Genomic DNA, 129,367 nt, shown 5'->3' with positions numbered 1-129,367 from the left:
ATCAGAGGTAGGGCGAAGAGGGCGACCGCCCTAGGCCCCAAAAAATAAGTACGAAAATTGGGACCTCAATTTTTTTTAGGGGTCTATTAGGCCCTAAAAAAAGTTGCTTAGTTTTTTGTATCCAGTTTGATGTTTGATAATTGCTCTTCTCCGATTTGTTTTTATTCATTCCCGTGCTACGTGAGTTAACTCACGCTGAAAAAAATGTCTGATTGACGTTGAAAATACACCTACGTGAGTTAACTCACGTTCGGCTTTATTATGGGAATGAGCAATTCTAAATGGGAGAAGAGCAATTCTCTTGATGTTTATATATGTTAGGTTAGGATCCATGGGAGAAGAGCAATTCTCTTGATGTTTATATATGTTAGGTTAGGATCCAAATTGTAGATTCGCCCTAGGCCCCCAAATCTCAGAAACGGCCCTGTTTATAGGAAAAAATATCTTAATAATTTGAGGTTCAATTGAAAGATAACCAAATCTATCTGAAAATTGTTTGTGAGAAATCAAACTCATGATGCTCATTAACCACCTAACACAAACATCTGATTGAACACGTATATAGGTTCAATTGAAAGTACAATAATATTTTTTTTTTAAATTACAATAAACGGTTAGCGGCTAAATTGAGTACGATGAGTAGCATATTTATTTTGATGAAAACAATTGAGTACCATGTATTTTGTTAGCATAAACAAATTTCATGTCTTACATATGTTATTTCTTGTGGTTTTTTCTATAGCTACCATAGTGAATGGAACTAGCAAATGGGTGCAATTTCCCTGCCATATTTAACTAGTGTGACTCAAACTCTGATAATGATGGTTTGGATGCTGCTTTTGTACAACCACCACCACCTTATGGAGAGACTTATTTTAACCGACTTGCTATAAGGTTCTCTTGTGGCAGACTAATCATTGATTTCATTAGTAATGATTTGTTAACATTGTTAGTTTTCTACTTTATTTATGAATTTGAAAAACAAGTGTCAAAATAATTTTGTTTTACATTGATGTCCAATAGACCAATATTAGAGTATTTTGCCACGTCACTCCACTCCTTTAAGTATATTTTGAGTGATGTGGCAAAAGGATATCAATGAAGCAAAATGAATTTTCTTTAAAACATTGAAGAGGTGTTATGAAATAAATAATGTCACCAACACTATCTTTTAAACACTCTCTAATATCCATTATTTTATTGGATGAAATTTGTTGGAACATTAGTGTGATGTTGGAGATGTTGGAAAATAAATTGGAAGATTAAACACCAAGTAATTATACTTTGATCTAATGTTGTGTGAATTGAAAAAATAGAGTGTTGGGGTCCCACATAAAATAGAACTCACACATTAGTAGTGTTTAAACTTTAAATTGCGGTATTTAATTTTAAATAATTGATAATGATAAAAATAATAGTAATTATTATTTTTATTCGAGAATATCACTTCTCATAAATTTAGCTTATGGTGGTTGTGATAAGAATAAGAATTCAATTGAAATTCTTATATTTTCTTCATTCAAATCAAATAGTTTGTTTCCTCTTCAAATCCAATAGTTTGTTTCCTCCACTTTTGTGGATTTGTTTCTTTTGATCCTATCCACAAGTGTTGTTGAATTGATTAATGGATAAACTCCATTTTAATCTTGTCTATTAGAGTAACTGTTGTCGCAATTTTTGCTAAAACAGTTACAAAATCTCTATATAAATAAAGGACTTCACTCAATTCAAAAAACACACCAAAGAGTTTCATTGAGTTGTCGGGAACTCTTTCCCTCTTCTCCCTTTTTTGACTTGTGTTGACCAGTCTTTCTTCTCTTCATCTTTTTTTTTCTGTCCCTTCAGAATTTAGAGTGTTCTTAAGACCATAGTCCCTTTTCAGTTTAATGTCCTTTCGGAATTAAGAATGGTATTAAAAACATAGTACTTTCGATAATATAAGTCCCATCGGAATAAAGAGTACTATTAAGATCATAGTCCCTTTTTTGGAATAATAATGTCACGTCGGAATTAAGAATGGTCTTAACAGTATATAAATATTCTTTCAATATTTTAGTTGAGGAGAAATTAAAAAGTGGAAATGGTGGTATTACCATATTTAAGCGGTCGTAGTGTCATATTGATACTTTCGAGAAATTAAAGTTAGAATGGTGGTAACACCATATTTGAGTGGTCGCCATATCAGAGTGGTAACAATACCATATTAAAGTGGTTTCAGTATTAAAGAGTGGTCTTAGTATCATATTTGAAGGTGTAAATCTTGAACGGTTTTCTACAGTGCAGTAGTTAACCGCACAGTTGTAGCTAGGCTTGTTTTATCCTGGAGGCGGCGTGGTTGATAGTTTGAAAGTCTGCCTTGCACAATTTTGGGCAGTGCCACGAAACGTCTTAAAGAGAGCGACCTGATCGTGACTCAACCTAGTAACAACTTCGGTAGATAATATAAATTGGAAATCCAAATACAACAGTTTGAAAATTCAAAAACAACAAAATCAATGTAGGTCGCACCACTTTATGTGGATCCCATTTTCAAAATATATGTCTCAAATTGATTTCATCCAATAAAAAAGTGAGTGTTAAAGAGAGTGTTGTTAGCACTCTTCATTATGAAATCGCCATGTCATGAGCGACATGTCATGAGCGACGTTGGGATTTAAAATATCATCGGTGACAACAACATTCAATTTTGTCAATGCATCATTCCATGAACCAACCAAACGCATATCAGGATCATCCTCCTTATGTTGTTCACAATTAGCAAAAATTAAAGACAACTAGATCGCTGCGGATTATATTTCTTTGGTAACTTTATATTTTAAAATTTTTGCATGACTTTTTTCATTTTTATCGCACATACCACTGAATATTTAATTCTTCACAAAATTAAATTATTTGATAGTTTTTTGTGGAGGCAACACTGAGAAAATTAAGTTTACCCAATAATTTGTAAAAGAAATAATAAACTAATGCCCCAAAGTCATGCGTCTAGGTTGTCCCTCATTGTTGATCAATAATTGAAAACCGTCTAAATCTCTAACAATGGGTGACTTTAGTCCTTAAAAGTAAAAGTTCATAGTTCTCTTTGTACGAATGTTTGAGACAATGACTTGATTAATGTCAGTTTGATAAAAACAAGAGAATAAAAATATGTGCGGATGTGCCTCAAAATTCAAATTATATCGATGAGATCATTGTCTCAGTCAAGAAGAGATGAAAAAGACATTAATCGCTTTTACTTTTATAGTGCAGCATCTTTCATTGTTTGTATTTTAATGATTTTCTGGTAATGTCCACAATGGACTACCTATCATAGTGATTCACAGTTAAACTTTCCTATTAAGGCGACCCATTGTAGAACTTGCCAATATTTTATTACATTGTTTGGATAATATTTTTGCTTAGTATAGGAGGCATGTTTGCAAGCTTGATCCCCCAAAGAAGAGTATTTTCATGAAGCTCTAATACACAATTGATATTGGTCAGAATGATCTCTGTGGTGGATTCTATCAAGGCATGATGACTGTACAACAAGTGAATGTTGTTGTTCCTCAAATAGAGTTAGAATCCTCTCCATTTATAAAAATAAGGGTAAAGCAAACTTGTGTATAAGCTAAAGATAGAAGTTTTTTTTTTTTAAACTTGTGTATTTATTTATGTAAAAGTTTAACAATTTATATTTTCAATATAAAATTTATTTATTATTTCTTTTTTTAGTTTCTTAACTTGTGCCCTAAAAATATAGATTGTGGGTTCTACTAACAAGTGAATCTTACTATCATTAATTATTTTTAAATTTTATGGTGTTTGTTTCTCTCCAAATGAAAGAAAAGTCCCACTTGTATTTTCCATGATGTACTTTTGGACTAATTTCTTTAATCCAATCGTTTTTTTTTTCAAAAAATAAAATAAGATGGAAGAAATGGATGTGATTCAAAATCGAGAGGATCTTGACTCATTATTCAAGACTTATATCTGCAGGTGATTTATAATAACAATCACTAGAACTTTGACCCGTGCGTCGAACGGGTCAATTTGAATATAATATATACGAATAATGTATATAAGATTTGAGGTTAAATAAGTCATAATATAATTGATAATACATTAACGTACTTAGCAATAAATTATGAAGAACCTTTTTATAGAACACATTTGAAGTTATATTAGTATGTTCATCATCTTCTTCACCGGTTATCAAAATTAAAAAGAGCATGGGATTAGAGTTTGTGATATAATTACAAAGAAATGTTTTGTTGGAAGAACGATATTGGCGTTAGATACCAAGTCATCCCTTAACCGCAAATTTTTGATGGAAATTGAATACATAATGTTAATTTAAAGTTTATGCCACCAGTAAAATAGTAACACTTGCTAGAAACACTTAATAAGTTCTTGAGGTTACATAAAATCCAACGTTTTATCATCTTTACATATATTATGTTGTCTAATACTCTCTCCGTTTCAAAATGAGTGTCGCTTTAGCAAAAATAATTTGTTTCAAAATGAATGTCATTCTCACTTTTCAATGTACTATTAATTACTTTTTTCCAATAGTACCCTTAATTATTATTGTCCACACAACTTCCAAAGTACTCCCTCCGTTTCAAAATGAGTGTCGCTTTAGCCAAAAAAATTTGTTTCAAAATGAATGTCACTTTCAGTTTTCAATGCAATAATAACTTTTTCTTTTCAATTGTACCCTCCAATTAATACTCTGCAGACTACTTACAAAGTATTACTTTTAAAACTAACCAATAGTTAATAAGGATAATTTGGTAAAATAGTCATTCTCTTTCTTTTAATCATTGCATTTCTTAATATGTGTGTAAACACCTAAAACGACACTCATTTTGAAACGGAGGGAGTATCATTTTATACTTTAATTTATAATGATGACAAATGCACCAATAACTAGCGAGACTAATTTAGTAAAAGTATCATATCTTTGGACAACATTATTTCATTCCTTAATCTGTGTGCAATTGGCTAAAGCGACATTCATTTTGAAACGGATGGAGTATAAGAATAGTCACTAATTATTATAAAAAAATACATCAGAATCCAATGAAGCCTCGAAGAATTCAATGACACGTTAACACTTCACAATTCTTTATGTCCAATTTTCATTCCCTATTCATTGCAACAAAACCATGTGGCTAATACATACAGTAATAACAAACTAATTTGTCCTGATACCCTTTATATCAACAACAAAATAGAGAGCTATAAAGAGATCCATAGAAGTGAAATCTGTACAAAAATAAAATAAAAAAATAAATAAGTTTAGAAAGACAAACATAAGGAAACAATAGTAGTAATATGTCATAAGGATTAAAAATGAATGAGAAAGAGATGAGGAAAAAAATATGGAAGAAAAATGACATAGGTATTGCTCTCTAATGTATCTAACATAGCCAAAAGATCTACAAAAGCATCTTGTTATAGTTTTAATTCTATTCTATAAGTTACAGTATGATGAATGCTAAAAATGAATAAAAACTAAACCTTTTCAATATCAAAAGAGACCAATACATCCAGCTAAAACGGACAACAAAAATCTGTAAAATAAACCAAAACACTTGAAGACCAAAGCAAAGAGCAGAAAACAAAACCAATATGTTGCAGCTGGAACACAATGATACTAATCAGAACCTAGGGTTGGAAGAAATGCCACAACGTGGCTGCTGCACCACAGCAGTCCAGCGGCGGAAAACCAGCTCTGAACTATGCAGAGAATTACCTCAAACTCAGTCCGAGATATGCAGAAAATTACCTTGAACCAGCGTTGAAGTATGCATAAAACACCCAGAAAAAACACCAGATTCAGTAAAAGTTCAAACTCCTATGGCCAGACAGTCAAGTTCTACAGGCTACAACTACCAAACCACTACATGTAAACCCTTTATGACTTGGATATACACCGCCTTAATGTCATAAGCAACTTGGTGTTTTTTTTTTTTTTTTGTTAAAGTAACATACAATGATGTGCCCACCATATAGAGTAACAATGTCCTGACCTCTTAAGTCCATGTCTTCTAAGAGTTTTGGAATAAAAGGAATAGTGGAAATTTCAAAGGCCTTGTAAGAAATACAATTCGTGAACATATTTCACAAAAAGGAATTGACACATAAACACCTATTTGGTTTAAAAGCATTGATATTTTCTAGAAAAATAAACTTCATATACTACTCACAAATAATTGATGCTTAATTTAGATGTTTGTGTCACAAATAATTGATTCACAAACCTAAAGTTACAGAGGATAAGCTGATAAGCTCCAAACCATAGGGAAGAAGTTATGCAAGCCATTGTATGTTTCATTTTAATTCTGCAGGGACAGAGATTAATTCATTAGTTACAGTAACTTCTGTGTTGGAGTTGAAATGCGCAAAATCTTCTCTTTGTACTGACATTGCAATAATGTCAATTTCCAATCTGTCCATAATTTAATGGAAAGTGCAGAAATTGTCATGCGCAAATTGTGACGTAAAAAGAACTGAACATAATCACTCAATAAGGGTATATGACTATCTAAGCATAGATTAAATGGCATATCTTAGGATGTGGTGAAGTGGTTTAATGCTCATATCTTCCTATTAGCTGTCTCTTGCTAGTGGCAAAAATGCCTATCCAATACACATTCACTGGTGTCTTAAACAAAGTTTGCTAATTAACCATGAATAAAAGTAAAACTCATCTTAAACAAGGAGAAGGTTTCTAAGTTACTGTTAATAATCAATTCAATAACCAAAGCAAATTGGTCCTTTTCCAAAGTGAAACCAACCCATCAAATTTTGAAATTAAATCAGAATAAAAATGAATATTTTTTGCTCTATACACCAGAACAAAATCAGTAATGAGGTAGAACCTTGGTACCTTGGCCATTTTGCAAACTAAAAGCAGCATAATAGTTAGTGCTTATGATATCTGCATAGAGTAAGAAAAATTTATCACTCATGTCAGTCAAAAGGATTGTTACAATTTATCCACTAACACAACAAAATGCCTAAAAGATTCTTATTTGAATGAAGAAAAGATAAATTCAAATTTTTTTTCAGCATAAGAGTTATAAAAAATGATGTAATTACCATAAAAACTGTATTTGGTTGTAGTAACTTTTTGTCTTCTCTACTTCTTTCTTAGCAGCCATTCTGCGACAAAATCAACGACCATCCAATCGATATAATGGAGCATAACTTCTTTGGAGATCTTGAGTAACCTATCCACATATCAATTCACATACCGATCAAATGTCCATAAGATAAATAACTAAATTTCAGGTAAAACTACTACCTTCATGGATTTGTCACAAACAAATATCTTTTGAAGCAAACAAACCAAAATCATATATGTTTAATTACTGATGAGGGATGGTATTTCGAACTTTGTAGCTATCAAATCATTGAAAACTAAATGAGGAAGATTTCAAGTTAAATAAAGCCATTGATGCAGGAATAAGCATCAATCTATGTAATTTTGTTTCATCATAAGATAATAGCTTAAAATTATCATAAGCATGATGATTATAAAAATAGCTATATATATCAAACATAATTAGTGTAGAAATCTATAAAGTAAAATCTAATCACATAAGATTCATGAATATTTTAATCAAAACTTGGATGATGAAAAAACATGTACCTTATTGTAATTCATCAACCTGATTTGGTTAGATCCATTTCACCACTCCTTTTTTAGCCTTTGTCTCAATGAAATGGCCGGAGAAGGATTGATTTGAGTTTGCCGTGTTCAGTCATGATTGTTTGTTTGTTGGAAGTTGGGGGTTAGGATGGAAGAACGAAGCCAGTCCTCTCTGTGTATGAATTCATGGATGATGTTAGAGAGAAGAAGGACTGGATTGGAATGAAGTTAGAGAGAAAGTAAGGAATATGTTGCCGTGTGCATGTTTTTTAAGATGGATAGACATTCAATAACTATATAGTACATTGGAAAGAGATAGTTAGTGTTGGCAAAGGGAAAGAGAGAAATTTTGTGGCCATGGGAAAGATAGAAATTTTGAATATGCATAGAGAACACAAAAGCCACATTGGGAATATAGAGCTGATGTGGGAGGGAAAATTGAAAGACATAGGCTCTGTTTGGTAAACCCAAAAAAAGAGCTTTTAGGTCTTAGCTTTTAGCTTATAAGCTCATTTGACAAAAAAAAGCTCTGTTTGGTAACACTTTAGCTCTGTTTGGTACAACGAGCTTATAGCTTATTTCATGAGCTTATAAGCTATTTTTCAGAAGCTACTTCAAGTAGCTTTTAGCTTCTCATTTTTTCTTCCATATTTACCCTTATTATTCAAAGCAAAAGCTATCAGCTAATTTTACCAAACACTTCAACTAGCTTATCAGCTAAAAGCTATCAGCTAGCTTATCAGCTAAAAGCTATCAACTAGCTTATCAGCTATCAGCTAATTTTACCAAACAGAGCCATAGTGGAATGCTGATTAGGATTAGCACTTAGGAGGAGTGAATGCTTGCAAAGTGGAGGGAAAAGTGAGGGGGAAAAATTAGAGTTACCAATAGCTTTAGGGATAAGCTTTAGTAAATAAGATGTAGGTTCTATTTTATTTTATTTTTTTGACAACATGTAGGTTCAATTCAAAGTGTACAATAAACGTGTTTTGTTTTAAAAGAAAAGTACAATAAACGGTTGGCAGTTACAATTGAGTACGATGAGTAGCAATATATATATATATATATATATATATATATATATATATATATATATATATATATATATATATACACCTCCAATGAATTTTGTTGTTTATAAGTGTAACTCACCGACAAAATGACTAGTAATACAATGCATTTTGTCACCATAAACAAGTTTTATGTCTCACTTGTGTTATTTTTTATTGTTTTATCTATAGCTTCCATAGTGAATGGAAGTGGCAATGAGTGCAATTTCCCAGCCATATTTAACTTTGGTGATTCAAACTCTGATACTGGTGGCATGGCTGCTGCCTTTGTACAACCACCAACACCTTATGGAGAGACTTATTTCAATAGACCTGCTGGAAGGTCCTCTGATGGCAGATTAATCATTGATTTCATTGGTAATTATTTGTTAACATTGTTAGCTATCTACTTTATGTATATGGATTTAAAAGATATGCTCTAGAGTAAATTTGTTTTACACTAACATCAGATTCAACTATGTTACAATATTTTGCCCTAGACAAAAATGCATGTTCCTTTAATTCATTATTTATTGCTTTTTAATGTTTCACAAAGCAAAATAAGTTCTCTTTGAAACGTAAAAGAAATGTTATGAATTTATTATTTATTTCTTTGTAATGTTTCACAAAGTAAAAGGAGTTCTCTTTGAAACGTCCAAGAAGTATTACCAAATAGGTCATAATTCGATTCCCAGTGGTAACAAATATCTCCTCCCCTGACAAATTAACTACAACAATTTTTGTCTATATAAAAAACATGGACAGGGAATTGCATGAATCGAGATGGTGTAATGATCAATATTGATTTGACAAAAATAAGATAAATGAGTAAAGTTTTGAAGCACTCATACACATTTTAAAAAAAAAAAAAAAAAAGTATACACTAATGCACCGTTAAACACCTTGAGAGAGAGAGAGAGAGAGAGAGAGAGAGAGAGAGAGAGAGAGAGAGAGAGAGAGAGAGAGAGAGAGAGAGAGAGAGAGAGAGAGAGAGAGAGAGAGAGAGAGAGAGAGAGAGAGAGAGAGAGAGAGAGAGAGAGAGAGGTAGTGATGTGATAGATTTATGATGTTATAAAAAAATTAAGAGTCATAAAAATAAAATCAATTTTGTAATGAGTGTTGGAGAGTTAGGAGGAGTGTCTGTATATCATTGTTGAATGAATGTTTCAACAAGTTAATTAATGAATTAATACAATGTTAATTTTTTCCATAATTTTGCAATTTCAGCTGATAGTTTTGGACTCCCGTTTCTAAGTGCATATCTTGATTCTTTGGGAGCAAACTACTCACATGGAGGAAACTTTGCAACGGCATCATCAACAATCAAACTCACGCCTATTATTTTACCTCAGTTGAATGGACAAAGCCCATTCTTGCTTGGCATTCAGTATGCTCAATTTGCACAATTCAAAGTTAGGACACAGTTTATTAAACAGCAAGGTAATTAAAAATCTTATATATTCAATTAAATTAATAAAGATTAAGATTAAGATATACTGTATTTTAGTTAATTAAGATTAAGAATGACCATCGTGTAATAATAATTGAAAATCGTTTGAAACTCTACCAATGAATGATGCCAACCCTAAGAAGTAAAAGTTTATAGTCCTTCTTTGTACGACCGTTTGAGACAATACTTAGTGTCAAATTTGCAAACAAGAAAATATCAGACATTTAAGTCTCAAAACTTAAGTTATATTTTATTTTTCCTATTTTTTTAATATCAAAATGGTATCGATCATGTTATTGTCTCAATCGTGAGGATAAGATATGAATATTCGTTGAACTTTTACTTTTGTAGAGAAGTGTCTTTCGTCGTTAATGTCTCGACGATTTTTAGGTATTAACCTGGGATGGACTACCTATCATAGTACCTATTAAGGTGATTCATTGTAGAACTTGCCAACATTTTATTACATTGTTTTGATTCAAATTTTTATTGGGTTAATTATGTTTCTAGTCCCTATAAAATAGCGACCTTGTAAGTTTAGACCCTACTTAATTTTAATAGCATTTTTAGTCCCTAATTTTGTTTTTCTGCACTGAGTATTAGTCCCTACTCAATTCAAATTTGTTTAATTTATGCTTAAACTCTTAAATTTTTGAACAATTTTTTGCAGACATGTTTAGAACATTACTAAAAGTTCGTCCGCAAAAAATTATCGCAAAATTTGATTTCTACATCCAGATTTTATTACTTTTTATCTTTAACTTTTGTCGTTTTAAAAAATTCATATTTAATTCATTTCATGTCAGAAAATTCTAAATTTTAGTAAACGAACCTTTCATAGTGTTCTAATCTTGTCTCAAAAAAATCGTTCAAAAATTTAAGAGTTTAAGGATAATTAATCAAACTTTGTTTTAGCAGGGACTAAAATTATAAGTAAATTTTTTTTATAGGGACTAAAAATGCTATTAAAATTAAGTAGGGACTAAACTTACAAGGTCGCTATTTTATAGGGACTAGAAACATAATTAACCCATTTTTATTTTCTCAATATAGGAGGCGTGTTTGCAAGCTTGATGCCCAAAGAAGAGTATTTTCATGAAGCCCTCTACACAATTGATATTGGTCAAAATGATCTTGGTGGTGGCTTCTATCGAGGCATGACTATACAACAAGTCACTGCTGATGTGCCTGAAATAGTTAAAATTTTCTCAATAAATGTTAAGGTAGTTTATTACCCTTTTTTTATTTAATTGAGAAATTTTATTGTTCCTTTTTATAAAGTTCATTCAAATTTTAAACTGGATTAATTATTATTTTTATCAATATATAATTATTTTAAAAATTATTATACCAACAATAAATACTATGCCCAAAGAAAGTGGAATACTTATTAGCCCTAATTTTTTTTTTTACTAAATAGTCCTAAAATTTGTTGTTATTGATGAACTGTGATCAGGCATTATACAATTTGGGGGCTAGATCATTTTGGATACACAACACAGGACCCATTGGTTGTCTTCCTTATATTTCCCTGAAATTTATATATGCTGAAAGGGATCAATATGGTTGTGCAAAGCAATATAATGAAGTTGCTCAATATTTTAACCTAAAGTTGAAGGAAGCTGTGGACCAACTTCGTGAGGAACTTCCTCAAGCTGCAATGACATATGTAGATATATACTCTGTCAAATACTCTCTCTTTAGCAACCCAGCAAAATATGGTAATTAAAAGGATCATATTATCACATTCTTGATTCCATTTTTAATCATTTTTTTTTGAAAAAATAGAAATTATTAATCAAAGTGATTTTAATAATGACCACTTTAAAACTATTTATAAATAAATTTGATGTTTGTCACTAAATACTTGAGTGAACCATTTATATGTGTCTAGGGTTTGAGCAACCATTGGTTACATGTTGTGGCTTTGGAGGGGAGTACAACTACAGCACTACTGTAGCATGTGGACAAACTATAGAGGTCAATGGATCTAAAATATTAGTAGGTCCATGTGAAAATCGACCTATAAGAGTAGTTTGGGATGGAGTTCATTACACAGAAGCAGCAAATAAATTTATCTTTGATCAAATTTCTACTGGGGCTTTCTCAGATCCACCTATTCCATTGAACATGGCATGTCATAGAAAAAGAAAAAGAGTCAAGTGTGATGGTTATGAAAAGAAAAAGAAAAGAAAACTACCTTGACAATTTTGTTGAAAAAGAAGGAAAGGAAAATATTTAAAAGAAACAACCTTGAAGAAAGCAAAAAGCAAAGAAATAAAAAGAAGTTTTCAAGAGTAAATTAAAAGAGTCACCAATGTGTGGTGTGTGTAAAAAATAAAAGAGAGTGTGTAATATATATAGTTATGCATAATAAATAAATACTCTTTTATTCTTAAGCTTTTTAAATTTCCAGAAAAATAAATATTCTTTGTAAGTCTAGCCCCATTACAACCCTAATAAAGACAAGTTTGATACTTTTGATGAAATGTATGTTAATATCGATTTGTTGTGAATACATTGCTTAGATCGAGAGAAACATTTCACCCTTGAGTTGAAATACTTGTGAAATGTCTAGTGAGCTTAACTCAGTTGATAAGGACAATACATAATATAAGCAAGGTTCGGGGTTCAAACCCCGGACACCAAAAAAAAAAATACTTGTGAAATATTATGATTCTGATCAATTAATTGTTATTTTGGAAAGTTTGAAATCTTACTTACTATATTTAATATTCATGCTTTGATTAATGGACAATTATAAACTATGATCTTGAGTTTTCCAAACACTGAATCAGTCATAGATGAAACATTTGAAATTGTTGATTGATTACAAACCTTGAAATATTTATATATTATTGTTTGAACTTGTTTTAAGATATTTTTTGTAGGACTCATATTGATTGTGGACAAACAAAGTTCTAAGTTGAGGAGAGTTGATAAATGCCAAAATTATGTATTTATACACATATTAACTTGTTTTACAAATAATATAAGAGAAAATCCAATCATTATTGCAAATATCAGTAAACTAGATATTTTGAGAGCCATTATAGCTACTAAGATCTATTTTTATGCATTATGTAAGTTTTTGTGCTTAAAGATGTTCTTTGAGATGGAAAAGAACTAAGAAACATAGTCTTGGCTAATTCACCAAGTGAGATCAAAGCGAGCCAAGTCAAAAATTTGGAAGTATTTTGCAAATAACTGATTGGCTAAGAGAGTTTGACTTTGTTTAGTGAGCTATGCAGAATTAGTGACCAAAAAGGGTGAGCTGACATTTTCCTTCTAATTGAAAAAATGACAAATCAACGTTTTAGCCATAAATTTTTATGAATGCATATAATGCTTAAAGAGTATCCGTGAGTATCCGAGAGACTCATTAGCAAGACCTGTTTTTTAATTTTTTTTTTAAGGCAACAAAACCTGTTTTTTAATAGGCAAATGTTAATAGGCAAATTTTTAACATAATTCCTAATTGGCTTAATAGCACTTTTGGCCCCCTATGTTTGCAAAAATTGCGATTAAGGCCCCCTATCTTTGAAAACTACAAAACCGCCCCTTATGTTTCGTTTTCGTTGCAGTTTTGGCCCCCATGGTCATTTTTGACCTGGTCCACGCTGACATGGCACCCACATCACTTATGTGAGGGGCCAAAATCGCAACTTTTGCAAACATAGGGGGCCAAAAGTGCTATTAAGCCTATTTTTTATTTTTTTAATTCATTTTCTTTTTTTTTCCATTTTTTTGTTTTGAAAAAATTTAAAAAAAGAGGGAAAATTAATAAAAATTGAAAATAATGAAAAAAATTTAAAAAATTAATAAGAACGAAAACAAAAATCTGGAAAAAAAAAATTCGCATAATATGTGTGTATATACATACCACATCATTAAATTATTTTAATAATAAAAAAACATTAAAAACTGAAATTCTTTTAAAAATTACAAAAAATCAGATTATTTTTTTAAAAAAATAAAAGATTGATTTTTTAAAATTTTAAAAATAACAAAAAATCAGATTATTTTTTTCGAAAAATAAAAGAAAAAAAGTAGAAAAGACATTTAGATTTTTTTCGAAATTTTAAAAATTAGAAAAAAGTTCGGATTTTTTTGGAAATTTAGAAGATATTTAAAAATACTGGAATTTAATTTTCAAAATAAATAAAATGTTTAGATTTTTTTGCGAAATAAAAAAACTGGAAAATATTTAAAATTTTAAAAATTTGGATATATATTTTTTCAAAATCCAATTACAATCGAAAAATTAAATTTTAAAAATCATATAATCTGAAGAAAAAAATTGATTTTAGTTTAATTAAAAATTTAGGAAAAAAATCTGAGAAGCTTGAATTACATAGGAATATTTTTGTAAAAAGAATTACCAATGCGTGTAAAATTTTAAAAAATGTCTTATTTAAGAGACATTAAAATTTAAAAAGTGAGTACCTCCAAGTTGCTCTTCCAATCTCTTTTGAACTAAAATTGATTTTTTTTCTTAGATTATATGATTTTCAAAATTTAATTTTCATATTGTAATTGGATTTTAAAAAATATATATCCAGATTTTTAAAATTTTAAATATTTTTCAGTTTTTTATTTCGCAAGAAAATCTAAATTTTTTATTTTGAAAATTAAATTCCATTATTTTTAAATATCTTCTAAATTTCGAAAAAAAATCCGAACTTTTTCTAATTTTTTAAATTTCGAAAAAAATTATCTGATTTTTTCTTTTATTTTTCGAAAAAAATAATCTGATTTTTTGTTATTTTTAAAATTTTAAAAAAATCAATCTTTTATTTTTTTAAAAAATAATCTGATTTTTTGTTATTTTTAAAAGATTTTCAGTTTTTAATGTTTTTTTTTATTATTAAAATGATTTAATGATGTGGTATGTATATACACACATGTCATGCGAAAGTTTTTTTTTCCAGATTTTTGTCTTCATTCTTATTAATTTTTCCAATTTTTTTAAATTTTTTCAGTATTTTTTTTCATTATTTTCAATTTTTATTATTTTTCCCTCTTTTTTAAATTTTTTCAAAACAAAAAAAAATGGAAAAAAAAGAAAATGAATTTAAAAAATAAAAAATAGGCTTAATATTACTTTTGGCCCCCTATGTTTGCCAAAGTTGCGATTTTGGCCCCTCACATAAGTGATGTGGGTGCCATGTCAACGTGGACCAGGTCAAAAATGACCATGGGGGCCAAAACTGCAATGAAAACGAAACATAAGGGACGGTTTTGTAGTTTTCAAAGATAGGGGGCCTTAATCGCAATTTTTGCAAACATAGGGGGCCAAAAGTGCTATTAAGCCTTCCTAATTCTACCAGTTAGATCATCTACATTACTCAAAAAATTCAAATCATGTTTGTAGCACTCACTAAAGAGTTTAGTACTTAAATGGGTCCCACTGTCTTTACATCATTAAACAAAAATAATTTACATATTACTCATTTTTACAAGTGGGACCAAGTAGTACACATTTTATTACTCTTTTTTGCAAGTGGGACCAAATAGTACACATTTTGTTGGTATTTTAAACGTGTGACCTGTTAGTTACCTGAGAGAGAGAAGATCCTTATATAGTTACCCGTTTCTTAACGGAGACTCATTTTTCCTTCCTCCAATGAAGGGTCCTTAATAGGGAGTGGTCCTTGTTAAATAAAGACCTCCCATTAAAGATGCTCTAAAAAAACAATGAATAAAATTTGAACTAATATTGCAGAGCCCCCACTAAGGAGGACTCTTCCAAAAACTAGCGTATGCCGCTAATTGTGACGCTCACACGGTATTCTTTAGTAAAAGGCGAAAGAATAGTTCGCTATGTGATCATCACACGGCTCCGTGCTTTAAAATTGTTAGACATCCTTTCATTTTATATGTAAGCAGCTTAGTTAAGTTGATGCATTAGTCGATGTGGGACATAAGTGGAACACTCACTCACTTCCCCTGTTCACTCATCCATACACCTTTGTTTGGAATGTTCAAAATCACTTTAGATTTCTTAAATATCTCAAAGTTAGAAGATTAAACATTCTTTAAAGCTTTGCTCTAAGAAAGAGACCAAGATATACACATATGTGCTTGGTTTCTGTCTTGGGCGATACTGGTTAGCCAAGTGCAGAAGCTGGAGGTCTCTGTCTTGGGCGATACTTTTCACCATGTCTTTACCATTGAAAAACCTCTCATATTTTCCATAGTGTACACGACACAAAATTCGTATTTTCTTTTTATAGATACGTTACATCAAAACTCATAATGAGGCCTTCCTCTCTCCTCAACTAAATGCAAAATAGGAGTGAGGAAGAGAAGACAAGGAATGAATAGCTACCTCATAAAGCACAAGGTGGCAGAAGAACTTCTGGCTTCTGCATTAGATTTTTAGTTGCTAGTCAGGATTAGGATTAAGATTCTCCCACTAGGAACAAATGGGAAGATTAATTAACACAATAATGTGTACCATGGATTCTAATTACAATGTCTTCCAAATGAAATGACTAGGTGACATCAATTTAATTCTACATATCTAGTGTTTACGCATCATATGTACACATTTGATCCCTCTATTTTCACTTAGTCAAGCAATTGGTCCCTTATTTTAAAATCACTCAGATTTAATCTCTCTTTAAGATTTTTTAACTTAAAAATAATATATCATATTTAAATTGAAGTTTTTTCGGATTTAATCTCTCTTTTGTTAGAATATATTTAATATTTCACAATTTTATATAAGGGTATACATTATAATTGTAAAAATACTCGCTAAAAGTAAAAATAAAAAAATTAATGATTGCATTAGTTTTAATGTTTTTTTTATTTTTTCTTTTATAATAAAAGACCGAATGGATTACATCTAAATTCTATTCACAAAACATTCTAGTGAATCACATGCTATACACTATTCGTGTTAAATAGCAAACAAGTTAACTTATGTTGTATAATTCAGCTAATAAATAAAAGGATTGTTTCGGTCAAAAAAGATGGTTGTAACTTATTAACTTCATTCATTGTCTAATTTGGATGATCTAATTTAGCTTCTTCAAAAAAAGAAATCATTGTCTTGTCCATTAAATTCATATATTTTTTTCAATTCATTTTCACTTACATAAATACATAATAACCATTAGCTATCATCACATGTATGATGTAGGTTGCGATCATATCTCCAAATAAAATGGAAAAATAGGAAGATAACAATCATGTTGAAATCATGCCAACATCCTGGGAGGGCATGAGAGATGGAGGGGCTCAAAAAAGAACTGTGTATTAGAAACTGAGGAAAATCTAACAGGATAAATAATCCAATCAAAGTCACTTTTATATTTTTACCTTTAGCTATTACTGTAATTTCAAACAACAGAAACCTCACTAGTAACTAAACCAATTAGACCTTGTCATCTAATTTATCATTTACAAGCGGAAGCAACTCCATCTTACTCCTAGGTGTCCTGGGTGTCCGAGGAGTTCCCGGAACTGATGGTTGTTGGGAGATCATGTTCCTAACATAACCATAGAATGTACATCCAACAAGAGTTATGGCACATCCAACCGCATTCATATATGAAATTGGATTCCTAAATATCAGCCAAGAAATGAGGACGGCGACTGCAACCTGTACAAAAAGCATGATTACTGTTAATTGGTATGTGCAGAATGACTTCAGACATCACAGTTTGGTTGCACGGCATTCACACACCACATCAGTGTGTGATTTACATGCAATTTTGAAGTGTAGAATTCGATGAAACTATATGAAAGTGTCTGGCAGAGGATGAAATAAGGAGAAAGGAGAACAGAATAGGTGCATGGTAAAGGAGTAATGATAATGTGGCAGCAGTTTCAACTTTCTCAAGGTATTTAACGACAAAATATGAAAAATATTACATGAAATGAACCAATTGACAACAGATATGAAGAATTAGAATGTAAGACCGAATAATTTAGGGGAATTGTATCTGCTTGATAAGTCTCACCTTAAGGTTTCCAGCAACATTAAATGTTACAGCCGTGGTGGAGTGAATCACATAAAAAATAGAGAAATTAAGGCAGAATGCCAAAACACCAGAGCTGAAAATAATGATCATGGCCGCCCAAGGATAAGGATGGATACTGAACCACTCAAGAATTCCATTGCCTTCAAGTAACAACGCAGGAAACACCATGATCAAGGTTGCAAAAGGTGCCATGTAATAAACTGTATTTATGCTGCATATACAAAACAAGAACAATTAGTCTATGTATTGCAGAAAAATCATGCCAAATCAAAACCTAGCATAGCAAAGAACAGAACAGAAAAGAAATGATAATGATCATAGCATAGCTAAGACAAAGTGGGTAATAAAGGTAATGGTAAAGATCATCACATACACAGTTGCAAGAGTTTTTTTTTTAATTAATGCATAAAAGTAGACGCAGCAACAAATGTTGAAAACACAGCACTTATGTGGATTTTGATCAGAAATTTATATATACATGTTACAGTACAGACAGCCTACAGTAGTAAAAGATGTTCATACAGTTCTGGCAATCGTTGAAACTTTTCGAAGCTAACTAACACAAAAATGGCCATTTGATTGAGGAATTAAGAGAGTGTTCCAGACATCAGTCCAGGATATACAGTATTCATCCATATTACATGCATAAAAAAGAACATGACTTGAAAACTTAACTCATCATAAATAGAATAAATGAAAATACAAGTTGAACAGTTCAAAAGTTTTTGGAGTTTACATCCTACGGTAACATCAAGATGGCCTGAAATCGTTTACATCAACCATGCTAATTTTCAACCTAATTGATTTATGACTTGCATAAAAAGTATCTGCTAATTTAGAGCTTATTTCTCCAATTCATATGCAAGTGCTAATGGAGCTGTGTCATATCCAGACTACATAAACATCTGTCTACTTTCATCTTAGCATATAGCAAAATCACCAAGCACTAGAGAAGGTGTTTTTGTGAATATTTGCAATCTTAAATTATCATATGCACACAGGTACGGATCAGGAGAGACAATAAGGAACTTGGTTCAAGATTATAGAGCCGTGAAACAAAATCAGCAACACCCATTTTTTTTGTGTAAAATCCAGAAGAAATTTTTTTTGCTGCATATATTATCGTGTTTCATTGTTGCTGCATGCTACTAACAAACATGATGTAAGAAATAGGACAGGTGAAGGAACAAAGTGTTTGTCCCAAAAGTACCTTTGTGGCATGCTCAAAACCAGTAAAAAAAATATGGGGTGGGGTGTTACAAAGTACATACATTTTCAACCACTTTCACATTTTCACAGTTTACCCACATTTTCACCTGAGGACAAGGCAAGTTTTGGGTTGAGTATTGATAGGTGACATCCATTAAGAAGGTGTATGTGAAAAAGAATAGGGGGGAAATGTAACTGACATATCTGTTGGCCAACAGCTCTAACTAACTAACTAACAGGAGGTAATAAATAAGACAGCGGCGGGAATAAAGGAGTTTTTGCAAAGTGAGTAAGCATTGGGGCACTCTCACTTAGTCCAAGAGTGTATCACATTCATTGTCCTCTTATCATCTTGATCCCAAGGGTGTGTTCATAATAAAATGTCTATTTTTTCATTGAGTTTCTATTGAATTGACCTTAAATCTGGTAAAAAAAACCTTCAGAAAGAAAAAACAACAAATACAAACAACAGAGAAAAGGCAAAGCTTAAATTGTGTACCTGTCAAATTTATAACCATGCAACAGAGCCTCTGCAAGGATAGTCTTTGTAGAAGTAGCCAAACAGCCAAATAAGGCAGCACAAAATCCGAACATATTAAAACTAAGCTCTGTAATAGACGTCAGAAGAATCCCTCCAACAATGGGTACGAGAGAAGCCCAAATACGCCAGTCAAAATATTTTCTCCATACTAGCCACTGCAAAACAACTGTGCAAGTTTACCGATATCAGATGAAACTGTCATTAAAATTACAACATAAAGCAGGTGGCAGCTAGGTAACCAACTAAAGAACATTACCTGTTGTTGCAGGAGTGAATGACTTTATTGTTTGCATAAAAGAAACTGGTATGTAGCGTAGGCTCACATTCCCCAAAACTATATTTATACAGAACACAAATGACATCGGAAAGATTCTTCTCCAGCGATCTTGAGGGTCAACAGATATGAGTGGTTTAAGCTTCAGCACTTTAATTACCACATATGCTCCAATGGCTGAGCAGATAAAGTGGATACAGGATACCGATAGGGGAAACTTGAAATCCAATTTCTGCAAAGACATAAGACAAAATAGGATTAAGTAGTTGAGGCAGGTGTGATAAAGACCTGTAGAAGCCCCGTGAAGGAGGGTAAGACAACATTGACTGGGAAAATTACAAGTCAAATCATGAAGAAATATTTACATTCAATGGTTTGTTACTAGACAAGATTGAATATAGAATATTATGGCATCTTTTGATCCACTTAGCCGAATAAACCTTACGGTAAATAGCTTTTGCTGTTTACATCCATTATAATCAATACAAATTCTTCACATGAAAACTGAGGGGCCAAGGTGAGCAAGAACGAAACCAAATACACATGTGAAGAAAGTGATGAAGATTGATAAACCATTTTCCTCACAGGTTAAACAAAAACATAAAGATCTAAGTAATCTCTGTGATCAGAATCATTTGAGGTCCTAACTAAAAGCTCTGTTCTAAGCGTCAAAGTCATAATAAAACAAATACTAGCAGAGCCTTGAATATAACAATATAAGAATATCGATGGATCTTGGATCTTTCCTGACCGCAGAACGGCTAAACTCCACGGAACAAAAAACAAACACTTTCCTAATTGAAAAGCTTTTGCATGACACATTTTAATTTGTCTCGTATCTTCATAGTTACATTTCATTTTATGGAGACACGAAGTACATGTTTAGATCGGCAGTGAGGGTGAGATTGACAGAATCACGTTAAACCACTGCAACTTTAGCAAAAGCTACACTTTTGAAGCTTCAACAAAATCACAGTACCGCCATGATTCATCCAAACTCACGGCTCATCCACACGTGAAATAAATACATCCTGGTCTACAACTTCTAAATTATGCAAATTTGAATACTCATATTAACCCTTAAAATGCTTATTACACAATAAACAAAAGAAACTTCCAACTTTCACCAAGCATTGAATGTAGCTCAAAAGCAACAACAGATTTCATTAACAAACACAATACAAAACCCACCACATGAGTAAATCAAATTCAACAAATCTACTCTGTTATCAACTAAATAAATTATCATAAAACACTATGCACGGACACAGACACCGAACACTGATTGATACCGATAATAATTTGAGAAGATAACATAGTTCAACATAATCACATGTGTCGGTGTCAGACACTAACACTATCAGACATACATACACCGACATCAGACACGTCTGAGAAAATGACATAATTCTACGTAATCACATATATCAATATATGTCAGACACCGGACACGCCTTCCATCAAAAGATAGATTTAAGCGGTGGATCTTATCATAAACATTGAAATATGAATAAATAAACAAATAATGGTAAATAAATGAATAATAGATTAGATTCAAAAAATGAATGAAAAGAATTGAAACCTGAAAGATCCATTTGTTCATGATAATGACAGTGACATTGAAAGCCCACCATTGAAGAATTGCCAAAAGAGATCTAAACACGCTCCACTGGCAAACTAGGCCTTCTTCCATCACTCACCACCCTTTCTTCTTTCTTCTTATTTTACACTTTCTTTATTCTTTCTTTCTTTACAACAACACCAGATTTAATATATAAGAGAGTTTTTTTTGTTTTGTTGTTATTTGTGTGAATTGTAACGGTGAAGGAATGAATCAATGAATTGATGAAGGCTTGATTGAAGAAATTAGATATTGTACCTCTTTTTTGGTTTCTTACACTTCTCAATCTTTATGTCATTTGTTTTTACCTCACTCTATCTTTTGTCTAATTAATGCTACAAATTTACGCTTCCAAACTTTTTTATTGTTTTTTTTAAATAAACTTTTTTCATTATTTCGTTAAATTTAATTTAATTGATAAAAACATTGCATAATATATATGCATACATATTATATGTAAAAGTTAGCACTTGAATCTCGGTCACTTCATTTCTAGCCATGTTAAACCAAAAAAATAAATAAATTCATCTTTTCTATAAAATTTAAAAATTATGTGAATAGTAAATACACACAACTTCAAGAAATATATGAAATTACAAGTACACATTTAATTTAACAATATATATATATATTACTAGTTGAGTGATGTGTTATAGATTTTTTTTCCTTTGGTACGATGTCTTATGGAATTCTATAATATATTTATAATAGGGGAAATGTTAACGAGTGTCCCCGGGGCACTCTTTAAGCACTTTAAATAGCAAGTTTTTAATGAAAAGTTGTGTATTGAATGCCGTCTATAATAGATATGAGGATAATTATTGTTTTTCTATTGAAACGCCGTCTATTTATTTTTTTTCGATTTTTACGGTATATTTTTTATACCATTAATGAAATTTTATTTTATTTTATGGAAAAGAAAGTTAATTTTCGAAAGTAAGTCATACTTTCTATTTTAAGAAATGAAAATAATTTTTAATTATATAAACAAAATATAAGACTTTCTCTTTTTCAACTAGATTTAGTAAAAAAAACAAAAGTGAATAGAATTGCATATTTAATAAGTTACATAAATATTCCTATATAAAATGGGATTTTTATATATTTTTATAATATAGAGGAAAAAATACATATTAAGTAAGGGTGTTTTCAACAATTATTATTACTTATTTGCAGGACTCTTTTCTATTTTACTTTCAAACTTGCCAAAAGTATTTTTTTTTTATTTCCTTTTTGTCATGTGAACAAAATAATGGATGACATAGAATTGAATGAATCTTTGGTCTTGTAACCTTATGTTGTAACACTTTTCCATGAAATAAACATTGCGTAAGCTCTAAAACAATTTGGATAGCGGCAAACTTTAACTTGTCTTAAATTTGGGCCATTTTAAATTAACTTTTTTTTTACAAGCAAAAAGGAGAAATATATTAAACAAACAATACAAGTCATATCCATTGAAACAAGCAAAACAATTGTGGTTAACCCCTCAAGAGACTCTCCCATCAACTTCTTCTCTCACACAAACAACCTCTTACGCCACTTCCATGTCTTTCCATACTCCACCCCAAAGCAAACATATTTGTCATTGTTGCTGACTTGTAATCTGCTAACTCAAACAACCTACCAAACTTAACCTTCAAAGGAACTCCATCCAACCAAGGATCACTCCAAAACAATGTAGAAGTCTCATCACCGACCTTTCGACTAATCCTGTGGAACCACCAACCACCCCCAACTCCCTCTCTAATGTTATTTACCATCTGTCACCAAACATAACCACCGCCACCCCCTACACGAAAACGACCCCCTTTCTCCCCATACTCAGCACACGACACCCTATATCTTAAACTCCGAGTTTCCTCCAACACCATTTGTCTAGTAAAGCTAAATCAAACTCATGTATCCTCCTAACCCCCAAACCTCCCATTTAATCCAGGATATCTTCCTAAAATTCCCCCCCCCCCCCCCCCCCCCCCCCCCCCCCCCCGAGAAAAACATTAAAAATAGATTCAAGAGAAGAAATGATACATGAGGGAGCCTTGAAGAATGAAAGAAAATAGACCGAAATGGAGGACAAAACGTACATAAGAAGAATCGGACGATCCGTAGATAAATTACAACTCTTCCACCCCCACAAACCTTCACCACATTTACATTGTTATGTGCCCCCACCCATAGCCAGTAAACAAACCTTTCTCCACCGCCACATTCATCATTACATTTAACTCTTCCGCCGCTAACAAAAACAAAAAAGGATATAAAGAGTTACCTTAACGAAGACCTCTTTCTAACTTGAATAAGTTAAACAGAAATATCTCAATTGGCAGGATGTTGCAACATATAAGGGTGGAAGTTTAAATTATGAATTCTTCACTTATTAACTTTAAGGATGTATCTCTAGTCATTAGGGTATTTAACAAACAAATAAAATACAATAGTGATTAGACCTTCATTATATCATGTATGTGGTGCACACATGATAAGAAACATAATAGTATTATTTACTATTATTTTAGGTATAAATATGTAGCATTTTTTTATTTAAAAATGGCATGATAAGATATATCATATTTAAATCATAAGATTACCCTGGTAAAACAAGTGCATTTATGTTTCTAAAATTATTTTAAAATTTGATAAAATAACAAAAATTATTAACAAAATAAAATGAGTAATTAAATAGTTTCATATAATTAAAAAAATAGGTAGAATTATATGCGTCGTCCCTTAACTTGACTTCATATAACGATTTCATCATTTATCTTTTCTCGTGTCATTTTTGGCCATTTGTTCCATTTGCATATAGATTTTTAAGCATTGGTAACGCTATATACCACAATTTTTTTTTAACGAAAACCACAAACCGTCTAAGAAAATAATATAAAAGGCGTTTTGGCGGAAAACACGGCGATGGGTTGTGAGTAATTCTTGAGTTTTGTGTTTGCTGTCTTCGTAGTAAAAAGTGTTTCCCTTTAAGCATCGAATCTAAAATTTGTATGAAAACATTAGTGAAATATCATTGATTTGAACATTAAGAACTCATATCGAAATAAAACCATATAATTGAATCTTGAAAATTCATATCCAAATTGATCAAAAGAAGGAAAAATGGCATGAAAAAGGATAAATCATGAAGTCTTTACCTGATATTAAGTTAAGGGACAAGAGAGTAGTTTTGCCAAAAAAAACATTGTTACTATTAAATAAACAATTCAACTTTTTTATAAAAATCATGAGTAAATAAACAATTATATTATCCTCAAACATATATGATTTTCATTTTGTACAAGATATGATATTTATTATATATAAATGACAAAACAAAAAATAATATTTAAATAAATATTCATGTTTATAAAAATCTAAGAAATAATTTAAATTTTTAATATAAAAATTTCAATAAGTTAATAATTACTACTTTTTATTTTTTATTTAATACTAAAGAATAAATTTTTTATTCTTTTTTTATATCTATTTTTTATTATATTTGAATCTTTATATTTTAAATAATATTTTATAAGGATAACTTAGTAATTTACTTTCTTATCTTATCCTGCTGATTTTTAACCCAACTCATATCCAATATAAGAATGTTAACTAGAGAAACAAAATATAATAAATTTTATGATTAACTTATCATACCCATTCCTCAAGTGTGACTTCATCTATTCTTATGGGTATGTTCTCTGTCAAATGAAAGCTTTTCCATCCATATTTATTTGCATAGTCGTGGTTTACTCTCAACAAGATACGTTGCCCGACCATCATTGTCATGAAGACTATGTGATACAATGAGACAGTTAAATATGATACCATTGTTGGGAGTTTCAAGGGAGCCTACTTTGGGGTAGAGCCAACTACATAGTTGATTTTGAACATTAGGTATATAAATCCTCTTAGTTATAGTTGTTCAACATCTATTACTGTATACAATATGATAATTTAACTCCCAATTGACACATCATAACTTTCTCTACCTCAAATATGAGACTCTTAGTATCCTTGAACCAACACGAGAAACAAATCTTCGTCTTCAAGTACCCCGCCAAGTCGAAATAGGATTTGATACCACTGTTGGTTGTATCACGTCGTGATGACTAGGTTGGTTCTTAGAGTTATCCAGTGGAGTTTTGTTTCTGATCCTAGCCAAGATGTGGAATCTTGAGGTTTATGTATAAACTTTACTGAGATCTCAAATGGACGTCCATGTTCTTGTTTGAACAACTAGGGTGTACCTCCTAATTAAGAGTTGTAGTCTTCACGTCGATGATCTGATTCACCGCAATGAGTCGAACACTCCTTCTTCAAGCGAGGGTGTGTTTGCAAAATACACTTTGATGTCAATATAAGACGAGGTGCTAGTGGGTAGCAAAAATGTGTAAAGTTAATGAGGTGATCATACCTAGGTGAAACCCCCATTTATAGTGATACATTATGGTGATACACTATGTATTGTTGCTATCTTCACTTATGTGATTTGGTTCACTTTGTTACGTATACGATCTAATTTGTTTAAAGTAACTAATTCTGATTTAGGGGGCTCCTATCCGATTTGAAGCAACTCAGTGCTACTATGAATAACCTAACAATAAAACACGATTTCACTTTATATGATAGTTTGTTAGCGCATAAGGTGGTAGAACACGCTGGTGTTTGGTTTGTTCTTGGTGTGAAAATCAGGTGGAACGAGGTCGTCCCTAAGTTGATGCATGCCACATAGTCTTGTGTTGCATGTCGGGGATTTATCTATGTTTGATAAATTTAAGAATTTGGGGATTTATCTATGTTTGATAAATTTAAGTTTTTTTTTTTTTTTTTTAGATTTGAGGTTTTTAGAATTATGAGTTTAGAAGATGGAAATGAAAATACTTAAGCTAATTGAATGTGTGTTTGTGTGCGCATATATTTGATTTAAGAAAGAAGATGGGGGACGAAGAACATGAGGATTTATGAATTACTTTATTTTTAATAAAAAAATCTTTTAAAGACATGGTTATTAATAAAATTATTATTTCAACATTTTTTTAATAAAAAAATGAAAGAAAGAATTAACTCGTGTACATTTTAATAGGCAAATGACTTAAACGGGACAAATAAAAAAATAAATGACCAATATGTTACCACTAAATAAGATAAATGACATCTAGTATAATTTTGCTTAAAATATATGAAAATACACTCTCAACCACACATTTTCTAACACAACACACTCCATTTTAATTCATGTAGTTCTCGCCATATAATTTTTTTAGCAATAAAAAAAGTTTGTATAAAGATTGCGTTGCTAGTCACTCTTAATGTTTTTTTGACCTCGAAACAAAGTGACAAACATCATACACAATTGTGAAATCTCGATTTAAATTCAGATAAAGATGTCAAACTAAACAATATCAATATTTAATTACATAATTGTTCTTTAATATGTGCACGAAGGACACGAGTTAGCTTGATCCATTAACAATAATCCTATAATTGCTTTTGCCTAAGTTTTTGACATCATTTTGGGTGAGTTTACATTTGGAATTGCATAGTACAGTACTTTAGTAAAGTCTACTCCTATATCTTGATTCGCTATTTGTCGTGCGAACTTTCTAGAATCATTTCCTCATATAAAAACTCTTCACAAAAGAAAAATGAACACTTTCTTCACAATCTAGCGTTCTTCTTCTTCTTCTTCATTCTCCAAAGCCATGTCTCACAATCGCATCCCCACCGATTCCCCTCTCTCTCATCGCATAGTTCGTTCTTTCCTCCATTTCCTTAACCAAGGTTCGTATCCTTTGATTTTTGATTTTGATTTTGATCCATTTTTTGTATAACACTGTATAGAATTTCGTTGTTTTTTTTTGTTCGTAAAACCTAGCTCAGCTAGTAATGTCGAACCCGAGATATTGAGTTTCAGATGATGTTTGCCACTTAATTTTAAGCTGCTTATATTGTTGATTGATTATTATTTTGATTGAAATGAATGTTAATGATTTTTTTGTTTTTGTTGTTGTGGAATAGTTGAACCTAGTCCTGGTGTTGATGCTGAAGGAATTGAGGTAGCTAGGGAGTGTTTGGTAGAAGCTTTTAAGATTAACAACTCAGCTTCTGTAACTGGTGAACCTGATTCATTGATTGATATATTTAAGTCATTTGATGCAAGCAACCAATGTGAAAGAAGTAGGTTAGATTCTATGAAAGCTTCAAGTTCTGTTTCTGCTCAGAATGCTGCTGCTGATGCTAAAACTCGTCCTGAGGAATCGAAACCTATGGTTATTTCTCACTTTTCTTTTGTTTTTGTTCAACATTATGCTGATTTACTTATGATATTCCGTATATTGGTTAGGTTTTGTCTCGAGGGTGGACGTAGGTGACAGATTGATTATCACTCACAACAGTCGATTATACTAAAATCTAATGTTTATTAGAACAATATTTTAATGATTGTGAGTAATAATCGATCGTGGACCACGGTCTGCCCTAGAAGCTGACGTTGTCTATTTGTTCTTACTGACTCGACTATTTATTTTTATTTTTTTGGTTCGTTGATGGATTTGAGTCAATGTGTTTTCCCATACTTGTTTAGTTGGTTAAAACTTGTGCCTATCCTTTTCTCTTGAATTGTTCTTCGTGATTAAAACTGGTGAGCATGCTGTACATAGGTGTAAATATGTATAACTTCTAGTTCTGTATTATTTGATGATTAATGACAATGTAATGGCTATCTCCATAACTATATGTCCAACTAAATCATGGTTTGAAAAGGTTACGTTAAATGTGGAAAAGGACGATTGCAGTAAAAACAATTGTGTTTAACATGTGCTAATTTTCTAGCGGTTATAGTGGAGCCCTTCAATTGTTAATTAGTGAGAGATTATGTCTATGGATCATGAAAATAAGTGTTGCCTTTGTAGGTATTTAGGATAGCAAAATTCTTGTAAAGTCAAAACATATATGTATAGGGCACCTTGCCATTGTGTAGGCTGTATCCAAGAAAGAAAAAGAGTAGGCACTTGGTGTTTTACCATGTACCGAACCCTTCAATTATGCCATGTCTGGTTTCACATGCGATTTTTATTCCATTAAATAGTTTCACTGTTGGAATTATAGGAATTCAGGTTTAGCAGGGGGGAAAAGAGAGAGCAAACTTTGAATAATAGATTCTAATATTAATATATGAAGTGGAATATATGTTATAAAATCAACGTTGTCAAATAGCGGCAAATCGGCGACAGCTGCGCTATAGCATAAAGGATTTAAATGAATTTTCATGAAAACCACGACACTAACCTAATTTCGCCATTAGGGTAATAGCGGCTGTTATTCCAGTTTCTGCTTGCTGATATAGCGGCAATACCGGAAAAATTGGAATTTTAGGGTTTTTAAAAATAATAAAAGTGGAGAATATGCATTGACCTATTATGAAAAATAGAAAAACTAAAGAGTCAGCGTTACTCCTATATTCATTGTAATACGTAAACCTTCCATATGTAAGCTACACTCTGCCTCCATTCCCTGTATGCAACTAACGTTTTATTATATTGTATATAATTTATAATTGACTTATTTCAACTATTATATGCGGCTTCCGCAATTTGCCCGCAACACTGTAAGCTGTTTCACAAGGTGGGTTTTTGGCGTTTCGCTATTTTCCGCAATCCTCTAACAGAATACATGCTAATTCTATTTGTAGAGTTAAGGCGGGTACAGCTGTATTCTTTTTTCCCCCTTTGTCTCCTGTTTCGGTTATGAATTAATTAGAATCAATGTATTAATAATTAGCTTCATTGTATTATTGTCCTTATTAGAATACCCAAGTCTGTGCTCTATAAATATTGTCCTTATCTGCCAAGTTTTCAATTTGGTCTCGCAGTTTTGGGAAAAAAATCTCCTGCTGCTATCTTTCACGGGTAGAACCCTAGTCACCCTATTAGTACATTCTCTTAGTTTCTATACCATGTCTGAGGAGGATGTTTCAATCTTTTCTAACGGCAAGGGTATAATGTTCTCAGAATTAGGTCACGTAGACATTGCTGGTCACACAGTTTCTGATTTTACTGGGTCTAAACTAGACAGAAAGTCTGCATCAGGTATTTGTTATTTATTGGGGGCAATATTTTGATTGGAGAAGAAACAAAATGTAATGTCACTGTCTAGTGTAGAATCCAAAGTTGTCAATCGTGAATCACTGTATAGTTATTTGTTAAATTTCTGCTATGCTATAGCCGCTATAGCCACTATTTGTCAAATAGTGGCTATAGCCACTATTTGACAACACTCGGTACTAAATCGTGTATCACGGAATTATAGTTATTTGTTAAATTTCTGCTATGCTATAGCCGCTATTTGACAACACTTTTAGCTGCTATGTTGTGCTCTTCATCATGCACTGCAAAGCTTATATGGATGAACATTCTTCTAATTGAACTTAGTTTTGATTCGGAAAACCTATGTCACCTTTTTGTGATAATCCTGAAGCCTTTGAAATTACAAACATGATCGGACTAAGCATGTTGAACTTGACAGTGACTACGTCAAGGATAGCTTAAACTTAAATGCTAACAGGATACCCTATTTTAAAAGTGCTAATCAACTAGCCGATATGATGACCCATGCAGTCCGTACTGGTCCATTTGATTCAGTAATGTCCAAGTTAGTCTGTGCGATATCTATGCACCAACTCGAGGGATAGAGTTGATATGTACAGATGTATATTCACTGTTAGATTGATTGTATAATTTCCTTCTAGAATACCCAACGAGTCTGTATATTCTTGAGATGAGATATGTGGAACAAAGACATCAGGCCAATTTTCAACTGTATTCATACTGGACTATGAATTGTTTTAAATATGGAAACAAATAATGAAACATGGAAACACTTCTAAGATATAATATTTGATACTCTAAAATGTTCTAAGATATAGGAAGGATATCATGAGATTTTTGGTAGGCTTTCTAACTCTCACCTTTTAAGCTAGTTACAAGTGTATGTCACATTGATGCTGAAGTATTTCATGATTTCTCTACTCTCTTTTCACTGCTCTGGAAGTACATTACTCTATCACATAAATTGCAAATTGTATTGAAATTTTGGTTTTTTAGTTCTGATTTATCTCACAATGTGTCTTCATTAGGATGAAGATTGGACACAGGACCCTCACATTTCCGGTAGGCAAATCTGTTCCCTTTATTTTATTTTATTTGAAATTTAAGTGATCATAAATAGTTATGTGTGGAAAGAACATTTTCTACCATTTATCTTCTCAAGATTCTCATTGAGAGGACGTGTCTTGCTGGAAAAGTTTATAGTTTGTAACGTTTAAATTCATTTGTTTGTTGTACTATGAGCATGCTCTAGTGTGTGGACCGGTTTGACAAGCATTACTAAAAAATATTAGTAAATACTGTAAATTGTTTTCTGTTCTTTTGCATGACAAGTTTTCTCAAGCTAATATTTCCGTTGGTTGGTGGGTGGTACTTTTGGGGATCAAATTGTTAAAATTTTGTAATGTATTTTGGAAAACAGTTTATTAATATATTATATAATTTATGCCCTATCTGATTGTGAATGTTTAAAATTTCAGAATATTGCACATAGATTGATATTTTTCACCAGAACTTTTTGCCACAGTAGTTGACTTCCTCCTTTGGTCTAGTCCAGTGATATATTGGATTTAGTTGAATTTTGTGTGGTATTTAGTAGAAGAAGGTGAACTATCTTAATATTTTCTTAAAACTTTTGACAGCAGTATCTAAAGATGAACTATGTGGACAATTCTTTGCTGTTCTGGAGAAAAAACATTATTTCAGGACTAATATTGATGGAGGTGATGACATAGTGCAACTGGAGAAAGCATCTCGCTTATTTGATGATGGTTTTACGGTATGACACTATATCATGAATATGCATATGTTGCATTTCCAGATGATGTTGGAACTTGAAACATACCCGTTCATTTGCTTCAGCATATGTGACTTGGCTTTTATCATAGTAGTGGTTTAAACTTTTAGAACAACAACAAACAAAAACATTTTCCACTGGGTGGGGTAAACAAAAATACTGTTGTGTAATATACCTAATTCTTGTCACTGTTACTACTTGTCATATATACCCAATTCCTAAATTTCAAATTAGTTTTCTAATTTTCCATTAATAATGGGATAACTATTGATGAAGGTACAAGAAAAACACGGCGTTACATTTTGCTTTTGTTATAAATTTAATCTTTGTAGTAAAACGAGAGGAAATGAATGAACTGTGCCTCTTTTTTTTTTTTTTGTTCAAATTTCTTCAACTTATGTCAGATGCTAGTTTGGTAAATGACTTTCATACTATGAGTGTACCTCTGTTCATTTTATTCCATTAGTTAAGTCAGTTGGTATCTCAAGGTAGTACAACTGTTGCTTGTTAGTGTATGTAATTTCTTGCTGATCTTTCTGTTCAATTGTACATTAGCCAATGCCATGCCGCTATCCACTTGGTGAGGTTGACTACTTGAATCAATCAATACTATTGGCTGATGGTTTTATCAAAACCGAATTTTCAGTAATACTGTCTGTTTAAGCAAAATATGCTTCTATGCAGGAGATGGAAAAATCTGGGTGTGGGCAGTTCAATTTGAAGAATTTAGCGGAATCACTAAAAACATTAGGTATGATAAGTTACTTTGACTTTAATAAGCTTTCTTTTTCCTTCATGAACCGAAAATCTCTCTCCCTCTCTCTTACAATGTGGATACAACACATAATAGATCTTTTATTGGTAAGAATTGAAGTATGTCAAAATGTCTATATTTGCATTGCTGATTGGTTTGGTTAACTTGATTTGAATTTAAGTCAATTTAAGTTTTGATCAAGAGTATCTTCATTGATGGATTTTCGCAAGACAGTTTAATACTTGAAATTGGGTTTTTACTCAGGTAACAAGGAAATGCAATCCAAGCAGTACTTTGATGCAATTGAGTTGTATAATTGTGCAATTGCGATATATGAAAAGAGTGCTGTTTACTACTGCAACAGGTATTCCACTTGATTATACTGTTTCTCAACTATATATCACTATACTATTTTTAGTAATCTCTGTGTGTGTCGTTCTCTCTGTGTGTTGCTTCCACTTTTTTTGAGAGATGCTATGTCATTCTTTAGGGTAATTTTAGGATTTTTTGGGACGGAGAATTTTATCAAGTATTCTAGTTATGCTGCACCAAATATGTTCACCAAATAATTGTGAGAAACAAATTCTGGAAGGTTCTAAATAACTACGATTTATGGAGAATAGAGAAGAACTAAGCAATAAAAAGTTCGAGCTCAAAAAACAAATAATATGACTACACTATGGTCTCATTCATCATCCCCAAGATCAAAGTCACTTAGTTCATCTTTTTCTCCATCCTCTGATGGTCTATGCGCTCCCTCTACCTCTGCATCTACAACAATCTCTTCAATTTCACTCTCCTTCCTTATAATGATAGATTTGACCTTCTTGTCAACCTTAGCAATTCATTTTCTTGGACTTATCTCACTAAACAAGAAACACAAAAATGCACATTAGGAGGGAGTGTGTGTGTCAAAAACTTAGTGTTCTAATGCTCTTGATTTGCAATTTAACTTGGGATATTTAGAATATTTGTTTTATGCTGATTCTGTCCATTTTCTCCTAAAAATACAAAAAAAAAAAACTGAGGTAAAGGGAGTGATGGTAGTTCACATGACCCCGTGTATATGTGTTTCTCATGTTTCAAATGTATCCCTTTTTTATCTGGTGACTCTGCTCTGTGCGTATGAATATATTTAAATATTTAGTACATTTTGGAGTGGCCAATTGTCTGGCTCAGAATACCTTAGGACCAGTTTATTTAACTGATGGAGCTGCATTTTTTGATAAATATCAGGGCAGCTGCTTATACTCAAATTAACAGATATACTGAGGCAATCCAAGATTCTCTTAGATCTATCGAGATTGACCCAAATTACAGTAAGGCATACAGTCGTCTGGGTTTAGCTTATTATGCACAAGGAAACTACAGAGATGCTATTGATAAAGGGTTTAAAAAAGGTCGGTGAAGTATCATATTGATTTCTTGTTTTTATAATCTGCTTGACATACTTACTGAGCCTCCTCCTGAGAATGTCGACTTCAATTTCATCTGGTGTTACAAATCAAGGTGAAATGGTGCACACAACCTTATTGTTAATTCAATGTAAATAAAAATTAGTTTTTCTCAAAATTCATCAGCTTCTATTTGTTATTTGAGTTTCCTACAATTATAGGTGCATGTTTTAAACGTCAGAGTCGAAAGAAATATTAAAGAATTGATTTCACCAAAAATTCACTCTGTATTAATCAACATTATAATCAGAGTGTGAAGTATTTCAAACCATTAGGCTTTGTTTGGGAGTTTGGAGGGGAGGGGAAGGGAGGGCTTTGGGGGGTTGGAAATATGTAGAAAAATGGAAACATCTTTCACATTTTTTGAAAGAACAATTTTTTAGAGAATGATAAATTAATGCTTATCATTAATATATTTTTTATTTTAAGAATATCATCACAACATAGATTGAATTTGAAAAATTCATATAAACCCTCCAAAACCATCCCCCAATACAATTTTTGAGTTCCCCTAAATGAGGGGGATTTTGTATTATTTCATCCTAACATGATTCCGTATCTTTGCAGCCTTGCAATTGGATCCCAACAATGAGTCTGTTAAAGAAAATATAAGGGTTTGTTCTGTTCTGTTTTTTATTTTATTTTATTTTATTTTCTCTTCTCTTTTTACTTTTTCTATGTGGTCATAATGCTCTTGTTAATCACAGGTAGCTGAGCATAAACTGATGGAAGAGCGACATCGTGCAGATCACAATCAGGTATTATTATCATTTCTTTTAAATTCAATCAGGTATTATACATGCTGTGTCAGGAATACATATCATACTAGGAACCTGGGCTCGCTGTTGCAGCGTTTTCACGTAGTTTTACACCGTAGCCGATCTTGGCCTTTAATTCGAGATCAGACGGTTCATATTTGAAACTTTTTTTCAAGTAGTAAAATCATCTCAGCCGCTGATTTGAGATCGGACGGCCCAGATCTGTTACAGCCTCCTGCTGTTAGTTGCAGCAGGAAATCCACTTTGATCATACCAGTCCTAATTAATGGGTCTTCTTTTTTTTTTGCAAAATAACTAATTTTGTGAAAAAATTGTTGGAAAGCAATTATGGATAACCTTTATCAGATGTGATGTAATACATGATCTGGTTCTGGTGGTTATTGTTGTGTTCAACAGCTTATCTTTCATTTCAACCCCCACAGTTCACATGAGTCGTACAAATTTTTTCACTTAGTTAGCCGTTCCTCTATGCATCATTGTTCATTTTCAAATTAAATCTACGAATTTACTCTAGCTATTTACTTTTCATATTAGAAACAAACATGTAGTATTGGAATACAGTTTAACTTGTTTTCTGACTTCAATGTGCTCTCTCCATTGTTTCAATTTGCTTTTGTATGCTGAAAACTAACACTGTATTCTTTAAAGAATTCAAGATCATCTCAAGAATTCCAAAACCATTATGCAAGGGGATCAAGAAGCCATGCAGCTCCAGCTTCATTTGGCTCAATGCCATTTAACCCCAGCAATCTTGCAAGCATGTTTATGGCGGCTGCAAATGCGGGTCAGGGGTCACATTCTGAGGAAGGTCAAGAAGATGCCAATAGTAGTGGAGCTAATGAACCGGAAATTCGATTTGGGGGCAATGTTAATGTAAACCATGATCAAATTCCTCAGGAACTAAGAGGTGCCTTTCAATCCGTGATGCAGATGTTTTCAGGGAATGCAGCTCCCGGGCAACCACATGATCAAATGAATGGAAGTCATGAAGATGCCAATAGTAGTGAAGATAACGAACCCGAAATTCAATTTGGGGGCAATGTTAATTTAAACCCTGATCAAATCCCTCAGGAACTAAGTGGTGTCTTTCAAAATGTGATGGAGATGTTATCAGGGAATGCACCTCCTGGGCAACCACATGATCAAACGAATGAAAGAACAGCACCAAACTAAGCTATCTAATCATTCTGAGGCTGTAAAGACTCTCACAGATTAATGAGCTTTGAGTTACTATGGTTTCAACGAGGCAACCATACTTTTACAGGTCACATATTTTGTGGTTTGGACTTGTAATTTACTGAAGCGCATTATTGTGACTCAACTTTAGATGAGTATTACATGCAATTCTTTATTGTATATGCTGTGATGCAAATTTTCTTGTGGATCTCATCCGGATAGATCTACAAGTTTAAGGAATAGGGAGGCTGTTAGCGCATGGAAGGTATAATGCTTCTGGTTTTTTTTGGTAAATATTAACCCATAATTTGTTATTATGGGAATTGGGAAGAGCGCTTGTCTAAACATCAGAACAGGTCGTATTTGAAACTTAATTTAAGTTATTTTCTAAACTTGTGATTAAATTCTGATGTTGGCACACAGGTCACATAGTTTAGCTAACTTATATTAGTTTTATTTAATAATTTTGAAATTAGTTTTTGTGACAATGTAGTGGCACTGCAACCCCTACCAGAAAAGTCTCTGGATAGAGGGAAAGATGATTAGAGGTTCTAATGGAAAGGGAAGCTCGTCTATATGTTTCTTTTCGTTATAAGAGCTTAGGCAACAAGCAGATGCTCCTGTTATGAGGGGGGAAAATGGGTTTACTAATGCAAAATGTTGATTTGAATCGTGTGGCTATGATGATAGATGTCTTTCATAGGTCTATTGTGATAAGGTTTTTAATAAAGAACATTATCTACAATATTGCAATGAGAGGTCAAAGGATGGAATCCAGAGGATTTGATATCATGGTTGTTGACATAGAATTCTGACAGAGGGAGTTGTAAGGAGGTTATTGTGAATGGCCCTTAGATGATTTTGATCATTATTTGGAGCCTAAACTTTGCATCTCTTACTGAAATGGTTGATTGCACCTTGGTCAGTGTAAGGTTCCTCATACTAAACCTTGTGTACTATGATGAAGGCTTTCTCTTAGCATTCGTTTCCGTTGTTGGGAGGCTAATAAGATTGATCAAACCACCCTATAGATTGATCATTAAAGGAGATTTGCAAGAGTTTGTGTATTAATAGATCTAAGGTGTGGTTAAATCGCCATTGGTATATAAAGATAAATATGAAGGGTCACACCTTACGTTTGTTATGTGTGGATGCTAGAGGAACTGCTCTCGCCAGAGTCTCAACTAGAAAAGGCATCACAACAATGGTGCAACTATTGATTGATTGCCAAATATAATGGAAGAACAATGTGGATCTACATCAAATATGAAAGTTACAAAGGGCGATTAATTTTAATATAATCGAATAGGTTTGCAGGTATCTATAATAAGCCATGTAATGACAATCACGTGTGAGGACAATCAAATAAGCCGCAGTTTGCATGTGATTCCATCGGTCACCTAAAACTCCGGCTGATAATTTGTGGGATTCATATAAGAGGAAGAAAACTCCGGCTGATAATTTGTGGGATTCATATAAGAGGGAGTTTTGAAAATTTTTGTGAAACATTATACAGAGGTCAAAAACCGTTGCAACATAGCTTAAACACCGCCGCAAAATTTTTTTGGTTGATTTTGTGTCGACGTTGTGGTGTTCATAGACGGTGGAGTGAAAAGTCTTGGGAGGGTGAAGAAAAACAACGCATCATCTCTATTCAGTCAGCGAGATAATCATTGAGACAACATTGCAAAGGAAAACATCGTACCAGCTAATCCAAACTATAACGAGAACACATTACTTTGGCAGCAACTCCTGGAAGGTGAGGTAAAATGTAACATAGACGTCACATTACTCAGCGAGCAACAAAGATTTGGAATTGTCACGCAATGCTTAGGGGCATTTATTAAAGCTTAACTATAACTATGGAATCCGAAACATGAGGACTAAAAAGGTCATCGTTTGACTTGGTGATTTGGGTTTATTAGCAACGATAGTGAATTTGGCAACACCTTGAATGCTTGCAAAATACTTTTATGTTCTTTTTCAAATTTTAAGATGTTTTATTCTGAGACAAACAAATGCTATCGCTCATACGTTATTACGAGTCATAATTTTATGTTAGTCACCACATTTTCTATTTGACTTCCTCTTGTATTCTGTTCTATTTTTTTTTTACAAAAGAAAAAAAAATAAAGAGAAGACCTCAACTACGTTTGAACAAATACAACGCTCATGACACCCACTAAGAGGGAAAATGTCATATCGGGGGGATTCATGGAAGACAAGGAGACTACAACCACTCAACTCACCTTACTTAACTAAAAAATCAACTTCAACATTACCCTCGAGTAGAGTGTGTTGTAAATTAACTATCCAATCTCAAAGTAGAAGCTGCTTGATAGACCATATCAAATTTTCATATTTGTGAAACACATGCATACCCTTAGTATTTTTCTTTTATATTCGTTGTATATATAATTTATTGAAAATGTTAACTTTAGTTTAATTCATTGTTTTCAAAATAATAAAAAAAATTAGATCATAAAGTGTAAATTTGTAGAAAAATATCCAGCTTACAGATATTTAGTTTTAAAATTTTCTTTAATTTTGACTTAGATTTTTTTTTTTGACAAAAAATTTTTGACTTAAAAAAATTAAGTTGCGATACGTAAATTTATTAAGAAAAGATCCAATCAATAACTCGATCAGTGGTTAATTTTAGAGTTACCTTTATATAAGATGATATAAATTACTTCAATCCGAACAATCGAAGCTTAGATTTTTTAAATTGACAAGTTAATGACCCAATGAAATTTGGATGAAATGGTAATGACTTTCTTTTTTATTAACAAGAGGTTCTGAGTTCTAATCCAATTTTGAGAATGTGTTAAATATATCTCTCTCACACATAAAAAAATAAGGTCTTGTTAAACGGTGCCCTCAGAGCATTGATTAAGGATTCTAGAAATAAAAATTTTGTCTTAAAAATATAAGATGTTACTTTTGATCAAATAATGATTAGACCATTTTTTTATGAAAACTTGTTTGTTTTGGATGCTTAACCAATGCCCTTGGGGCGCTGATTAACATTCTAAAAAAAAAAAGACAAATAATCATTTTTTGTCTCTGAATGTGTAATAAGTAACCATAATAATCTTTTAATGTAGTAAAATTACAAAATAATATCTGATTGTGCAATCTATTAGTCAAAATAATCTCGAACGTTAAAATACTTTCTTTAATGCCAGGACCTTGGATCTCTTGAAAGCTTCAAGCTTGGTGGATTAATATGCAAAAGGTTAAAAGAGGGAATATGCATGGAAGATGTAAACATTTTTTGATCTAAAATATATGAGTATTTATCTTCTCAAAGACTATTTTGCCTAAAAAAGTACATCACTAATAATTTTTTGTTTGAAGGAAAATTATTTTATAATTTTGTTATTGAAACTATGATTATTATAATTACTCTTTATACATTTAGAGACAAATCGTCTCATACAAAAATTAACAAACTACTCCCTCCGTCCCATATTAGATGACTTAATTGACTTCGACAAACGTATCAATGCATATGTTTTATCTTTGATATCTTTAATTATCTACTAAAAAAATTATGAAAATTTAATATTTTAAAAATATTCATCGAGACGAATCCAACAACATCTTACGTGATATTATTTCTCTTTGTGAATTAGTAAAAAAATATGGTCAAAGTATATTAAATTAATAATGTATATTATCAAATATGCCATCTATCGTAGGACGGACGGAGTAATTTATTTTCTTAGAAAAGGGGTTAAACTTTACCCTCCCTTTACATAGAAGCAACGCAATCCAACCAAAACGAAGCGCATCAAATGAAACAAAGTAAAAAGAAGATAACTCTCACGCCACCATCCATTTCAAGAGAGTCACGACAAAATATCTAACTAACAATTGAATTATAAGAAGACACACTTCAACACAAAACGCCAAAACACCAATTTTCTGAGTAACTTCTTCATTTCTTTCTCTCATTCTCAACAAACTCATCAACAATGAATCCCTACATTGTCACCATCATACTCCCCATCCTCGCAACTCTTCTGTTCCGCACTAACCACCCTAAACGCCGTGGAGTTCCAGTAAACTCCGCGGACGATCAAGGTGGCGTGACAGTGCGGAACAGAAGATTTGCTTCGCCGGTGGAGACGGCATGGGAAGGAGTGAGTACATTGGCGGAGTTGTTTGAAGAAGCATGCAGGAAGCATACTGAGAGATTACTGTTTGGGACAAGAGTGGTTGTATCGAAGGAAATGGAGAAGAGTGGTGATGGTGGAAAAGTTTTTGAGAAAGTTGAATTGGGTGAGTATGAATGGTTATCGTATGATGAAGCTTTTGATGGTGTTGTTAGGTTTGCTAGTGGTTTGGCTGTGTTGGGACATGGAAAGGATGAGAGGGTTGGGATTTTTGCTGATACTAGGGTTGAATGGTTCCTTGCTCTTCAGGTTCGTAATCACGACTTTTTAGCGAATTTCTGATAAGCTAGTTGATTGTGAATAAACTTAGCTTCTGTTTGGTAAAAATAACGGAAATGGATGACTTATAACCTAGCTTATAGTTGATAGCGTATAAGTTAGCTTATTAAATCTGTAGTGTTCGGTAAAATTAGCGGTAAGTTATAAATATGAAATAACATAAAAAAATTATATTTAATTAATATTTATTTTTTTCAATTAAGAGTGCAAGGGTAAAACTGAGATAAAAAGTGATGAGTTATAACATGTAAGCTACTTAAATTAGCTTATCAAAAAATGCTATAAGCTCATAAAAATAAGTTATAAGCTATTGAGAAAATGATAGTCACCAAATGAGTCTTTTGAAGTGATACGAGCTTAGAAGTTATAAGCTCAAATATGTGTTACCCAAACAGAGAGCCTTATAGGTAGTCATACAAGCTTATAAGCTATAAGGTCAAATATGTGTCTTATAGTAGTCAACAAATAAGTTAGCTAATAACAGATGAGTAGCGAATTAAATTTGTAGTGTTTGGTTAGATTAGCGGTTGAATTAGTTGATAAATATTAAATATATTTTTAATTAATATATAATTTTTTTTTTCAATTAAGATATCAATAGTAAAATTGGAAGGAAAAAAAAAAAGATAAGTTATAAGCTCAAATGCTACTTAAATAGCTTATAACTTTTAAGTAGCATTTGAAAGGAAAACAATAATACTATAAAACAGGATGGTGATTAGTGAGACATGATTAGACCCTGACATTGCATACCAGCTAAATCCTTACTACTTGAAATGATTTAAACTAAATCTTATAGCATCCTGTAACACTTATCATACAATAATAATCTATCTACGTTGGTTCTGCAAATTTCCCAGCCTCAAAATTGAAGAGACAAATAATTTGATTGTTTTCTTTTCGTTCTTTCTTTTTATACTTAAGTTTTCTGCTTCAGGGTTGTTTCAGGCGAAATGTGACAGTTGTAACTATGTATGCATCATTGGGAGAGGAAGCTTTATGTCACTCATTGAATGAGGTTATCTATTTTTCCTTTGTCTCACCGAGATGTTTTTGCATTAAGCTGTTATGGTATTCATTAAAGTCTATGCACTCTTTAGTGCTTTGTTTCTTTGTGATTAAGTCACTCTCAAATTCTGTTACTGCAGACAGAGGTCACGACAGTAATTTGTGGACAGAAAGAATTGAAAACACTTATAAATATTAGTGGACAACTTGACTCAGTGAAACGTGTGATATGCATGGATGACGATATCCCATCTGATGCCTCATCTGTTGGACATGGCTGGACAATCATATCCTTCGCAGATGTTAAGCGACTTGGTAAAGAAAATCCTGTTGATGCTGATTTACCTCTCCCAGCTGATGTTGCAGTTATCATGTATACAAGTGGAAGTACTGGATTACCTAAGGTTGGATTTCCTTTCACTAGATTGACAGTCCAAAAATAATTTTTGTACTGGAAATATTTTTATGTCATTTCTTTAAAATTAATCCTTGAAATTGAAGATCGTCAATCATTTTAGTCCATCTGTCGATCAATTCAATCAATTTAGATGGATCTAAATTACAAAATAGAGATCAATGAGTCTTGAAACAAATTTCTAGAAACTTACTTCAACTGAGCATTTCTTAAATAATGTATCGACTCACAATGTTTTATTCTATTAAATGACAGACAGACTAAACTGATTGACTGTCTTCAATTTTAATGACTAATTTTTCATGCCGTTTTATAAATTTGAGGACTGCATTGTGTTATCCCTACAATTTCTAATACTGAAATGGTGATTACTTCTATATTTTGGTACCGTTCTTCTATTTATCCTTTTCTTGTATGGTAAAATTTCTTTCTTTTGCACAGGGTGTGATGATGACACATGCTAATGTTTTAGCTACGCTCTCTGCTGTGAAGATGATTGTTCCCAAACTTGAGAAAAAGGATGTATATCTAGCATACTTGCCAATGGCTCATATCCTTGAACTAGCAGCTGAGGTATGTAAGGGAATATGATAGACATACATCTGTGAATAGATTCAATAAATGTTTCAGTTTGACATTGCATCCTGTTTCCATTTTCTTGTGTTTTTGTGTGTTGACCAACTCGAATGCATTTTAGAATTTGATGGCAGCAGTTGGGATACCTATAGGATATGGATCTCCTTTGACCCTCACAGATACATCAAGCAAGATAAAGAAAGGAACAAAGGGGGATGCTACTGTGTTGATGCCAACTTTATTGGCTGCTGTACCAGCAATTCTTGACCGTGTTCGCGATGGAGTGTTCAAGAAGGTATTTTGATTTGTGACTCATATGAATACCTCCACCTATCTCATATGCTTCATGTGTGTGTTGGTAAGCCAGTTGCATCCAAACTTCCCTTCAAACAAGTAAATCACTATTTTGTTCTTTGATATTGTAAGGGTCGAACAATTTAGTTCATCCGTCAATTAATTCAATCAACTCTGATGAATCTGGATTGTAAAATAGAAATCAGCAAAAACCCTAAACAAATTTCCAGAAACTTGCTTCAAATGAGCATTTCATAAACATGTCATGTCGACTCAACTCAACTCAACATTTCATGACATGTAAACTAAATTGATTAATGACTTAAATTTTAAAACTAATTTGTCATTTTGTAGATTTATGGGATCAAATCAAATTATCTATTGCAACATTTAGAAGATTAAATGGTGATTCACTTGCTTCATTGCCAATGTAGGTGAATGCAACGGGAGGATTACCAAAAAAGTTGTTTTATTTAGCCTATGAGAGGAGGTTGAAAGCAGTTAATGGAAGCTGGTTTGGAGCCTGGGGCTTGGAGAAGGCTCTCTGGGATTTTCTTGTGTTTAAAAAAATCCGAGCAATTCTTGGTGGTCGCATCCGTTTCATACTGTCTGGTGGTGCTCCCCTTTCTGGTGATACTCAGCAGTTCATCAATATCTGTCTTGGGTCAGTCCTATCAATATACAAATTTTAGTATTTTTCGATTGGTAGAAGTAATATGATTATTGAAAAAAAAAATGAGGCAAGAAGAGCAAATTATAAAATATCCTCCTAAAAGAAATCAAGATTAAAGTTTAAAAACACAAGCTAGACTAGGCAAGAAAGACATATTTAACTGAAAATGCTAACATGTCAAACAACACAAATCATCGTGATTTCTCTCCAACCATAGGTACTGATAAAAAAAACTGTACGCGCAGATATGTCAGGTCTTAATAGCCTGTCATTTACTTAGGAGTACAATTATTGGTGTTTCAAGACTGTAGCTCTTTAACAATTGTTTCACTAGTTTATGTTCACCTATTTTATTCTGTTATGCCGATTGAGCATTAGAGGACCAGCTTAAGAATGAATCAGACTAAGAAATATAAGTTTTGGCTTTTGAAATCTGTTGAGTGCTAAATGGGTTTGGATCTCATCCCAAAAGCTAGCTCAAAGGATGAGGATGCCCGAACACTTTTATACAGCTAACAGCCCGGGAACCTTAGCAATGTGGGACTCCAAACTAACAAACTTCAATAGCCACCCTCACACCTGGCGTGGGCCTGAGTTCAATTCCCACATTGCAATTCCACATTTGTAAATGTTATTTAGCGTAAATGACAAGGCAACAACTTTATCATTGCACTATGGCTTTTTCTCCTTTTGTAAAGGAAAATATTATTAGATTTTTTAGCTCAATAAATATTATTTATTCTCTTATTAAACTATTTGTTTATTATTTTTTCTTTTTTTTATAATTTGTCATATTTATATTGTATAGTCATTTCCAGTGCTCCAATAGGTCAAGGATATGGTCTTACAGAGACTTGTGCTGGTGGAACATTCTCTGATTTTGATGATACATCTGTTGGCCGTGTTGGACCTCCTCTTCCTTGCTCATTTATTAAGGTAAATAACTGATCACATCAACTTAACTTTTATGTATATTTTTACTTTGAGGACTCTTTATTTATGTGTAAAGATCTAGCTCTTTTAAAGCAGAGGATACATTTTAGAAAATAAACTGAAGTGTTAAAATAGTTGGTGGAATGAATTGAAAGTTATAAGAGTTGGAGAATTGACATATATAATTCTCACTCACTTCACAACTCCTCATTTTAGAGGAACCTTTTTAGTAACATGGTGGGTTGATTGCCTCTAGCAAATGCTTAAATATTTCCACAATTATCTACATCATAAGATGTGATAGGATGCAAGTGCAGATCAATTGAACTCTTTGTTTAAATGAATAAAAAATCTAAATATTATTTGTCAATCGTTATTAAACATGATTTGATTGCAGTATATTGAATTGGCTAAACAAATGCCTTCCTAATTGATTATCTTTCTTTATTAGCCTGCCATTATCTTATATAGGATAATTTGTTTTGTTAGCTAATCGACTGGCCTGAAGGTGGATATTTAACTAATGACTCGCCAATGCCTCGTGGAGAAATTGTAATTGGTGGTCCAAATGTCACTCTTGGTTACTTCAAGAATGAAGAAAAGACAAAAGAATCATACAAGGTAACCGTTTCTTTTCTCTTTAGAAAAAAAGATAGGCGGGATAAATATCAGTAATGCTACTATTTTGGATGGTTAAAATATTGAACTATATCTGTCCACGACAGGTTTAATATATGTTTAGATTTACGGTGAGTTTAGTGGGATCACAGTCTATCATTGTTATTTTGACAAAAACTATCATTCAGAGCTTTAATAAAATCATGACGCCACAATGATTTTGTCAAACTCATGATGATTGCAAACACGTTCCATGTAAATTTGAAAGTTGTGTTTGATGCACTATATTACTAATATATTGTTATTATTTTCTTGGTGCGGCTAGGTTGATGAAAAAGGAATGAGATGGTTCTACACTGGTGACATAGGGAGGTTTCATCAAGATGGTTGCCTAGAAATCATTGATCGTAAAAAGGACATTGTTAAACTGCAGCATGGAGAGTATGTTTCCTTGGGAAAGGTATGATACTAATTTGCAGAATATGCACCATTCACAATTGTTTTTCAAGTTAATCATTATTTTGTTTTTCGAATTAGTAAGAATCTGATCATTTAGTGGTCCAAATTTATGAAATGACAGAATCATCTCTTAAATTTAAAATCATTGGTTAATTTAGTCCATCCATTATAAAAAATAATCACCCTCCAAACTATCATCAGTAGAAGAATTCAAATCAATAAATGGTGACATCTTTATAGTTCTTGTTGCAAGAGAGTAATTTTGATGCATCGACAGTATAAAGACTCTTTACATTGTCAGTCAATCATAATCATAACTGTTTGATCATTAAAATAGTTTGACTTTCATCATATCTAACTTAAAAGTCATACAAATGATGGTTTATGAACTGGTTGACTGTGTAAAAAATACGCTGTCAGTGCAAATACGCTTTCAGTTCATCAAAATCATTCTATTTTAAAAATCAAAATAGTGATTTGCTTGTATTTTTCATCTGCAACTGGTTTATTAAATACAGGTTGAGGCAGCTCTTATTGTCAGCCCCTATGTGGACAATATAATGTTGCATGCTGACCCTTTCCATAGTTACTGTGTGGCACTTGTTGTGGCTTCTCAGTCCACATTGGAAGAATGGGCTTCAAATCAAGGAATTCCTTATTCAGGTTTTTCAGAACTTTGCTCTAAAGAAGAAAGCATCAAGGAGGTGCATGCATCACTAGTAAAGGTATGCCTTCATATCACAATCCTCTAACTACATAGTGGTAATGTTTTATAAATTAAATTTTCAGTTATTAGATTATATGTACATCCGCTAAATCAACAGCAAAATATGGAGCAAATTTTTTACGCTTTGGGTACATATAAAGCTAGTTATCAATATCAGAATAACATATAAAAAAATTATCCTAGGTTGTTTGAATAAGAGCAAAATTTGAAATATGAATTACTTCAAAGTTCAAGCTAAGATGGTATAAACCGTTATAGATGGCTTAAGTTGACTCCAAATAATTCACTTGTTTTTTGGTCTAATAGTCCTACCCTTAAGAATCCATGATGGATCCTACTACTAACATACATTGTACTTGTAAGTTGTCGCCCACGTCAATCTTCAACGGTGGAATTCGTTAAGAATGCATATTTTGAACTTACGGACTCTCTAAATACTGTCTTTGGAGCTGCTCTTAAGAGCTCAATTAACCTGCAATCTGTTTGTTCCCTTAATTATTGCAATGATGAATATTAATTTGTAGTTTATGAAATATTTGCAGGAAGCAAAGAAAGCTCGTTTGGAGAAATTTGAGATTCCAACAAAAATTAAATTGCTTTCTGATCCATGGACACCTGAGTCTGGCTTAGTCACTGCTGCTCTCAAGCTCAAGAGAGAGGCCGTCAGAAAGACTTTCCAGGAAGATCTTCTGAAGTTATACGCTTCATAGGCTAACTAGTTATTTGGATGTATCTATTGAGGGTCTTGTTTTTTTACATTGAAATGAAGAGAAAAACACTCAGGAAATTTTGAAATTCATGCATCAAATAACAGGGGTTTCAAAACAATAAGAATAAATTAATGTTAAACCATCACAGATGATTAATTAAAGAAATAAGTACTTACTCAAAGATAAAGTCCCCACTTGTCAGAATCACTTCAGACGAAGGGTTATCGTTGATCTGACGAATATGTTGTGTGTTATGTGGTTTGGATGTGGGGTCGGCGAGCCATTCTCTTATGAAAAATGATATTTGTACAACCACTTTGCGACAACTTTTTGACAACTTTCTCTCTCATTATGTTCTTAACTTCTTTCTTCCTTTCTCTCTCTATTGTTTTGGACCAATGAAAAGAGAGAAAAAGGAAGTTGTCACAAAAGTTGTCTCAAATGTTCAAATATTTATATCACTACTCTTCTTTTATTTCTCATGAGTTTGTCCTTCAAGTGTGGTATAAGCTTTTTACGTGGTTAGGGTGAGAGATTGTGCTGCCTCGGAATATGTCTTGTCTGTTGGTGGTCTTGCGGTCCCTTGTGGGAAGGGATTAGAGCATCCACAATGGTAATAAACTACAAAGGGTCTTTAAATGGGTCTCACATATACACATCATAATTTATTTGTAATTTTTTAATAAAAATATGTATTAATGACTAAATGAATCCATTGGAAGTAAACTAAAAAGTCCTTAAATAGGTCCACTAACATGTGCTTTAATTTGTGCATTTAGAAAATAAAAAAAAAATTGAAAAGAGTAGAATCACGTGAATTTGAGCGGCTTTTGCCTATTGTTGGTGACCTTCGTTTTCTTTTTATCTTAAATTGTTTTGGACTTTGTAGTTGTGTACCATTGCTTTTCTTTGAGTTTGTACTTCGTTCGAATGTTGTGACTCAAGTTTTTACATCAACTCATTTTGCGAAGGTAGATTCGAATAGTAAATTCGTGCGAGTTGATCTCATTAAATCGAATGTTGTCTGACTCGAGCTTTTTACTTCAACTTGTTTTGCTAAGGTAGAATTGAATCGTAAACTTGTATGAGTTTATCTCATTAAAATTATCATATACATGACATATATACTGATATAAGACTGTACATGCACTTTCAAAATTTAAACTTAATTATAAAACAAAAATATACCAAATATCTTAATGAATTGACATGTTCCACAAACTGTATCAAACTAAATAAATTACCCCACCAAATAAAAAAAAATTCAAAAAACTATCTTAAAAAACAAGAGTGTGATAAATTTCTAAAATTGTTAAAGGTTAAAACTATATAAAAAAATATATCAATTTCTTCATTGATTTTTTTTAGTGCAATTTACTAAATTATTCTTTATTTTAATTTGGTTTGAATGGGGTCAAATGGATAACAATATGCCTCCTTCAAAGTCTCTTTTTGGTTGGAGATTAATGCACTACAAACATCCTACTGATGACAACCTCATGTCCAAAGGTTGCAATATCCCATCTATGTGCATCATTTGCCTAAAGAACACTGAAAGCACTTATCACTTGTTCTTTGAATGCCCCCTTGCTATGAGACTTTGGTCTTGATTCTCTTATTCTATCAATTTAGTGCTCCAATTTTCTTCTTTAGAAGACATTTGGAAACTAGTTGAAAAATCTTGGTCCCCTCAATGTAAGATTCTCATCACAGCGGCCTTAATCAATGTCCTCAACACTATCCGGTATGTTAGGAATCAAGCAAGGTTCAAACACAAAACTATTCCTTGGAAATCGGTTGTATCAATGATAACTGCTTCTTCCTTTCTTTCTGGAAACTCAACTAGTAAGACTTCAAACAATTCCATCAAAGACTTCAAACAATTTTGATCTTGGGAGTTTTGGCCTAGTTCCCTCCCCTTTGTAATTATTCTCGCCTTTATATGGAATTTTGGTTGGTTAGTTCTTTGCTACTAACTTTTTTTTTATGCAACTTTTCATTTGGAAAAAAATACTCACTTGTTACTATTCATACAAATTTTAAACAAAATGCTATTTTTGTAAATTTTGGAAATAATTTTTGGGATTTTTTATTGAAAAATAAAAATTGAGTGTAATTTACTAAATTATCCTTTATTTTAAATTGGTTTGAATGATGTAAGTTAATTTTTTGTTCAAATAAAACGGTGTACACTTGCTAACTTAGACTTTAATGCTTTTAGGTTGGTCTAACTTATCAACCCTTATATATATATTCATTAAAAAAATAACAATAATAAATACCAACATGAGTTGAGTGTAATGAAGGAGTTAGACTTTCACAACGTGACAAATCAAGGTTGGAAGCTCGATTAATTACAGACATGCCTCGAATAGGAAAAATTTTTCCCTCCTACGTGCAACTCGAGTATACTAAGGTGAACTTTATGAAATGATGATTATTATTTTCAAGAATGTTTGTAATTTTTTTTTTTTTTTTTTAGGGAAGAATGTTTGTAATTAAAATAAGGTGTTTAGCACCGGACACAAACAGGTTGCCGCAAATTGCAAAACCATGTATAACACCGCTCTATCTATAATATAAGGAATTTTATTAGATTTTTTACAGCGATTAAACACACATATATATTTTTATTTACATTGATAAAAAGGTTCACTCTTATTTATTTTTTTGACATAAGGTTCACCTTATTTTTAATATATACAACAAAGCTCATCAACTTCAAGTGATCACTTTCTATAACATGCCATATCTAGAGAAATGGGAGGATCATTGAAAATTCCAAAAGAGATTTGATCAAAGACAATCTCGTTAGCTGCCTCAGTGTAATGGGTACCATCCCATGTGATTCTAGTAGATGGATTTTTACACGAACCTGCAACAGTTTTTGTACCATTTATGTTTATGGTTGCTCCACAGCCAGCACCAATGTTATACTCTCCTCCATAGCCACAACATGCCACATATGGAAGCTCAAATCCTACATATTAATGAAGATGTCAAATGAAATTAATGACACATATAAATTAGTATACATAGTTTTGGAATTAAGTGTCATTATCAGAATCACGGTGAACTACTGTAATTTTTTTTAAAAATATATATTTTAGAGCTTCAACAAAATTACAGTGTCACTGTGATGATGTGAAACTCACCGTCAATTAAAACAAACACTAAATTAAAAATGATGACGTATTGATTTGGCTCACCATATTTTTCCGGGTTTGTAAAAAGAGAGTACTTAGGAAAGTAAGTATCTACATATGTGATTGCAGCAAGAGGAAGATCGCTACGAAGTTGAGCTAGGGCTTCCTTCAACTTCAAATTAAAATATCGAGATACTTCATTGTATTCCTTTGCACAACCATAACTGTCCTTTATTGCAGATGGAAAATTAGCCAAAATTACAGGAGTGCAACCCTTTGGTCCTATGCTGTGTATCCAAAATGATCTTGCCCCTAAATTGTATATGTTCTAAATCACCAGCAAGTTTCATTTCATCAGTTTAGAACAAGAAATTGAGAAATCAACATATTATAAACATAGGATAAGATAATGAAATTAGTATCATGAGAAATTAAGGGTGTTCAACTACCTTGATATTCTCTATGTAATTGTTTACTATATCTGGTACAGTAGCTTTGACTTGTTGTATAGTCTTGTTACTAAAAAAACCAATAGTAATATCATTTTGACCAATGTCAAATATGTATAAGGCTTTGGAGAAATAATCTTCTTTGGGTACCAACGTTGCAAAAACACCTCCTAGAAAGAGAAAAATTTGAAATGAAGAAAAAAAGAGGCAAATGTATATCCTTAATTAAACTTAGAACCACCAAAAGATATCATAAAACAATGGAAAACATATTTTAATTTACCTTGATCCCTAATGAGTTTTGTTTTCGATATGAAATCTTTGAATTGAATGTATTGAATTTGAAGAGAAAATGGACTGAGTATTCCATTAGGTAGAATACTTTTAGGGATGTTGATTGTTGATCCTCCTGTTGCGAAGTTTGCACCATGTGTGAAGTTCGACCCAAGAGAATTAAGATATGGACTTGGATAGGGAAGTCGAAAGCTTTGTGCTGAAATAACAAAATTATAATATTAAATTGAATTTTCGTTTTAAAATATAGAATTCTTGAGTGATATAAAACCCTATGAGCTACAATAAGCTATATATGATGTGTTGAAATTTGTTATCTGTATGTATTCTTTGGAAGTTTGGATCTTCTAAGTACTTGAGTTGAGAGGTCTACTTGGAGAAAAATAACGGTGTCAATAATTTAGTGATTAAAATAGATTACGTATAGACCTCTCAAATAGAGTTTGGGTCTTATAAGGACTTAAGAGGTCTATTTGATCATGTAATTGGATCATCTCAATAGACTTTTCGAATAAAGTAAATAATTTATTGATTAAAATATTCAATAGACTAATATTTACTTTTTCTCACTTTCTGTCCAAATGATCCTCTTAAGTACTAGAGGTAATCCATTTTTTTTATATTCAAAATGAAACTGCACCCGGCTTTATAGTGAAATCTATAGTAAATAGTTAGATTAAGAAGTACTCCCTCCGTCCCAAAATATAAGCAAAAATTGGTCAACAAAAGTTAATGTATTTGGTAATTTTTAACCAAATACATTAACTTTTGTTGACCAATTTTTGCTTATATTTTGGGACGGAGGGAGTATACGAGTCTTGATATTTTGTGTATCTTGTCCAATAATTTTGACAAATAGATTAAACTTAGACTCTCTTTATAGTAGCTGATATTGTTCCTATTGGAGTGGGATTGCTTTTATTACAATGAGGTTTAATTTTTTTAATTAAAACAATTGTTTAAAGGACAAAACTTAGGTACAATTTTCTAGGTGCTTTTCATATGGTTCTTAATTAAAAATACATCTTTTTTGGATATAACAAACTTTGAGAAAATTATGGATTTAAGGAAATCATGATGAATTTAGTTAAGAACCATACAAAAAGCACCTAAGGAATTGTACCTAAGTTTTTTCCTTGTTTAAATGAAGAATATATTTGAAAGAAAATGTATCATACCAATACACACACAGACACTTTAAATACTTGGATTTTTTTTATTTTTTTTAGTTTTAACAAAAAACATACATCTGATAAATAACTACCAAATATATATTTAAAGGGTCTTAGAAATGTCAATGACCTAAAGAGAAACATCCAAGTAGTTTTGAACTATTTTTTTTTTAAATGTTCACAGCTATAATATTTTAAAATTTTAATATATCTATGACACAACTTAAATCATGATGACTTGTAAAAAAAAACTTATATCTTGATGTTTTTACAACAAACAATCGGGTCAAAGTAAATTAAAAAAATGTTATAAATATAATAAATTGTTTATATATAGTCCCATATGGACAATTTGTTTTAATACCTCCCATAAACTATATTGTCAATTTATTTTAATACATATGAGTCGGGGTTTGAACCTCAAACACTACACTTATTAACCTTTTAGTGTAACTGAATTCTAGCCACTAGCTATTGATAAAAAAAATGTTTATATACAATATTTATTTGAATCGAAATTGCCAAGTTAACATCCCGTGTCTTTGATCACTTTTCAAAAGTGATTAACAAAAATAAAGCCTTAAATATGCTAATAGAGAATGAAATAAGAGGAAAAAAATGGCCAGGATTACCTATGAAATCAAGAATGATTCGGCCATCAGAAAATCTTCCAGTTGATCTATTAAAATAAGTCTGTCCATATGGATAAGGTGGTGCTCGAAAGGCAGCAGCCAAACCACCAGTATCAACGTTTGAAGCACCAAAGCTAAATATGGCAGGAAAATCACAATGTGTTGAAGCAAATATTGGGGGTGTAGTACATAAAATAAGCACAATCAAAGACACAAGTGGCATATGCCTAAGGAGGTGAATTTTTGCCATGAATTTCATCAAGTACAAAGGAACCTATGGACTTATACGATCATACTATGTTTATCAATAACTTGAATTTATAGCCAAATATGATTATTATTTAATAAACTTGATAGGGAAATCAAAATAGATATATCATGTATGAATTCAAAGATTATGCTTTTTCGGGGTTTGAGTGGGTATCGTGTGTAATTATTATTCTTTTGTTTATTGACAGTTCATCGTGGATGCTACGGACTTTAAGTATTAGTAGAAAAAATAACTGGGTTCCTTTTAATCACCTTTTGTCAAAGAGGTCAAACAAGTCACCAATCAAATGCATCCTAACAAATCACCGTGGTAGATTGTAGGGTTAATTAAGTTTTTAGTCCCTATAAATATTTACAGTTTTGTTTTTAGTCCCTACAAAATAAAATCACACTTTTTAGTCCCTGTGACATTTTTCTTAAGCATTTTAGGGACTAAAAATGTTGATGGAAAAATTTTATAGGGACTAAAAATGTTGTTGGAAAATTTTATAGGGACTAAAAAGTGTTATTTTATTTTGTAGGGACTAAAAACAAAATTCTGACTATTTATAGGGACCATTTACTTAATTAAATTGTATGACATTTTAACATAATTTTTTGGACTCATGTTGTGGCCATGACGTGTTTGGCTAGAGCATGACATCCTTCCACCAAATTTTAGTGATACAAACATAGTGCTGCTACGTACCTAGGGTGAGTATCAACAAACAATGAAGAACACGACACCTATATTTCTGTGTGCAAGAGAAATGCTAGGAGCGTCATTTATTTTTAACACTCTCTAACATTCACTTTTTTATCATGTAAAATCTGTGTATATCACCACTTTATGTGTGAATCATTTCTAAAGTGTGGGAACCATGAGTTTCATCCAATAAAAAGATATGTGTTAAAAAGTGTTAGAAAGAGAGTATATGTAACACTTCTCTTTTGTGTAATGTTGTCTACCAAATTAATGCCGAGTCCTTGTTAATCGATTGAAATGTAGTCTCGTCAAGTGTGCCTCTTTAAATCAATTGGTTTCCATTGAGGGTCGGTTCATCCTTGATACCACATCCAGGATCAATTTTAAGCAAAATTTTACTTTTTAAGTTCCTTGAACGGTTGATGTATTTGGTCTATATTATAGAACAAATATATTAGTTATTCTTTGAATCTAAAAAATAATTGTTTTTCTTATATAATTGAGATCGAAGAGAAGAATACGTTTGTTGACTTTGAAAACGTTCATTATATGAAAAATAGGCCTGAGCATGGTTCCATTTTTGAAGAAAATCATATCGATCCATCCCAACGGTTCAAGAAAACTTCACCCAGCTGTTTGTGGTTTAGGACGAATCGAACCAAACAAGAGTTTATGGTTCAGTTAACCGTTTTGTTGACTACGAACCAAACCAAACAAAAATCGACATTTTAAACCGACCTCTATTTTCTGGTTCTTTTATGAACCGAATTGTAACAAGACATTTTATGAATTAAATGATGTGATTTGGTCAGATGCATATCTAAAAAAAAATACATCATTTAAAACTTTGGATTTAAAGGAGCATTATGACGTGATTTTAGAGAGTTTTTTGGTACTAATATTTGAAATTAAATTCAAACATAAATTTATATGGATTGACGGTGTATTTATCTTTTACACGTGGATTCAATCAAAGCACATGAAAGTGCAATTTTTATAGGCTAGTTCTTAAAATGTCTTTAAAAAGTGGCATTATTTGACTGCGCAAATGTGTAGAAAAGTTTTACAATATCAATGTATACAAATTAAATCCTTTAATTTGATTGTTGTATTTTCAAAAAAATTATGATCAGGTGTAGTAAAATCTATACTATATATAAAGAAAATACGTCAATTTGGACTGATTTTTTTGAAGGAAAATCGAATGGAAGAAAGGAGTAGAAGCAGCGGAATAATTTCGATTTTCTTTCCTTGGATCATTACGAAATTCAAACATGAATCAATGATTCGATTGTTACCTCGAAGTTTGGAATCTGAACGTTAGAAACTGGAAACTGGAATCTTGATCACAGCCAAGCAAGCAGCAAACAGCAAAGCCTTTAGCAAGTCCACACGAACAGTGCTCCTCCAAAACTCGGTGCTAGCCAATGAATTGGAAGTGCAGAGAAGAAGGGTTGGTCCAAAACGTGTAACCAAAAACTTCAGCACTAGAGTTCTATTTATAGAACTTCTAGTGTGCTCTGCAAGTCAGAAGTCACTATTGGGCTTCAGTAAGCCCAACAACGAGTTTAGTAATTTTGCTAACTAATTAGCGTTATTTACTAAACGCAGCCCTTATATAAGTCATACTTATATATTTCTCTTTTGACTGTTCTTTGTGTGTGACCCTATAGGTTCTAGTCACGTTGGCAATAATATTAAATCTAATATTTAATATTATAAACAATGAGCGGTATCTAGCAACACATCATTGCTACCCAAGTGACAAGAATGTCAAGTGATCTGACGAAACCTTTCCATGATAATACTCATGTGTACAATTACTCCTTTGTCTCGATATCTTTATTGATCCCAAGGCATAGATATTGTCACCCTTGTATAGATCAATATTTATATTTCTTGATTCCGAAATATACTGAATAACGAATAAGTCCAATATCTTATTTTGACTTAGTTCGGCATGGCCATGCAGTTTTACAGTCATATTTCATCAAGAGGCCTAAAGATATATCTCCTGTTTATGAGGAGGGACAAATCCCATCTAGGACACTCATGTCCCTCAGCATGCTTCATCAAGTACCCATCAACCAACGTTATGGTTATCCTTTTACAGACAACGTTAGAATGACAACAAAGCACTTGAGTCCACATCTAGGGATCATAGTGGTTTCAGGTCTAAGAGCGATATACACTATTATCACTGTGAGAATATCTTATGACAATTGCATAACTTACTATGTAGTATTCTCACGGTGGGTCAATCCAGTATAAATATTACTCCTAATATTTATACCTATGTATAGACTTAATATCTCATATCTATGACCCATGAGATGCGGTCATCAGTCTACATACATAATAGTCTCGACGCTTTATTATTATCCTTTATTCATATTAAAGCTTTGACTACGGATACATTTAAGAATAGCGTTCTTTATGATAATGTAATCTCATGATTAAGTCCCACTTAATATATATTATTACACGAACTGCCTATTCTAAGAACTTTATTAACATTACACAAATATAATAAAGAGTGTCATATATTATTCAATAATAAAAGTCATGATACATAAGATAATGTTTAACATAAACTATTGGCCTCTAGGGCTTACACCAACATTTTTCTCTTTCCAGTTTTACCCTTCATTTAAAGTATTTTATTTACTATTTTATCCGTTTATAATATTATTTAAATTATTAATTAAAAAACAATTAAATCTCATTAAAATAGGAGTTAAAAAAAAGTCGAATGAAAAATAGATACTATATTATACATTATAAGGAAAAAAAACTTTATTTTAATCTTACTTTAAAAAAAAAAATTGTTATATCTTTCTACATACAATTAAGCGGCGGAGTAGATAATGGGTAGACAAACACGTTAATCCCCATTTTTTCAATAGTATATAATAAAAGGAATAATGAAGTTTGGCCGGTTTATTTATTATTTCTATTCTACCCTTAACTAATTTTCCTATACTAATGTTATATTGTCGGTGTTATTAAAAAAAAATAAAAATTTATACTATATTTGCTATATTATTGGTATCATTGAAAAATGTAAAATGATTTATTGGATTTGTTACAATTTAAAAGTCACAAATATCTATACTTATAATTTTAATCAAAATCAAATTGTCATATAAAATAGTGTTTATAATTTACATGCGTTAGCACAATATGTGCCCGTCTTTTTACATGCATTAGTGAATATGTGCCAGTCTTTCTGCTGGTAAACATAGAATTAATCGCAATAGAAAAACTTGCGGAAATATCCAAGCTTTGAAGACAAACTTGATTCGTTTTGAAATTATATCATATTAAAAGTGAAATATCACAAAAGCCTCTTGGTCGGTGTTAATGTTGAAGAGACTTGGTTTTAAATTGCAAGGTTGGTCGGGTTCCTTTTGTTTATTAAGGTCTCCTGATTGATGGTAATCCTTTGGTTTATGTAGAAACAATTAAATATGTCCTGTGTTAACTTTTAATTTACTTTCGTTCATTCTTCAAGACTCCCACATGTATCATTTCTCTAATTGAATCTCTTTTTGAATGTTTTTTTAGGGAGTGGGGATGCTCACACAATTAATTGGATCCATTGGAGAAAAGGTGTGTTATAAGAAGGAATTAGGAGGGTTAGGGGTACAGAGAGTTAGGAAATTTAATATGAAGTTGTTGGGAAAGTGGAGCTCATGATTACTTGTTGACAATGGTGGGTTATGACATAAAGTTTTGACAGCAAAATATGGGGTAGAATGTGGACGAATTGGGGGGGGGGGGGGGGGGGGGGGGGGGTCGAAGGCGTCTGTATATTGGAAATACCTATGTGGTGCGTGAGTGGGTGTTGGGGAGTTCCAGGGTGGTTGGATTGAATATAGTGTGGGGCGTATAATTGGTAACGGTGAAATTTCCTCCTTTTAGAATGATATTTGTTTAGACGAGGTTCCTTTACGTTTACGGTTCCGTAGATTATTTGATATTCATGTAAATAAAAATATTTTTGTGGCAGAGATGTTGAGATTAGGTTGGGGATGAAAGATGTAGTTGAAGGCCAAGACTTTTTGGCCTTAGGATTGTGGTTAGATCTTAATGATAAATACTAAACAATTTCGTGTCTATATCTATATCTTATGTTAAATCCATTTCTAAAGACAAGATTCTCTTTTATATTTCATGTTTCCTTTCAGAATACATAAGCGTATCTCAATGATAATCAAACTTATTCTCACGGTTGATTATTATTTAGATCCTTTAAGTACAAATCTTATTTTGTCTCAAGATTCACAAAACTATTCCCATGTTTTGTTCATCTTGTCTAATCTCATTTGTTCTAATATCAATCTTCACATTTTGATACTTCGATTGATATTTGATATAAGGATTAAAAATTATGAGATTAGATTAGAAAATGGATTGTAATAAAATAGAGTCTAGACTTGGTTTGAATAAGATTAGATCATTAGACCATTCCAACAATCTCAAGGCTAGACAAATCTACTCACACATGTTCATTGTAGACAAAAGATATAAATTTAAAGGCATAAAAGTAAATTGTTGAATGTAAATTGCAGAATTGTAAAGAGCAAGAATGTAAAGAACAAGAATATAAAGTGCATAAATTTTACAACTAAAAGAGCTTAGAACAAATGTAAGACTTTTGATTTCTTTCAAGTATGATTACAAGCATTCCAAGATGATTACAACTCTGATAAGCCCTATATATATATATATAGCCTACAACCTTAGACAAGGCATTAAACTCGGATTATAAGGCAATAATGGGTAGTTTCCAAGAGTTTTTAACATTAAATTCCGACTACATAACGTGCACGATCATGCTGGTGAGGCACACGACCGCGCTGGCTTCAAATCGGCCAAAAACTAAACATTGAAGGGACGCGCGGTCGTGTGGTAGGGGCGCACGGTCCGTGCGTGTCATTCGCACCCCCTATGCACGACCCAATCCAACAGAGGCGCACGACCAGGCAAAAGGGGCGCATGACCATGCCAAGTGAGAAAGGATTGGAAACTTGATTTTTCTTGACTCTCTATCTTTAACTTTGATCCAAATGCATTGTTCTTCATTATTTTGACTTTGAAAACATAACAAAGATTTTTTGAAGTAAAATAGTTCCAAAATGAAATTAAAACACACAAATTTTTTTATTGAAATTAATGGCTAAAACCATCACAAATTATGACTTATGAACTTGCTAACTTAAACCTTAATAAATACCAACATGAATTGAGTCTAATTAAATGAGCTAGACTTTCATGGTGTGACAAACCATGGTTCGAAGCTCGATTGAAGAGGTACCAATATTTAATTACCGACATACCTTGAATAGGAAATAGTTTTCCCTCCTACGTGCAACTCCAATATTCGATGGTGGACTTTATGAAATGAGGATTATTATTTTCAAGAATGTTTGTAATTAAAATGAGGTGTTTAGCACTGGACACAAAAAGGTTGCCGCAAATCGCAAAACCATATATAGCACCGCTCTATCTACAATATAAGGAATTGTTTTTAGATATACATTTATTTTTATTTATTTAAATTGATAAAAAGGTTCACCTTTTTTTTTTGACAGAAGGTTCACCATATTTTTAATATACAACCGTCAACTTCAAGGGATCACTTTCTATAACATGCCATATCTAGAGAAATAGGAGGATCATTGAAAGCTCCAGTAGAGATTTGATCAAAGACAATCTTGTTAGCTGCCTCTGTGAAGTGGGAACCATCCCAAATGATTCTAGTAGATGGGTTTTTACATGAACCAGCAACAATTTTTGTACCATTTATGTTTATAGTTGCTCCACATCCAACACGAATGTTGTACTTTCCTCCATAGCCACAACATGCCACGTGTGGAAGCTCAAATCCTACATGTTAATCAAGCTTCCAAATCAAATTAATAACATATATAAATTATTGTACATAGTCTTGAAATTGCAGTGAATTATTAGAATCATTGTGAACCACTATAAAAAAAAAATTTATTTTCCACTTAAGAGCTTCAACAAAATTACAGTGACACTATGATAATGTCAAACTCACCGTCAATCAAAACAAACACTAACTAAAAATGGCATCATATTGATTTGGCTTACCATATTTTTTTGGATTTTGAAAAAGGGAGTACTTAGGAGAGTAAGTATCTACATATGTGATTGCAGCAAGAGGAAGATCACTACGAAGTTGAGCTAGGGCTTCCTTCAACTTTAAATTAAAATATTGAGATACTTCATTGTATTGCTTCGCACAACCATAACTATCCTTTATTGAGGATGGGAAATTAGCCAAAATCGTAGGAGTGCAACCACTTGGCCCTGTGTTGTGTATCCAAAATGACCTAGCCCCTAAATTGTATATGTTCTAGATCACCAACAAGTTTCATTTCATCAATTTAGAACAAGAAATTGAGAAAACAACATATTATAAACATAAGATAAGACAATAAAATCTATATCATGAGAATCTATTATAGGAAAAATTCTACAATGGCCCGCTTTAATGAGTGGTTAACGATAGACCAACACTTGAAAATGATCTCAAATTTAGAAATTACTCATAATATCTGCTAGAACTAAAAGTTCATGACTGTTTTAATTTTATAAAGAGAGAAGTATGTTATTTATAAAGAGATTATGATTTATATATATAAAAAAATTATGATTTTTATTATTCAAGAACTAATTTAATTTGATTATGTAATGGTAGACAAGTTTATTAAATAAGGGTGTTCAACTACCTTGATACTCTCTATGAAATTGTTTACTATATCAGGTACAGTAGCATTGACTTGTTTTATAGTCTTGTTACCAAAATAACCACCAATAAGATCATTTTGACCAATATCAAATGTGTATAAGGCTTTGGAAAAATAGTCTTCTTTGGGGATCAACGTTGCAAATACACCTCCTGATAAGAAAATTTTGAAATAAAGAAAGAAAAAAGAGGCAAATTTGTATCCTTAATTAAACTCGGAATCACCAAAAGATATCAATGAAAACAACGGAAAAATATTTTAATTTACCTTGATCTCTAATGAGATTAGTTTTGGATATGAAATCTTTGAATTGAATGTACTGAATTTGAAGAGAAAATGGACTAAATATCCCATTAGGAATAATACTATTAGAAATATTGATTGTTGATCCTCCTGTTGCGAAGTTTGCACCATGTGTGAAGTTAGACCCAAGAGAATTAAGATATGGACTTAGATAGGGAAGTCCAAAGCTATGTGCTGAAATTACAAAATTATAATACTAAAATTAAAATATTTTAAAAATATAGAAATAATCCTTCAGTGATGTAAAACCATATGAGCTACAATAAGCTATATGTGATGTGTTGAGGTTTGTTATCGGTATGTATTCTATGGAAGTTTGAACCTTCCAAGTACTTGAGAGGTCTACTTGGAGAAAAATAATGGAGTAAATATTTTAGTGATTAAAATAGATTATGTAATGGGTTCATCTAAATAGAACTCTCAAATAGAGTTTGGATCATCTATATGTAAACGATATTACCTATGAAATCAATAATGATTCGACCATCAGAGTATCTTCCAGTTGATCTATGAAAATATGTCTCTCCATATGGAGAAGGTGGTGCTTGAAAGGCAGTAGCCAAACCACCAGTGTCAACGTTTGAAGCACCAAAGCTAAATATGGCAGGAAAATCACAATTCTTTGTAGCAAATATTGGTGGTACTGTAGAACATAAAATAAGCACAATCAATGACACAAGTGGCATGTGCCTAAGAAGCTCAAATTTTGCCATGAATTTCATGAAGCACAAAGGAACCTATGGACTATATGATATGATCATAATATATGATCATAATATCAAAAAATTGAAGTTATAGCCGAATATGTTTATTGTTTAATAAACTTGATCGCGAAATCATATATTATTCTTTTGTTTAGTGAGGTTCAGTTTATTAGTATTAAGTAGAAGAAAACTTGGGTTCCTTTCTAGTAATTGTATTTAGTTAATCACCTTTGGTTGAAAAGGTCAAACAAGTCATCAATCAAATGCATCCCGACAAGTAGATTGTATGACATTTTATCAAAAAAAATTGGACACATATGGCCATGATGTGTATCAAGCGTGCCACATTTGGCTAGAGCATGACATCCTTCCACCAAATTTTAGTGATGCAAACATAGTGCAAGAGAATCAACAAATGAGGAAGAACGTGACACCTATATTTCTGTGTGCAAGAGAAATGTTAGGAGCACAAATTTATGTTGGTCTTATAATTTTCTTTGGAATCCATTTTTAAACTGTGAGATACACAGCAGTTTCATCCAATAAAAAAATATGTGTTGAAGAGTGTTAGAAAGAGAACATACACAACACTTCTCTTATGTGTAATGTTGTCTACCAAATTCTTGTGAAAGTCCTTCTTAATCGATTGAAAGGCAGTCTCGTCTAAATGTGTCTCTTTAAATCAATCGACTTTCCATTGACGGTCGGTCCATCTTTAATACTCCCTTTGGTTTCAATCATAAACAAAATTTCACTTTTTAGGTTTCTTGAACAGTTGATGTATTTTGGTCTATATTATAGATCAATTACATTAGTTATTTTTTGAATCTAAAAAATATTTTTTTCTTCTTCTTATAATTGATACCAGAGAGAGTAATACGCCTGTTGACTTTGAAATCGTTCATTAAATGAAAAGTAGGCCTGGGCTGGTCCAATTTTTGGAAGAAAACCAAACCGAACCATCCTAATGGTTCAAGAAAATTGGACAATATTGTTTGTGGTTTAGTGTTTATGATTCAGTTAACATTTTTGTTGACTACGAATTACTCCAAACCTAAATCGACATTTTAAATCGAACTCTATTTTCTGGTCCTTTTGCGAACTCAGTTGTGTTTTTTTGTATGTTTTCTTAAATTGGAATTGTGCTTTTAATATTAAGACTTTCATGAATTATATTTAAATTATGACCAAATGTGTTAAGACATTTTATGAATTAAATCACACTAGTTATCATATATAAATTACTAATTTTGACTTATTAATTTTATGCACACTAGTTATTAAAAAAAATATGTTTAGAAACCTATTTAAAGAATCCATTCATACAAATTACTAATTTGTTTCAAAATGGTTCATTAACGGTTCGACTAAAAATAGTCTGGTTTAATTCAAAACGGTTTGTTCATGGTTCAAGAGCGACCATTAAATTGTTGACATTGCCCTTAAGTTTGATTTAGAAACCACTATTATTGTTCTTTTTTACTAACCCTAATGAAAAGTATAACTAAGGGTAAAATTGTTGACATTGCCCTTAAGTTTGATTTTATCATGGCTTATGATAGAATTGATTGCCCTTAAGTTTGATTTTAATAAGTATGACTTATCATTTAAATTATGAAATTAAAGAAACCCGGTACATCGTAAGGAACTGTGTATTTAAGTGAAACAGAATACACCATAAAATATGATGTGCATGCTCGAGTCTATAAATAAAACAAACCAGGTTGCTCAAAAAAACACATCACAAAATTAAGAAACCCTAGCTACTCTTTGAATCTCATTCTCTTTGAAGCTCCATTCGATTTGGCTAACACCGGTCATGAGAGAAATTTTGTTCATTTGGATGAGTAGATATATATATATACACTTGCTTTACTCGTGATTAGAATCGATTTGACTACAATGGTTATGTGCAACAATATATAAAATCGATATCATTGATTCATGATCATTTGTAATGATCTAATGAAGGGAAAATAAAATTTTAAATTCGATGCATTCTGTTTGTTAGATAATCAATTTTCCCTTCATTTTGGTCTCACCTTCCTTTTGTAAAAACCTTTCAGAGAATTATTCTTGTTTTCTTTCAATTTAGTATAGTATGCTTTATATCAGAGTATAATGAATCGTTATCACAAGAACAACCTTTAGAATGTAAAATTGTTCTCTTACATTTTGTTATCATCAAAACCAAAAACTAGAGGTCATTGTTCTTCAAACCACTTTGGTTCAACAGTAACGCCCAAGGCCAAGTAAAAACTAAAGTTGCCAATGTTCTTGATGTAAACATAGCTCTAGAAATTGGCAAATATGCGGGCCTACCTTCCATGATTGTTCCAATAAACTTGTTGTAAATATATTTCATTGATAATTCCAAAAAGGTTGCTACAAAACCATATATGTCTAATATAAAGAATTTCATTCAATTTTCACCACGATTTAACACAATTATTTTTAATATAAAAAGCTCGTTAACTTCAAGTGATCACTTTTTGTAACATGCCCTATTTAGTGGAATGGGAGGATCTGTAAAAGCTCCAGTAGAGATTTGATCAAAGACAATCTTGTTAGTTGCCTCTGTGTAATGTGTACCATCCCATATTATTCTAGTAGATGGTTTTTTACATGAACCCACAACAATGTTTGTACCATTTATGTTTATGATTTCTCCACATCTAGCACGAATGTTATAGTTATACTCTCCTCCATAGCCACAACATGCCACATGTGGTAGCTCAAATCCTACATATTAATGAAGATTTAAATTAATAACATAATTAAAACAAAATCACAATGTCACTATAATTTTGTGAATGTACCGCAATCCAAATATACCCTAACTAAAAAATATGATCGATTTGATTTGTCTCACCGTATTTTTTTGGATTTTGGAAAAGAGAGTACTTAGGAGAGTAGATATCAACATATGTGATTGCAGCTAGTGGAAGATCCACACGAAGTTGAGCTAGGGCTTCCTTCAACTTTAAATTAAAATATTGAGATACTTCATTGTATTGCTTTGCACAACCTTGGCTATCCTTTATAGCAGATGGAAAATTGGCCAAAATTAAAGGCACACATCCAATTGGTCCAGTGTTGTGTATCCAAAATGACCTGGCCCCTAATTTGTATATGTTCTAGATCACCAGTAAGTTGCATTTTATTAATATATATAACAAGGGTATTAATCTAAAACAATAAAAATCTAATATTATAGAAATAGAGTATGATTTTTATAGTTCATGAATTAATTTATTTGATTATGTAATTGTAGATAAATTTAGCAAAAAAGGGGTTTGAACTACCTTGATATTCTCTATGAAATTCTTTACTATATCGGGCACAGTAGCGTTGACTTGTTGTATAGTCTTATTACCAAAAAATCCAGCAGTAAGATCATTTTGACCAATATCAAATGTGTATAAGGCTTTGGAATAATAATCTTCCCTAGGGATCAATGTTGCAAATACACCTCCTGGCAAGAAAATTTTGAAATTAAGAAAGAAAAAATTGGCAAATTTGTGTCCTTAATTAAACTCATAATCACTGAAAGATTTCAGTGAGAACAAAAATCAATGAAAAGAATCTTAATTTACCTTGATCTCTAATGAATTTTGCTTTTGGTATGAAATCTTTGAATTGATTGTACTGAATTTGAAGGGAAAATGGACTAAACATTCCATTGGGTATAATACTATTAGGAATTTTGATTGTTGACCCTGCTGTTGCAAAGTTTGCACCATGTGTGAAGTTTGATCCTAGAGAATTAAGATATGGACTTAGGTAGGGAAGTCCAAAGCTTTGTGCTGAAGAAAAAAAATGGTACAATTAAAACCCTTCATAAATATAGAAATAATTTTCATTGTTGTAAAACCATGTGAGCTTCTCTATAGTGCTTATGTAAATGGGTTTGTTATTGGCATACTTTGGATGCCAAATGAAATGAACATTTCATATGAATTTACGGTATAGCCGACGGAGAGAGATGAATTCTGATATTTAGGGTGGTTCAACATATACAAAGACTTAAAACGAATTTAAATATGAGGCTTTTTTAAAGTCCATAGTATTTTAGTAAAATTACAAAATTTTACTTAACAAAAAAAAAAGGTAAAATTACAAAATTTTAATTTAATAATAATGATCACAATCTCCTCAAAAAAATAAAATAATGATTTATATGTTTTAGAATACAAAATCTCACTTTGGTTTTTCCAAAAAAAAAAAAAGAATACAAAATCATTTATTAATTTAATATACTTGATTTCTTATTTAACAAAGTCAATTGATTTTATCTTTATTGGAATTATACTAATTTTAGATAAGAATATTTTAATTTAAGTTTTGAAAATAGTTGAATATGACGTCTTTTTATTATTATATTTTTGTTGAGATTTAAGGTGAATTGTTTTTGTGACTATCCTACTGATATGGCACCTATTATGATTATTATTAGGCGGTGTCTAATATGTATACTCTCTAATATTAAATTTACTATTTTTAGTAAATTATTTTTGCTTGTTCCAAAAAAAACTATTTTTAGTAAATTTTGATAACATATTATATTTGTTATTATAAAATTTATTTTTTATAAAAAATAATAAGGATCTATCGTTACACCATTTATGAAAGAGTCGTCGTGAGCTTAGCTAAGTTGGCATGAACAATGCATAATATATAAGGTCCAGGGTTCAAACCCCATCCACCACAAAAAAAAAAAACCATTTATGAAAGATCAATATTAGATTAACCGAATTAATTAATACTCTTATAGTATATGCACGGTGCAACAATTGTGGAGAGAGAAACGTATTTCTCTCATTAGGTAGATGCTCGGTGCAACAATTGTGGAGAGAGAAATGTATTTCTCTCATTAGAGAACTTAAGTTGTATGGGAATCAAGTCCAAAGATTATAGTTGCACGCACGATCATGTTATGTCGTATAAATATGAGGGTGTAAGTTATGTACTCCATCCGTCCCAAAATACAAGGAAAAATTCGTCAACAAAAATAAATGTATTTAGTTTAAAATTTATACTAAATACATCAATTTCTTTAACTTATTTTTGCTTATATTTTGAGACGGCGAGAGTATATGTTTTGCCTTTGAAAAAAATTACTAGACTTAATGTGGTTTAACTAAAAAACAATGGAGCGCAGATAATATCATATGTAATAAAATTTCTTGTCTAGTATTCGTGTATTGATAAGGACTTGAAAGTTTGATGATGTATCTTCTACGGTGTTTTACAAATGAAGTCAACTTCGTATATGTTGACCAAACCTTTTTGTTTTTTGAGGAAATGTTGACCAAACATTTTTTTATTGTCCAACGAAAAAGAAATGATGACTCTCAAATACGATGCTCTCATCTTTTTTCACTCATCTAAATGTGTGATTTTTAAGAAAATAGGGGTGAGGGTTGCATAAAAGTGTAATTCTACAACAAAAAAAAAATTATATGTTTCTATGTACAACTTAAACCATATTGTTTCTACGATAAAACATGATCATGTGCTGGACTTGAATCCCATACAATTTGAATTCTCTAATGAGAGAAATTTGTGATTTTTCTCTAAATCTAACTGTCTCCACAGTTTTTTTTTTCTTTTTTGAGGAAACGGTCTCCATGGTTGTTGCACCACGCATCTACGATAAGAGATCCACACAAATAGTTGTTTGAATGTGTGTCTATATACAATATCAGAAGTGATTTAAAAAAAGCATTCTCTTTGACCACTTTTCAAAAGTGATGAACACAATAAAAACATTAGATATGTTCATACAAAATGAAATAGGAAAAAAAAACAATATTACCTATGAAATCAAGAATGATTCGGCCATCAGAAAATCTTCCAGTTGATCTATTGAAAAAAGTCTCTCCATTTGGCAACGGCAGTGCTTGAAAGGCAGCAGCCAAACCACCAGTATCAGAGTTTGAAGCACCGAAGTTAAAAATGGCAGGAAAATCACAATTCTTTGTAGCAAATATTGGGGGTGTAGAACACAAAATAAGCACAATCAATGACACAAGGGACACGTGCCTAAGAAACTCTATTTGTGCCATGAAATTATTGATGAAACACAAATGAACCTATGGAATTATCATATGATCATAACATGGTTATTGAAAACTTGAGTTTATAGTCGAATATGATTATTTAATAATATACCGGATCGAGATATCAAAGTAGATATATGAAATTAAAGAATAGCCTTTCTTGTTTGACTGGGTATCGTAGTTTAATTATTACTCTCTCCGTTTCAAAATGAGTGTTGCTTTAGCCACACAGATTAAGGAATGAAATAAAGTAGTCAAATATCATAGCAATTTTACCAAATTATCCTAATCAACTATTGGTTTGTTTTTCATTAAAGAAAAAATAATACGTTGGAAACTGAAAAGAAAAAGTTATTATTGCATTGGAAACAGAAAGTGACATTCATTTTGAAACAATTTTTTTTAGCTAAAACGACACTCATTTTGAAACGGATGGAGTATTTTTGTATAGTTTGGTGAGTCTATCTTGAATACACATCTTACTATAATTAATATATGCAACAGAGATTAAGTATTAGTATTTAAGTAGAAAATCCTGTGTTGTCCTTTCTTTCTGGGGATTGTATTTAATTTTTAGTACTTTTTAACCTGCAAATGTCTCTTAAAAACAAATTGGGACATGCATTGTGGATATAAAAAAAATCAAACATTTTACAGTTATTTGATTTCAGTTTATCACCGAAAGTGTATCTCAATGCTAACTCGTATCTTTGAGCATTTTTTAAGTACTTTAGATTGTAAGATTTTATGAAAATTTATGTATTCAATGCATTAGAAATTAAAGTATTTGACTTTTTAAAAAATAATTTTTTAATTTGAAAATTTTAGTGTCCGAGGCACTCGTTAACAAAATCTTAATTTTTTTACACTTACTGTGTATAGTTATTTTACGCATGTATTAAATGATGCAATGATCTATCCACTATCAATTAATGTGGTAAAAATATATGAACCGTCATATTCGTTAACTTTTTATTGTTTGTTTTGAAGAGGTCAAAAAAAGAGCTATGATAACAAACATCCCTTTGAAGAAGAAGACATCTTTTGCAAAGAGATTGACCAGAATTATCAATACACAAAGTCATGATTACAAAGTGGACAATCCTAAACAAAGTAATGGATTTTTTTTTTTTTTGAAAGAAACAAAGTAATGGATTTGTCCACCATAGGCATGGCAACAAAACCCATACCAAAAATGAAAATCTACACCAAAAATCAATCTATATACTTCAACCATCACCACCAATGAAATTTGGTGCGATCCAATAATTGCTTCAAAGATTGTTGTTTATTGCAAAAAAAAAATCTCGAATTCTTATCATACCACCACGAATGAAATTTGATGTGATCCAATGATTGATTCAAAGATTGTTGTTTATTGCAAAAAAAAAAAAAACTTGAATTTTTATCATATTCATTAATTAACGTGACAACATTTTATCAAATATATGTATAAAAAAAATTTACACTGACAATACATACTATTAAATGCTTAAGAAAAATGCAAATGTTAAAGTCTATAACTGCTCGCTTTTTACTAATTATTATTCACCTTTTTTACCTAATTTATTCACCTTTTTTACCTAATTATTCACTATTTTAGATCTGTAAATTTCTAAGTTTTTACCAAATAGATAAATACTTACTTCTTTTTTTTTTAGGGGAGAAAGTACTTACTTTACAAAAAATAGAAAATATTAATGAATATAAGATTCTCTTGGAAAAAAAACTTGTCTATTTTTACTTTTTATAGGACCCACTTCAAAATTTGATAAAAAAAAATAATATAAATTATTAGCAAATTTAATAATACTATCAACTTTAATTTTAATTTAAACTACCAAATTTCTTAAATACTATACTAAGGAGGTGGCTATATAGTATGCAATTAGTATCGAGATCAAAAGGCCGGAGTAACAATTTTTTAGTATGTTGAAGTGATAAATATTGTATAAAACTTACACACATAATTACGAGGTTTCAGGTTCAAACATAAAAAATATGTCCAACAAAGCAATCTTAATATCGTCCGTCGACTTATGTTTAGAAGAAGCAGAAAGGAATATATTAAAATGATTAGGTATCTATAAAAGATGTTACACCAATGAAAGAGTTTAAGAGGCAAAGCCACCACAACTCCTAAATAACAAACACGGTATGAACCAGATGAGTTCAGGGTTCTTACTTAGCTGCAAACTTTTTCGCATGTATGTCTTTTACACAATTTTCTACTAGTCTTTTCGTGTGGGTGGTTTCCCCGACCCCATTCTTTTTTCTTTTTCATTTTTGATAACCAAGTTCTACTAATACCCCAATTCAAAATTAGAATATTGTTAATTTCAAAGAACAACCCTAAATTTAGTTTCAAATCATACCGATTTCTTAAAAATTCTATCTAACTCCAATGAAATCAAATAGATAACATTATAGTTTTAAGACTTGTGATATAATTCGTCGCCATAAACATTAAAAGAATATTTGCATGGAGGCTAAAAGGGGTTTATCAAAGGATACTAATATAATAACGGTGACTAGGAAATGCTTAAGTACCAAACAGATGGCTCGTATCTGTATAATAATACTATCGTCGTCTGTAGAGAACGGGCGCAAGTTGTAGCAAAATCATATTCGAACAAAATACACATATAATGAAAGAATTATAGTAAAAAGTGAAAAATATTTGGATCAAATCACGGGTTATGCTGTATAAAAAAAGTGATGGAGATTATGATGGGTATCTCCTACAAAAAGCTTCAATAGTTATCGTTATTTGGGTGACAACAATGTATTAATTACTAGATGTCTATCGCTGTTTATAAAACCTACACGGTCACACGCATATGACAGATAGATGAGAGAAATAAATAAATAAGACTTATTTTTTGTCAAAAAAAAAATAAAATAAATAAGACTTATTTATAAATTAATAAGTATGACTTAACATTTAAATTATGAAATTAGATAAACGCGGTACACCGTAAGAAACTGTGTATTTAAGTGAAACATATTACACCAGAAAATATGACGTGCATGCTTGAGTCTATAAATATAATGCACTAGGGTGCTAAAAAAACACATCACAAAATTCAGAAACCCTAGCTACTCTTTGAATCCCATTCTTTTTGAAGGTCCATTCGATTTGGCTAACACCGGTAATCAGAGAAATTTTGTTCGTTTAGATGAGTAGATATATCCATTGTTGTCAAAATCCCACTTAAATCCTAAAATTCAGGATTTTGCAACTTTCTTCACCTTCAACGACTCAAATCCATAGTGGAATCCCAAAATAAGCAAAATCCATCGATTTTGACTGCGATTTTACGATTACTTATGAACCAAGTCATTTATGACTATATACCACTTATAACATATATTTAGTATTATTATTATTTTTGGTAAAATCCATCGATTTTGATTGCGATTTTACAAGTTCCTATATCGATTCTACAAAAGTCCTTGAGTAAAATACTTCAATTGTGATTGCGATTTTACGATCCCGATTTTGCTATTTCCTTTCGACCTGAAGTAAAGTCCCTATTTTGACAACCTTAGATATATCTATACACTTGCTTTACTCGTGATTAGAATCAATTTGACTACAAATTTTATGTGCGACAAAATATAAAATCGATATCATTGATTCATGATCATTTGTAATGATCTAATGAATGGAAAATAAAATTTTAAATTCGATGCATTCTGTTTATTAGATAATCAATTTTCCCTTCAATTTGGTCTCACCTTCCTTTTGTACAAACCATTCAGATCATCACTTTGCTTAGAGGATTGGTCTCGTCTTCCTTCTGTAAAACCCTTTCAAAGAATTATTGTTTTCCTTCAATTTAGTATAGTACGCTTTGTATCAGAGTATAATGAATCGTTATCTACACAAGAACAACCTTTAGAATGTAAAATTGTTCTCTTACAACAAAGTGTTCCTATAAACTTGTTGTAAACATATTTCATTGATAACTCCAATAAGGTTGCTACAAAACCATATATGTCTAATATAAACAATTTTATTCAATTTCCACCACGATTTAACATAATTATTTATTTAGTTTTTTTGGTCAAGTAGCCTAGTGGCTAGAGCTCACACATATACATATAATACATTTAGTTTTTTTTGGTCAAGTAGCCTAGTGGCTAGAGCTCACACATATACATATAATACACATGTACATATAATATATGGAGAAGTGGGGTGTCTGGGGTTCGAACCCCGGCCCCTGCATAAAATATGCAATATCCCTGCCAACTGAGCTAAGCTCACGGGATAACATAATTATTTTTAAACTGATAATATCACTTGCCTTTTTTTTTTTTTAAATATAAAAAGTTCGTTAACTTCAAGTGATCACTTTCTGTAACATGCCCTATTTAGTGGAATGGGAGGATCTGTAAAAGCTCCAGTAGAGATTTGATCAAAGACAATCTTGTTAGCTGCCTCTGTGTAATGTGTACCATCCCATATTATTCTAGTAGATGGTTTTTTACATGAACCCACAACAGTGTTTGTACCATTTATGTTTATAGTTGCTCCACAGCCAGCACTAATGTTATAGTTGTACTTTCCTCCATTGCCACAACAAGCCACTAGTGGAAGTTCAAACCCTACATGTTAATGAAGATTTAAATTAATAACATAAATACATTAGGTCGACATTACCATAATTATAGCGAGTCAACGTAATTTTGACAAAAACTAAAATCTAAAACTTCAACAAAATCACACTGTCACTATAATTTTGTAAATGTACCGCAATCCAAATATATATACCCTAACTTGAAAATAGGATCAATTTGATTTGGCTCACCGTATTTTTTTGGATTTTGGAAAAGAGAGTGCTTAGGAGAGTAAATATCAACATATGTGATTGCTGCTAGTGGAAGATCCTTGCGAAGATGAGCTAGGGCTTCCTTCAACTTTAAATTGAAATATTGAGATACTTCATTGTATTGCTTTGCACAACCATAACTATCCTTTATAGCAGATGGAAAATTGGCCAAAATTAAAGGTACACATCCAATTGGTCCAGTGTTATGTATCCAAAATGACCTTGCCCCTAAATTGTATATGTTCTAGATCACCAGTAAGTTGCATTTTATTAATATATATATATATATATATATATATAACAAGGGTATTAATCTAATACAATAAAAATCTAATATTATAGAAATAGAGTATGATTTTTATAGTTCATGAATTAATTTATTTGATTATGTAATTGTAGATAAAGTTAGCAGAAAAGGGTTTTGAACTACCTTGATATTCTCTATAAAATTCTTTACTATATCGGGTACAGTAGCGTTGACTTGTTGTATAGTCTTATTACCAAAAAATCCAGCAGTAAGATCATTTTGACCAATATCAAATGTGTATAAGGCTTTGGAATAATAATCTTCTTTGGGGATCAATGTTGCAAATACACCTCCTGGCAAGTAAATTTTGAAATTAAGAAAGAAAAAAAGGCAAATTTGTGTCCTTAATTAAGCTCGGAATCACAGAAAGATTTCAATGAAAACAAAAAATCAATGAAAAAAGAATCTTAAGTTACCTTGATCCCTAATGAACCTTGTTTTGGGTATGAAATCTTTGAATTGAATGTACTGAACCTGAAGGGAAAATGGACTAAACATTCCACTAGGTATGATATTACTATTAGGAATTTTGATCGTTGACCCTGCTGTTGCAAAGTTTGCACCATGTGTGAAGTTTGACCCAAGAGAATCAAGATATGGACTTAGATAGGGAAGTCGAAAGCTTTGTGCTGAAATAAAAAAAAATGATACAATTAAAACCCTTCATAAATATAGAAATAATTTTCATTGTTGTAAAACCATGTGAGCTGTTTGTTATTGGTTTGCATTCTTTGGATGTCAAATGAAATGAATATTTCATATGAATTTCAGGGTGGCTATTTCATAAAACCGACATAGAGAGATGTGTTTTGATATTCAGGGGGGCTCAACATATACGAAGACTTAAAATGAATTTATATATGAGGCTTTTTTTTAAAAGTTCTTAGTATTTTAGTAAAATTACAAAATTTATTTTTAAAAAAAATGTAAAATTACAAAATTTTAATTTAATAATAATGATATAAGAATCTCCTAAAAAAATAAAATTATGATTTATATGCTTTAGAATACAAAATCATTTATTAATTTAATATACTTGATTTCTTATTTAATAAAGTCAATTGATTTTATCTTTATTGGAATTATACTACGTTTAGATAAGATTTTTTTAATTTAAGTTTTGAAAATAGTTGAATATAACGTCTTTTTATTATTATATTTTTGTTGAGATTTAAGGTGAATTGTTTTTGTGACGAATATCTCTGTGTCTTGGCACCTATTATGATTATTATTAGGCGGTGTCTAATATGTATTACTCTCTAAAATTTACTATTTTTAGTAAATTTTGATAAAATATTATATTTGTTCTCTATTATTTGTTATTATAAAATTTATTTTTTATTAAAAATAATAAGGATCCATTTTTAAACCATTTATTAAAGATCCATATTATCCTTCAAAAATAAAAAATATCCATATAGATTAACCGAATTAATTAATACTCTTATAGTAGATGTATGGTGCAACAATTGTGGAGACCATTAGATACAGAGAGAAACACATTTCTCTCATTAGAGAATCCAAGGTCTATGGGATTCAAGTCCAAAGACTATAGTCCCACTCACGATCATGTTTTATCGTATAAATATGAAAGTTTAAGTTATAGACTATATATTTTGCCTTTGAAAAAAATTGTTAGACTCTTAACGTGGTTTAACTAAAAAATAATGGAGCATATAATATCATATGTATTAGGTGAAATTTCTTGTCTAGTATTCGTGTATTGAATATTGATAAGGACTTGAAAGTTTGATGATGTATCTTCTATATATAGTGTTTAGCAAATGAAGTCAACTTCGTATATGATGACCAAACTTTTATTTATTGTCCAACGTGAAAAAATGATGACACTCAAATATGATGCTCTCATCTTTATTCACTCATCCGAACGTGCGATTTTTAAGAAAATAGGGAGTGAAGGTGGGTCAAAGTGTAACTCTGCAACAAAAAAAAAAAATTATGTTTCTATGCACAACTTGAATCTTAATATTTCTACGACAAAACATGATCGTACTTGAGACTTGAATCTCATACAACTTGGATTCTCAAACAAAAGAAATGGAAAATTGCTCTTCTCCCAACAAAAACTGCTCGCTCCTATACAAACTGATCAAAATACTTCTGCGTGAGCAGGGGGCGGATGCATGTTGGAGCTATGTGGGACTATAGCTCCACATGTTTTTCCCTATTTTTTTATTTTTAGTAGATAAAACACATATAGCACACACGCACGGTAGCAACTGCAAGTGTTGAACATGTTTTTTCAGCTATGAAAGTTGTGAAGAGTAACCTATGTAATAAAATGAGTAATCAGTGGTTAAGAGATGCTCTATTAACAATTGACAATGATGTCATTTTATCTCATTTTCAACAAATGGATATGAGATGATTTTCATTGTAATGTATTGTATCAAACAATGAGGTAATAATATTTGTCGATTAAAAAAAATTTGTTTGTATTATTATTTATTTGAAATTTTAGCTCCACATGTACCTAAAGTCTGGATTCGCCCCTGTGCGTGAGTTAACTCACATTCGGTAAGCTGAAATATAACCGACATGAGTTAACTCACGCTAAGGTTATAACCTACATGAGTTAACTCACGCTGGGATTATAACTTACATGAGTTAACTCACACTGGGTTATAACCTGCGTGGGTTAACTCACGCTGACTTAAGTCATATGTCGAGTGTGACTTAAGTCACGCTGGATTATACACCTGTGTGAGTTAACTCATGCAAGATATTTTCGAAAGTTGAGTTGAGAGCGAGCATTTTTTATTGAGAGAAGAGCAATTTTCAAATAAATGTGTAATTTCTTTCTAAATCTTATTATCTCCACGGGTGTTGCACCATGCATCTACTATAAGAGGATCCACACACATAGTTGTTTGAATGTATTAAATATCAAAAGTGATTTAAAAGCTTTGTTTTCCAAAAGTGTTCAACACAATAAAGCATTAGATATGTTCATAGAAAATGAAATAGAAAGGGAAAAAGAAAACAATATTACCTATGAAATCAAGAATGATTCGACCATCAGAAAATCTTCCAGCTGATCTATTGAAAAATGTCTCACCATATGGTAACGGCAGTGCTCGAAAGGCAGCAGCCAAACCACCAGTATCAGAGTTTGAAGCACCGAAGTTAAAAATGGCAGGAAAATCACAATTCTTTGTAGCAAATATTGGGGGTGTAGAACACAAAATAAGCACAATCAATGACACAAGTGACATGTGCTTAAGAAACTCAATTTGTGCCATGAATTTTATGATGAAGCACAAATGAACCTATGAAATTATGATATGATCGTAATATGCTTATTGAAAACTTGAATTTATAGCCAAATATGATTATTTAATAATATACCTCACAGTAGATATATGAAATTAAAGAATGAGCAATGTTATTATTTATCAAGAAAGGTTTTATCAAGAAATTGTCCCGATATTAATGTTAGCCAATAAAATCTTAGCCTGACCGGAAATCATGGGGTGGTGGGTGTTATGTATTTTGTTTTTGTTTTTAAACTTTAATAAATAAGATTAAAATCTAAGGGTGATTATTTTGTCATGTCATTTTTGAATTCATCAAGAAAATTCATTCTTGATATGTAGCATTTTCCTTAAAGAATAGCTTTTCTGGTTTGAATGGGTATCGTAGTTTTTAATTATTATTTTTGTATTGTTTGGTCGTAGTTTTTAATTATTATTTTTGTATAGTTTGGTCGAGTCTATCTTAAATGCATCTACTATAATTAATTTATGCAACAGAAGTTAAGTATTAGTATTTAAGTAGAAAATCCTGTGTTGTCCTTTCTTTCTGAGGATTGTATTTAATTTTTAGTACTTTTTAACCTGCAAATGTTTCTTCTTTAAAAAAAAAAAAAAACCTGCAAATGTTTCTTAAAAACAAACTAAGAATTCTAGTGTATGTGATGTGACATCCATTAACAAGACTCTAATTTCTATACATCATTGAGTAAAATTATTTTACACATACGTTAAATGATGTGCTGTTATAGTATCAATTAATATAGTAAAAATACATGAGTTGTAATATTCGTTAATTTTTTGTTTGATTTGAAGAGGCCAAAAAAAGAACGATTATAACAAACATCCTTTTGATGCAGAAGACATCCTTTATAAAAAATAGAAAATACTAAAGAATATAAGATTCACTTGAAAAAATTCTTGTCTATTTATACTTTTTATAGGACCCACTTCAAAATTAGATAAAAAAGCAATATAAATTATTAACAAATTTAATAATACCATCAACTTTAATTTTAATTTAAACTACCAAATTTCTTATATACTATACTAAGGAGGTGGCTATATAGTATGCAATTAGTAACAAGATCAAAATTGTGTAACAATTTTTTTTGTTGTTAAAATGACTTTGAGGTTTCAGATTCAAACTCAGAAAATATGTTCAACAAAGCAATTATGTTTAGAATAAGCAGAAAGGATTATACTAATATGATTAGGTACCAGTGGTACCTACAAAAGATGTTACACCAATGAAAAAGTTTACTCCTAAATAACACACACACCTACTAAGATTATAAAAGGATGGAAATAATTAAACGACACAAGCCATCAACACACCAAAAGCAACTACGCCTGTTACCGAGACAGGTAAAAAGAATCAAAGCTACTCCTGCAATTTTATTTAATAAGCAAAAATAATTTTATTAAAAAACCACATCAAAAAGAACAAGAAATACTTTTGAGGGCCGGGTGATAAAAGATACAAACAATTTGAAATTGGATGAATGTTATTTGAATAACTATTTTTGTTGATAACTTATACCATCTCGCCTGTATTTTCTTAAGATCAAATATCCACTCTCCCTCATTTGTCACACGACCATTCTGTCTCTTAACTTCATACACTCTCTCTAAGTGCCTCTCTCATCATCACTTTGGTACCCTCGTCGTAAATATGACATTATAAAACTTCAGCATGGAGAATATATATACCTCCTTGTGAAAAATATAAATATTAATGTACGCACCATTCTAAGTTAATTTTCAAGATAATTAATCATCATTTTTATTTGAATTAGTAAGAATCTGATCATTTAGTGGTCCAAATTTTTAAAATGAAAGAATGGTCTCTAAAGTTAAAATTGTTAGTCAATTTAGTCCGTCAATCATCTTTCAATCTAGTTTTAAAAAACAAAATACACTTTGAAAAGCTAAGACAATAATAGAGCCCATTGGGGGCAACTACTTTTCTATATTATTTATTAAATCTTTGATATTTTAGCTATCTATCTTGGGCAGTAAGCGAAACTTTGTTGGTGTTGTAACGGGTTTAACCAATGACTTTAAAGAAGTCGTGACATACTTCCCGTGTGTGTTTCGCAAACATTTTTTAGTAAATGAAATATATCTTAAAATTTGTGTCTGCAATTAGGTTTATTATTCTGAAATCAACATTACATACTATTAAATTAACATCGCATTTTAGTCAAACAAAAAATAAAAATTTAACATCACATATCTCTCCATAAGCTTACATTATAGGTATACATAGGACCAAAGTTCAAATGCTACTGGTAAACAAAATTAAAATCCGAATCAAGTGAAATCTGCAAAAGAAAATCCAAAAAAAAATATTAAGTAAAATCATTTTTATCTTATTATTTTAGTTTCGTTTCCATTATTTTTTGGACCATCTACAAATTTACAATATAACACCCTTAAATCTTAATAGGTATCGTTATTAGAGGAGGCTGGAATCAACTTCCTTTCAGCTGCTATTCTAAGATTTAGAGAGATTTTTTTAAACCATTTATCCACCTACAACTCCACCAATATATAGGTGAACTTTATGAAAGAAAAAGAGGATTACTATTTTGAAGAATGTTTGAAGTTAAAATGAGGTGTTTGAAGCAAAAATGTGGCTGCAAAAACATTATTTTTTTGGTGTAATGTGTCTCCACTAAGCGCAAAAACATATTTTCTAATATAAAGAAATTTATTCATTTTTACCATATACTATATATAGTATTTATTTTGTAATTGATGATAGGGTTCACCTTATTATTAATATAGAAAACTTATTAACTTCAAGTGAACTTTCTGTAACATGCCCTATTTAGAGGAATGGGAGGATCTGTGAAAGCTCCAGTAGAGATTTGATCAAAGACAATCTTGTTAGCTGCCTCTGTGTAATGGGTTCCATCCCATATTATTCTAGTAGATGGACTTTTGCACGAACCCACAAAAATTCTTGTACCATTTAAATTTATGGTTTCTCCACATCTAGCACGAATGTCATAGTTGTACTCCCCACCATAGCCACAACATGCCACTAGTGGAAGCTCAAACCCTAGATTGTAATGAAGCTTTAAAATTAATAACATAATATATGCATTATAGTACATATTTTTGGATTTAGTGCAAAATTACTAGAATCATGGCGATTCACTATGATTTTAGTAAAAGTTACACTTTGGAGTTTCAACAAAATCACAGTGTTACTGTAATTTTACCGAACTCATTGTCATTTCAAATATAGCTTGAAAATGGGGTCATCTTGGTTTGGCTCACCGTATTTTTTTGGATTTTGAAAAAGAGAGTACTTAGGAGAGTAGATATCAACATATGCGATTGCAGCAAGAGGAAGATCACTACGAAGTTGAGCTAGGGCTTCCTTCAACTTCAAATTAAAATATTGAGATACTTCATTGTATTGTTTTGCACAACCATAACTATCTTTTATTGCAGATGGAAAATTAGTCAAAATTAAAGGAAGACAACCAATTGGCCCTGTGTTGTGTATCCAAAATGATCTTGCCCCTAAACTGTGTATGTTCTAGATCACCAATAAGTGTCATCAATTGAGAACAAGAAATTGAGAAATCAACAAATTATAATGTTTATTGAAGATGGGTGTTCAATCGATCACCTTGATATTTCTTGTCAAAAAAAAAAATACCTTTATATTCACTATGAAATTGTTTACTATATCGGGTACAGTAGCATTGACTTGTTGTATAGTCGCATTACCAAAAAAACCACCAGTAAGATCATTTTGACCAATATCAAATGTGTACAAGGCTTTGGAAAAATATTCTTCTTTAGGGATCAACGTTGCAAATACTCCTCCTGGCCATATATTTGAAAAATTAAGAAGAAAGAAAAGGCAAATTTGTGTCCTAATAAAACTCAAAATCACCGAATGATATCAATGAGAGAGAAAATCAATGAAAAAAATGTTGAATTTACCTTGATCCCTAATGAATTTTGTTCTGGGTATGAAATCTCTGAATTGAATGTACTGAATTCGAAGGTAAAATGGACTGAACATTCCATTAGGTATAATACTATTAGCAATTTTGATTGTTGACGCTGCAGTTGCAAAGTTTGCACCATGTGTGAAGTTGGGTCCTAGAGAATTAAGGTATGGACTAAGAAAGGGAAGTCCAAAGCTCTGTGCTGAAATTACAAAATTATCATAGTTAAATAAAATTAAAATCCTTTAGAAATATAGCAATTATTCTTCAATGATGTAAAACTATGTGAGTTCCTATATATTATTGTGATGTATATGTATGTATTGGAGTTTGTTATCATCATCATTTATAATTATAATCCTACAAGTTCTTCTTATACATTTTCCCTCCAAAACTTCTCTTTTCCCTCCAACTAATCTCTTTCTATTAATTAAATAAAATAAAAACTCTCTTTTTATTAATTAAATAAAAATAAAAAATTAAATTAAAAAAAAAAACTACCCACTTTCCTTTTAATAAAGAAGTAGTGACATTAATGTTTTCCCTCCAAACTTTCCCACACCTCCATTCCTTCAAGTGCACCAAACTATGTGGGTCGCATATAAATTTAGTGGGTTTCATGTGAATTTTAATAAATCAAAGAGAGTGAGTTGAAAAATATGTGTTAAAATGTGGGTTGTTAGTCTTTCTCTTAATTAAATTAAAAATAACCCCCACTCACGTTAACCATCTCCCACCCCACATTTACCCAATTTAATTAGAAATGAATTAACCTCAACCGCCACGTTAACCCCCCAACCCCACCTTAACCCAATTCAATTAAAAAAATCAAGTTTCAAAAGTTTAACATATCATCGGTGAACCCACTTCCATGGCATATAAACACCACATTAACTTCCCACTTTGGTAAAAAAGAAAAAATTGCCTCTAAACTCCATCCACTTGCCCCCCCCCCCCCCCCCCCCCCCCCCCCCCCACCATTACCTCTATATATTCTATGCATTTGCGGTCATAAGAAGAAATCATCCTCAATTACCACTCATAAAATGGAGTCAATTTGATCTATATTTAAGGAATGATTTTTTTTTTACAAGATGCTTCAATAACTTGAAAACATTTCATCCTCATACACTCAATTATATGTGTTTCTCTTTTTAATTGAGAGTGTTACACACATTATTACCAAGTTTTTTTTGGGACAAAAATGAATTAGAACTAAGTTCTAAGTGGTCTATTTCACTTATTTATTAATTGTTCCCATTCTTTTTAGTAATCTACATCAACAATAATTTGGTAGTGTTATCTTCGAAACAATTATTTATCAAAAAACAACATCAATATATTATGAACTATTTTTTTTTTTAACTATAATAGTTATCAATAATAATTTAACAAAACTTGCCCGTGCATCGCATGGGTAGATGTCTAGTTGGTATGTAATTTTTGAATGCAAAATGATTCTTCACTCTTCAAAAAAAATTGAGAGAGTGTTTTTCTAATAAATGATAAAAGAATACTTATGATTAATACACTTTTAATTTTGATGTATCATAACAATATATATTGGATTTGGAAAATTTACTCACCCCCCTCCCAAAACCCTCCTCCAATACAATTTTTTTAGCTCTTCTAAATTGGAAGGATTTTGTATTATAAAGAATACTAAACCCCTTAAAGTCTTCCTCTCTCAAAACTCTTCATTTTTTTTCCACTCATTTCTTCCTTTATTTTCAAGTCCTCCATTCTCCTCCCCTCCAAACTCCCAAACAGAGCATTAGGCAATTACCTCATTATTGTTATCTGTCTATTTCAAATTAATTGTTAGTTCTTCTAAATTGGAAGGATTTTGTATTATAAAGAATACTAAACCCCTTAAAGTCTTCCTCTCCCAAAACTCCTCATTTTTTTCCACTCATTTCTTCCTTTATTTTCAAGTCCTCCATTCTCCTCCCCTCCAAACTCCCAAACAGAGCATTAGGCAATTACCTCATTATTGTTATCCGTCTATTTCAAATTAATTGTTATATAAAGTTAGACACAAATATTAAAAAAATACATTTGTCTAAAATGTGTGCTATTTTTAGGGGTTTATCTTTATAATCATTGATATCATAACATTGAGAATGTATTTACATTTTTTAATGATAAATTAGAGTTTAATTTATATATACTGTCGATATACAAGTTTTTTTATACCTGCATCCAATGATGTGTTGCCACATCAACTAATGAGGTGTAATAAGTTATATATTTCTCACTTTTGAAATGATTTAACAAAACAATATTAGATGCATGTGTAAAACTTATTTACACCGACAGTGCAATATTACTTACTGTAGGGAACCACACGCATAGTCATTTGACTGTAGTTATCTACGATATGGAAAGTAATACAACAGCTTTGTCTTTAGCCACTTTTCAAAAGTAATTAAAAATAAAAAAATAAAGCCTTACATATATACACTGAAAGAAAATTTCAAAAGTAATTAAAAATAAAAAAATAAAGCCTTACATACGCTGAAAGAAAATGAAATAGAGAAAGAAATAATTACCTATGAAATGAAGTGCTTGAAAAGCCGCAGCCAAACCACCAGTATCAGCGTTGGAAGCACCAAAGTTAAATATGGCATGACAATCAAAAAAAATTGTGGCAGATATTGGGGCAGTAGTACATAAAATAAGCACGATCAAAGACACAAGTGGCATGTGACTTAGAAACTCAATTGGTGCCATGAATTTCATGATGAAGCACAAATGAACCAATGGAATTATCATATCATGCTTATCAAAACCTTGAATTTATAGTCGTTCCATTATGATTATTTAATGAACTTGAACGAGAAATCAAAGTAGATGTATGAATTCAAACATTAGTTAGCCTTTTTTGTTGGATCTTGTTAACCGGTTCCTTCGGGCACCGGTTAAGAAATCTAAAAACATAAATTATGTCTTGAAAATATAAGCTTTTACTTTTAATTAAGTAATTATTACACCACTTTTTAATAGAATCTTACCTATTTTGGTTGCTTAACCAATGTCCATGGGACACTCTTTAACATTCTCTTTTTTGTTTAGTTAAGTCAATACATGCATATGTGAGTGATTTGGATGTTGGAGAAGATGGAGAGCTTCTAAAGAATCTGTCTCGCAAATAACTCGTTAAATAAAGTTGTTGATTACCAACATCAAACCACAGTAAACCTCAAATAGCTCAGCAACAAACACACCCCCTGCCCCTCATTAGAAGAGAATCCAACAATTCAATTAACACAAGTTAGGTCGGTACGCATAGTATCTATAAAATGAATGACATTTTGGGTTTTCCATTGCTTGTCGCGAAGAGTATGATTATTTCAGAAGCGTCAGATCCACCAAATAGTTATTACAAATATGTTTCCAAAAGGTCATGTTGACATAGTTTGTAACGATGTTTTCAAGGATGTGAAGCTGAAGAAATATGGATGATTAACACTACATATTTGTTGCCAAACTTCCTTCGATGGAGCATAATCCCTAAGACAGTAAAGCTCATCTTCATCATGTGTTCCATATCGTTGGCAGATATGAGAAGTTACCAAGTTGCAGTGATGTCGAAACTTGTTAATTGAAATCACATTGTGCGCAAAGCCAAAGAAAATGTTGCACATTGGCCGGAACTGACAATTTCCAAATCCAATCCCAACTTTCATTATCATTCAGCTCTCTATAATGTAAAACGAGAATACCTTCCTTTTTGAGAAGCTCCCCAAACCCATCTATCCTGAATATTATCATCAGAGGCCAAAGTAGGGGAACTGATAAGCAATCATGTTATGGTCGTTTGGAACCATTGTCATCAGTTTATTCCAATCCCATGATCCAATGAAACTAACATCCTTAAGTTGGAATTTAGTATCCAAAATATTGACAAAATCAACCAAGTGATAAAGTGCTCCTAGCCCCGTCTAGTTATCATACCAGAATGAGGAGGATCCATCACTGATGCGGAATTGAAAGCCTTGTCTCAAGTCTTCCAATGCCTTTAAGATACTTCTTCAGATTAATGCTCTAAATTTCGCCACCTTTTATGTACTTGTGAGATAAAACCCTCACCCAAAGCTTATGAGGATCATAAAGAACATTCCAAACTAACTTCCCAAGAAGAGCAAAATTAGAAAGTCTAACTTCCCTAATAGAGAGGCCTCCAAATTTTTTAGGGGAAGTAACAATAGACCACTTAACTCTATTCCACTTTTGATTACAACATGTGTCACCCCAAATAAATCTCTTGATGACTCTGTCGATCTTATCACAAATATTTGTAGGTAAATGATGCATTTGCATAGTATAAATAGGTATTGTCTTAGTAACCAATTTGGCTAGGCAAACCCACCCCGCTTTATTAAGGAGATTATCTTTCTAAGTTGAGAGTTTTTTATGCATATTCTATAAAATATAATCATATGTATCTTTGGTAGCTCGACCATGTATCAAAGGAAAACCCAAGTAGTGCCCAAATTGGCCATGAAGTTGATAAAGGAGATTTCTTGAATACTTCGTTTAACACTCTCAAACACTCCATTAGAACACACATCCTTAGACTTTTGGACATTTACTTTCATACCTGATGGTCGGATTAGGCAAGTGTATCAGATCGTTTACCAAGTAATAAAGTGTAAGTAGAGTATCGTATCCACAAGGATTATCGTTTTGTCCAAACAAGTCCCGTTACTTATTTGGTTTAACAAAGTACAAATAAAGATTTGAGGGATAAGAGATTGCAATTTTTATCTATTTGCAACAGAACAAGTTACCTGTTTTGGTTGCAGAAAAATAAGTAGCGATTATGACTCTTTGAATCCCCCCCCTATTTATTTGTTGGAATTAAATAACATTCATGTCGCGTTTAGTTATCTTAGTAGACTATCTAAATGATGAGTATGTGGGGACGTTTTAACCTAATCGGTTAGTCAAGTTGCATCTGTTGATTGTACGGTGATCCTTACGTGCCGGGCCTGACTCTCTCAATGCATGGAAAAAGTTTCCTTTGACTGTAGTTATATTCTATGACAGGTTTAAGACTATAAATAGCCTTGCATGCTCACTTATTCTTTACTTCCCATCTTTTCTTATTTTTTTCTTAAACTTTTTTTAGTTTTAGGAGTGTTTATGATGTCATGGTCACCGTTGACCATTCATAGTATCCAAGCAATTGTTTTGCAGTTTATGCGGAGATCTACGGCGGTAAGCAAAGACTTTTGATATCAAATACAACACAAATTTCATTGGTTCGCGTTCTTTCGAATTCTAAAATCCGAAAATAACTAACAATCTTTTTCGGATTCTGAAATCCGAACATAGGGTATTTTCGACGAAAAAAATTAGGACACGGGTAAATGATAAGGTGGAAAAGTAAAAGCCATTAAAAGAAGGAAGAATAAATAAAGATAGAGTTTTTGTTGTGAAGAGTTTGGCCCATGATTTAAGATAATAAAAGAGAATTAATTCCCGAATTTTGCTCTCCACCCAGCACGTTTTGCTCGCACCCTGCAAGCCTACCAAAAATACCCTTGCGCAAGTTAACTTGCGCAAGTGTTAATTGTTGCGCAAGTTAACTAACGCTGCGTGAGTTAACATGCGCAGCGTTAGTTAACTTGCGCTGCGTGCTTTCTTAAACAAGGCAGAGCACCTCATTTCCTCATTTCTCATCTAAAATCTCAAAAAATCCCAAAAATCTCTCTCAAATCACCCAACTCCAAAATTCCTTCAAGTTCAAATCAAACAACACTCCAATAACAAGTAAGTTCTCATGATCAAACACCATTGACCTTTTATGTTTGCATGTTAGGTTTTTTCTCTTAAATTAGAAATTTTTTAGATTTAGAGTTTGTTTAAATTTTGGTGTTTTTGGATGGAAATCATACAATGTTAGGATGTAAATGACTTGTGTTGCTTAAAATGTTTAGATGTTTGCATGTTTATGTTGATTTTTTTAGAAATTTTTTTAGAATTAGGGTTTGTTTAAATTTTTATTTTTTTTGCAAAATATGATACAATGTTACATGCAAATGAGTAATATACATGCAAATGAGTAATATTGCTTAATTATTTAGATGTTTGCATGTTTATGTTGTAGTTATCATTTTTAGGGTTTATGTATAATATGCACACCAAGTGTTTGATTAAATGTTTGAATGAGTTTTTCATTGATTATTTTTAATTTCTATGTGTGTAGATTTGAAACAATGGCCGGGTGGATCAACGTTCATGCAGAATTCAACGGCGGAGAACCTCAGAGGTTGAAGGTTCGGTGCCTTGATGTAACGTTAAGAGGTCTCAAGGATCAACTGAATGAATTCAACCAACGAGTCAACCCCAGAGACACAAGGAGGGTGGAACACGTTCAATATAAACGTCCAACGCTCGACGAGGGGAGGGTATCATTCACTTGGGTGGAGTTAAAGAACGACGAAAACGTGACGAGTATGTTTTGGGAGCACACCAAGTTCCAGTGGATCGATATGCGGGTGACGTTGCTGAGATCAACTGAAGATATCATGAACAGCTTGATTCCGCCAGAAGATCGTCATTAGTTAGGGTAAGATGCATTCAAACTACAACATTTGTCTCAGCTCTAAAATGGGGTAATTCAACTTGCCAAACGGCGAGGACTCAAGCATTTCGCTCAGCATTTATGTTTTTCCTTTGAAAAGATTAAATTTTTGTTTGGCTGGTTTAGATGAAGGTATTAAGTGTCAAGGAATGGACCTCATTTCGTTGGCACTGGAATACATTCATTTAAATCAAGCCTAACAAAAATTTATTCTTTTCAAAGGAAGGCATGAATGCTGAGCGAAATGCTTGAGTCCTATTGTTTGGCAAGTTTGAATTTACCTCATTTCAGAGGTAAGACAATTGTTGTAGTTGGAATGGACATTCCAACTACAACAATTGTCTTCCTTTGGATGGGGTCATTCAAACTAGTTAAATGGTAGGACACCGGCATTCGTCCGGGAGTGTTTTTGTTCCATTCTAAGTGTTAATTTCTTGTTGGCTTCGTTTAAATGATGATATCGAAGTGTCAAGGTCTGGACCTCATTCCGTTGGCACTTAGATACTATCATTTTAAACCAAGACCAACAAGAATTTAACATTTGGAATGGAACAAAAGCACTTCTGGACGAATGTTGGAGTCCTGCTGTTTAGCTAGTTTAAATTAACCCCATTCAAAGGTAAGATAATTGTTGTAGTTGGAAGGTACATTTCCGAATGTAATGTAATGATAGTTGACGTACATGTCTTTTACGTAATGTAATGTAATGATACCACAATGTAATGTAACGTAGATGAAATTATATCTAAATAAAATTGTCTAAGAATTAATGTTGTGTACTTATCGAATTTATTTATTCAAAACTCCAACGCAAATATTTATTCGAATTCACGCTATCGCAATATTTATTTGAATTCACGCTGTCGCAATATTTGTTCGAATTTTATTCAAATTTATTTTATTGACTTTATTCTTCTAATTTATTTTATTGAATTCACGCTATCGCAATTTTATTGACTTTATTATAAAAAATATATTGCGTTAATTAAGTCACACTGCGTGACTTAACTAACGCACCATATAATCTGTGCGTGACTTAAGTCACGCACCTTATAATCTCTGCGCAAGTTAACTTGCGTAAGTTGGCCGGTTCTAAAAACTGAGGCACAAACGTTTCTTGGACGGTAGTCAGTGGTCTTCAATGGTTTTTGCACGTTTTCCTTCACATTTGACCACGTTTTTGACTCATTAATTGCTATATACCTAATACCCTCTATAAAAACCCTCACATACTTCCTCTTTTCCTCACATTTTCTCATCCCACTCTTTCTCTTCTTCTTGCTCTTCTTCTTTGTTTCTTATTAGTTTATAGGGTGGTTATACCGCTCTAGGTATATACCAGTGGCTTCTGGGGGAAGTAGTGGTCGGTCCGGTCGGGAAAAGGGCATCTTGATGTCGTTTTCCCCAGGGCTGATCACTATTTTCCCCAAGAGCTATTTGACATATACCGAAGAGGGTATCAAATAAGTTTTGACCTCAAGAGGGCATTAAAAAAAAGTAAAAAATCAACCTTATTTGCGCGACTTAACTCGCGTAGTGCGTGACTTAAGTCACGCATAAATACAACGTACGTTAGTTAAGTCACGCTACGTCACTTAACTTGCGCAAGGGCATTTTTGGTACGCTTGCAGGGTGCGAGCAAATAGTGCTGGGTGGAGAGCAATAATATTAATTCCCTATACTAAATTGGCAAGTGGCAGCAGTTAAAAAGAAAGTAGTTCCGCACCAAGTCCGTTGAGTACAGTAGCGTCCGAAACAAGGAGCATGCATAGCACGACAGAAAGAAGAAAAGTGGTGCCCATATGTAGGGTTGGCAACAATCGGGTTAACTCCATCAAAGTTTGAAATTCGACTTCACAATTAACTTCTTGATTTTAATTGATGAACTAAATTAATTGAACTTTAGTTGAATATTAATTTTTTTAAATGAACTTTAGTTGTATATAGTCTGACTATTTTTTTTTTTGAAACATTATATATAGTTCGACTTTATTGATTAATGAGTCGGCTATATATAATGTTACACCAATATTAAATTGTTCAATATATTTTTTTTTAAAACACCAATATTACACCGTTCAATATTATTTTATTCGGTAGAAATTTTTTAAATTTGACTGTTGTATTGTAAACTTATATCATATAGATTATCCATTTTAAAGTTTACACAAATCTAAAATCATTTGATATGTTATTGAGATTCGTCAAAATGAACAATGTTTATAAAAACACATAAACTTTTATTCATGATGCGTATCAATGACATATCAAAGTATTTTAGATTTGTATGAAATTTTACGTAGATGATCTACTTGATGTAAACTTACAATCCAACAATCAAATTTAAAAAATATCTATCGAGTAAAATGATATTTAGTGGTATAATATTAAGAAAATTGCTCTTCTCACAACAGAAATTGCTCGCGCCCACCTGAACTTCCCAAAATACTCCCACATGACTTAAGTCACGCAGATCTTATACTCGACGTGACTTAAGTCACGTTCGGTTCTCCTTCAACGCAGCTTCCTCCACCGTTCTTTAAGTACCGATTTCTTCCTTGGAGGCGAGGATGCCTTCATAGCACCCAACCAACCATTAGACGGACCTAACACCATCAAGACTTCCCATATTTTTCTTTGAATTGGATTTTGCATATTTCCCTGGAGATAGCGGTGAATCTTGTTGGGAATAAGCTAACAAACTAAAATGGATTCCAAGCCTTGACTTGTTGACAGGATCAGTAAGAATTGGTACTTTCATAGTCCCTAAATGTGCCATCTTTTTCATCCCTTAACCACCACCCTCCCCCCTCCCATACCAATTTGAGCGTCGAAGTGCTAGCAAGTACACCATCCCACACTGTTTCAAGCTTACGAGGGGAACAACTCACCGCACTGGATATCTTTCTGCTAATCGGATCATGTATATATATATAATGGAATTTGGAAGAGTATTTTGAATATATTCTCAATTCTAAATGTGAAATTTCGTTGTTTTTGTTTGTTATCTGTAGTGGTTTTCGTGTGTTTTTGTATTTTAAACACTTTATGCTTGCGATAACTTTCATTTTAGTTTAATATTTTCCTTTTAAAAAGAATTAAAAGGTCAAAAGATCCAAAAAAATTGACTTTCGAATTATGCGATTCAAGCTAAACTGAATTGTTCGTGAACTTTAAATGAATTGAACTCGAGCCAAAAAAAAATGTTTGTTTCAGATTTTAGTCGAATTTCGATTCGAATCAATTCTTATCAAGTTGAGTCGAGCTCAAGCGAGTTCGACTTAACTCATTTCTAGCCTTGGGTCTTACGTGTATGTGTGTTTGCCAAACTTTTTTTTGTTAATTTTTTTAAAATATCTTATTTTTTAAAAGAAAAGACCAAGTGACCTACATAAATAAATGGGTATGTTTAAATTCAAGAACTGTCTATCTTTATATTCTTCTCAAGTGTGGAGAGTGTATATTTTAGGGTATAATAATCCATCTGTCCTAAGAAAAACTTGAATTATGTTTTCCTCCCCTCTTATGTTAAAATATACATTTCTCTTCCCTCTTATGCAAAAGATATTATTGGGTATGAAATTGGCATTGAAATCATAGGTTAACCAAATGTATTTCTTGTGAGATGGAATATTAAGGTATTATGTGGAAGAACACTTTATTTTGTAATAAAACTTTTGCATCAATAAGCAAATAAAGCTCAATATATTTTGATGGAATTTCTGTGGCATGCCATATTCAAGGAAATGGGTGGATCAGAGAAAGCTCCAGTAGAAATTTCATGGAAAATAAACTTGCTAGCTGCTTCAGTGTAATGAATTCCATCCCAATTCACTCTTGAAGATGGTCTTTCACATGAACCTACAAAAATTTGAGTACCATTGACCTCTATGGTTCCTCCACATCCAACACTACTGCTGTAATTATACTCTCCTCCATAGCCACAACAAGCAACTAGGGGATGCTCAAATCCTGCATATCAATGAATAAGGTTGTGAATAACCTCTAAAATTGTCATTCAATAATTTAGATATTATGTTTTAGAGATTAAAAAGAAGACAAAAACTATTTTGTGTTTGTTTGCTTTTTAAAAAAAAAAACTATTTTCTGAAAATTATGTTTAATAGAAGCTACATAAAACAACCTTTTATTTGAAACAATTTTTAGATTATTTGAAACAATTTCAAGTATTTATTTGAAAATTTTATGTGAAAATTATGTTTAATAGAAGCTAGTTAAAGTAGTGATAAAAAGGAAGAATATTCCTAGAAATTAAACTATTATTTTTCTCAAAATAATATGTAACAAATGGACTCATAATTTGACTTACCATATTTTTTTGGGTTGTTAAAAAGGGAGTACTTAACAGAGTAGATATCTACATATGTGATTGCAGCTAAAGGAAGATCATCACGAATTTTAAAGACAGCTTCCTTCAACTTTTGGTTGAAATATTGTGCTACTTCATTATATTGCTTTGCACAACCATTTTCATCCTTTTCAGCTAATGGAAAATTCACAAAAATATAAGGGAGGCAGCCAATGGGTCCTGTGTTGTGTATCCAAAATGATCTAGCACCCAAATTGTATATGTCCTGAATCACCAAGTTCATCAAATGAGATTAATAAATTAAGAAATGGGATTGCTAATTTACGCCCCACTTATTTTTTAGAGGTGTATATAGCAAGTTACACCATGTGGTATATTATACAATTTTTTTATTATAACCTGTCAAGTTATACCCGATCCAAAATAAGTGGGTGTAAGTTTGCAAATCTCGATGGATGCATTTGATTTGTTAAATAATATGTACATGACAGAACAACACAGGACAAATTTTTATGGTATTGAATAATTTTTGGTTTTATACGATTTATGGTGGACAAAAAGCTATTTTTGTATTTAGATAACTTGTACGTGGGACAAAAAAAATTGTGTTGCGGTTTAGTGAGAGACAAAAAATTATATTTTTGTCTCGTCCCTTGCCTCCAGCTTGTCCTATCCCAAAAAGAAACAATTTTACAAATCAAATACTATACAGCTTGAGTTGCCATGTCATACCCTTCATTTTTTAACAGATGAAACGCACCCAATAGAATTTTTTAACTTGCAATCACTAATTTTTTTAGTTGGTCAAAATATGAAAAATATACCATAAGACATATAATAAGTTTGTAGTTATAAAATAATAGCTAAATAGTTCAAACATTTAGGAAGGATATTGAACTACCTTAATATTTTTGGAGAAACTATTGATTATCTCTGGCACAGAAGCATTTACTTGTTGTATAGTCATGTTTCCAAAAAAACCAGCACCAAGATCATTTTGACCAATATCAAATGTGTACAAAGCCTTAGAGAAATACTCTTCTTTGGGCATCAAGCTTGCAAATAATCCTCCTACAAAGAAAAACAAGAATAAAAAACAAAGTAAACCATGTCTTTATAATTAAGGACCACCTAAAACTATGTGTGAATATTAAATTAATGTAAGTTTTTCTTGTACCTTGCTGTCTAATGAATTGTGTTCTAGGTTTGAAATCTCTGAATTGAGTGTATTGGACATCAAGGTAGAAAGGACTGAATCCACCCTGAGGTATAATACTAGGTGGGGGTCTAATTGTTGATGCTGATGTTGCAAAGTTTGCACCATGTGAAAAATTGGTCCCCAGAGAATCAAGATATGCGCTTAGATAAGGGAGTCCAAAACTTTGAGCTGAAATTACAATATTGCAGATCATAAATTAGAATGTAAAACCTTTTATTTAGAATTAGCATTAAATTGATTAAAATAAATTGTTGCAAGAGGCATATAATTCGGACTTAGAGTTAATTTGGTACTGCCAAAAGGATGGTTTTATGTATTGGTAGATGTTTTAAAAATCAAATTGAATTAAACGGTTCAACTGGTTGACTATAGATTCATCTTGGTTCGAGTCGAGTGGTTTAAAACAATTGAGCCATGACCTGGAATCTCGACGGTTTGATGTCTGATTTTCTGTGAATAATTGAAGGCTTAGGAGAGTTGATAGAGGTATTTATAAATTACCCATGAAATTCACACGTTGATAATGAGAGTTGAACTCAAATATTTATGGGGTTATGAGTCGACTTCTTGTCAACCGACCGGCCTCCATTAGTTCAATTTTTTAAACATTAGTTTTAGCTTAAATAAATAAGGGATAAATAAGGATTAGTTTTGGCTTAAATAAATAAGGGATAAATAAGGGTTAAATAAGTAAATGGTTCTCCTAAATATATCAACATTTGATTTTAGTCCCTCTAAAATATTTCTTAAGTTTTTGATCCCTCTAAAAATTTTCATCTATGAATTAGTTCTTACTTTTTAGTCAACTCATGTCTAACCTTCATATTTTTTAATAAAATTATCCAGAAAAGGGTAGAATATTATGACAATCTCTTCCAAAAAAATAATTTTTTTAACAAAGTATGAATTAAATATGAATTTTTATGTTTTTGTTGCTAAAAAATTCATATTAAATTCATGCTTTGTTAAAAAATTATATTTTTTTTAGAAAATATTGTCGTAATTTTACTCCCATTTCTGAAAAATTTCATTAAAAAATATGAAAGTTAGACACGAGTTGACTAAAAAGTAGAGACTAATTTTATGAATGAAAAATTGTGGATGGACCAAAGGCCTAAATATATTTTAAAAGGACTAAAAGCTCAATCATGTTGCATGTACATAGAAATATGTAGAAGTAGAAAACATTACCGATGAAATCGACAACTAGACGGCCATCAGAGAACCTCCCATTAGGTCTGTGGAAATAAGTCTCTCCATATGGTGGCGTTGGTGCTTGAAGGGAAGCAGCCAAGCCACCAGTGTCTGAGTTTGAGTCACCAAAGTTGAAGATTGCAGGGAAATTGCACTCACTATTGCTACTTTCAATCACTGTGGTAGTAGCTATACATAACACCACAAAAAATGATAAACTTGATATATGAAACATGTTTCTGGTACAAGACAAGAACATTTGAGAATAAGAACTAACATTGTTGTTGGTCTTTATATGTTGCTAGAAATATAGACTTTTCCAATGTATGTTCCTTTCAAAACGTATTGTCATACATACATGATTATATCTTGTAATTGAATCTTTTCTAACAACGTGTCATATGATTTTTCTACATCTTTAACTTTTTTAAGGTTCTTTCAAAGAAAAAATTAAGTTTTAAATTTATCTAAAATAATGAGCTGTCACTTGAAATCTACCACCAAGATAATTCTCAACAATGATAAAGACATGGATTTCTAGAGTTTTGAATTTTCAGCTTTTGAATCTATTTAAATATTTTGCTGATTATAGTGACAACATTTTACATATTTAATGATTTAAATGGCTTTTTATTCTTTGATATTGTTTGATATTGAAAACCAATATAGCAAAGCTAAGATCTAGGTTAGGTAGTAGCTTCATTTTCTATTTTCAATCCACATGTCTTTCTAAATAATTATCTGGTGATTACTTCGATGAATGGTCTACTGCAAAGCAACATTTAAAAATCGTTTAAAACTTTAATGATAGGTGATGTCACTTTCAGGAAGTAGAATCTCATGCTTATCGTCGTCTCCACGGCCAAGACGTTGACTTGATTGATTATTTCGATGTGCCTCAAAATCGAGTTTATTTTTGTTTTTCTTTACTTTTGTCAAATCGACATTGATCAAGTAATTGTCTCAATTATAAGGACAAAAAGGACAGTGAAGTTTTACTTCTGTAAGGACGTCGTCGGTCGTTGTTAGAGTTTCGAGTGATTTCCAGATGTACATAATATATTGACAATAATCGTTTCCAAAGAAGACACGAATCCAGTGTAGAAAATTCTAATACCATGGATGGGGATTAAGGCACGAATTATGCCGCCAATGTTGACTTAAGTAATGCAAATGTTTTGATTAACTTCTACGTCGCTTTAATGTGAATCTATAATCAATCTTTACATCGCAGTGGGACCATCGTTTTAAAAAATTGATAAGATTATGCAACTTCATTGTAGAAACATCCACGGAATAAAGTTGGTCTTTTCACCATGTTGGACAATGTCTTGACTCTTAATACATCTATTTAATAGTATTCAAGTCTTGCCTAATCTGTTGAATCTTAATAGTAACTTATTTTCTGGTGTTTGCTTCAGTATTCAAAATCCTAATTGTTCATATTTCTTATCATTTTATTGTGCACAAATGAGATAAGTCTTCCATCATGCAAAATTTAATTTTCACAACAATTGGATAAAAGAATCTTATCATTAGATCAAATGAGATATGAAGGGTCATATTGATCCAATGATGAAAAACACACTTATGTACAATACAATACAATGCCATTTTACTTGTGCACTTTAGACAAAGTCTTTAGAAATATTAGACTAAAAAATTATGAAGACTACGATTTAAATTGACTTATCAACCAGTTATTTAGACTTATCTACAAGCATAAGTGTTTGAGTGATCTTAGATATGATAAACACTTGTTATATAAGTGAACACATGTGAGTTCATTGATAAGAAGCATGTCACATGTGTTCGCTTAAATAACAAGTGTTTATCATATAAACACTTAATTAAGTTGTTTATCAATGAGCCCTACAATGATATGAAATGCATATATGATGTTCCATAGCATCCTTCATGTATCACACAAATGACTGTTTTTTTCATCTCAAATTCTCTTTTTTCTTCCCACCAATACAAGTTTTGCCAAGTTGATTAACTTGATAGAATGTCACCACTTAAGTATTTTTTTTTAAACTCGATTATTAAACCTTCACATACATCTATTATTCACATTTTAATGAGGGAAAATACAGAAACTTTGCCAAACCGGATCACTGCACATATCGATGAACTTCTAACCTGCATACCGCCAATGACTACTATGCAGCAAGGAAACAAAGTGCAATTATTACCCGGTATTTCAAGCTAATACAGGAATTCCAGATTCGTCAGAAGATGAAGGCTGCAATGAACGAATACGAATGTCATATTTTACACCACTGGACACTTTGGAGCTAGGGGATGACTCTTCTCCGTCTGTCACGAGAGGGAAAGAAGAAGTGAAACCATTGTATGCATTTCCTATATGGTTGCCACACTTACGACAAAGAAGCTTCGTTCTTCGACGGAACAAGCCCCATGAGTGCTTATGAAAATGTGGTACGCACTGAATCTCATCAACCTGGGTAAATCTGCTATCATCAATATTGAAGAATGATATGATACCTCGTTTTATGGACTTCCCGTATTTTGATCCTATGGATGTGGTGTTCCGGTTTGAAGAGGATAGGTTCAGCTCATAACCACAAGTGCCACAGCTGAAAAAATGTAATGATAAAGTATTGTAAAGGCAATGATAAAAAAACAGAATACAGTTCCACCACTATGACAAATCATAATCAAAATAACAAGCTTAGTCTTCAATTCATTTATATTGATGTATAAAAACGATAATTATTAGTGACTGAGTACATAATGCATTTGGAATAAAATGTTATCCTTTAATGACAAAAATATTTGGCTGCGCATCTTGTAAGACCCTTAGACTGAAAGGGGAAATGGAATGTAACATATGTTGTGTTCTATTTTTATGTTTCAAAGACTCAAATTATAGCACATCCCATGCTGTGTCATGATCCAGATCATGAAGCTAACAGCCATCAACTAAGTGTCAAAATGATCAAAATAAATTGCTAAAATTCTTAGAACTTCGCATAAGAAAGTCTTTTTTTCTATTTAAGATCCATCGTTGCTTGAACCTACAAACTAAACAGATCTTGATCATACTACTCATGGCAATTAGATCATATTCCAAAAACGCTAGTTTTCTACCAAATTTTATTTAAATATTATCCAAGAAAATCAAAAGGGAAGTTTGGCGCAATAATTAAAGTAACCGATGGCCTGATGTGTGATTAGAAGGGGGACAAGTCAACCTTGTATAAGTGTACAGTATAGTTGCCTACAGCTTATCCATAATAGGACCCTTCTCTGGACTCTGCCACCACGGAAACTGTAGCACCATATTGCAATTTATAAATTGTGTACAAGAGTCTGGTTAAAATTTATTTTTTTTGATAAAAAGAGTCTTGTTATAATTGTTGGTTGTCAAATAACAGCTACAGGTACTACAGCACTATACCATAGCAGAATTTTAACAAATCGCTATTGTTCCACGATACACTATTTGGTACAAAATGTTGTTAAATAACACCTATAGCAGCACTATAGCTATGTAGCGTAGCGGAATTTGAACAAACCATTATTTACAAGGAACTGCATGCATGTCTATAATTCCAATGTGACTTTCAAGAGTACATGTGAAATGCAATTCTTATTAATGTACGAAGTTTCTAAAGAAACCAGGACACCAGAAAAACAGACACTTACCTTTACCTATTTTCATGCATCGCATAACATAACATAACTTATGTCTCTATGATAGAACAAGCAAATCCAAGTTGTGAAAGTGACTGATCACCCAATAATCTAATGTTGCATTACCAACCATGAAAATTCCTTCTTAAATCAGTTAACAAATTAAAATGGCCCTCTATCAATGCAATGTACTATCATCCTAATTTGTAGTTTCTGATGTGACATATAAACTGAATCACCAATTTAGTCCCTAAATTAATAGGAAGCAGTCAATTTAGCCAAAAATATTCTCAGTATCTCAAAATAGCTCTTAAAATTGAAAAGGAAAATGCTAGCAAACCCAAAGTGGAAATTTTCTTTTGTATTCAATTTTTTAAAAATCAATTTTTTCTACATAAAACTTATCAAGTATTTCCTTTTTTTGAATACTTAACAATTGTTAGCATGACCCAATTGAAAATCATAACAGTTCTTAATGTAAAACTGATTGTGTCAATGTTATGTCCAGTATCTATGTTTCATGCATAGTTCTTTTGATAAATATGATTGGGAATTTTCACAAAAAGAGATTATTATGAAATTTCCTTAATCACTTAATCAACTCAACAATTAACTACAATTTCATAAATTACACTAGTGATTCAGTTAATAAAATAGGATTAAAATTGACAATGAATTGTGTCATGTGTATTGAAATAGACCAAACAAAAAAACATCCTTGTCATGATCGAAAACACAAAAACCTCGGCATAACAAAAAAAACCTTAAAAATGAAAGAATAGGATTAAAGAAAGTTGAGAATTATGAGAATGAAACCTGTAACGAACATCTCTCTGAGAAGCGGAAGAATAAGAGGAGAATGTTCGGTTATAATTTCCATTTCCATTGAAAACCGAATTATTATCCATTAAATGGTTATCTCCGGTGACGGTTATAAAGCGGTGGTGGTGGCGGTGGCGGTGGATTGAGGAAGAGCCACCGGGGAAGAGCGCGTGAGAAAGAGATATGTGTTATGGGGAATTGGAAGTTGTTTGGGAGGACAGCGTGTCCCGGATGAAACGCGTGTTTGACCGAAAGACAGAACAAGATCCAAACGACGCTGTTTCACAAGTGATTGTACTTGTTGAGTTGTATAGAGAAACAAAAGTTTCAGTTTCAGTTTAACTTACACGAAAGTAGATTATCATGCCCAGGGATAAGAATTAGGAAGGGAGAGAAAAGTGTTGAGAGAATGAAATATAAAACAAAAATTATTTAAAATTTAATTTATATTTATCGTCAATACAGGCAAATGGTCTTCTATGCGAGTTTAACTCAGTTTGTATGATATTTTGTCACATACATGCAAGTATGGGTGTCGTGTTTGTGTTAATCAATTCTTGTTTCCTACGACACCCAAAGCAGGTCAAAGATCTTGAATGAAAAGCTGCACGAGACCACGAGAAGTTAAGTTGTCCTTAGTCGGTATGCTTTTATTCGACGATCGTCATGCGAAGATAGAAACTTTGAGAGCATCCACATCCATACCACCTAATTTGGTGGTATAAATGGATTCCACCTGGGAGGAAGGAGTAACAACAGAGGGATTAAATGGATGGCTTGGGAACGCGTGGCATGTCCTAATGAGTTTGATGGAATAGGGTTTCGGAACTTCAAAGTTTTTAATCTCGTTATGGTAGCTAAGTAAGGATGGAATTTTCTATCTAACCATGAATCTCTGGTTGCTGAAGTTTTTAAATTGAGGTACTTTCCCCAGTCTTCATATTTTGGTGCTAAACTTAGTTATAACCTGAGCTTTGCTTGGTGGAGTATTTAGAATTCGCGTCAGTTACTTTTATATGGTTAACGGTGGACAATTGGACATGGGCAGGAAGTCAGCGTCATGAATGATCCATGGGTTCGAGGTGTCCACGGAAGTTGGATTCAATCCCCACAAAGTCAAGGTGTGCATAGTTTGCGTGTGTCTGATTTGATAGCCTACGAGGAACGACCTTGGGACATTGATAAGATTGAATCTTTGTTTTCAGATGATATGGTTCAAACTATTCTTGACACACCATTGTTTGCGGAAGTTTGGAATGATAGAATAACATGGATGATGGAACGTAACGGGAGGTATATTGTTAAGACTGGTTATACAATAGCTATGATGGAGTTGCTGCACACTGATCGCTTCCATGTTGAATGAGAGTGGCATAGAATTTGGAAGGTGAATTTCCCCATAAAGCAAGTAATTTGTTATGGAGGATTTGCAAGGGATGTTACGACGCGTCTCTGACTATAATCACGACATGTACAGTGTGAGCTGATCTGTCCCTGGTGTGATACAGGCGTTGAGGATGATTGGCATGCTTTTGTGGGTTGTACGGTGAGAGTTGGTATTGGGCAGAGCTTTTGATTGTGCTGCAACTGCGAGCTGGAACTGCAAGCAGTTTAGCAGATTTTGTTTTGGACATATGTTGTTCAGAAATCCAAGACATTGCTGGTCGGGTGGCTTTACTTCTTTGGCAAATTTGGGCTGCACATAAAGATGTTATTTGGAATAACGTTCATCATCCTTCAACAAGCATCAGAAGGACAACACTAGATGGATGGTAGCAATGGCAAGAGGTTCATAAAAAGCCCTCACCACTGGTTGTGCAACACAGGCAGATAGAGTGCAAAGTAACAGTTTATTTTAGAAGAAACCGCACGAGACATGGTTGAAGTATAATGTGGATGCCGCGTTCAATGATCGTAACCAGTTTACATCTTTTGCGTGTTGCGTTAGAGACTCCCGTGGACAATTTATTCGTGCTCAAACGAAATGGCAGCGGCCAAATATGACAATTTTGGAGGGGTAGGCAGTAGCTTTACTCGATGCCATTCACTTTGCTGATATGAACAGATGGGTCCGGGTTGTTTTCGAGTCCGACTTCGCTTCTTTAGTGCAAGTTTTATCGTCTTTGGGCCATGGTGATTCGGAATTTTATGTTATTGTTTCTAGTATCATTTCCCAGTTATCTTTACATTCCAACTTCGAGGTGAAGTTTGTTAGGAGACAAGCGAACATGATTGCTCATACTTTAGCTAGGGCAGCCTGTTCTTGGGTCAGTCACCGTATTTTTTATTCTTATCCTTCTTGTATTGAACAGTGGTTGATTAATGAAAGTTAACTTTGCTTGGTAAAAAAAAAAATGAGTTCATCTTTGCTCCATTTTGCTTTGCTCCATTTACTTCTTTTCAATGCATAGATGTGTGACACGTGGCAAAAATAATATTAAGCAACAAAGAAAACCCCAAAAAGAAAAAATTGATTTCAAAATTAACAAAAACACATCCCATTCTTGATGTTTTCTGGATTTCAAATAAACATAACCATGGGAATTATGAGAAGATGGAACTGTCACTGTCCCGCTGCCATCGACGCCGGCTCCGATAGACAGAGAAGGTCTGTGTGTCGTGGTTAAAATAACAGAAGGGAGGAAGAGCACCGCATCTGCGATGGACAGAGATGGGCGCCGAAAAGAGGAAGTGGAAGAGATGTCGATGGAGATGCTGAGAGGAATAAGATGAATCTGCCTCTATTTTAACCTTTTTAATCCCAGCCGTTGAAATTATTTTTGATATGTATCACCCATCTATGCCTTGAAAAGGAGTAAATGGAGCATACCAAAATAGAGCAAAGATGAACTCAAAAAAAATGGACTCCACTTATTATAATATATTACTTCACACTTTGTAATTATTTAAACATGAGAAATGTTAACTTGTACCCTTATGGCATATGTTGGTTCCACCTTTCAAATTCATGTTATTTTGGCTATCTTTAATTTCTTTTTAATTTTTTTTAAATGCACACATAAATGACATAATACATATGCACATGGTAGGACCTATTTAAGAACTCTCCATTAGAGTCTCTGTTAGTGTATTACCATTAGAGTCATTTGATCATTAATAAGTACTTTTATTAAACAATTATAAATAAATGATGTGTACACATGAAATCTATTTAAGAAGTGCACTGCTATAGTGCACGACGTAATTTGCACACGACATTGCACGATACATACATGGCCTCTCTGAATTTGTTTCAATCAAATTTTATTTAAAATAAATTTTTCAAAACTGAAATAGCGTGTTATGGAATACAGGTCGCGTGTATTTGACGACCGCAACTATCGTGCATTTAAGCATTAGTGATTTAAGAAATCTTCATTAGTTTAGTACCATTGTGGGTGTTCTTAGTCTCCTCAAAACGTATAAAAACCCAACAAAAGAAAATAATCTCTCATATTAGTCTTAAATTAAAAAAGAAAAGAAAAAGCAAAATTACAGAATGAAAACAAAAGTACAGCAAGCTATCTCACAAAATTCCCAAAAAAAAATCTAAAACAAACATCAAAAAAGAATGGGAAAGGCAATGTAACTTCCAATATCATATCAATTTCTCTTTAACGTATACTTTTTCATTTTTCCATTTTGATCAAACTATTATACCCTAATTTTGGACCTAAAAATACTAGTTCCATTCTCCTTTTCTTACATTTTAAGTCATTTGAATTGTCTCTGATCAATTACATCTTTCTCTGCATTTTATTTCAATATTACTTGCAAAATTCATGAAAAAGGGTATTTTAGTCATTTCCTATGTTAAAATTTCTTTCAATCTTTGAAAAATTGTGTGAGTCTTTGCAGTTGGTTTGAATAAGTCTTCATTTCAATTCTATGTCAAAATCCATTCTAAAAATTGCATTTGAAACCATTTTGAGTCAGTTTAGCCCCTAGGGGCATTTTAGTCTTTTCATGTGATAAAACTCTGTTTAATTTCTAAAAATTTGTCTCTGAGTCTTTTAATTTTGCTTGCATAAACTTTTGCTTTAATTCCATGTCAAAAAACCATTTTAAAATTGCATTTGAGTCGTTTTGAGTCGTTTTAGTCCCTAGGGGCATTTTGGTCATTTCACACGAAATTTCGGCAGAGAGAGGTTACTTTAAAGTACCTCATTTAAGTAATTGGTTCGTTTTAGTCCGTTTTGTCATTTTTAATCGTTTCACTTTACGTTATTTCCAAATTGCATTTTTTACCAATTTTTATTTTAATTACTTTTTAGTCCTTTTTGTCATTTTGCACTTTAGTCCTCTATTTTTAGTTAATTGCAAATTTGTCCAGAAAGTTAGTTACAAGTCCAGGCCACGTGTCATTTTCTCATTGGTCCAGATATCACAGTCATCACCTATAAATGTCCAGTCACAGTCAATGGTCAAGGCACCAATCATTTTCTGCACAATCATCACAAACACTTTCTCTTTCTCTCTCTCCACCAAAAACAGATCAAACCATCAAGATTCATATGAACTTGATGAATTTCATCAAGAACACATGAATCCCAAACCCTAACAAACTCAATTTTCTCCCAAAAACAACACAAATTTCCAGAATTCACCAAGATTCAACACCACAGATTCGAACTGAACAATTTCAGCACCAAATCATCACGAATTCGAATCGAACAATTTCAGTACCAAATCATCACGAATTCGAATCAAGCAATTTCGGTACCAAATCATCACAAATCCGAATCTAGCAGTTTCAATACCAAAATCCACGAACAACAACGGTTCGAAGCTACCACAACAACACAAATTCGAAGCAAAATTCACAAATTCACAAACAACACAAATCTATCACAACCGAACCACAAACTCACGAATTCGAAGCCAAAAACCGAATCACAACAACAAATTGGTGAAACAGTTTCAAGCTGCAAAGTAACAACATCCACAGAAAGAGTGAAGAGGAAAACAGATCGTGCCAGGGACGAAGGGGAAGACGAAGATTTCTCCGTTTTGTTCGAAGATTCGTGAAGTTGTCCTTCTCAGTTCGTCGTCTTCACCATTAAACACTGAGGTAACCTCGTTTTCCTCTCTATCTACTTGTTTGTTGTTATTTTCGAATTAAAGAAATGTAGATCTAGACTCATATGTGGTTTGTTTCGAAAATCCAGTACTGGATTTGAATAGAGGAGAAGAAGACGAAGCTTTCGATGTAAAAAATTGTAAGAAAAAACAAAAAAATAAGCTCCGGCGGCGGCGGCGCCGCCTCAGGGAGGCCGGCCACCGTGCCGGAGCACCTGTCTTCATCTTCTCCGTTCAACCAGTCCTAGAGAGAGAGGGAGAGAGTCTGTCAACTTTAGAGAGAGAAAGAGTGGATTAAAATGAAAGAAAACTGGGTCATAAGCTTATATAGGCCTAGGGCGGGTCGGTTCAGCCCATGGCCTGACCCATAACCCATGGATCAAGCCTGATCCATCTCCTCCCTAAGCCCAACAACATTTTCTTGTTTCTGTTGCTATGCGCCCCCCCCCCCCCCCCTTTCTTGCATGTTTTACTAATTTCTTGCTAATTGCACCCCTGCATGTTCAAAAATCCTTTAAAAAATCCCTAGAAAAATTCCTATGTGTTCTTGATCATTTTCTTGGTATTTTTGTGATGTTATCATGTGTTGAATCTTGATTAAAAAATGTGTGGTATTTTCTTGTCAATTGTTTATTATTTTTGTTAAAATTTGTGAAGTTTTGCATGTTCTTGAGTCTAAAAATCCTTTAAAAAATCTAAAAAATTTCATACACATTCCTTGATAGTTTTGTGGTATTTTTGTGATAATTTGTGCATATTAAGACTTGGAAATAATGATGTGATGATTTTCTTGCTATTTTGTGATGTTTTGTACCAAAAATTTGTGAAAATTGCTTGATTTTAGTTCCAATTTTCTTGATAAATGTTTGTGACCTATACCATATGATTTTGTGAGGTTTTAGCTACTGTTTGGATGTGTTTCCTGCTGTATATGAATAAGTGTGGTAGATTACTTGCTTTACAAGTTATGTGAATATTTGTTTGTGAAAGAGAAAGTGCCAAATATGCCTAAAATATATCATGAACCTTGATTTGAATGTGTACTTATGATTCTCATATCATTAATTGTAATGAAGCCTTTAGAAAATTATCATGATGTGAGGATTATAGGTCACATATTTGTCTTGATGTCATGGTAAATTTTAAGTGTATCTTGCCACTTTTAGGTTAAGAATTTCTTTACCTTTTGTCAAGTTTTTAGTATGACTTTTGCTTACAATTTTCATGCCATTACACCTTATGCCACTAACCATTTCATTTCATGTTTCATACTCCATAAAGCATTCCATACTTCATCCCTTTCTTCACTTTATTCCTTGCATTTTAAAATTTTACCAAGACTTAGTATGTAAAGGCTTAGGAATTTTGTAATTTTCTTAATGCTTTCAATTCTTGCAAGACCATAGAATGTAAACTAGGGCATGATGTAAAGGACAATGGGCTCTAATGATGTACACCGACACAAGCACCGACACATGCACACACCTCACTTTAGATGTATGGCTAGGATATGCATGTTTAGATGTATGTTTAGGATTGTATGTTTATATGAATAGGCTTTACACTTAGAAAAACCTCTTTTCCAAAAAATATGAACAACATCACTCAAATTCTTTTTTCATAATAAACCTTGGGATCCAAAATCCCATTGTATTCTCTTTTATTTTCTTAATCAAATTTTAATGAATTTTAATCATACTTAGACCTTTTTGCAAAATAACTAATTCCACCTCACCTTTTTTACAATCTTATGCCCTTGAGGCCTCTCTCTTATTCTTCAAAATCCCATTTTCAAACTTAAAATCAACCAACAAAAACAAAAATATATTTGGAAGAGAACTACGGTGGATTTGATCCCTTAAACGGGTACGTAGGCAAGGACAAAGTCCCTTCAATTCAAATAAAATAAAAATCCAAACACATTCTTCTCCCTCCAATTCTTCACTTAGAATACTCTTAGGCTTAATATCATCTTTCAAAGTAGCATTTAAAAATAAAGCGCGCGCGTAGAAAGTAAAGATGGTTCCTATAGGATACTATAGTCGTTATGGGTGCCTAACACCTTCCCGTAGCGAAAACAACACCCGGACCTCGATTCTCAAGGGTTTTGCTTACTTTTTCCCTTCCCAAGAAAAAATGAGATATCACCGGTTTAAAAGGTTCAAACGTAATCAATGTTAGACACCCGAAAACCAAGATAAAACACAAACCACTACTTTGCAATTTTGAAACAACACTCCACAATCTTGCAAACAGTCCTGCAAGCAAGCAATACAATGGTACAAGTTCAACTGCTCTTCATTCCAATTTTTGGTCTCTTCCTCAGCTACCAAAAACTTTAACCTAATTTTTTAGTATAAATAAAGAACACATACTCATGGAACCAAACCCATCAATAAACCCCGAATATCTTTCTATATCTTTATCACCACAAAAGAAAAAACAATAAACATATAGAATAGAGTTTGAGAGAGATGAAAGTAAATTATAGAAAAAGAAGAGAGAATGGGGAAGGAAAGAAGAGAGATGGAATCAAAATGAATGAAAATGATATATATATATATATATATATATATATATATATATATATCATTTTGATTTATGAAGAAAAAAAAACTCATTCATAATTAATTTTTAAACTCGATATATTTTTCGCACGCTGAATTAGCAATTACTTTTTATCAAATTAATGTTTTTACAAAAGTAACCAAAACAAAAATATTTATTAAAAATCAACTAATAGACAAACATTTTCAACTCAAGAACAACATAGTTTTAAATTCTTCATCGCATCAGAAGATTTTTTTGAAGGAGGAGAAAGAACCACTATTAAACCTTCATATTTCGCTCTCTATTTAAATACAATTTTATTCCAAAATAACAAATATTTTCATTTGACAAATTGAATTTTTATTACATCTAACAATTATGAGAAAATAAAGTTGAAAAAATCTATCACAATTAATTAGAGGTAACAACTTTTTAATGAATGCAGTAGGGTAATAATATCATCCCTATGCATATATAATTAACTTCAAACTCTAAATCTGGTTTCAAAAACCATTTTTAATTTTAAAGAGTTCTTCCATCGTTTTCTCTAGTTTAAGTAACCTTACATGACGACTTCATTGTCTTAGAGAAACCTTCGAATTCTATTTTTAGTTGCAAATATATTTTGAATTTGTAAAACGTTAGGATCGAAAATTGTTATATATTGTTTACATACGTTGTTTGTTTCTCGAATTTGGATAGTCATAGTTTTTATTCCGATGATGCAACCCAATTTCAATTTTTACACAATTATGAGTGAGACCATATACATAGGTCTGAGTAAAAGCTTAAGAATAGATAGAAATTTGCAGTGTTATAGCCTTCTGTATGTACATCATATTTGGTTAGCATGAAGAGGTCAATCAAAGTTTGATAGTTTTTGAGTATATTAATAGTTTAAACTTTTGGAATATTGTCAACAGCAAAAGGTAAACTACTACAAGTAATAAACTAATAATATCTTAAAAAATTATGGTTGGTTGAATTTTGCATGTGGATCAGAAGATAACACAGCATGATTTCTGACTAATCAGAAGTACTGCATGATTTATGAAAATCAGAAGTTTTACTCGAGTATAGGGTCTCACTCATGAGTGTCTTTTGAAGATGAGAAAAACACAAGAGGTGAGGGGGTGAAGGTTGAATTGCGTTGACTTTTTTAAAGTGTTTTGCACTTGTCTGAGAGCAGATATATAGATCAAGGTGATTAAAATCGGACCGGCCGGTTGAACTGGACCTGCATCCGGTCTAGAGAGGCAAGAAAACCGCACTGTTTCAGAACCGGAAAATTGGTAGAAAACAGGTAAAACCGACGGTTCATCAGGTTTGACCGGTTGAACCGCGTTTTGGGATTTGTAAAAAAAATAGACAAAAATAAAATGGATTTGTTATGAAACTATTAGAATAAGAATAAGAAGAATAAGATTAAAGAGAAGAAGAGAGAATAGAGAGAGGAGAAAGAGGATTATATTATTCTCTTGATATGTACAATTAGGTTACATATAATCTCTATTTATAGAGAAATACAATGACTTGGGGAACAAACACCAATGACTTGGGGAATAGACATAATATAGCCCAATAAGTTAATAGTATGACCCAATAACCCAATTGTTATATGGACATCCACTTATAATATTCATAACACTCCCCCTTGGATGTCCATCGAGGATATGCCTCATTAAAACCTTACTAGAGAAAAACCCAATGGGAAAAAAAAATTCTAGTGAAGGAAAAAGAGTACAACATCATTTTGTGTCATAATCTGCCTCATTAAAAACCTTACCAGGAAAACCCAATGGGATAAAACCATGGTTAAGGGAAAAAGAGTGCAGAACACATTTTTGTCTCCCCCTCATAAAAACAATTATATATGAGATGAAGAAGGTCAAATAATCTTTTATGCCTGTTACTCAAAAGCTTTACTTGATGGTGACTTTGTAGAAAGATCTGATTTATCTCCATATTCTTCTCTAAATTAGCAGCTCTTCATATTGAGTTGTTGAAAGAACCTCCTTTCAAAATTAGAAAACTGCAAGTTTCTTGTATGTGTAAAATCATAATCCTTAATAAAAAACATTCTCCACTTCCTTGATTATCTGCATTTACTAATATTGACAAAAACAAAATACCATGAAATATATAATAAGCAAAATACATTAGTGTCCTCACCTGACCAATTCAAATTGTTCATAATTTTTCTGAGGACGTGATCTTTACTCACATCAAGTGACATCACAATTATTCTATCACATAATCAACTAGATTTGTCCATGTCGACCATGTTGGAACAAAATGTGTTTAACAATGAACCTTAAAGAGTTTTGATGATAACAAGGTATTAAAAATTGTAAATTGGACTAGCTAATATTTGTTCAAGTGTACAGGACCATAATTATAAAGTTACATCATCATTGGTTCTGATTGAGCAAATAAAGAGCTATGGAAACAACAAAAATTTGAAGCTTGGACGCTCCTGAAGGCAACTCGCTACTGAAGAGAAAAAGCGCTCCTGAAGTCAAGTTGCTCCTGAAGAAATAGCGCTCCTGAAGTAAGCTGCTCCTGAAGAATAGTGCTCCTGAAGACGAGAGGTCCAGAAGCCACATCATCAGAAGCTGCATCATCAGAAGCTGCAGAAGTCATCTCATCAGAAGCTGCATCATCAGAAGCTGTATCATCAGAAGCTGCCTCATCAGAAGCCATCTCACCAGAAGCTGAATATCAACTGGATTTGCAAAGAATCAAGAATTGAAGATTTATCATTGCAAAAGCTGTCTATTGGATTCGAAAACACAAACAAAGGATTAGTGGAGATTGCAACGGTCATTTCAAAGGTGTTTGAAGGCGTGTGTTTGCAATTTGGACGAAAGCGTTGACATTGTACTTTGTACGAATTGTACAACCACGTTCTCCACTACTCTGTTTTGTGTCTGCGCTTCAAGACAAGAAAACAGCTCCAAAATACGGTCTCGCCTGCATAGATGTTCCTTTGGATAAGGAATGGATTTCAAATTTGTTCTTCATAGGACAACAACCAAATCAGGCAAAAGATCATTGGTGAAAGATCAAGCTTCAACAACGACTCTTTGGTGTGCTGGCAATTTCACAACGTCTCTTTCACACCTCTATATAAAGGAGTGAAGACCTAGAGAATTGGTAATGCAAGAACGCTGAACGAAAGACTCACAAGATTTTCACAAGTACCAAACCTCTGCTGAAATTGTTCTGCATTCACTTAGAATTTCTGTGTCTCAAAGTCATATCTTAGAAATTCTTAAGTCCATTGAGTCTGTATCTGATTTGTATTGTGAGCACCTCTGATTGTATATCAAGTGTTCAAACTTAAACAATTTTCTGTGTAATTTTGTTTAGTTAGGAAGTCTCTTGCAGTTGTGCTTGAGCAGGAAGTCTCTTGATTGTGTTCTTGAGCAAAGGAAGTCTCTTGCTTGTGTGCTTGAGCATTGGAAGTCTCTTGCTTGTGTGCTTGAGCATTTGTAATCAGATATTACTCATAGTGAAATCTCCTTGGAAGTGCAAGGGGGACTGGACTACTTCCGGATTGTGGAAGGAACCAGTATAATTGCTTTGTGTCGTTCTTCTCTCTCTCTCTGTTTTATTCCGATGCATTTAGATTCTGATATCACTTCAGAAGCTGTCTCACTTAGCTTCTGATCAGTGTATTCAGTTGCTTAGAGAAACGAAGAATTTTTCAAAACACAATTCAACCCCCCTTCTTGTGTTTTTTCTCACCTTCAATTGGTATCTAGAGCCTTGGTCTGTTGTGTAACACTTAACCGTGCAACAGTCAAAGATCTGAGAAAAACATGACTACTCCTCCTCCTGGTTCTGGTTCTAGTGATACTAGCTATAAAAATGTCTCACATGATTATAGCGATAGTAAGAAAACCAGTGTTGGAAAAGTTCCAAAGTTCAATGGAGATGCTGAAGAGTTCTCTTGGTGGAAGACCAACTTTTACAGTTACATCATGAGCCTTGATGAAGAATTATGGGATATTCTGGAAGATGGTGTTGGTGATTTGGTTCTTGATGAAGAAGGAGCTGCTGTGGATAGAAAGAAACATACTCCAGAACTGAGGAAACTTTACAAGAAGCATCATATTATCAGAGGAGCTCTTGTCACTGCCATACCCAAAGCAGAATACATGAAGATGAGTGACAAAACCACTGCTAAAGCTATGTTTGCTTCTCTCTGTTCAAATTATGAAGGGAGCAAGAAGGTCAAAGAAGCAAAGGCTCTCCTGCTTGTACATCAGTATGAGTTATTCAAGATGAAGGATGATGAAACTATTGAGGAGATGTACTCAAGGTTTCAAACCTTAGTTTCTGGGCTACAGATTCTAAAGAAGAGCTATGTTGCTTCTGATCATGTAAGCAAGATTCTCAGAAGCTTACCTGCCAGATGGAGACCAAAAGTGACTGCCATTGAGGAAGCTAAAGATTTAAACACTTTAAGTGTCGAAGATCTTGTTAGTTCTCTCAAAGTTCATGAGTTAAGTCTTAATGAACATGAGTCTACTAAGAAGAGTAAATCAATAGCTCTTCCATCCAAAGGCAAGTCATCAAAAGCTCTCAAAGTGGTTGAATCTGAAGAGGAAGAACAGTCAAGTTCAGATTCTGAACCAGATGCTGCTGAAATGGCCATGCTCTCAAACAGACTTCAATATCTGGCCAAGAAGAACAGAAAGTTTCTCTCCAGAAGGGGTAACTCCAGAAGCTCAAAGAAAGAAGATCAGAAGGGATGCTTCAACTGTAAGAAGCCTGGACACTTCATTGCTGAATGCCCTGATCTTCAAAGAGAAAAGTCAAAGGACAAGTCAAAGAGGTCTTCATTCAAACCAAGCAAATTCAAGAAGCAGATCAAGCAGAGTTTAATGGCAACCTGGGATGATTTGGGTAGTGAATCTGGATCTGATAAAGAGGAAGCTGATGAAGATGCAAAGGTAGCTGTTGGGTTGGTAGCAACAGCAACTTCAGAAGTTGGATCAGATTCAGACTCAGAAGATGAAAATGAGGTATATTCCAAAATTCCCAGAGATGAACTTGTTGAGTCACTTAAAGAACTTCTTACACATTTTGAAGTAAGAACCAATGAGTTGAAGGATTTAAAAGAAAAATATGCTGATCTGGTACAACAGCAAAAATCAACTCTATTGGATCTGAAAGCTTCTGAACAGGGACTTAGGGGCTTTGACTTCATGTGTAAAACATATGAAGACCAGCTCAGGTTCTTATGTCAGAAGCTACAAGAAAAGTGTAATGAAAAACCTTTAAGTAATCATGAAATTGCTCTTGAAGACTTCATTATATCTGGCATTGACAGAAGCAGAGTGGCTTCTATGATTTATAGCATTTACAAGAACAATGGCAGAGGAATTGGTTTTCCAGAAGTGAAACTAGAGAAAACCAATCTAAAGTCTTGTTGTGAATGCATCAAGGAAGGTCTGAAAACATTCTTTGTACCAGAAGGGGCTGAGTTGGAAACTGTTGTTCAATCAGAACCTGAAGCTTCTAGTTCTAAGGCTAAGATTACTTCAAAGCCAAAGAACTCTAAGTCAAAGGCTATGATCAAATCTGATTCCAAAACTTCAAAGGTTAGGATCCTGAAAAGATCAGAACCTATTCCTCAGAGTCTGGTGAAACCAAAATCTGGGGTTCTGAAGCCTAAGTTTCAGAAGAAGACAGTTACTGCTTCTGAAGTACCAAAACCTAAGGTAATGGTTAATCAGAAGCAACCCAACTCACAGCACAAGGTACAAGAAGTGAAGAGTAAAGCCTTAAGTACTAACCTTCCAGGACCCATAGAACAATGGGTACCTAAATCTAAAAATGTCAATGATGCAGGTATGTCTAAGAGCAGTGCCAAAGCAAAGATCATGGTACCTAGACAGTGGTTGCTCAAGACACATGACAGGAGACAAGTCCATGTTCCTCAGCCTAACAATGAAAGAGGGAGGAAATGTGAAATTTGGAGGCAACCAGTCAGGCAAGATCATAGGTACAGGAACTATTGGTAATTCCTCTACCTCAATTAATAATGTATGGTTGGTAGATGGTCTTGAACATAACCTTTTGAGCATTAGTCAATTTTGTGATAATGGTTATGATGTGCTTTTTGAAAAACCCAACTGTACAGTAATCAACAAGGAAGACAAATCCATTGTGTTCAAGGGAAAGAGAGTTGACAATGTCTATAAAATCAATTTTTCTGAACTGGCTGATCAGAAGGTGATTTGCCTACTATCAGTGAATGATAAGAAATGGATGTGGCACAGAAGGTTGGGACATGCTAACTGGAGATTAATCTCTAAGCTTAGTAAGTTACAACTTGTGAAAGGGCTACCAGACATTGACTATCATTCAGATGCACTCTGTGGTGCATGTCAGAGAGGGAAAATTGTGAAATCATCTTTTAAAACCAAAGACATTGTTTCAACCTCAAGACCTTTAGAATTACTCCATATTGATTTATTTGGACCAGTGAGTACTGCATCCTTATATGGAAGTAGATATGGATTAGTCATTGTTGATGATTACAGCAGATGGACTTGGGTGAAATTCATTAAGAGTAAAGATGTTGCGTGTGATGTATTCAGTAGCTTCTGCACTCAAATTCAATCTGAAAAAGAATCAAAAATTTTGAAAGTCAGAAGTGATCATGGTGGAGAATTTGAAAATGAGCCATTTGAAGCTTTTTGTGAAAAACATGGAATTTTCCATGAATTCTCTTCTCCTAGAACACCACAACAAAATGGAGTTGTAGAGAGAAAGAATAGAACTTTACAAGAAATGGCCAGAACCATGATTCATGAAAACAATTTACCAAAACATTTTTGGGCAGAAGCAGTGAATACAGCATGCTATGTTCAAAACAGGATCTATATTAGACCTATTTTGGAGAAAACAGCATATGAACTCTTTAAAGGAAGAAAACCTAATATCTCTTACTTTCATCAATTTGGATGTACATGTTACATTCTGAACAACAAGCTCTACCTAAAGAAATTTGATGCCAAGGCCCAAAGAGGAATCTTTTTAGGTTACTCTGAAAGGTCAAAGGCATACAGAGTGTATAATTCAGAGACACTCTGTGTTGAAGAATCTATGCACGTTAAATTTGATGACAAGGAGCTTGAAGATAAAACTTCAAAGCAAGGTGAAAGTTTTGCAGAGATACAGGTTCCTGAAGCTACTCCAAAACCTGATCAGATAGCTGAGTCTGAAGATAGTCCAGAAGCTGAACCCACATCAGAAGCGCAAGATGAAACTGCTTCTGATGAAGCACAAGATGGCTCACATCAAGAAGATCCTCCCAGAAACACATTCAAACACAAGTCTTCACATCCTGAGGAGCTAATCATTGGAAACAAAGATAGTCCAAAAAGAACAAGATCACATTTCAGACAAGAAGAGTCAATGATTGGACTAATCTCAATGATTGAACCTACAACAGTTGATGAAGCACTTTCAGATGATGGATGGATCCTAGCTATGCAAGAAGAGTTGAATCAATTTCAAAGAAATGATGTGTGGGATCTGGTACCCAAACCTCAGCACAAGAACATTATTGGAACAAAATGGGTATTCAGAAACAAGCTGAATGAGCAAGGTGAAGTAACAAGAAACAAAGCCAGACTTGTTGCACAAGGGTACAGTCAACAAGAAGGCATTGATTACACTGAAACGTTTGCTCCAGTTGCAAGATTGGAAGCAATCAGGTTACTTCTTTCCTATGCAGTTAATCATAGCATAATATTATATCAGATGGATGTCAAGAGTGCATTTCTCAATGGTGTCATAGAAGAAGAAGTGTATGTTAAGCAACCTCCTGGATTTGAGGATATTAAGTATCCTGACCATGTTTTTAAACTGAAGAAATCACTATATGGCTTGAAACAAGCTCCCAGAGCTTGGTATGATAGACTAAGTAATTTCTTAATCAAAAATGATTTTAAGAGAGGACAGGTTGACACTACACTCTTCAGAAGGACCCTTGGGAAAGATATTCTTGTTGTGCAAATATATGTTGATGATATAATATTTGGTTCTACTAATGCGTCTCTTTGCAAGGAATTTTCTAAGTTAATGCAGGATGAATTTGAAATGAGCATGATGGGAGAGCTGAAGTTCTTTCTAGGCATTCAAATCAATCAATGCAAAGATGGAGTCTATGTTCATCAATCAAAGTACACAAAGGAGCTTCTGAAGAAGTTCAAACTTGAAGATTGTAAAGTGATGAACACTCCAATGCATCCTACGTGCAACCTGAGCAAAGAAGATGAAGGAGCTAAAGTAGATCAGAAGCTGTATAGAGGTATGATTGGTTCTTTGTTATACCTCACTGCATCTAGGCCAGATATTTTATTCAGTGTATGCTTGTGTGCAAGATTCCAATCAGATCCTAGAGAATCTCATATGACTGCTGTCAAGAGAATCTTCAGGTATTTGAAGGGAACAACTAATCTTGGACTCCTTTATAGGAAATCCTTAGATTATAAGCTAATTGGATTCTGTGATGCTGACTATGCTGGTGATAGGATTGAAAGAAAATCAACCAGTGGCAATTGTCAATTTCTGGGTGATAATCTTATATCCTGGGCTAGCAAAAGACAAACAACTATTGCTATGTCTACAGCAGAAGCAGAATACATTTCAGCTGCAAGTTGTTGTACACAACTACTTTGGATGAAACATCAGTTGGAAGATTATCAGATAACTGCTAACAGTATTCCCATTTATTGTGATAATACTGCTGCTATTTGTTTGTCTAAAAATCCAATTTTGCATTCAAGAGCTAAGCACATTGAAATCAAACACCATTTTATCAGAGATTATGTTCAAAAAGGAATTTTAGATATACAATTCATTGATACTGAAAATCAATGGGCTGATATATTTACTAAGCCTTTAACTGTTGAAAGATTTGATTTTATAAAGAAAAATTTGAACATGCACTTCGTGTCTGATTAAATGATTGCTTGCTCCTGAATAGGATTTTAGGTTCTGAAGTTAGCTCAGAAGCGGTAGTCCATCAGAAGCTCTTTATTGAGGTTCTGAGGAAAACTCGCTTCTGATGATGACATCAGCATCTGAAGTCCAGAAGCTGGATTTGTTGCTTCTGAATAGTTGAATTAGTGGAAACGTTGGGAGTTACTTTTTAAAGTAACTTCTGGCCCACTAACTTGGTAGTTACTCTGTGAACTTCTTACGTGGCCTGTATGTGTTGGTGTATAACTAAAAAAGGGCAATGATGATTTAATAGCTTTGAAAGTACTTTTCACGCGCCCCCAATTTTGTCATTAATGTTATGTTTGTTTGTCTCTTTTGAATTGCAATCGTTTTACTTTTAACACTTTGTCAATTCACACACTACTCACTCACAACAAACACATTTGCTCTCAAACCGTTTGCGAAGTAAGCGCATTCTCTCAACCTTAGAACCCTAAAATCTTCATCTTCTTCAAATCTTCGACTATCATTAAATGGCATCATCAAGCTCGCAACAAAAAGATTCAGTATCTACTTCACGAATGGTACCTGAATATGACTACAGAGGAAGAAGCATGAAATTGGAAGAATGGGATTTGCAAGTTCAGATAGAGAATCCAGTGGACTTTGATTCTCTGGATTTTCATAGGTGTTCTATCAGAAGCTACTATGAAGAGCAAGGACTCATGGATTATTTCAGAATGTTGAATGGACCAACATATGAAGCTCTGGTTAGACACTTCTGGGTAAGAGCAAAAGTTTACAACAAAGCGGCATCCTTAGTGGAGGAAAGTCAGATGGTGCTAATGTATCCTGAATTAGAAGGAAAAACTAGAGAAGAAATGGGTCTTGCTCCATTTATTGAAGATGAAATCAGGTCCAGCATCTGTGGTATTCCAATAAGAATTGCACAATGGCACATAGAGTATGTTCTCAAGGCTGCAGCCTCTGGATACTACTCTGGAATTGATCTTTCAGATGCTGCTGAAAAACGCATTTGGAAAAAGCAAGCCAACTTGGTGATTTACAATTCTGAGAAGGAGAAGAAATATGCTGAATTGAGCATGGAAACCAAGATGCTTCTGAAGATTCAGAATGAGACCCTGTTTCCAAGTGGTGACTGTGTAAAGCCAAATCTAGCTCAGAAGGTCCTTCTCCAGCACTTCATCAAGAAGGAAAAGGTGAATGTGCCCAAATACGTGTTCAAGTACTTGGTAGAGTGTTTGAAGCAGAGTCAACTACTGGATAAACCCTGGGTTCCTTATGGGAGACTCCTCTCAGAGATATTCTATCAAGGAGGTATCTTGGACAGTCTCAGTCAATCACAAGGCTTCACAGATCAGCTACTTGACACAAAAGCTGGAAAATTCATTAATGCTCATACTCTCTTGAATATGAAGCTAATCAGTGAAGTCACCAAACTTCAAACTGATTTAAGTGAATCTCTTGTTAAGTCTGATCTTATGAAGGACTTTCCACCCATCTGCAAGAAGGATCCCATTGAAGTGCAGATGTACTATATCAAGGAACATTTTGAGGCAACCAATGAGAGAATCAGATTAGAAGATATCCCAGAGGAAATGTATGGTGGTGCTTTGCCACGAGCCAGAGGCAGAAAGTCAAAAAGGAAGATGACTGCAGAGCAATATCTAGAGGTTGAACAACCTGCTAAAAAGGCAAAAGTTGCTGCTGACAAGCTCAAAATTGGTAGTTCATCAGTACCTTCTATTGAAGAAGCCATTGAAGACATGGACTCCAGGATGATCATGGGTGTTGACATTTCTCTTGATCAACCTGCTATACCAAAGAGGAAGAGAAAGCCAGCCTTGAGGAGAACCAAGGATTTTCCTCATATCACCTTAAGAGCTCAAGCTGCTTCTGATTTGAAGTTAAAAGAGTTACAAGAGAAGAAAGCAGCCGCTGAAAAGGTTCTGGAAATTGCTGCTGAGCTACGAGAGTCTGTAGTTTCAGAAGCCAAGCAACTGTTGCAGGTGTCCAGTGAATCTGCTAAAGAGGATTCTGATCCTGAACCAGAAAAGGTAATTAATATATCTTCAGATTCCGCATCCGCATCATTATCAGATTCTGATGATTCTGATGATGATGTACCCCTAGCTCAACTATTTCAAAAACCAGTAAAAAGCCAATCAACATCAACCAAAACCAATGATAAGCCCTCTTCGTCAACTTCTTATGAACCAGTTGGCCACATAATTAATGAGAAGTTAGCTGAACTGGCTGAGCAGAGAGAAAGAGTCATTGATTCTATCTTTCGCCTTAACCCTCAACCCCTTTGCATTCAACCTCTCAACATGATTCCTCCTGAAAATGTTGAATCCACCTCAGAAAAAGCCTCTGAAACAATTCCAGAAGCAACTGCTTCTGAAAATGTTGTTTCAGAAAACCCCCATCAACAAATACCTGAACCACAAAAACCCACAACACCCCCACAATCACCAATAGCCATCACTGACCCCCAACTCAACAATCAAACAACAACTTCACCACAACAACCACCATCAGAAACTGAATTTCAACCTTTACCTGAACACTCTCCTGAACCAACTCCCATGGATGTTGACATCTCTCTAGTCAATGTTCAAGCCTCAACCTCCACCACACATATTGATTCTGACCAGCCCTCATCTTCTAACACACAAACACACCTTACCATTCCAGTTCCTAACCCTATTCAAGATTTAGAAATCAGTGATTCTGATCTTGAAATCCTTGAACATCCACCCACAAACATCCTGGAATCTGGATATATCAATTCTGAGTTTCAGACAATCTTGAGTCAGATGCACAATCTGGTGGATCAAAGAAGGACAATTGATCTCACAGGTGCATATGAAGACTCCTGGGCATCTCTTCAGAACCGGGCAGCTGGGCTCATTGAAGAAATCAAGGCCAAATGCATCAGAGTTCAGCAAGCTTCAGTCAGAAGGGTATTGGAACATGTGAATCAGAGTCTGAGAGTAAGAAGCTCTACATTGCTCCTGGCAAACGAGCCTTTCTTCTTTGAAACGGATTACTTGACCAGAGAAGCAAGGCTGTGTAAGCTTCTGAAGAAACAGATGGCACAGCAGCAGCAAGAAGCTAAAGAAAGGGAACAAGCTCTTCTTCAGAGGCAACAACAACTTGAAGAACTGTTGAAGAAGAAGATTGAAGAAATGGAAGAGATGAAGAAACAACAACAAACCAACCCTTAGTTGCACACCCTTGTGTTTTTCTTTGTTTGTTGTTTGTTTTACAATTTCTTAGTCCTTATTTCTTTTGCTTCTGAATGCTTACTGATTCTGACTGTTTAGCTGCTTCTGACAATTGAATATACATGATTTTTGCTCTGATATATTTAGTTCTTTGCTTAGTATACTCTCTCATGTTTGAGTTTTTTTTTTCTCATATCTTTTTGTCTTTCATGCTTAATTTTATTTTAATTTTAATTTTTTTTGATAATGACAAAAGGGGGAGTATATGTGACAAGTATTTAAAGGCTCTGAGCCCCATTAATGGCATTTGAAATTTTTGAAAAACTTCTATCTTTTTACCTTATTGGTATAAGCTATGAATGGACGAAGGAGTATCAAAATTCAAGTAAAGTTAATTGAACCATTCTTCTTATCTATAAGTAAATTCTTTCAATGATTCAATTTTGCTTTTAAGCTCTGATAATAATTATTGCGCGCAAAAAGAATTTAATTAACCTGGATAGAACTTAGGGGGAGCTTACAAACCTCACCTTAAAGACTATCAGACTCAGGGGGAGTTTGAGCTTACAAACCTCAGATTCTGAGCTTACAAACCTCAGAACCCCAAAGTCAACTTGTTAATTAGATTAACAACAATTGATCAATTTTAAATACTTTTGTTTGTCATCATCAAAAAGGGGGAGATTGTTGGAACAAAATGTGTTTAACAATGAACCTTAAAGAGTTTTGATGATAACAAGGTATTAAAAATTGTAAATTGGACTAGCTAATATTTGTTCAAGTGTACAGGACCATAATTATAAAGTTACATCATCATTGGTTCTGATTGAGCAAATAAAGAGCTATGGAAACAACAAAAATTTGAAGCTTGGACGCTCCTGAAGGCAACTCGCTACTGAAGAGAAAAAGCGCTCCTGAAGTCAAGTTGCTCCTGAAGAAATAGCGCTCCTGAAGTAAGCTGCTCCTGAAGAATAGTGCTCCTGAAGACGAGAGGTCCAGAAGCCACATCATCAGAAGCTGCATCATCAGAAGCTGCAGAAGTCATCTCATCAGAAGCTGCATCATCAGAAGCTGTATCATCAGAAGCTGCCTCATCAGAAGCCATCTCACCAGAAGCTGAATATCAACTGGATTTGCAAAGAATCAAGAATTGAAGATTTATCATTGCAAAAGCTGTCTATTGGATTCGAAAACACAAACAAAGGATTAGTGGAGATTGCAACGGTCATTTCAAAGGTGTTTGAAGGCGTGTGTTTGCAATTTGGACGAAAGCGTTGACATTGTACTTTGTACGAATTGTACAACCACGTTCTCCACTACTCTGTTTTGTGTCTGCGCTTCAAGACAAGAAAACAGCTCCAAAATACGGTCTCGCCTGCATAGATGTTCCTTTGGATAAGGAATGGATTTCAAATTTGTTCTTCATAGGACAACAACCAAATCAGGCAAAAGATCATTGGTGAAAGATCAAGCTTCAACAACGACTCTTTGGTGTGCTGGCAATTTCACAACGTCTCTTTCACACCTCTATATAAAGGAGTGAAGACCTAGAGAATTGGTAATGCAAGAACGCTGAACGAAAGACTCACAAGATTTTCACAAGTACCAAACCTCTGCTGAAATTGTTCTGCATTCACTTAGAATTTCTGTGTCTCAAAGTCATATCTTAGAAATTCTTAAGTCCATTGAGTCTGTATCTGATTTGTATTGTGAGCACCTCTGATTGTATATCAAGTGTTCAAACTTAAACAATTTTCTGTGTAATTTTGTTTAGTTAGGAAGTCTCTTGCAGTTGTGCTTGAGCAGGAAGTCTCTTGATTGTGTTCTTGAGCAAAGGAAGTCTCTTGCTTGTGTGCTTGAGCATTGGAAGTCTCTTGCTTGTGTGCTTGAGCATTTGTAATCAGATATTACTCATAGTGAAATCTCCTTGGAAGTGCAAGGGGGACTGGACTACTTCCGGATTGTGGAAGGAACCAGTATAATTGCTTTGTGTCGTTCTTCTCTCTCTCTCTGTTTTATTCCGCTGCATTTAGATTCTGATATCACTTCAGAAGCTGTCTCACTTAGCTTCTGATCAGTGTATTCAGTTGCTTAGAGAAACGAAGAATTTTTCAAAACACAATTCAACCCCCCTTCTTGTGTTTTTTCTCACCTTCAGACCATTATATAACAAATTTTAGAATCTCGTAAGAGTTCTAATAGTATTTATACCAAATTCATTTCAATATCTTTAAAATGGACAAATGATGTCACCTCATCAATAGTTTTGATTGTGTGTCTTACGCAGATGAAATCCTTCAGGGAGTTTCATATAATCATCTCTATCAAGTGAGCCATATACAATTAGATTTTATAAGTTTCATGTACCTGATTAGTTCTTCTGGAACTGAAAAATCAATTATGTCAGAAAATTCTTTTAGCGTTTCTATATCATCGTTTGGGTTATCTTTCCTTTAAGCTCCTTTTCTTATTCAAGGCTTTTTATATTTGGAACCGATTGATCTATCATGCTTCAGGCACAACTGAGACTCATTTGCAATATTAGATTATCCGATATGGACATCTATTTCGTTTGGAGCATTAGCAGCTAGTATTAGATTTATTTACCTTTGCAAATGAGTTATATCTTGAGGATCAAGAAGAGACAATAATATTTCCTTTTAAATAATTTATTTGAACTTCAGGTTCACAATTTTTAGCTGCTTATCATCTCCACCTAATATTGGGAAAACCAATCCATCAATTGATAATCAGCCTACTGGGTTGTAAACAAGTTGGCTCAATACAATTAATGATAGATGGAGATTTATATCAAATATATTTTCCCAATATTCTTTCAAGATTTATCATAATGCATTATATCGGAGCAATTGTGACATACACAACACATCCAAAAATTCACTTAGATGAGAAATATCAGGTTGTTAACCTTAAACCAATGATAAATTAAGGGGAGAACTTACATATAGTAATGTGTTGGCTTTGATGCATATCAATATCTCAATATACAAAATTATTGATTCCTAAAATTGAGTTTGTAAGGCATGATCTCATAACCAAAATAGAGTTTATAAGGTATGGTCTGATAAGTATCAATCATACAATTAACTTTAGACGTCTAAAGAATGAATCTTCAAGTCCATTTTTATAAGCATATGCTACCAGCTGTTCCATATCAATTGACGAATGATACTTATCAAATGCTTTTTGAAAAGTGACATAATAATCTCACAAACTTCTGGTTGTGAATATACATGTGATCATTTAGTTTATGCATCAATTCAAATCATATAATATCCAAGTGATTCACATGATCAGTGTATTAATTTAAATAACACCTTATATAAGTGAGACACTCATTCCTTTAAATTGTCAACTTCCCTTAGGAACTAGTAACACAAAAGTCACTAGATTGAAGAATCTTATGGCTCTTCAATATATATCCATAATAATTTATTTTATTTTTTTTCAACTAGTTTATACATCATAATAGATCCGGGATAACCCAACTGGTCTTGCCAACGATAAATTTAATATAATTTGTAAACTTCTGGTTTACGATATTATGTGCTTCCATTGCACAAATAATATAATATGTAAACTTCAGGTTTACAATAATATGTGCTTCCATCGCACTAAGATAAGTGTAGTATAAATCAAAGATAAAAATAATTTTTTTTCACTACACTTGTTTTCTCGAGAGTATATCTAGTAATATAGAGATATTTAACATTAAAATTTTATGAGAATGCGATCTCAATGTGTAACTTTGTTCCTCCATGTAACAATAAATTAGCTCTTTGGGAGTCTTCAATAATTTATTTAATTTGAAGTGCAATGCTAACATTGACTCCTTGCATCATAAATTATGAAATATAATTTTGGCTCCTCCAAAATGCATGATTGAAACTACATTATTGTAGAAAATTTAATAACAATAAAATTCAACTATCATAATCACGCTATACACCAAATATTCAATTTCAAATGAAATAAACTTGAATCTTATATATACGAGAGAAAAAAATTATGTCAATATTGATTCACTACATACGTGAATATAAATATTTACCCATTTATTGTAGAATCAATATTTCTCAAAATTAAAGAATCAAACCTTTGTATAATATACTACCATATTGAATCACAAAAGTTGAGATTCATTATTAAAATATAACAAATCTTCAACAAATATATATCATAACGAAATATATAACATTTATTTATTTATTTATTTATTTATTTATTTATTTATTTTTCATAACTAAATACAAAGTTTATACACAAAAGTTATGTGAATCAATTTTAATTTCAAACTAGAAATTAAAAGGTGTAGGATATAAAAGTTTTGCCAAATAAAAATATATTTTCACAACAAATCAATTATGTGTGCAATCCATACATCACTATTGAATTTTTCAGGAATTCATGGAGAATAAAATTTGTTGGTTTTTAAGTTTTTCAAGAACTATATAATAGATCCAATATGTTATATGTACGACCCTTCATGGATGTATCACTACTAAATTCTTCAGGAATTCAGAGATAATAAATTAAAACAGAGTTGTTTAAGTTCTTCAGGAACTATACAACAAATTTAACCAATAAGATTAATTCTCTAAGCCATCCTTCAAGAATGCAACTCTTTTGATAAATTCTTCCCGAATTCACAACAAAAAAAATTGAGTTCTTCAGGAACTACACTTTTGAATTCTTCAGGAATTCATATAGAATAATATTGAGTTCTTCATGAACTACATAATAGATCTCTTTACTTTTATAATATGAGATCAATCCTTATGCAATACTTCAGGAATGCATATGGAATAAATAAACACAATAATATAATACAATTCACATAATAGTGGTTTAATGTATCTATAAGAAACTGATTCCAATTGATGAAATTGTAATAGTATAGTCTATAATCATTGATACATAAATTAAAACTTATTTTCATATAAATAGATTAAAAAGAATTACATACCTCAGTTGGTTACAGTCTCGTGCTGATAACGTGTTATGAAACTATTAGAATAAGAATAAGAAGAATAAGATTAAAGAGAAGAAGAGAGAATAGAGAGAGACGAAAGAGGATTATATTATTCTCTTGATATGTACAATTAGGTTACATATAATCTCTATTTATAGAGAAATACAATGACTTGGAGAACAAGCACCAATGACTTGGGGAACAGACATAATATAGCCCAATAAGCTAATAGTATGACCCAATAACCCAATTGCTATATGGACATCCACTTATAATATTCATAACAGGATCTGGTTTTTTATACGTTAATCAAAGGGGAAACAAGTGAATAAGTTGGAATCTAACAAAACAGTGAAAAAATGAAGTGAAACTCTATTCTCGATCTTAAGTAGAATAGAGAAAAGAATAGCAGTGTTGGAGGGAATCTTATGCTGCACTAAGAATTAGGAAAAAGAATACAGTATGAGATTAGATTGAGATGAGTGTGGCGGCTCTATTTAATGATTTAGGGTTATTGTACATTTGTACTCACTAGTGGGCTGGGTCATAAAAAAAAAGTGGGCTTGGTCTATTTAGCCAATTAAAAAAAGAATTATGCTCTTCTCCCAACTAAAAATACTCGCTCCCAACTAAAAAGATGAAATTGACCCTGCGTGAGTTAAGTCACGCTGCGTGCATGACTTAACTCACGCAGATTACTGTTTTTGTTTAAAACCCAGTAGTCCATATTCCAAGCACCATTTTATTTCCCTCCACCTCCAAAAACCCAAAAAGTGTGATTTTTTGGGTCAAAATCTTCATTCCAAATCATTGCAAATCGTCAGGAAGCAAGTTTCTTTGCTCATCAAGCATCAAATATCAGGTAATGTATCATGGGTTCTCATTCGTTTTTGCTGGTTTTTTTATTGGTCCGTCAGTTTTGGGAAGAAGAAGCAACGGCTAGCGTGAGTTAACTCACGCAGTTGTCAAGTCTGGTGGCTAAACTCACGCAGGAGTAACTCCTTAGCGTGGCCTAAGTCACGCAGCAGTTATGTTGTGTTTTTTAAATTTTACGCCACTTTTTTTCCTTTCTTAGCTTGTTGTACAAGTTATTTATTTATTTTTTTTCCTTGTTATTTTGTTATTGAATAGACATAGAATGATATGGTTGAAAATGTGGCGGATGATGGCGCCGAACCGAAACCGGCCAAAATTGAAACTCCTGCGTAGGCGTAGATTCCGGCGTAGCTTCCGGTGATGTCAAACCAACTGTAAATGTGAAGTTGAAAGTCAAAATTCTCTTTCAAGCTCACATTGGTCACATTGAAGAAAACATAAACTTGTACCTACCGGTCACATTGAAGAAAAACCTAAACTGGTACCGACCGGTGTTCGCGGTATTGAAGTAGACACCGGCTCATTAATGGCTTGGTTGCATTGAATGATATGCATTAAATGTTGTTTGCTGATATATCAGTAGTTGCGTGAGTTAACTCACGCAATCCTATATCCAACGTGAGTTAACTCACGCAGAGATTAACACTAGCGTGAGTTAACTCACGCAACATGAGTTAAGTCACGCAGAATTAACACCAGCGTGAGTTAACTCACGCAGGGGCATTTTTGGATGTTTGGTTGGGAATGAGAAAAATGTGTTGGGAGAAGAGCAGAATTCTTAAAAAAAAAAACTCTAAAAAAGAAAGATGCTCACAGTAAAAGTTATAAAAATGTTCTTCTCCCAACAAGTTTTGCTCACTCCCAACCAAACTTCCGAAAATGCCCCAGGCATGAGTTAACTCACGCATGTGTTAAACCAGCGTGAGTTAACTCATACTGTGTGAGTTAAGTCATGATGTTACAGATATATCAGCAGACAACATTTAATGCATAGGATTCAATACAACCAAGTCATTAATGACCCGTAATCTTTACACACTCATAATTGAACCAAATTACGCCAGTTTAACAACATAATCACATAATCGCACATAAACTATCCAAATTACACAAATTCATCGTTTATCACATAATCACACATAAACGAACCAAACGATCCAAATTACACAAATTTGTCGTTAATGACACATAGTCACTTAATGACACATAAATGATCCAAAATGGTGTTTGGAGTATAGACTGATGAGTTTTGTACAAAAACACTAAACTTAGCGTGAGTTAACTCACGCAGGAAATGCCCAACGTGAGTTAAGTCACGCACGGATACTTTGGTCATTTCAGTTGAGAGTAAGCGTTTTTGTTGAAAGAAGAGCATTTTTCTAAAAGTTATTATTCACACAAGTTTTTTTTCGTCCTCAAAAGTTATTCACAGTAGAAATTATAATGCTACCAATTTTAAATAGGCTATTTATTTTTCTAAATTTTATTTTAAATTATTTTTAAAATTTTTATAAAAAAAAGATGATATTACATTGTATATTTGTATATAAAAATGATATACAAGTATCACCGGTCCAATCTCGGTTGAACCCCGGTTGAACCTTTGAACCTTGAACCCTTACTTAAATCGGTTCATTGTCCGGTCTGATTCTGATTACCTATATATATATATATATATATATATACATATATATATATACATATATATACATATATATATATACATATATATACATATATATATATACATATATATACATATATATATATATATATAGATATACACACATATATACATATATATATATATATATATATATATATATACACACATATATACATATATATATATATATATATATATACACACATATATACATATATATATATATATATATATATATATAGAGAGAGAGAGAGAGAGAGAGAGAGAGAGGGGACACAAACAATTATACTGGTTCCTCCTATAATTCAGAAGTAGTCCAGTCCCCTTGCACTTCCAAGAGATTTCCACTATAATCACAACTGATTACAAATTGCTCAAGGACACAACCAAGAGACTTCCAATACTCAATCGCACAAGCAAGAGACTTCCAAATGCTCAATCACAGCTAAAAGAGACTTCTAAAAGATTACAAATAAAATATATGTTCTTACACTTGATATACAATCAGAGGCATAAACAATTGAGTACTGAACATACTCTTAAACTTAGAATTTCTAAGATACAAACTTTGATAAGAAATTCTTAAGTGTTATATGTGCTTTTTGATTTAACAGAGTAAGGGCACAATAAAAATGGCAGAGTCCTGTTCTAGTTCTTCAAATCTTCATCTCCTTATATATGCAAGGATTTGAGAGACGTTGAAGAGATGTCAGCGCATTAAGAGTCGTTGAGAAGCTTCAAATCAAGGACGTTTTCGTTGGGTCATTACCTGAATTGGATAATATCGTTGATTAGACATTTGAAATTACTTTGCTGCAACTGGAATTATTCGTTCATTCTCTTTGTCCTTGAAGTTCTTTGTTTGTTTCTACACATGGTCAGAAGAGGACAAATTGTACTATCAGCATCTTGATAGAAATAGCTAAAGAAGAGGACAAATCTGACATGGCTTTTGGGCCCCTCAGGGTCTTCTGTTCTTTTGAAACTAGCTTGAACATAAATAACTCCCTTTGATATTTTGCGAGGATGTTTACGCGAACCAATACGTCCACTTTTACGTGAACCAATTTTTGGTATAGATTTTGCCATCTTAATTACTTTAAAAAATATAAGTCCGAAATATATGGATATATCCATTTCCTACCAAAAAAGAATTCTTTACTATTGTCTAACTAGTTATTCTATTGTATTCTATAATTCGATTAATATAGAATACAATTTTTGAATAGTCTAATGCAGATCTTCAACTTCTAAGTGACTTCCTTTCTTTTGATTCAAGGTGTTGATTTCTAGTTGACCTTTCTTCAGATCTTCTATCATAGTCTTTTAGCTTCTGTTTGTGCTTCTGATGCTCTTATACATGTTCTGACCTTGTTAAATTTTATTTTATGGTTCTGCACACTTTAACATATATTAGCATATCCAATTATTCTTCAATATCATATTATCATAAAAATTCTAAAGTATTTGTACAAAACCAATTTTGTTCCAACATGTTCGTAAGTGATGGTGCATTGTTTGGTGGCAACAAACACTAAGGCTTTGTTTCGTAACCCAAAAAAAGAACTTATAGCTTTTAGCTCATAGCTTATAAGCTCGTCTGACAAAAAAAGCTCTGTTTGGTAACGCTTTTTTACAACGAGCTTATAGCTTATTTCAGGAGCTTATAAGCTATTTTTCAGAAGCTATTCCAAGTAGCGTTTGAGCTTATAGCTTATAGCTTTTTGTTTTTCTTCCATTATTACCCTTGTTATTTTATCTAAATTCCATTTTTACCCATTATAATAAATTATAATATTGGTCCCTAATAAAATGCTACAATCCCTTTGTTTTTTTTTTTGAAGCAACTACAATCCCTTTGTTTTCTTACGGAAAATACTACTATCCCTCCGTGACAAATATTCACTTGCCTTTCATTTTTTTTCCTTTATACCTTCAATTTCTTTTTTTTCACGGAACTAAACCATTTCATATCTGTTTCCAGTATTTCAGTTTCCTTTGCAATGGTTTCTAGCATTTCATATCTTTTTTTTGGTTACATCTAGTATTTCATATCTGATTCCTTTATTCCATTTTTTTTTTCCTTTATACCTCCAGTTATGTTTACATTTTAATTTTAATGAAAACATCCCTTTCGTCATTTTGAACTAAGTACAATTAAATAGTTACGTTTAATTTTTTAAGGATGAACATTTGAAAATAAATAGAAAATAAAGTTTAATTTTATAATATATAAAAGATATATTAAATCCCTAAAAGAAGATATATTAAATTAATAAATTTAAATGAGTAAATTTTAAATACTTAAAAACTAATATATATAAATTTTGTTATGAATTAAGAATGTCCTTTTATGCCATTTTACATTTATCAGTTAGTTGAACCGCTAATTTTACCAAACACTTCAATTAGCTTATCAGTTATAAGTCATCAGTCATCAGCTATAAGCTATCAGCTAGCTTATCAGCTATCAGTTATCAGCTATAAGCTATCAGCTAGCTTATCAGCTATCCGCTATTTTTTACCAAATAGAGCCTAAGACTAGGTAAATTCAAAAAACAAACGACATATGTGAACAATGGCTCCCCTTATGATGGTGAAACAAACTTGTTTGGCAAAGCGAAAAATTAATGATGGATGTGTAGTTTTAAATACGAAACATTAAATATGATAAAAGAAAAATATCATTAGCCTAAATCAATGTTCTTTGATGGAAAATAAAAATGAGAACATATAATGTGTTGTCACGTCACACACGGTACTATCCCCATCTCTTTCCCATATGTGTAACCAAGTAACTACTTCAACTTCTGCAGCCCAAAACATCTTGTTCTTGTTCTTCAACGACAACATTCCACTCACACGACACTCCAACAATTTCTAGTGCTTCGCGAGAACTATAGTTGACAAAGGCTAACGAACACCATAGTGACATTGTCCTTATTCATAGTTCATAGTCGCACTCTTTCACTTTCTAACTAATGGTTCTTTTCTTCTCCTCATATTTTAGGTTTATTTTATTTTTAGTAGCAAATTGGGAATATGTGTGTTTTGGTTGAAGGTTAAACTGAGATTTGACGTGGGTTGATCATTTTTAAGTAGTGAAAATTTAACTTCATATGGGTTGTTTGTTCTTCCCTTTTGTATTAAAGATTTTTCATTAAATTTGAATTATTGACCGTAGTAAAATTTTTAAAACTTGTGAAATTTCACCATGCATCATTGGAGAAGACAATTCACACAAATGGAGAATAGATAGGGACAATATTGTGTGTGAAAATGTGTATAATATGTTCTCATTTTTATTCTCATTAAATTTGGATCATTGATTTACTTGCGAGTTAACTTTGCAGCTGCCTTTATATAATTGTATAGATTTTTTACTAGCTTTTTAAGACATGTTTGTCTTTCTGTTTTTCTATTGCGCTTAATTAATTCTATGCTTATTTTACTGTATCTTAATATAATTTTTTAGAAATATACAACAATCACTATAAGAAAATTGACCTCTAGTGACAGGCAAAAACCGTCACTAAAGGCTAATTTCCGTGGGTATATGTGGCGAAAACTTTGGTAATTAATATTCCAAACAATAGACATCCAATGTGGAATATATTCTCAAGGTATTATTCACCAATCATAAAAACTAAAGTCAACACCAGAATATATTCTCAAGGTATTATTCACCAATGTGGACAAATCATATAAACTAAAGACAACACCAAAATACACAGAAAATCAAAAACTGAAAAACACAGTTTTTTATATGGTTCTACCCTATCAAGAACAATCATATCCTTTTCTTCACATCATGTTCCGCCAAAACCAGATCATCTTCCTCTTCTCCATCAATGCACATTAAAATAAGACCAAAAACAATTAACAGTTAGAGAGATGGATACGTTGTCATGCAATAAGTTGTCAAATTATCAGCCCTCATATTAAAAATATTAAAAAAACCAAAATAACAGAGAACAAGTGCGATATATTCAATGGACACACCAGTCTGAATCAATTGACAAATCACAAGGTTCAAAGGAGATTCCTCTCTAACAGATCCAACCAATTGATGGAGCCCCCATAACAAAAACTATTATAATAGTAATATTAAAAACAGGAAGACGAGCCAAAGTGTTGCAACAGAAAAACCACCTTTCACGAAATGTTACGTAGTTCCTTACTCTAAATAAATAGAGGATTGCTATATCTCCCGAGAGATTTTTTCCCGAGAGTTTCACGAATGCATTATTTTGCTATCTTTCATTATTATTTTTCTCTTTTAGATAGATTATGTATCTTTCTTTCTATCCTACACTACTGATAAATAGAAAAGGGAAAAAAAAAGAGACCATGTGTGCCTCAAAAAATGACAAAGCCACCGCTACTGTCACTTTCTACATAAAGTTACTAGTCACCTTATAAACCATGGTCATTAGCTCACTACATTGCAAGCATGTGATCATATATTATTAGTTTAATCCAATAAGATGTAGCTTCAAATGCATAAATGAAATTGTTACAATTATACTGTCATGAAAGATGAGTTCAGTACAATTCGTGAAATAGTCGTG

General features: G+C 32.5%; 11 protein-coding genes, 1 long non-coding RNA gene and 1 other non-coding gene across 19 annotated transcripts; 3 read left to right on the top strand and 10 right to left on the bottom strand.

Moving 5' to 3' along the window:
* Positions 1 to 6,547: 6,547 nt before the first annotated feature.
* Positions 6,548 to 7,715, bottom strand: LOC146953208 (uncharacterized). The gene is made up of 3 exons (XR_015008408.1): positions 7,643 to 7,715; positions 7,090 to 7,220; positions 6,548 to 6,928 (listed from the first exon to the last, which is right to left on the bottom strand). It is a non-coding gene; the product is annotated as an uncharacterized LOC146953208 (long non-coding RNA).
* A 1,059-nt stretch (positions 7,716 to 8,774) lies between these two features.
* On the top strand, positions 8,775 to 12,616 carry LOC146953207 (esterase-like). The gene is made up of 5 exons (XM_085708369.1): positions 8,775 to 9,069; positions 9,919 to 10,131; positions 11,195 to 11,364; positions 11,598 to 11,862; positions 12,036 to 12,616. Exons 1-5 carry the CDS (start codon positions 8,802 to 8,804, stop codon positions 12,344 to 12,346), a joined length of 1,227 nt encoding a protein of 408 aa, XP_085564495.1. The 5' UTR covers positions 8,775 to 8,801; the 3' UTR covers positions 12,347 to 12,616.
* Positions 12,617 to 15,866: 3,250 nt separating this feature from the next.
* LOC146953206 (U5 spliceosomal RNA) lies at positions 15,867 to 15,983 on the bottom strand. Its single transcript, XR_015025067.1, has one exon. It is a non-coding gene; the product is annotated as a U5 spliceosomal RNA (small nuclear RNA).
* A 1,455-nt stretch (positions 15,984 to 17,438) lies between these two features.
* LOC146953205 (UDP-galactose transporter 1) lies at positions 17,439 to 21,903 on the bottom strand. The gene is made up of 5 exons (XM_085708378.1): positions 21,742 to 21,903; positions 20,142 to 20,391; positions 19,844 to 20,051; positions 18,115 to 18,346; positions 17,439 to 17,753 (listed from the first exon to the last, which is right to left on the bottom strand). The coding sequence occupies exons 1-5, from the start codon at positions 21,850 to 21,852 to the stop codon at positions 17,526 to 17,528; spliced, it is 1,029 nt and encodes a 342-aa protein (XP_085564504.1). The 5' UTR covers positions 21,853 to 21,903; the 3' UTR covers positions 17,439 to 17,525.
* A 5,519-nt stretch (positions 21,904 to 27,422) lies between these two features.
* On the top strand, positions 27,423 to 36,238 carry TPR8 (Tetratricopeptide repeat (TPR)-like superfamily protein). 2 transcript variants are annotated; one of them, XM_085708362.1, is made up of 10 exons: positions 27,423 to 27,552; positions 27,790 to 28,040; positions 30,905 to 30,938; positions 31,520 to 31,653; positions 32,356 to 32,422; positions 32,690 to 32,789; positions 33,662 to 33,825; positions 34,447 to 34,493; positions 34,587 to 34,637; positions 35,307 to 36,238. In XM_085708362.1, exons 1-10 carry the CDS (start codon positions 27,474 to 27,476, stop codon positions 35,829 to 35,831), a joined length of 1,452 nt encoding a protein of 483 aa, XP_085564488.1. In that variant the 5' UTR covers positions 27,423 to 27,473; the 3' UTR covers positions 35,832 to 36,238. The 2 variants fall into 2 exon arrangements, with proteins under 2 accessions (XP_085564488.1, XP_085564482.1); XM_085708356.1 differs by having other exon boundaries at positions 31,517 to 31,653.
* A 3,512-nt stretch (positions 36,239 to 39,750) lies between these two features.
* Positions 39,751 to 46,894, top strand: LOC146953203 (long chain acyl-CoA synthetase 9, chloroplastic-like). Of its 2 annotated transcripts, none has more exons than XM_085708350.1 (11): positions 39,751 to 40,264; positions 41,243 to 41,312; positions 41,443 to 41,706; positions 42,159 to 42,290; positions 42,415 to 42,588; positions 43,022 to 43,251; positions 44,079 to 44,196; positions 44,683 to 44,814; positions 45,137 to 45,271; positions 45,789 to 45,995; positions 46,540 to 46,894. In XM_085708350.1, the coding sequence occupies exons 1-11, from the start codon at positions 40,089 to 40,091 to the stop codon at positions 46,705 to 46,707; spliced, it is 1,806 nt and encodes a 601-aa protein (XP_085564476.1). In that variant the 5' UTR covers positions 39,751 to 40,088; the 3' UTR covers positions 46,708 to 46,894. The 2 variants fall into 2 exon arrangements, with proteins under 2 accessions (XP_085564476.1, XP_085564472.1); XM_085708346.1 differs by having other exon boundaries at positions 41,232 to 41,312.
* Positions 46,895 to 49,276: 2,382 nt separating this feature from the next.
* On the bottom strand, positions 49,277 to 52,687 carry LOC146953202 (GDSL esterase/lipase ENOD8). The gene is made up of 5 exons (XM_085708300.1): positions 52,401 to 52,687; positions 50,586 to 50,795; positions 50,303 to 50,472; positions 49,917 to 50,181; positions 49,277 to 49,687 (listed from the first exon to the last, which is right to left on the bottom strand). The coding sequence occupies exons 1-5, from the start codon at positions 52,657 to 52,659 to the stop codon at positions 49,437 to 49,439; spliced, it is 1,155 nt and encodes a 384-aa protein (XP_085564426.1). The 5' UTR covers positions 52,660 to 52,687; the 3' UTR covers positions 49,277 to 49,436.
* A 5,308-nt stretch (positions 52,688 to 57,995) lies between these two features.
* Positions 57,996 to 61,334, bottom strand: LOC146953201 (GDSL esterase/lipase ENOD8-like). 3 transcript variants are annotated; one of them, XR_015008361.1, is made up of 6 exons: positions 60,898 to 61,334; positions 60,402 to 60,611; positions 60,117 to 60,286; positions 59,476 to 59,740; positions 58,937 to 59,247; positions 57,996 to 58,867 (listed from the first exon to the last, which is right to left on the bottom strand). XR_015008361.1 is itself a non-coding variant. In XM_085708319.1 (5 exons), the coding sequence occupies exons 1-5, from the start codon at positions 61,157 to 61,159 to the stop codon at positions 58,997 to 58,999; spliced, it is 1,158 nt and encodes a 385-aa protein (XP_085564445.1). In that variant the 5' UTR covers positions 61,160 to 61,281; the 3' UTR covers positions 58,874 to 58,996. The 3 variants fall into 3 exon arrangements, 2 of the variants coding, with proteins under 2 accessions (XP_085564445.1, XP_085564451.1); XM_085708319.1 differs by lacking the exon at positions 57,996 to 58,867 and having other exon boundaries at positions 58,874 to 59,247; positions 60,898 to 61,281; XM_085708325.1 differs by lacking the exons at positions 57,996 to 58,867; positions 60,117 to 60,286 and having other exon boundaries at positions 58,874 to 59,247; positions 59,476 to 59,724; positions 60,898 to 61,237.
* Positions 61,335 to 63,486: 2,152 nt separating this feature from the next.
* On the bottom strand, positions 63,487 to 67,257 carry LOC146953200 (GDSL esterase/lipase ENOD8-like). The gene is made up of 5 exons (XM_085708314.1): positions 66,960 to 67,257; positions 64,738 to 64,947; positions 64,447 to 64,616; positions 64,014 to 64,278; positions 63,487 to 63,883 (listed from the first exon to the last, which is right to left on the bottom strand). Exons 1-5 carry the CDS (start codon positions 67,207 to 67,209, stop codon positions 63,627 to 63,629), a joined length of 1,152 nt encoding a protein of 383 aa, XP_085564440.1. The 5' UTR covers positions 67,210 to 67,257; the 3' UTR covers positions 63,487 to 63,626.
* A 3,945-nt stretch (positions 67,258 to 71,202) lies between these two features.
* On the bottom strand, positions 71,203 to 75,655 carry LOC146953199 (GDSL esterase/lipase ENOD8-like). Of its 2 annotated transcripts, none has more exons than XM_085708304.1 (5): positions 75,362 to 75,655; positions 72,765 to 72,977; positions 72,472 to 72,641; positions 72,021 to 72,285; positions 71,203 to 71,817 (listed from the first exon to the last, which is right to left on the bottom strand). In XM_085708304.1, the coding sequence occupies exons 1-5, from the start codon at positions 75,609 to 75,611 to the stop codon at positions 71,561 to 71,563; spliced, it is 1,155 nt and encodes a 384-aa protein (XP_085564430.1). In that variant the 5' UTR covers positions 75,612 to 75,655; the 3' UTR covers positions 71,203 to 71,560. The 2 variants fall into 2 exon arrangements, with proteins under 2 accessions (XP_085564430.1, XP_085564434.1); XM_085708308.1 differs by having other exon boundaries at positions 75,428 to 75,655.
* A 2,646-nt stretch (positions 75,656 to 78,301) lies between these two features.
* Positions 78,302 to 82,371, bottom strand: LOC146953198 (GDSL esterase/lipase ENOD8-like). Its single transcript, XM_085708339.1, is given in 5 exon segments — positions 78,302 to 78,690; positions 78,912 to 79,176; positions 79,300 to 79,469; positions 79,590 to 79,862; positions 82,150 to 82,371. Coding segments are annotated over 5 exon segments (1,161 nt in total). The 5' UTR covers positions 82,340 to 82,371; the 3' UTR covers positions 78,302 to 78,427.
* A 7,415-nt stretch (positions 82,372 to 89,786) lies between these two features.
* Positions 89,787 to 93,199, bottom strand: LOC146953197 (GDSL esterase/lipase ENOD8-like). The gene is made up of 5 exons (XM_085708296.1): positions 92,930 to 93,199; positions 91,697 to 91,906; positions 91,421 to 91,590; positions 90,520 to 90,784; positions 89,787 to 90,161 (listed from the first exon to the last, which is right to left on the bottom strand). The coding sequence occupies exons 1-5, from the start codon at positions 93,189 to 93,191 to the stop codon at positions 89,890 to 89,892; spliced, it is 1,179 nt and encodes a 392-aa protein (XP_085564422.1). The 5' UTR covers positions 93,192 to 93,199; the 3' UTR covers positions 89,787 to 89,889.
* Positions 93,200 to 94,852: 1,653 nt separating this feature from the next.
* LOC146953196 (uncharacterized protein At4g08330, chloroplastic) lies at positions 94,853 to 97,693 on the bottom strand. Of its 2 annotated transcripts, XM_085708333.1 has the most exons (3): positions 97,409 to 97,693; positions 95,441 to 95,532; positions 94,853 to 95,251 (listed from the first exon to the last, which is right to left on the bottom strand). In XM_085708333.1, exons 1-3 carry the CDS (start codon positions 97,498 to 97,500, stop codon positions 95,136 to 95,138), a joined length of 300 nt encoding a protein of 99 aa, XP_085564459.1. In that variant the 5' UTR covers positions 97,501 to 97,693; the 3' UTR covers positions 94,853 to 95,135. The 2 variants fall into 2 exon arrangements, with proteins under 2 accessions (XP_085564459.1, XP_085564455.1); XM_085708329.1 differs by having other exon boundaries at positions 94,853 to 95,532; positions 97,409 to 97,632.
* Between the last annotated feature and the right edge of the window lie 31,674 nt (positions 97,694 to 129,367).

The sequence above is a fragment of the Medicago sativa genome, chromosome 1 (genome assembly GCF_051527215.1).
Source record: "Medicago sativa cultivar Bolivia chromosome 1, Bolivia_mono, whole genome shotgun sequence".
NCBI classification, from domain to species: domain Eukaryota; kingdom Viridiplantae; phylum Streptophyta; class Magnoliopsida; order Fabales; family Fabaceae; genus Medicago; species Medicago sativa.
Note: the sequence above shows the minus strand (reverse complement) of the source record. Positions and strands in the feature narration are given on the sequence as shown.

Excerpts from the sequence above, each read along its gene's own strand:
- LOC146953207 (XM_085708369.1), top strand. The coding sequence starts at position 8,802 with ATGACTAGTAATACAATGCATTTTGTCACCATAAACAAGTTTTATGTC. Across the intron at positions 10,132-11,194 it reads ACAGTTTATTAAACAGCAAG|GAGGCGTGTTTGCAAGCTTG; the intron begins GTAATTAAAAAT and ends TTCTCAATATAG. Across the intron at positions 11,365-11,597 it reads TTTTCTCAATAAATGTTAAG|GCATTATACAATTTGGGGGC; the intron begins GTAGTTTATTAC and ends AACTGTGATCAG.
- LOC146953205 (XM_085708378.1), bottom strand. The coding sequence starts at position 21,852 with ATGGAAGAAGGCCTAGTTTGCCAGTGGAGCGTGTTTAGATCTCTTTTG. Across the intron at positions 20,392-21,741 it reads TGAACAAATGGATCTTTCAG|AAATTGGATTTCAAGTTTCC; the intron begins GTTTCAATTCTT and ends ATGTCTTTGCAG. Across the intron at positions 17,754-18,114 it reads ATGTTGCTGGAAACCTTAAG|GTTGCAGTCGCCGTCCTCAT; the intron begins GTGAGACTTATC and ends CTTTTTGTACAG.
- TPR8 (XM_085708356.1), top strand. The coding sequence starts at position 27,474 with ATGTCTCACAATCGCATCCCCACCGATTCCCCTCTCTCTCATCGCATA. Across the intron at positions 30,939-31,516 it reads ACAGGACCCTCACATTTCCG|CAGTATCTAAAGATGAACTA; the intron begins GTAGGCAAATCT and ends AACTTTTGACAG. Across the intron at positions 32,790-33,661 it reads GCTGTTTACTACTGCAACAG|GGCAGCTGCTTATACTCAAA; the intron begins GTATTCCACTTG and ends GATAAATATCAG.
- LOC146953203 (XM_085708346.1), top strand. The coding sequence starts at position 39,815 with ATGAATCCCTACATTGTCACCATCATACTCCCCATCCTCGCAACTCTT. Across the intron at positions 41,313-41,442 it reads TATGTCACTCATTGAATGAG|ACAGAGGTCACGACAGTAAT; the intron begins GTTATCTATTTT and ends CTGTTACTGCAG. Across the intron at positions 41,707-42,158 it reads GAAGTACTGGATTACCTAAG|GGTGTGATGATGACACATGC; the intron begins GTTGGATTTCCT and ends TCTTTTGCACAG.
- LOC146953202 (XM_085708300.1), bottom strand. The coding sequence starts at position 52,659 with ATGAAATTCATGGCAAAAATTCACCTCCTTAGGCATATGCCACTTGTG. Across the intron at positions 50,796-52,400 it reads AATCATTCTTGATTTCATAG|CACAAAGCTTTCGACTTCCC; the intron begins GTAATCCTGGCC and ends TTGTTATTTCAG. Across the intron at positions 50,182-50,302 it reads ATTACATAGAGAATATCAAG|AACATATACAATTTAGGGGC; the intron begins GTAGTTGAACAC and ends CTGGTGATTTAG.
- LOC146953201 (XM_085708319.1), bottom strand. The coding sequence starts at position 61,159 with ATGAAATTCATGGCAAAATTTGAGCTTCTTAGGCACATGCCACTTGTG. Across the intron at positions 60,612-60,897 it reads AATCATTATTGATTTCATAG|CACATAGCTTTGGACTTCCC; the intron begins GTAATATCGTTT and ends TTGTAATTTCAG. Across the intron at positions 59,741-60,116 it reads ATTTCATAGAGAGTATCAAG|AACATATACAATTTAGGGGC; the intron begins GTAGTTGAACAC and ends TTGGTGATCTAG.
- LOC146953200 (XM_085708314.1), bottom strand. The coding sequence starts at position 67,209 with ATGGCACAAATAGAGTTTCTTAGGCACGTGTCCCTTGTGTCATTGATT. Across the intron at positions 64,948-66,959 it reads AATCATTCTTGATTTCATAG|CACAAAGCTTTGGACTTCCC; the intron begins GTAATATTGTTT and ends TTTTTTCTTCAG. Across the intron at positions 64,279-64,446 it reads ATTTCATAGAGAATATCAAG|AACATATACAAATTAGGGGC; the intron begins GTAGTTCAAACC and ends CTGGTGATCTAG.
- LOC146953199 (XM_085708304.1), bottom strand. The coding sequence starts at position 75,611 with ATGGCACAAATTGAGTTTCTTAAGCACATGTCACTTGTGTCATTGATT. Across the intron at positions 72,978-75,361 it reads AATCATTCTTGATTTCATAG|CACAAAGCTTTCGACTTCCC; the intron begins GTAATATTGTTT and ends TTTTTATTTCAG. Across the intron at positions 72,642-72,764 it reads AAGGTTCATTAGGGATCAAG|GAGGTGTATTTGCAACATTG; the intron begins GTAACTTAAGAT and ends TTTACTTGCCAG.
- LOC146953197 (XM_085708296.1), bottom strand. The coding sequence starts at position 93,191 with ATGTTCTTGTCTTGTACCAGAAACATGTTTCATATATCAAGTTTATCA. Across the intron at positions 91,591-91,696 it reads ACAATTCATTAGACAGCAAG|GAGGATTATTTGCAAGCTTG; the intron begins GTACAAGAAAAA and ends TTTTCTTTGTAG. Across the intron at positions 90,785-91,420 it reads GTTTCTCCAAAAATATTAAG|GACATATACAATTTGGGTGC; the intron begins GTAGTTCAATAT and ends TTGGTGATTCAG.
- LOC146953196 (XM_085708329.1), bottom strand. The coding sequence starts at position 97,500 with ATGGATAATAATTCGGTTTTCAATGGAAATGGAAATTATAACCGAACA. Across the intron at positions 95,533-97,408 it reads CAGAGAGATGTTCGTTACAG|CTGTGGCACTTGTGGTTATG; the intron begins GTTTCATTCTCA and ends ACATTTTTTCAG.